The 121,896-nt window shown below is 46.1% G+C and overlaps 1 protein-coding gene across 1 annotated transcript; it reads right to left on the bottom strand.

Annotated features, from left to right (window-relative positions):
- Positions 1-491: 491 nt before the first annotated feature.
- XPA (XPA, DNA damage recognition and repair factor) lies at positions 492-77,715 on the bottom strand. Its single transcript, XM_075316090.1, has 7 exons — positions 77,404-77,715; positions 61,373-61,604; positions 59,890-60,000; positions 29,511-29,616; positions 20,036-20,201; positions 9,027-9,144; positions 492-695 (listed from the first exon to the last, which is right to left on the bottom strand). Exons 2-7 carry the CDS (start codon positions 61,518-61,520, stop codon positions 547-549), a joined length of 798 nt encoding a protein of 265 aa, XP_075172205.1. The 5' UTR covers positions 61,521-61,604; positions 77,404-77,715; the 3' UTR covers positions 492-546.
- Between the last annotated feature and the right edge of the window lie 44,181 nt (positions 77,716-121,896).

Raw genomic sequence — 121,896 nt, 5'->3', positions numbered from 1 at the left:
AAATTTTAAATTATGTTGAAATAAAAAGGAAATATTTATATTATTATTTTGGTGCTGGATTCTACTATTTTTTGATATTGCTATATAATTCCTTTTGTATACATTTATTCCATATACTGTAGTTGCTTACTAAATCATGTAAGCAACCATTTATTTTTTGCTTAATTTTATATATTCTGTATAGAGAAGTCCAGAAAACTATACAACCTAAAACAGTGTAGAAAGTATAAGAACACCAAAAATGTGGTAGAAACACTTTTGAAAAGTTGCAAACTTTTTGCAACTTCTGGCATTTGGGTGGGACGGGGTGATGCCAGCTTGTCTATTTCATGACGAGTTGTAGTGTACTTTACAACATTAATCTTACTCCAGTCTTTGACTGCAGTAAGATCTGTGGTGAAGCTTACCTCACTTTTAGGACCATTAATCAGGCACCTCTGACTCCAATGCACCCCATCATCAAAATTAGTGTAAACAATGGTAATCGGCAATGAAAGTGCAAATTCATATTTATTTCAAATGTAAAAAGTAAATTTTCCATGAAATTCACATTTTCTCATAATTTAATTCATGACCACAGGTTGTGCATGTCTTCTTATACATATCCTCCTCAACATGTTCCTCTGGCCCATATTCATGTTGATGGCCGCCAACATCTTTTTTCCATAAACTGCTCCTTACAGCACGACGAAGTTCTGTAGAATAGATGATTTATGTCAATATTTTCAAGTTTTAGAAAATTAAGGATGAAGCCAAACACATTTCATGAATACTAGCAAGACAGCCCAACTATGTGATGTGAATGCCAGTGTCCCAAAACTCCATTTAAGAAATATGACATACAAAAGAGGGATTCGATATGATGGATGTCATGGCTCTAACCACATACAGTATCTATTGGAGGTACAAGTGGAAAACCAGTATATTTCACAGAAAACTTAAAGGGTTCTCCAACTTTATTCACATCTATGTATACCTGCTAAGACACATGTAAACACGTGTGTATTGATTTTCTATGCAGAAACAAGTGTTCCCGGAGACACACAATCCAAGGTGCACGTGTCTGAAGAAGGCATCCACAGTATATAACTTGAGTAAAGGACCGACACTTCAAATCTTCCAAAGTTTATAAGAATTTATTCCATATAAGCAAAATACAGGCGTAAATACAAGTTTATGCCGTTATTTTGCTTATATGGAATAAATCCTTATAAACTTTGTAAGTTGTCGAGTGCCGGGCCTTTATTCAAGTTATGTATTGATATTAGGTCATCACTCACATCCCACTGTGAAAGTGACCAGTGTTGTACAACCCTTTAAAAAGGTTGTTCTCAAGATGCCTCTTGAGCAGCTCACAACTCTGCAGTCTCCTTACTTCCAGGTTTCTAGCAAGGTCTCTACTTTGAGTTAGGGTAGATCAAAGTATTGTAGTGCGCATGCGTTCTTCGACCTTTCCTCATGTCTGCAAATTACAGTACATTGATCTGCCCTCAACGTAGGACACATCATTCACGCTGGGCTGGGAAGAAGGAGAACGGTGATTGCAGCAGTGAGAAGGCACAGGACCGCTCGCTAAATGAGTATAATAAAGGCGTTTTTTTATTTTATACAGATCAGCCTGGGCCCTTATATACAGATCGGCCTGGGCCCTTATGTACGGTATTCTGGAATCCTGCATATAAGGGCTCACTGATGGTGGCCGCAGCTCATAAGGGAAAATCCTGGTGACCGGTTCCCTTTAAATGTATTTTATTGGGATTTTATGTGATATAACAACACGAAGTAGCACGTATTTGTAAATTGTAAAGCTAATTATACATGGTTTATGGGTGTAACATGAAAAAAATGTGGAAAAGTTCATGGGGTGTAAAGGCACTGTGGTAAAAATTACTGTCTTCTACGACATCCAGCCACAGGCATAGGGGTGTTCAGCCAGCCCTTGATTGTCACCTGTCACTCACCAGGTTTGAAAGCAGCATAACGTAGGGGCAGAGATCCTGATTCCAGCGGTGTGTCACTTACTGAGCTGCTTAGTGTAGCTTTGATAAAATCACTGTATAGCAGGAGATTACTATTACAGGACTACCTGTCATGCTGCCAGGTAGTCAAGCATATTCATGAGCTCTGTATAACTGCTAGATCTGCAGCAGATAAAATGATTTTATCAAAATGATAGCAAACAGCTCAGTAAGTGACAAATCACTGGAATCGGGGTCTGTGTCTCTACATTATGCTGCTCTCAGTTGGGGAAGCAAAAACCTGCTGACTGCTGACTTCTGTTAAAGGGAATCTGTTAGACAGCGGTCATCTGCCCTCTGTGGAGCCAGCTGTTTTTCTGAGGCCCTACCCAAGTCTTTAAAGAGCTCCATGACGGGTATATCTGACATGGGGTGTTAAGGTGGGTAAAACTAGTTATTTTTCTACAGGCGCCAGAGTGCAGGTTGGATGTGAAGACTAGGATATCTGATCTATAGTGACCCTATGCTTATGGCTTCAGTCGCATTTGCCTAGACCATAGATCTCAAACATGCGGCCCGCGGGCTGCATGCGGCCCCTGAGGCTGCTTGTTACAGCGCGCAGACCCCGTGACAATCGCGGCTCTTTGCCTGACAGGACATTACTACAATTAAATAATTTGCGGTGCCGCGCAGAGGAACGGTCTGCATTATACCAATGGCTGCTGGCCACCAATCAGATGCAAGGAAGTAACGTCACTGTATGTCGTCACTTCCTTGCATTTGATTGGCGGGCAGAAGCCATCTCCTCTGCGTGGCACTACAAATGATTCAATTGTAGTAAAGTCCTGCCGACGCCGTGCTCACGATCAGGACCCGCTGCGTCCTGGACACAGCGGGTCCTGACCTGCGAAGTCACATGTCTCCTCCGCAGGAGACCGCAGCTGCCCGCGATCAGGGTTCGGAGAGCTGTGGTCTCCTCTACTAAACTAAAACTACTGGGCACACTACTACAAGGATGGCACAAAACTACTGGGCACAATAATACAAGGATGGGCACAAAACTACTGGGCACACTACTATAAGGATGGCACAAAACTACTGGGCACAATAATACAAGGATGGGCACAAAACTACTGGGCACAATACTACCAGGATGGCAGAAAACTACTGGGCACACTAATACAAGGATGGCACAAAACTACTGGGCACAATACTACAAGGATGGGCACAAAACTACTAGGCACAATACTACAGGGCACAAGGATGGGCACAAAACTACTGGGCATGATATTACAGGGCACAAGGATGAGCACAATATCACAAGGATGAGCACAATACTACAGGGCATGATATTACAGGGCACAAGGATGAGCACAATATCACAAGGATGAGCACAATACTACAGGGCACAAGGATGGGCACAATACTACTGGGCACATGGATGGGCACAATACTACTGGGCACAATATCACAAGGATGAGCACAATAATACTGGGCACAAGGATGGGCACAATACTACAGGACACAAAGATGGGCACAAGGATGGGCACAATACTACAAGGATCAGCACAATACTACAGGGCACAAAGATGGGCACAATACTACAAGGATCAGCACAATACTACAGGGCACAAGGATGGGCACAGTACTACTGGGCACAATACCACAAGGATGGGCACAATACTTCAGGGCACACGGATGGGCACAATACCACAAGGATGAGCACAATACTACAGGGCACAAGGATGGGCCCAATACTACAGGGCACAAGGATGGGCCCAATACCACAAGCATGAGGACAAAACTACTGGGCATAATACTACAGGGCACAAAGATGGGTACAATACCACAAGGATGGGCACAATACTCCAGGGCACACGGATGGGGGATATTACTGCAGCATGGGGACATTACTACAAGATGTTGACTGAGATTACTATGTGATGCTTCTAATTGTAAAACATTTTTACAAGGTGATAAAATGTAAAACAAAATTCAAAATAAAGCATGACTTTTTTTTGCCATTAAAAATGCTTTTTTAGATTTAAACTTAACTAAACAAAAAAGTGCAGGTTTGTTATAATAAACAAGCAAAACATTTTCAAAAAAGTGATCCAAAGATGTATAGAAAAAAATATGAAATCATTAAAAATGTCACTTTGTCCTGCAAAGAATTCGACCCCTCTCAATTTTTTTTTTTCTATATACGGCCCATGCACCCAGCTGAGTTTGAGACCCCTGGCCTAGACTAACTGGATATAAAGGTATAAAGCATAGTGTCACTACTAGAAATGAGCAGAGCAGAACTTTAAAGTTTGGTGTTCATACTGAGCACAAAAATAATCAGGAAAGAGATCTGACTAGTGGAAGGAGAGATGGAGGAATACTGCTGAGCTCTTCCTCACTCGATAGCACGCTCTATTACTATATCACTATCTTCTAACATCAGGAGAAAAGCGTGCTATCGAGTGAGGAAGAGCTCAGCAGTATTCCTCCATCTCTCCTTCCACTAGTCAGGGTAGATTCAGGTCTCAATGCTAAAGTGCCCCGATTATAGACATATTTAGAATATCTGGTGCATGAGGAAATAGCTTTATAAAATATCTGGCATCAGACAAGTCTGATCTCTTTCCTTATTTATACATCTGACTGCTTTGATTCGCCAAAATGGTTCTATAATTTTTTATTTCAGTTCTGCTTTAAAGAAACGTAAGTACTGTATTTTTCGGACCATAAGACGCACCCTGGTTTTAGAGAAGGAAAATAGGAAAATATTAAAATTTTAAGCAAAAAATGTGGTCATGGCACACTTATGGGGCGAGGATCTGCTGCTGACACTGTTATGAGGGTAATGTCCCCAAATTCTCTACTAAGGTACCCCCTCCTGGTAATGATCCTCCTGCCTTGTATGTATATATGTCACTCATCCTGGTATAGCCCCATCTTGCTATATACGGCCATCCTGGTATGTACTCCCATCCTGCTATATACCTCATCCTGCTATATACCTTCATCCTGCTATATGCCATCATCCTGATCATATATCCCCATCCTGCTACATGCCATCATCATGATCATACAGTTAAGTCCAGAAATATTTGGACAGTGACACAAGTTTTGTTATTTTAGCTGTTTACAAAAACATGTTCAGAAATACAATTATATATAATATGGGCTGAAAGTGCACACTCCCAGCTGCAATATGAGAGTTTTCAGATCCAAATCGGAGAAAGGGTTTAGGAATCATAGCTCTGTAATGCATAGCCTCCTCTTTTTCAAGGGACCAAAAGTAATTGGACAAGGGACTCTAAGGGCTGCAATTAACTCTGAAGGCATCTCCCTCGTTAACCTGTAATCAATGAAGTAGTTAAAAGGTCCAGACCTTTTAACCTGGGGTTGATTACAGGTGTGTGGTTTTGCATTTGGAAGCTGTTGCTGTGACCAGACAACATGCGGTCTAAGGAACTCTCAATTGAGGTGAAGCAGAACATCCTGAGGCTGAAAAAAAAGAAAAAATCCATCAGAGAGATAGCAGACATGCTTGGAGTAGCAAAATCAACAGTCGGGTACATTCTGAGGAAAAAGGAATTGACTGGTGAGCTTAGGAACTCAAAAAGCCCTGGGCGTCCACGGATGACAACAGTGGTGGATGATCGCCGCATACTTTCTTTGGTGAAGAAGAACCCGTTCACAACATCAACTGAAGTCCAGAACACTCTCAGGGAAGTAGGTGTATCTGTCTGTAAGTCAACAGTAAAGAGAAGACTCCATGAAAGTAAATACAAAGGGTTCACATCTAGATGCAAACCATTCATCAATTCCAAAAATAGACAGGCCAGAGTTAAATTTGCTGAAAAACACCTCATGAAGCCAGCTCAGTTCTGGAAAAGTATTCTATGGACAGATGAGACCAAGATCAACCTGTACCAGAATGATGGGAAGAAAAAAGTTTGGAGAAGAAAGGGAACGGCACATGATCCAAGGCACACCACATCCTCTGTAAAACATGGTGGAGGCAACGTGATGGCATGGGCATGCATGGCTTTCAATGGCACTGGGTCACTTGTGTTTATTGATTACATAACAGCAGACAAGAGTAGCCGGATGAATTCTGAAGTGTACCGGGATATACTTTCAGCCCAGATTCAGCCAAATGCCGCAAAGTTGATCGGACGGCGCTTCATAGTACAGATGGACAATGACCCCAAGCATACAGCCAAAGCTACCCAGGAGTTCATGAGTGCAAAAAAGTGGAACATTCTGCAATGGCCAAGTCAATCACCAGATCTTAACCCAATTGAGCATGCATTTCACTTGCTCAAATCCAGACTTAAGACGGAAAGACCCACAAACAAGCAATACCTGAATGCTGCGGCTGCAAAGGCCTGTCAAAGCATTAAGAAGGAGGAAACCCAGCGTTTGGTGATGTCCATGGGTTCCAGACTTAAGGCAGTGATTGCCTCCAAAGGATTCGCAACAAAATATTGAAACTAAAAATTTTTTTTTGGGTTTGGTTTATTTGTCCAATTACTTTTGACCTCCTAAAATGTGGAGTGTTTGTAAAGAAATGTGTACAATTCCTACAATTTCTATCAGATATTTTTGTTCAAACCTTCAAATTAAACGTTACAATCTGCACTTGAATTCTGTTGTAGAGGTTTCATTTCAAATCCAATGTGGTGGCATGCAGAGCCCAACTCGCGAAAATTGTGTCACTGTCCAAATATTTCTGGACCTAACTGTATATCCCCATCCTGCTACATGCCATCATCCTGCTCATATGTCCCCATCCTGCTCGTATGCCATCATCCTGCTCGTATGCCCCCATCCTGCTCGTATGCCATCATCCTGCTCGTATGCCATCATCCTGCTCATATACCTCCGTCCTGCTCATATACCTCCGTCCTGCTCATATACCTCCGTCCTGCTCATATACCTCCGTCCTGCTCATATACCTCCGTCCTGCTCATATACCTCTATCCTATTCATATACCCTCATCATGCTCATATACCCCCATCCTGCTCATATGCCATCATCCTGCTCATATGCCATCATCCTGCTCATATACCCCCCTCCTGTTATATGCCATCATTCTGCTCATATGCCATCATCCTGCTCATATGCCTCCATCCTGCTCATATGCCTCCATCCTGTTCATATACCTCCATCCTGTTCATATACCCTCATCATGCTAATATACCCCCATCCTGCTATATGCTATCATCCTGCTCATATGCCATCATCCTGCTCATATACCTCCGTCCTGCTCATATACCTCCATCCTGCTCATATACCTCCATCCTGCTCATATACCTCCATCCTGCTCATATACCTCCATCCTGCTCATATACCTCCATCCTGCTCATATACCTCCATCATGCTCATATACCTCCATCATGCTCATATACCTCCATCATGCTCATATACCTCCATCATGCTCATATACTCCCATCCTGCTCATATACCTCCATCCTGCTCATATACCTCCATCCTGCTCATATACCTCCATCCTGCTCATATACCTCCATCATGCTCATATACCTCCATCATGCTCATATACCTCCATCATGCTCATATACCTCCATCATGCTCATATACCTCCATCATGCTCATATACTCCCATCCTGCTCATATGCCATCATCCTGCTCATATGCCCCCATCCTGCTATATGCCATCATCCTGCTCATATGCCATCATCCTGCTCATATGCCATCATCCTGCTCATATGCCATCATCCTGCTCATATGCCATCATCCTGCTCATATACCTCCATCCTGTTCATATACCTCCATCCTGTTCATATACCCTCATCATGCTCATATACCATCCTGCTATATGCCATCATCCTGCTATATGCCATCATCCTGCTCATATACCTCCGTCCTGCTTATATACCTCCGTCGTGCTCATATACCTCCATCCTGTTCATATACCCTCATCATGCTCATATACCCCCATCCTGCTCATATGCCATCATCCTGCTCATATGCCATCATCCTGCTCATATGCCATCATCCTGCTCATATGCCATCATCCTGCTCATATGCCATCATCCTGCTCATATGCCATCATCCTGCTCATACGCCATCATCCTGCTCATACGCCATCATGCTGCTCATACGCCATCATGCTGCTCATACGCCATCATGCTGCTCATATGCCATCATCCTGCTTATATACCCCCATCCTGCTATATGCCATCATCCTGCTATATGCCATCATCTTGCTCATATACCCCCATCCTGTTATATGTCCTGCATCCGTGGTACACAAAAAAATAAATAAAACTTTTATACTCACCTTTCCTCGCTCCACGCAGCATGGCAGTCTGTGCCGGCAGCGCTGTGTGGAGCCGGCCACGATCCCTGCAGCATCGCGATGTCCTCCTGTCTGTGCCGGTGCGGCTGTGTGGACACGTGCGCACAGCGATGACGTCATCGCTGTGAGCACTGCTAGTCTCCACACACAGCCGCGCCGGCACAGACAGGAGGAGATCGCGATGCTGCAGGGGAACGGTGAGTACACGGATTCACTGCACCTCGCGCTGATGATGATGCGTGGGGGGCAGCGAATACAGCCGCACATGATCACTCCAGGCTGTAGTTTCCAGGGGTGATCATGGGGTTGGCTGTTTAGTAAGCGTGCACCCCCCCGCCTGTTATCCCGCCCACCTGTCAGCGCCGGCTTCAGCGCTGAGAGATAGGCGGGAGGATGGGCGTGCATATGTAATGAGCGGGCCCAAGTGGTCACGGCAGGCACTGCTGCAGCCTGCTCGTGCCCCCGATGACCCGCTCCACCGCAGCACCCTCATTCCCCGCAGCCCTACATTCAGACTATAAGATGCACCCCCCACTTTCCCCCAACATTTGGGGGGGGGGAAGTGCGTCTTATAGTCCGAAAAATATGGTAACTAAACTTAGGCATGAATTTCCCCTGAATATATGTTATATTTAGTGCATATAATATTGTTATAAATGTCATTTTAACTAGATTTCTTCTGCAACAAAGTTAATACCTATACTGTAATGTAACTATTGATGAAATGAGATATATTTTGGTACTTTACCCTTTACTTTCTTGTCAAATTTTTTTTGCTTCATTTTATCTCTGTTATCTTGTCGAACTTCCTTTGCTTCTTCTATGGCCTCTTCAGTACCCCAGACTTCTAAAGCACGTTTGACTATCTGGAGAGAAAAAAAAAAAAAAGGAACCGCATAAGAACTTTATGGTACAGCAGACATGGCAAACTACATACCAAGGTCCATAACTGGCAGAATAACCACTAGTGAAACTTGTTAAGATTTATACAAACAGCCAGGATATGAGTAATCTCTAATCCAGTCTGTTGCAGCAAATCCCTGGCTGTTTTTCACAACTGTGGTCCTGCTATTGAATGAGTGTCTAAAGGGCTATACCTAAAGTTGAGCGAGGATCTAACTATTCGTACTTGCTATACTCATAACGAATTCTTTCTAATACTCACGTATTTGTTCCGAATAGCATGTGCAATGCAAGTCAATGGGAATACTCAGAATGTAACGAGTAACCCGAATGCCACACTATTCGCTACTTGCATGAACAGTGCGGCATTCAAGTTACTTGTTACTTTTGCGAGTTTTCCCCATTGACTTGCCTTGCACACGCTATTCGGAATGAATACGCGAGTATTAGACAGTACTCTTTAGGATTATGAAAGTTAGGTACACACTCAACTCTAGTTATTTCGATCTCCAAGATCCTATCTCGATATGTAGTAGGTATAATAAAAATATTAGCACATACTTCCAATTGGAAATGTAGGATAGTTTTACTGATTACTTAGGTCTTGAACTTCATGTGCAGGGCACTGCAGCCTAGGTATTCACGGTTATGACCACTAGCAACTGACTCGCTAATTGTCACTATATCAGTGGTCATAACCATGGATACCTGAGATGTAATGCCCTGCACATGAAATGGGCAATCAGAAGAACTATACTACATTTCTAATCAAAAGGTATTTGCCAATATTATTTCATCTACTGCATATTAGAGTAGGATCTTGGAGATGGGCAAACCCCTTTAATAACTGAACCATTAGAAAATGAGAGCTATAACAATTCAGTGCCTCAGAGGACCCATGCCAGTATGCTATTATACTGCTAGCCATTAAGCAATTAAAGGGGTTTTCCAGGAACATATATTATTATAGCAATGTGCAGCCTATCAGAAATAAGGAAACTTCACAATTTTGCTCTGTTCCTGAGCGGTCATATGGTTATGCGACCTTAAAGGCTTATTCCCAGCTCCAAGACCCTCTCCCACTATGTAGTAGGTATATTAGCAAAAACCTCCAATTAATAATGTAGTATCGTTATTCTGAAAAGTTGGCACTTACCTCATGTGCAGGGCATTACAGTAGCTTAGGTATCCAAGGTATGGCCATGAATATAGGGATAGTTAGCTGCTAATGGTAGTAACCATGGATACCTAAGCTACTGTAATGCCCTGCACATGAGGTAAGAGAAATGGCTAATAAGGAGAACTACGGTATACTACATTTCTAATTGGAGGTATTTGCTAATATTATTATTACACCTACTACATATTGGGATAGGAACTTGGAGGTGGGAATAACCCTTTAAGCTCCTTACTTCTGCTACAGTCAGAGAATTTATTGTCAATACTTTGAACATCTCAGCCATCAATTCTGCAGTGCTCATCAAACGGTGATGTCATTGTGGGTGTGGCCAGAGAGCCTTGGCAATTTTAGAAAGACTGATGATGTGCACAGAGAGGGAAAGAGAGCACATGGACGTTGCAGGCTCCACACAGATCAAGTAATCTGATCAGTTTGTCATTATATGAAGAGGGGATTATGCTAGTCCTAGATTACATAAAAATAGATGACTATTATAGGACTCTGTTGCCCTACAGTACACTGAGAATACTAATGCCCTTACATGTAACATTACTGACTGCAGGAGACTGTCAAGATAACGTATACCGGGTGAAATAGGAGGCATAATAAGAAAAAGAATTTGTAGGGGCAGCGATTTATCCAAATTGGGACTGTAGAGGAATCTCTGTATGGAGCTTTATAGGTGAACTGGGTGGGCACTGAGGGTGTGAAAGATACAACTCTGGCTCTTAGGCTAAGGTCACATGACCATAGATTCTCTCACCCAAGATAATCAGGTCGAGTTTTCTAAACACACTAATCAATCTGAATCAGAGTTTGATCCGCATGTCAGCATAGTGTGATCCAATTCTTTCGGATGACCGAATTGGAGTACACTGTGAGGGGAAAATGGATAACAAAATGTCTCCATCTTCTCCATTCTGGGAGTCCGTGGAATTTTGACTCCAATTAGATGTTATCCAAGTGCAGTCACATGTTATTCACGCAGTTGAATGGTTGAGTGGCATACAATTTGAGTGTCGGATCGTAGAATGCTTCATTTTTTTCTCATGCCCAACTGCCATGAGAAGAAGAATGGTGATAAACACTGACACATTGAATAACATTGGTCCAAGTGCTGGCTGATATAAAAAAAACAAACTATACTGTCCATAGAGTTATGTATCAAATACCAAATGCGATACACAGATCTGCATCACACTCAGCAGAGTGTATCTTATCCTGTAATGTGTCATGCACAGCTCAGGGGACTGTATCTAATCCTATCATGTGTGAAACACTCCCCTGAGCAATGAATCTTATCCTACCATGTGTGTTGAGCCATGTATCTAATCTCATCATGTGTGACAAAGTCCTCAGAGCCCTGCATTTAATCCCATCTTGTGTGATACAGTCTGTGTATCTAATCCCATCAAATGTGATATGATTAGATACATGGCTCAGCAAACCATCATGTGTGATCCAGTCAGCTAAACTAATATAAATATATATATTCCCATCATTTGTGATACAGTCTGCTGATCTGTGTATTTAATCCTATCATGTGTGATATAGCAAGTTTAGCCATACTAGCCAATTAAAATCGGCACTGCCAGCCATCCTCGATGACACTGTCCACAATTCTGTATCACATTGTAGTAAATAGAACTTAGCACTCACAATTCTGTATAATTCTGATCAATTACATTAAAGAATATGTAAAAGGTACACAACATTGCTGTGTATAATCTACACACATTTTATGTACCGTATTTTTCGCTTTATAAGACGCACTTTTGTTCCCCCAAATTTTGGGGGAAAGTAGGGGGTGCGTCTTATAAGCCGAATATACGGGGGGGGGGGGGTGTATGTGTATATATATATGTACACTGCAGCGTCCAGGGGAGGTGGGGGCAGCAGCTCTGGAGCACAGGGGAACGCTGCGGGCTGCTGCCTTTGATCTCCTGCACCCGCTCATATAATATGCACAGCCGCTGTCAATCTCCAATGGTGCTGAAATCGCACGCAGTGAGGGGCTGGGGCAGCGGTGCATATTATATGAGCCTGCGTCCCAGTGTGATCGCACATGCCCACCCCTGTGTTAGATTTGGCCCCCAGGCTGCTGCTCATTCTAAAATAAAAAAGCTTTACTTACCCCTGCAGCGTTTCTCCCCGTGTCCCTGCTTCCACTGTGATCAGGCAGGCAGAGATCTGTCTGCTGTGCCGATCACATGACCGCACTGAGAACCAGGAAGTAAGGAAGAGAAGCACGGAGCCAGACAGGAGGGAGCTCAGCGCTAGAGGAGATAAGGAAAGAGGGTTTTATTTTACTTTGGGCAGCAGCCTAGGGGCCATATCTGACACAGGGGGACTTGTGCGATCTATAGGGGCCATGGGCAGCACTATGGGGGCGATATCTGACACAGGGGGACTTGTGCGATCTATATAGGGGCCATGGGCAGCACTATGGGGGCGATATATAACACAGGGGGACTTGTGCGATCTATATAGGAGCCATCGGCAGCACTATGGGGGCGATATCTAACACAGGGGGACTTGTGCGATCTATAGGGACCATGGGCAGCACTATGGGGGAGATATCTAACACAGGGGGACTTGTGCGATCTATATAGGGGCCATGGATAGCACTATGGGGGCGATATCTAACACAGGGGGACTTGTGCGATCTATAGGGACCATGGGCAGCACTATGGGGGCGATATATAACACAGGGGGACTTGTGCGATCTATATAGGAGCCATGGGCAGCACTATGGGGGCGATATCTAACACAGGGGGACTTGTGCGATCTATAGGGGCCATGGGCAGCACTATGGGGGCGATATCTAACACAGGGGGACTTGTGCGATCTATAGGGGCCATGGGCAGCAGCATGGGGGCGTTATCTAACACGGGAACGTGTGCAATCCATAGGGGACCATAGGCAGCACAGGGGAACGTGTGCCATCACAAGGGGGCTATATTCAATATAAGGGGGCCATATCCAGATTAAGGGGGCTAATTTTAGGATGGGGGGGCTATGAGGGACATATACCCTATATGATTTGTTAGAGGGACACTGGCATTATAAGATGGACCCCATTTAACATTAAAAAAAAAAAAATTCTCTTTTCCTTCACCAAATTTGGGGGTGCGTCTTATAATCAGGTGCGTCTTATGAAGCGAAAAATACGGTAATTATCAAGCATACTGGGTTTTCTTTTGTATATTTTCATTATATTGTTTGGCTATTGATTTACACACAGATTTCTTGTTTATTTTCTTATGTGCAGCATTATTGATGAGGTTCATGTGTTGACCGAAACTTCTATATTTTGGATAACTTACACTTAATTGCATCTATACAGAATTTGGAGTGTCAAGTTCTATTTATGTTTATTTAGGGGTTAGGATCGTACTTGGTCACTAAACACAAAAGTACCATGTTCTATGCATAACATTGCAGTCACCAACAAATGTCTCTATGCTGTGATCCTAAACTTCATCTTCCCAGGGGAGGAGTGACATACACTTTAACAGATCACGCCTACATTTACTGCAGTCGTAATACAAGGTAGCACTACAATATCATTTCATAGCAAATGTCAGCAGCTTCTCGCCTAGTAGTTAAAAGTATCAAAAACTTTTATTATGACTACCACATACAGTGCCTTGCTAAGGTATACGGCCACCTTGAATTTGTCAACCTTTTCCCACATTTCAGGCTTCAAACATAAAGATAAAAAATGTTAATGTTATGGTGAAGAATCAACAAGTGGGACACAATTGTGAAGTTGAATGAATTGTATTGCTTATTTTAAACTTTTATAAAAAATAAATAACTGAAAATTGGGGCGTGCAATATTATTCGTCCCCTTTAAGCTAATACTTTGTAGCTCCACCTTTTGCTGTGATTACAGCTGCAAGTCGCTTGGGGTATGTCTCTATCAGTTCTGCACATCGAGAGACTGAAATTCTTGCCCATTCTTCCTTTGCAAATAGCAGGAGCTGAGTGAGGTTGGATGGAGAGCGTTTTGTGAACAGCAGTTTTCAGCTCTCCACAGATTCTCGATTGGATTCAGGTCTGGACTTTGACTTGGCCATTCTAACACCTGGATACATTTATTTGTGAACCATTCCATTGAAGATTTTGCTTTATGTTTGGGATCATTGTCTTGTTGGAAGACAAATCTCCGTCCCAGTCTCAGTTCTTTTGCAGACTCCAACAGGTTTTCTTCAAGAATGGTCCTGTATTTGGCTTCATCCATCTTGCCATCAATTTTAACCATCTTCCCTGTTCCTGCTGAAGAAAAGCAGGCCCAAACCATGATGCTGCCACCACCATGTTTGACAGTGGGGATGGTGTGTTTAGGGTGATGAGCTGTGTTGCTTTTACACCAAACATATCATTTGGCATTGTGCCCAAATAGTTCGATTTTGGTTTTATCTGACCAGAGCACCTTTTTCCACATGTTTGGTGTGTCTCCCAGGTGGCTTGTGGCAAACTGTAAAGGACACTTTTTATGGATATCTTTGAGAAATGGCTTTCTTCTTGACACTTCTATTAATGGCCAGATTTGTGCAGTCTGCGACTGATTGTTGTCCTATGGACCGACTCTCCCACCTCAGCTGTAGATCTCTGCAGTTCATCCAGAGTGATCATGGGCCTCTTGGCTGCATCTCAGATCAGTCTTCTCCTTGTTTGAGATGAAAGTTTTGAGGGACGTCCGGGTCTTGGTAGATTTGCAGTGGTATGATACTCCTTCCATTTCAATATGATCGCTTGCACAGTGCTCCTTGGGATGTTCAAAGTTTTGGAAACCTTTTGTAACCAAATCCGGCTGTAAACTTCTCCACAACAGTATCACGGACCTGCATGTTGTGTTCCTTGGTCTTCATGATGCTCTCTGCTCTTTAAACAGAACACTGAGACTATCACAGAGCAGGTGCATTTATACGGAGACTTGATTACACACAGGTGGCTTATATTTATCATCATCAGTCATTTAGGACAACAGTGGATCACTCAGAGATCCTCAATGAACTTCTGGAGTGAGTTTGCTGCACTAAAAGTAAAGGGGACGAATAATATTGCACGCCCCACTTTTCAGTTTTTTTATTTTTAAAAAAGGTTTAAAATAAGCAAAAATTTCATTCAACTTCACAATTATGTCCCACTCGTTGATTCTTCACCATAACATTAACATTTCAGGCTTCAAACAAAGATAAAAATGTGGGTATAGGTTGACAAATTCAAGAGGGCCGAATACTTTTGCAAGACACAAGAGGAAAAGAAATTCAGCTCACCCAATCTGATGGAGACTTGAATGGAGGAGAGGTGCACGGAAGGTAAGCCGACCGGGCTGAAGACACAGTATCTAATAATTATGACATGTAATTTCTGCGTGGCATAAAACTCTTAAAGGGAACCTGTCACCAGATTGGCCGCAGTTTATAGGGACCTAAAGTATTGTGGTGCGCATGTGCAGCTGGTCTTTGACCTTTCACTACACATTACAGTACTTTGCTCTGCCCACAGGAGGGCAGAGAGACATGTGCAGGGGTGAAATGGAGGACACTGTCTGGATGATGTAGTACGAGTCATCCACATGGAGCAGGAAAGAAGGACGGTGACAGAAGGAAGAGAGGAGGCGCCGGACTGAGAGCAGCGATGCCCATCGGACCGGACCGCCCCGCAGGTGAGTATAATAAAAGCTGTTATACAGATCGGTCTGGGCACTTGTATACAGTATTCTGGAATACTGTATATAAGAGCTCCTTGGTGGTAGCTCCATCTTATAGGGGACAAATCTGATAACAGGTTCTCTTTAAGATAATACCCAATTTAAAGTGTAACCGTTGTTTATTTTTTACTTCAGAAATAGTACACACAAAAATAAGAAACTTTGTAATATATCTTAATGAGAAAAATCTGCTTCTTTCTCCGGCAGGACTGAGCTTTCATTTTCAGAATTTCTAGTTCTTGGGTAAAATCTGTATTCAGTGGAGCCAATTGTGACATTACAGCGATAGGAGTTGTTACTGGTGAGATTCTATGTAATAGGATGGCTCTGCCTCTAGCACCCTCCCTCCCTCGGCCCCCTAGCTGCCTCCCTCCCTCGGTGCCTCCAGCTCCCTCCCTCCTCCAGTCTACATAGAATCTTTTCAGTAGTCACTGCAATCTCCTAAGTCTTTTTTTTTTTTTTTACTGAAAACAGATTTTACCTCAGAATTGAGGATTTTGAGAATGAATTACCCTGGCCTACATTTGTTAAAAACAAATTCTTCAGACCGAAGTATTTTTTGCAGATTTTACAAAAATACAAAAGGTGCCGAATTCAGATACAAAGTAAAAAAATATGCAATACATAACATTTTGTCACAAATGAGAAGTGTTTTCACTACAGGTTTTAAAATTGATTATCAGGGGTAATAAGAAATTATGAAGAAGCAAAAGCATGAAATATATTTGTTTTATTGCAAAAAACGAGCTTAACGTCTGAATAAGAGAGTAATAATTGTGTAAATGTTAATTGCTGGGGAGAAATTTTCTCTTTTTGGATACTCTACAGTCATGGACAAAAGGTTTGAGAATGACACCAAAATTATATTTTCACATGATCTGTTGCCCTCTGGTTTCTAATTGTGTTTGTCTGATGTTTACATCACATACAGAAACATAATTGCAATCATATTATGAGTACCAAAAGGTTATATTGACAGTTAAAATGAGTTAATGCAGCAAGTCAATATTTGCAGTGTTGACCCTTCTTCTTCAGGACCTCTGCAATTCTCCCTGGCATGCTCTCAATCAACTTCTGGATCAAATCCTGACTGATAGCTGTCCATTCTTGCATAAGCAATGCTTGCATTTTGCCAGAATTTGTTGGTTTTTGTTTGTCCACCCGTCTCTTGATGATTGTCCACAAGTTCTCAATGGGATTAAGATCTGGGGAGTTTCCAGGCCATGGACCCAAAATCTCTATGTTTTGTTCCATGTGCAATTTAGTGATCACCTTTGCTTTATGGCAAGGTGCTCCATCATGCTGGAAAAGGCATTGTTGGGCGCCAAACTGCTCTTGGACAGTTGGGAGAAGTTGCTCTTGGAGGACATTCTGGTACCATTCTTTATTCATGGCTGTGTTTTTAGGCAAGACTGTGAGTGAGCCGATTCCCTTGGCTGAGAAGCAGCCCCACACATGAATCGTTTCAGGATGCTAAACAGTTGGCATGAGACAAGACTGGTGGTAGCGCTCACCTCTTCTTCTCCTAATAAGCTGTTTTCCAGATGTCCCAAACAATCGAAAAGGGGATTCATCTGAGAAAATGACTTTACCCCAGTCCTCAGCAGTCCACTCCCTGTACCTTTTGCAGAATATCAGTCGGTCCCTGATGTTTTTTCTGGAGAGAAGTGGCTTCTTTGCTGCCCTCCTTGAAACCAGGCCTTGCTCAAAGAGTCTCCGCCTCACAGTGCGTGCAGAAGCACTCACACCAGCCTGCTGCCATTGTTGAGCTAGCTCGGCACTGCTGGTAGTCCGATCCCGCAGCTGAAACAGTTTTAAGATACGGTCCTAGCGTTTGCTGGTCCTTCTTGGGCGCCCAGGAGCCTTTTTGGCAACAATGGAAGCTCTCTCCTTGAAGCTCTTGATGATGTGATAGATTGTTGACTGAGGTGCAATCTTTTTAGCTGCGATACTCTTCCCTGTTAGGCCATTTTTGTGCAGAGCAATGATGGCTGCATGTGTTTCTTTAGAGATAACCATGGTTAACTGAAGAGAAACAATGATACCAAGCACCAGCCTCCTTTTAAAGTGTCCATTGGTGTCATTCTTACTTAATCATGACTGATTGATCGCCAGCCCTGTCCTCATCAACACCCACACCTGTGTTAATGGAACAATCACTAAAACAATGTTAGCTGCTCCTTTTAAGGCAGGAATGCAATGAAGTTGAAATGTGTTTTGGGGGTTAAAGTTCATTTTCTTAGCCAATATTGACTTTGCAAGTAAATGCTGTTAAGCTGATCACTCTTTATGACATTCTGGAGTATATGCAAATTGCCATTAGAAAAACTTAAGCAGTAGACTTTGTAAAAATTAATATTTGTAGCATTCTCAAAACTTTTGGCCATGACTGTATAAAAATTAGGATCATGCTGTAAGCACCAGCTATGGTTGGCCATCATGTCTGTGTTCCATCTTCCTTGATATCTATGGTGCATGCTCCTGATGTCTTGGTGAAAGTGTTCTCCTTGTTCTTCACTCACAGCACCAAGATTGGAGGGGAAGTAGTTCATGAGGCTATTTAGGAAATGGAATTTGACACTTATGTTTGCTCCTTTGTTTGGGCATTGTAAACCAACCACACATGTAACAGAATATCTCAGGATCATTCCTGCACCATCCGCAAACGGTTCTAAGGGGTACTTTGCACGTTGCGACATCGCTACTGCGAAATCGTCGGGGTCAAATCGAAAGTGACGCACATCCGGCGCCGGTAACGACGTTGCAACGTGTAAAGCGTAGGAGAGATGAACGAGAGTGAAACAGTCAAAAATCGCTGATCTGTGTCACGTCATTCATTTTCATGTCGGTGTGTCCGCAGGTACAATGTTGTTTGTCGTTCCTGCAGCTCCACACATCGCTGTGTGTAAAGCTGCAGGACCGACAAACATCTCCTTACCTGCGCCCGCCGGCAATGCGGAAGGGAGCAGGTGGGCGGGATGTTTACGTCCCGCTCATCTCCGCCCCTCCGCTTCTATTGGCCGCCTGCCGTGTGACGTCATTGTGACGCCGCACGACCCGCCCCCTTAGGAAGGAGGCGGGTCGCCGGCCAGAGCGACGTCGCAGGGCAGGTAAGTGCGTGTGAAGCTGCCGTAGCGATAATGTTCGCTACGGCAGCTATCACAAGATATCGCATGTGCGACGGGGGTGGGTACTATCGCGCTCGGCATCGCTATCATCGGCTAGCGATGTCGCAGCGTGCAAAGTACCCCCAAGTGTCTGATAACAAATTTAAAAAAACATTATTAACAGAGTGAAATTTGCTGCAATTTGTAAGTCTCTTTAACGACTCAATGCTGCCACTGGCTTTCATGTAGTTTTTAACTGCTTATTAAGCAATCTTCCTATTAGTTATACTTATTTGCCTATTCAGTATTTATTTTTGCATATTCATCATATCTAAATAATATAATGTTACATTATTACTGTAAAAGTTCCTTCGTAAACAGTGTTTTGTGGAGAAAGCGGGTGTGATTTTTGAATTCGGCACCAAAATTCATAATGATCATGTTATCTTGTAGTCAACAAAATTGAAGTAGAGCAGTGTTATCTGTCTTGGCTGAGAAAGAAGCAGATTTGTCTTTCTTATTTTCATGTTTTCTATTGATGTAGGAGATAAAAATGAAACTGATGTTTACACTTTAAATGGGGCATTACCTTAAGAGAGAACTGAGCTCCCCTTCTCCCCCATTTAGCACTCCAGACTGGAAGAGACCATGCATGTAGAATATGGGAATTGTGGACTCTCCTAAACTGCACTCAAGAAAGGACACATGCTTAGATGGCCACTTTCCCAACTTAACCCAGTTATGGAATAAAAAAAAGCATGTGTGCCCTAAGGGTTGGCATTTTGGACTGCAGGTTGAAAGGAGCTAGCATGAAAAAAAACAAAACACAAAACATGTTTCTGTACCTGCAATTTCAGGTAAAGTTTCATGTCGCCCCAATGAGAATTGTGAGGGTTTTTCTTTAACATATACTTCAGTACAGGCTCCCTTTTATCAATATCGCAGTCTTTTAGTAAATACTCTTTCTTGGCTTCAGTCCTTGTTATGAGTTTATGTTTTTCTTCTGTATCTCTAAGACATAAAAATTACAAATCAAATAAAATATTCATTTCCAATTAATAGATGTGTTCATAATCTGTGAAAGAGGAGGAGGGGACAAGCTAATTCAGAAAACGGTCATTGGCCTGGATTCATTAGAAGTCGCATTCTGCATACCAGTTTTAAGGCCGTCACCTTCCTGACCAAGCAGATGTATTCAGATCTGACCAGTGTCACTTTATGTGGTAATAACTCAAATGCTTCAGTATATCTCAGGGATTCTGACATTGTACTTTATATAAATTTATGAAATAATATAAAAAATTTGTCAAAAATTTAGAAAAATGTGCAATTGCCAAACTTTAACATTTTTATGCTCTTAAAGCAGATGGTCATACCAGACAAAATAGTTAATAAATCACTTTAACTCATGTCTACTTCATGTCAGCTTCATTTTTTTAAACAAGACTTTTCTTTTATGTTGGAATACTAAAAATTTTGCAGCAGGTTCTCATTTATTTCAATCAAAATTTACTAAATCTATATTTTAAAAGGGACCACTTCACTTTTAAAGTGACTTTTAGGGGGCTGTATATCAGCAAAAGCCCAAGTCACAATTTTAAAAACTGCATCTCTAAAATATTTATAACCACATTCAAAAAGTTTGCTAACCCTTTTTGTTTGCTTCCCAAGACTTAATGCAAACAAGAAGAAAAAAAATGAAAAATTACATTTTTGTTTACTAAATCTTGTTTTAGCCTCAAATTTTTCATTTTCACAAGGGTAAAAGGAGAAAATGGGCTCCATGATTAGTTGTGCAAATTCCCAATACCCCATATATTGTTGGAAACTACTGTTTGGGTACACAGGACAGCTCTCAAAAGGGAAGGTGCAATATTTTATTTTTTTGCAGCTCAAATCTGGCTGGAATATATTGTGGATGCCATGTTGCAATTGCAGAGCCCTCCATGTGCCAAAACAGCAGAAATCCCTAAACAAGTGACCCCATTTTTGTAAATAAACCCTTTGAGGAATTCATCTAGTGTAGTGGTAGTGGCGAGCCACAGAATGGAAAAGGAAAAAAAAAAACACCAAAGATTTCTCAAGAGTACGCCGATACCCCATATGTGGTCATAAGCTACTGCATAGGCAAACGGCAGGAAAGGAGCCTCAGTTTAGTTATGGAGCTCAAAAGATTGTGGACGCCATATCACATTATCAGGACCCCTTAAGTTCCAAAACAGCAGAAACCCCCACAAGTGACCCCATATTGGAAATTACACTGTTTTGCCACTTTGCATACCAAAACAATTTAAAAAAAAAAATAAAAATAGTCTTTGCACGGCCATATTCAAAGAACTGTAGCTCTTATTTTTCCTCTAATGGAGCTGAGTGGTGGCTTGTTTTTTGCAAGACGAAATTTCATTTTCAGTTATACCAATTTTATTCAGATACGACTTTGATCGCACATTATTGCACTTTTTATTTGGTAATATGATGAAGGAACAGGTTTTGCCACCTTCTTTTTCTGGTCTTCACTGTATAGGTTAAATAGTGTGAACATTTTTATCCAGGAGGTCATTCCAGAAATTACAATATCAAATGAGTACTTTTTTTGTGTATGTATAATTCTTCCATAAAATAGCGTATTTATTTTTGTATTTTTTTCGTGTTTTTTTTTTCATTCTTTATTTTGTGTGGGATTTTTTTTGCAGCCATTAATCATGGCATTTAGAAGGTTAAAACAGCCTGAGGCTAGCTTACATGGCGATAATGTGATAGGGACCTGTACCAATCAGGTACCGAAGAAGTCACTGGTCTCAGGCGATGTTTAGCAACAGAATCCTGAACTTGATCTCTGCCCACTGTAAATTTACAATGGCGCTCCACAAAGCCCAGAATGCACCAACGTATATTTGACATTAGCATTTGTTATTTTCAAGCTCCCTTGTGGGACAAAATTAAAAATACTAAAAAAAAAAAAAAAAGTTAAAAAGTGTGAAATTTAAATTGAACATAAGAAAACCACAAATCACAATTTAAATATTAAAATAATGGTTGAGCTGTGAAAAAATATAACATTACTGGTATAATCATGCTTGCAACAATCCATTCTATAAAACTTCACTATAGCATTATTTATCTAAAAAGGTGATAGTCGTAAAAGAAAAAGAAGTAAAGAATAAAAAGGTATAAATTGATATCAAACAAAACTAGGTAAACTCATACAGCTCCAGTAATGGAAAATTATTATAAATCTGTCTCTCAGAATATGGGGACACAAACAGAAATTATTTCAAAGCCCATTTTTACTGTACAAATCAAAGAAAACATAAATATAACTAAAAACATTTGGTGTGGTCAAAATTGTAATGAACCACTGAATACATTTTAAAAAAGTTAATAAATAAGGGAAAAGAACTTAAACAATGGGACTGACAAATACAATTCAGTACTAGAGTTGAGCGCGGTTCGCAGTTCGAGGTTCTCCAGTTCGCGGCTCGAGTGATTTTGGGGGCTGTTCTAGATCGAACTAGAACTCGACCTTTTTGCTAAAGCTCGATAGTTCTAGATACGTTCGAGAACGGTTCTAGCAGCAAAAAGACAAGCTAATGACTAGCTGGCTTTCCGCTGTAATAGTGTAATTCACTCTGTGACTCACACTATTATGAAATTTCAGCTTATAGAACAGCGCATTCAGATCACTGCTGTTTGGATAATGGCGATCGCCATTTTTTTTTTTCCTTGTCTTCCTTCCCTAAGCGCGCGCGTGTAGTGGGGCGGGCCAGCATGTCAGCCAATCCCAGACACACACACAGCTAAGTGGACTTTTAGCCAGAGAAGCAACTGCATGTGTGATAGGATGTCCATGTCACATGTCCCTGCATTATAAAAACGGACATTTTCCTCCAGCACGCCATTATCTGCCTTCTGCGTCTTGGTGTCAGTCACCGCTGGCGTAGCTCCTGTCTCCGATACTGCTGTGTACGCTCTATACACAGCGCTATACAGAATAGGGATAGAAGTTTCTTTCAGCCCTTGTAAGGGCTAATACCGGCAGGGTCAGAGCCATAGGTGACAGTCAGGTCCGTGAAAACAGATTTTAACAGCTACACAAGATGACCGTCTGTGTAGCTAAGGTCAGGGATTTCCCCATTAGGAGGGATAGAAAGGGAGGCTTCCTTTCCTCTACCCAGACCCACAACCCTGCCACTGTACCCTCCTGCCCTTGCACACTCAAACTCATTGTTACTAAGCCATTATACTAGCAAACACTGAGGAAACTTAGTGGCATCCTAAAAGTGGCTGTTGGACTTCCATTAGTGTCCTACTGGTGCAAACCTATGTGCAGCACCTCTACATTGCACACTCAATCTCATTGTTACTAAGCCATTTTACTAGCAAACACTGCTGCCAGTTGAAGGGCCGTAGTTGCATTGTCAGGGATAATTATTGTTGTTTATTCTGCTATTAATAAAGCTAGACCACCGCTGCAATCTACACCACCTCAATTTTTACTACCACATTTTAAGTGCACAATCTTGTCGCAATCAAAATGAGTAGCAAAATGACAGATGCTGGTGGAAAGGGGAAGAGGCGTGTTGGAAAAGGAAAAAAAGGGTTTGTCCGTGGGGAAGGTGGCAAAGCTCCATTAACATCTGCTGAAGATAGACCATCTTCCAGCAAAAGTAAGATGTCTACTACTTACCGTGGACAATCCGATGTGCTCCCTTTTTTAAGGACACGAACAACTGGAACAAAGGTAGATGATGGCCAAAAAAAGAAAATGCTTGAATGGATCTCAAGTGGTCCAACAAGTGCCCTCTCCTCCACCTCAACTACCGCATCCAAAAAACACCAGTCCTCTGAGCTGTCATCCCAATCACACTTGCTTTCTCCCAGCTCTGAAGTCTCCATCTGCCCTGCACAGTATGGTGGAACTGAGATGGCTGAGTCTGCAGAGCTGTTCAGTCACACTATAGCCTGGGAATCAGAGGTCTGCTCCCAAGCTACAGTGAGTACAGACCAGGAAATGGTCTGGAGTGATGCCCAGAACCTTTGTGACTCAGATTCAGGCCGTGATGACCAAGTTTCTGAGCATAATGTTGACCCTTATTCACAAACCGAAACACCTGTTGTAATAGACAATGAGGAACATACTGATGACGATGAGACGCAGATACCAGATTGGGATGACAACCTAAATATTCAGTCAGGGCAAGAAGAGGCTCGGTCTGAGGGTGAGGGGAGTGCAAACACAACAATTGATGAGGAAGTTCTAGATCCCACCTACTGTCAACCCACAGTCAGGCCCTCGAGGAGGTCAACAGAGACGGTGGAGGAGGATGCAACTGACGACGAAGTTACCTTGCGCCTTCCTGGACAGAGTCGGAGTACTGGTAGCACGTCTACAACTGCATCCTCAGCCACCACTGTACCTCTGAGCACTAGTCGGGGTGGATCAGCAGGTCGCATGCCCTCTAAGCCTTGCCTAGCCTGGTCCTTTTTTGACATAGCAAAAGATCGCCCAAATTATGTGATCTGTAAAATTTGTCATGATTCTGTTAGTAGAGGGCAAAACTTCAGCAGTTTGACAACTTCTTCCATGAATCGTCACATGAATAAATATCATATGTCCCAGTGGGAAGCTCACCGTGCTGCAATGCGGCCTAGCGGAGAGAACTATCCACCGCCTGCCCCTTCCAGTGCATCCGCGTGCTCTTCATCTTCTAGGACTGTGGGGACAGCTGTCACACCTGGTTTTCCACGCACAACTTCCACCACTGTAACCGCAACAGGCAGTTTGCTTGGTAGGTCGTCAGTTGTTTTGGAAGGGGAAACAAGTGCGTGTGTACAGCTCTCTCAGACATCGATAGCATCAACGTTGGATGAAGGCAACATCAGGTCTACGCCTGCACTTTCCTCACAAACCTGCATTTTTCCAGGGACACCCTACTCAACACCGTCTACACACAGCAGCCAGATCTCTGTCCCTCAGATGTGGACAAATAAAAGGTCATTTCCTGCGACCCATGACAAAGCTAAGAGGTTGACTTTATCCCTCTGTAAGCTCTTGGCTACCGAAATGCTGCCTTTACGCCTGGTGGACACACAGGATTTTAGAGACCTTATGTCTGTCGCTGTGCCCCAGTACCAGATGCCCAGTCGCCACTACTTCTCTAAGAAAGGTGTGCCCGCGCTACACCAGCATGTCGCACACAACATCACCGCTTCCTTGAGAAAGTCTGTGTGTGAACGGGTGCATTTCACCACTGATACTTGGACCAGTAAGCATGGACAGGGACGTTACATGTCGATGACTGGGCACTGGGTAACTATGGTGATAGATGGTGAAGGGTCTGCTGCACAAGTCTTGCCATCCCCACGACTTGTGTGTCAATCCTGTCTGTCCAAGTTCTGCCACTGCTTCTGCCTCCTCCACCTCATCTGGATCCTCCACCTCCGCCCCAAGCCTGCCTGGTCAGGCCACCAGCGTTCTCACTGCGCAGAAGGAATCACGCACCCCTCATTACTATACTGACAGCAGAGCGCAACGGCATCAGGTGGTCTTTAGCTTGACATGTCTTGGAAATAGGAGTCACACAGCGGCTGAGTTGTGGGCAGCTCTGGAGACTGAGTTTAATAAATGGTTGTCTCCACTCAACCTGCAGCCTAGTAAGGCCGTGTGCGACAATGCTGCAAACCTGGGTGCGGCCCTTCGCCTGGGCAAGGTGACACACGTGCCTTGTATGGCTCACGTGTTGAACCTTCTTGTCCAGCAATTTTTAACACACTATCCCGGCCTAGATGGCCTTCTGACCAGGGCACGAAAACTGTCTGCTCACTTCCGCCGTTCAACCGCCGCAGCTGAGCGACTTGCATCGCTCCAGAAGTCTTTCGGCCTGCCGGTTCATCGTCTGAAATGCGATGTGGCGACACGCTGGAATTCGACTCTCCACATGTTACAGCGACTGTGGCAGCACCGCCGAGCCCTGGTGCAATACGTCATGACGTATAGCCTGGGCCAATGAGATGCAGAGGTGGGGCAGATCACCCTGATGGAGTGGTCTCAGATCAAGGACCTATGCACCCTTCTGCACAGTTTCGACATGGCGACGAATATGTTTAGCGCTGACAATGCCATTATCAGCATGACAATTCCAGTCATTTACATGCTGGAGCACACGCTAAACACTATTCGGAGTCAGGGGGTGGGACAACAGGAAGGGGAGGAACTACAGGAGGATTCATATGCGCAAGACACAACAACATCACCAAGGTCCAGATATTCATCATCACCAACGCGGCAGGCATGGGACCATGGGGGACAGGGATCAATAAGGGCGCATGGTAGCAGGCGAAATGTTGAGGAAGGTGCAGGAGAACATGAAGAAATGGAGGACGAACTGTCCATGGACATGGAAGACTCAGCGGATGAGGGAGACCTTGGTCAAATTTCAGTTGAAAGAGGTTGGGAGGAGATGTCAGAGGAAGAAAGAACGGTTAGCACCTCTATGCCACAAACACAGCGTGACTTGGTCCGCATGGCTGCGCAAGACACATGAGTGCCTTCTTGCTGCACTACCTCCAACATGACCCTCGTATTGTCAAAATTAGAAGTGATGATGACTACAGGCTTGCCACACTATTAGATCCCTGGTACAAGTTCAAAGGGACGCACGTATGCAGGAGTATCAGCAGAAGCTGTTACTCGATCTTAGCTCTGCTTTTCCACCAAACAACCGTGCAGGTGCAGGGAGTGAATCTCCCAGTTGTAACTTGACAAACATGAGACGGTCTCGTCATCTTCAACAGTCTACCCGTACCAGTAGCACCGTATCTGGTGCTGGTAACAGCAATTTTATTGAATCTTTTCATAATTTTTTTAGACCATCCTTTGCAAGGCCACCAGAGACAACAAGTCTGACACATAGTCAACAGCTGGAGAGGATGATACAGGAGTATCTCCAAATGAACATCAATGCCATTACTTTGCAAATGGAGCCTTGCTCATTTTGGGCTTTAAATCTTGAAAAATGGCCAGAGCTCTCCACTTACGCCTTGGAGATTTTGTCGTGTCCAGCTGCCAGCGTTGTCTCTGAACGTGTCTTCAGTGCTGCTGGGTGTGTGCTGACAGATAAGCGCACGCGTCTGTCCAGTGACAATGTGGACAGACTAACGTTCAGCAAAATGAACAAGTCATGGATCCACAAGGAATTTACTACCCCTGTGTCATCCTGGGGAGAGTAAATGCTTGTGTATTTTGAATGTGCTTGATGCAAATCTAGCTGTGAAGTGTACAACTAGGTTACAAGTGCTGCCACTGATGGGGTGTCTGTGTGGCCTAATTTTTGGAAAAAAGGGAGACTCTTCTTGGAGTAACCCTTGCTTACATTGTTTTTAAAAATGATCCAAGATGAACAGAGCTGGGATCAGGAAAGACTTTGCTACCTACCCCGGTGTCATCCTGGGGACGGTTAAGTATGGCGTATTTTTGAATGTGCTTGATGCAAATCTAGCTGTGAAGTGTACAACTGGGGCACAAGTGCTGCCACTGAATGGGTGGGTGTGTGTGGGGCCCAATTTTTGGAAAAAAAGGGAGACTCCGCTTGGAGTCACCTTGCGGTGTTTTACATGATTTTAGAAGGGCGTGCCATGCCTATATCTGTGTCTCCTTCTCTTTTTCCTTGTCCTGCTCTTTTGTTTTCGCATGAGTATAAGTCCTTGTCACTTTCCCATGTGTTTGTGTTGTGAGTGGTTTGTCACCTTTTGGACACCTTTGAGGGTGTTTTCTAGGTGTTTGTGATTGCCTGCCATTGTTTCCTATGCGGTTCGAGTTCGGTTCGCCGAACGTTCGCCGAACCGAACTCGAACGAGACGTCCGTTTGGCGAACCGAACCGCGACCGGTTCGCTCATCTCTACTCAGTACCCACGGCAAATAAAAAAAATCCTAATGCTATGGTGGCAAAAAAAAAAAAAGTGATAAAAAAAAACATAAAAGTGAAAACAAAAAATAAAGGTTTGTCATGAAAGGCTAAAACTAGCCATAAATGGGTTGTCTCAAGTGTAGAAATGGGTCAAAATTGCAAGTGTCTGTGAAAACAATTAATTTTGGAGGTAACTCCTTATTACAAATCCTCTCCGTTATTAACAATGGAGGGATTTTATAGTGTATATAGCTTATTGCATAGGTTACCGGCCACCCTGCAGTTCCAGAGGTAAACCACATGCGTCATGAGCAGGCTCTATGCCTCATAGTTTGCTCATGCCGCTCTAACGCTGGCTAGATCGCTGGATGTGAGCAGCCTCATTCCCGCTACCCTTCTAACAAACGTCCAAGGCAAAACTACTTCTGCTATTAGCATGCGAGAAAGCACAGTTCGGACAAGCAGTGTGACCGTGGCAATGCATCAAAAAATTAATATATACAGTTATTACACAGCAAGATGAAGTATAGCAATGTTTTGGGTAATGTATCCTTGGTCAGGCATCTGTGGAATGTCCTTGGATGAAAAAATGAAAAACCCACTTGTATCAGTATTTGAAGGGATGGAATCACTGGGCTGTCTAGGGTACCAGAGAAAGTGGAAATTACTATGGCCAATGAGAGAAGGGATCTCATAGTTAAGACATGGATACCAAACGGTACAAAAAACAGTGAATGTAGAGGCGGTGCGATTCTTTCTGGAAACCTAGACAGCCCAGTGATTTCATCCCTAAAACTACTGATATAAGTGGATTTTTTCATCCAAGAAGGAAATTTCACACATACCCTACTCACAGCCTGACAAAGGCTACATTATCCGAAACGTTGCTATACGTCTCCTTGCAACGTACTAACTTTTTCGAATAGGAGGTTGGAAAAATAAAAAGCATTTAGAAAAACATTCCTTTTTGTGCCTATTCATGATGTAGTGTTGCTTAACACCCTATTAATTTTCTAATGAAGTAGGGAAAAACGTGGTCTGCTCAAGTGGAGTAAGCACCCAATTTCATCTTTGCAACGTAAATTGAAGGTTGATCAACTCACATTTTGTCCATGGCACAGCATCATTGGGGAGACAACCTCATTTACACACTAGTGTGCAGCATTAAAACTATTTACCAAGCACAAGTTGAATTTGGCTATATTGTTTGCAAGTTGAAACCAATCATTGTCAACTGATAATGCTTTAAATCATTTAGTAGTACAAAGTAATAGCACAGATAGAATTAAAAAAATAAAATTAAAATAGCATATACATTCACCTAAAAGTACAAACTAAACATAAAAAAAATGTACAGAATGAAAATTAAAAAACAAAAAAAAACAACAAAAAAAAACTGCAGTGTTAATTTACCTGCATCCATCACAAACCGCTAAATCAAAGTGATTGCTTAAGTATGAATCCATAAAATCTTTGCCACACTCCTCACAAATTAGATAATCAAATTCCAGGACCGGACCTGAAGAACAGAGGATGTTTTAGTCCACAGTCACTCAGATTTAGAATTACACAGCTAAAGAAAGTGAACACTTGCCATGTTTATAACCACTTAAGCAATTCATATAAACAAATGGTACTTTTTTGAGTTATATGTTTCTGTAATTGTAAACCAGCTACACATTGTTATTATTATTACTACAAATATACAATAAAGGGGTTGCCCAGTTAATAAAAAAAAGGGGGCTGGCTTAGCTACAGAAATGAGCCAGTCCCTCATACACAGCATAGATAAAGTACCTGCACGAGAAACAGTTTGTCTGTGTAAAGCAAAAGCTGGGGGAAGGCCGGAGACATGAAGATTGGGGTACTTTAAATAATTGAACACTATTTGATTATAACCACCCGTCGATTTTCTGTTTTTTCCTCCTCTTCTTCCAAGAACTATAATGCATGTGGTATTGGTGTTTCTTTGCCAGGAGATGCAGATTTTGTATGGTGTATAAATTTCAGCACCAGATCTAAATCTGTTGGCAAAAAAAAATTAACAAAAACGGTTTTGACGCTGTTTTGCTGTGCTTTTATGCGAGGAGATGAAGTCTGTCAACTCAATGACCTTACCTGAGGTGAGGTCAGTGAATTTAATGAGGTCACCTAAAGTTAGTTTACCTGCAGTCAAAGCTGGAGAACCGTGGGAACCTCCAGCTATGACCACAAATAAACCAAGTGACGTCGCCGCTCATCGCTGCGGCTCAGTCATTCTCTGTCTGGAGCCCACTGCATGCGGTCATGTTCTGTGCCTGCGCGTTTGGTATTCAGTATGTATCTAGCAGAGCTAGAATCATTGTGGGACCTGGTATGGATTATGTCGGAACTGGGTGTTTCTACGGTTACTAAAGTGGTGAAAGAGGGTGTTTTCTGTATTTTATTTCAAATTAAGGATTTTTTTCTGTGTTTTATTTCTTTTTACTTACAGATTAGTAAATGGGGGTCCCAGACGTCTCCCATTAGTAATTTAGGACTTAGAAATAGACAGAAAAATCTCCATAACACCGTACAAGACATAATAGCGGGCGAGTGCCAAATTAAGGCCACTCAAACGCAGGCACATACTCCATGATAAACATAGAAAACAGGAGAAGCAGGAGTATCAAGGTGCAAAATAACTTTAATAAACACTCAGGGAAAGGTTTTGGGAATCACACATAACAGCAAATAAAAAACATACAATTAGGAAAGCGGCAATCAAGGTAAATATCAAGAATGGCAATTAAATAAACAGAATGTAATTACATCCCATGGTACAGTGGAATATCACACATATATATAATTACACTAATAGATTTTAAATTATATCACATTCATATTTTAAATCTCAAACAATGTATGGAGCAGAGAAAGGGAATTAAATGTAAACTGACCCACATATACATAAAGTGCTTCAGTGTATAAAGGGTCAGGGGAAATCCCTATAAAGTAAACTCAACCTACACATTTAACAAAGTGTTAAGTGTACATAAAGGGAAACATTTCCTAAATATAGAGTGTTCCACATGTACTATTTATGATGAATCATAGCTAGTAATCAATGGGGGGAAAAAACCCTATAATTATATATATCTGTGTGATATTCCACTGTACCATGCGATGTAATTACATTCTGTTTATTTACTTGCCATTATTGCTATTTACCTTGATCGCCGCTTCCCTCATTCTATGTTTTTTATTTGCGTTTATGTGTGATTCCCTAACCCCTCCCTGAGTGTTTAATAAAGTTATTTTGCACCTTGATACTCCTGCTTCTCCTGTTTTCTAATCTAGGACTTAGTGTCAGCTGTGATTAACCCCTTATTACACAGATTGCCACCGCACCAGGGCACTCGGGATGAGCCGGGTAAAGTTCCGGGATTGTCACACCTAAAGGATGCAACAATCCTGGGCAGTTGCAGGCTGCTATTTTTAGGTAGGGGGGAGCAATAACCATGGGTCCTACACAGCCAGAGAATATCAGCCCCTAGCTGTAGGCTTTATCATGGCTGCATATAAAAATTGGGGGCGGGGGGGGACCGCATGCCCATTTTTTAAATTATTTCAATTTATTTGATACACAGCCAAGATAAGCACAAGGCTGGGGGCTGCAGCCTGTAGCCGTATGCTTTAACTGTGATATATACTATAATATGGAGGCACCCTATGCCAATTCATGTTTACACTATAGACACGCACACAGCACCTGTGATTGCAAGCAGTCAAGACACGCTGTCACAGAGGGTCGGGGTGCTGTCTGTCTGCAACCATTCAGAAGCCGGGACTGCTGGTGGGCGGGCAAAGCAGTGCATATGTATTAGATTAATGAGTGGCCCTGGAAGTAGTGTTACAGCCACATGGGAGACTAACTATAACGTGCTGGGCTCTAATCCACCTATCCCTTCTACCAGCATTTTAAAGTGCTGAATTCTGGTCCCCATAGACTTATATGAGGACTGGCGGGGATTGGTTGTTTTGTTTTTTTTATTAACTCGGTTGGACCCGCCAATCCAAGCTGCAGGTCCACCCATCACTAGTCTTGAGCTGACCTTGTTAATTATAACATTTTTGGTTAGATGTAGTTTTTTGATAGCCTTTTATTGACAAAAACCCCTTAATTTTGGCATTTGGATTTTTTTTCTCATTATAAGGTGTACCGATCAGAATACTTTATTTTATACTTTCATAGATTGGGCATTTCTGAATGCGGCAATACCAAATAATTGTATATTTTTTCACTGCTTTATTTTCAAGAGGGCAAAAAGGAGGCAATTTGAATTTATTTAAGTTTTTCATATCTTTAAAAAATATTTTTTCTTCTTACATTTTTTTAAAATTAAATTTTACTAGGGTCCTTAGAGGACTTTATGGCTACACGGTCCGATCGCTTCTGCTGGTGAGAGCAATACATGAGCTGACCCCATGGTAAGATGGGGTCTAAAGAGGAAGCGATTCTCCTTGCGGAGACTGACACACAAGGCTCGTTAAAGGGTCAGTTTTGACTTTTAGGATTGCTACCTCCAATAGGTGGCACTAGAGTTTGTCTACTTCCTCAATGAAGAGACAATTTGCATATTTCCCAAAGGAGCATTGCGGCTTAAAGTCGCCGCACCACTGGCATGATGGAATGGTGTGTCAGTCTCCGCAAGGAGAATAGCTTCCCCTTTAGACTCCATCTTAGCCTGCCATATAGCCAAATCAGATCTCATATTTTGCAATGATGAGGGCCAACAATTCCGAAACAGTGTGTCTGCAAACTGAGGTTTTGATCTAGCATAAATCCCAAATCATATGACAAGGCTCGTTAAAGGGTCACTTTTGTCTTTTAGGATTGCTACTTCCAACAGGTGGCACTAGAGTTCGTCTCCTTCCTCCCTGAAGTGACAATTTTCATATTTCCCAGAGGAACATTGCAGCTTAAAGTCTCCTCACCACTGGCATGCTGGAATGGTGTGTCAGTCTCTGCAAGGAGAATAGCTTCACCTTTAGTTTCCTAAATTTGTAAATTTTGAAAAAAAATTAACTTAATAACATTTCACTCATGAAGCCATTTTTTGTGAACCATAACGTTATTTTCTGGGCGCTGTGAGGCCTTCTTTTTTTGCGCTGATGTTTTTATCAATAACATTTTGGGGTAGATATAATGTTTTGATCTCTCATTGCATTTTATTGCAATGTTGACGCAACCAAAGAAAACATAACTCTGGCACTTTGATTTATTTTCTTGTTATGATGATCTGATTAATTTCATATTTTGATAGATCAGCCATTTCTAAACACAGGGATACAAAGAAGGGAATTTTGTTTACTTACCGTAAATTCCTTTTCTTCTAGCTCCAATTGGGAGACCCAGACAATTGGGTGTATAGCTATGCCTCCGGAGGCCACACAAAGTATTACACTAAAAGTGTAAAGCCCCTCCCCTTCAGCCTATACACCCCCCGTACTGCTACGGGCTCATCAGTTTTGGTGCAAAAGCCAGAAGGAGGAAAAAATTATAAACTGGTTTAAAGTAAATTCAATCCGAAGGAATATCGGAGAACTGAAACCATTTAACATGAACAACATGTGTATACAAAAACAGGGGCGGGTGCTGGGTCTCCCAATTGGAGCTAGAAGAAAAAGAATTTACGGTAAGTAAACAAAATTCCCTTCTTCTTTGTCGCTCCTAATTGGGAGACCCAGACAATTGGGACGTCCAAAAGCAGTCCCTGGGTGGGTAAATAATACCTCATAATAGAGCCGTAACGGCTCCGTCCTACAGGTGGGCAACTGCCGCCTGAAGGACTCGCCTACCTAGGCTGGCATCTGCCGAAGCATAGGAATGCACCTGATAGTGTTTCGTGAAAGTGTGCAGGCTCGACCAGGTAGCTGCCTGACACACCTGCTGAGCCGTAGCCTGGTGTCGCAAGGCCCAGGACGCTCCCACGGCCCTGGTAGAATGGGCCTTCAGTCCTGAGGGAACCGGAAGCCCCGAGGAACGGTAAGCTTCGAGAATTGGTTCCTTGATCCACCGAGCCAGGGTTGATTTGGAAGCTTGTGTCCCTTTACGCTGGCCAGCGACAAGGACAAAGAGTGCATCGGAGCGGCGCAGGGGCGCCGTACGAGAAATGTAGAGTCTGAGTGCTCTCACCAGATCTAACAAGTGCAAAACCTTTTCACATTGGTGAACTGGATGAGGACAAAACGAGGGTAAGGAGATGTCCTGATTGAGATGAAAAGGGGATACCACCTTAGGGAGGAAATCTTGGCGGACGTTGGTTTCCTAGCCTGTCTCATAGTGGCAATGACCTCTTGAGATAATCCTGAAGACGCTAGGATCCAGGACTCAATGGCCACACAGTCAGGTTGAGGGCCGCAGAATTCAGATGGAAAAACGGCCCTTGAGATAGCAAATCTGGTCGGTCTGGCAGTGCCCACGGTTGGCCGACTGTGAGATGCCACAGATCCGGGTACCACGACCTCCTCGGCCAGTCTGGAGCGACGAGGATGGCGCGGCGGCAGTCGGCCCTTATCTTGCGTAACACTCTGGGCAACAGAGCCAGAGGAGGAAACACATAAGGAAGCTGAAACTGCGACCAATCCTGAACTAAGGCGTCTGCCGCCAGAGCTCTGTGATCTTGAGATCGAGCCATGAATGTTGGGACCTTGTTGTTGTGCCGTGACGCCATTAGGTCGACGTCCGGCATCCCCCAGCGGCAACAGATCTCCTGAAACACGTCCGGGTGAAGGGACCATTCCCCTGCGTCCATGCCCTGGCGACTGAGAAAGTCTGCTTCCCAGTTTTCTACGCCCGGGATGTGAACTGCGGATATGGTGGATGCTGTGGCTTCCACCCACAGCAGAATCCTCCGGACTTCCTGGAAGGCTTGCCGACTGCGTGTCCCACCTTGGTGGTTGATGTAAGCCACCGCTGTGGAGTTGTCCGACTGAATTCGGATCTGCTTGCCTTCCAGCCACTGCTGGAACGCTTTTAGGGCAAGATACACTGCCCTGATCTCCAGAACATTGATCTGAAGTGAGGACTCTTGCTGAGTCCACGTACCCTGAGCCCTGTGGTGGAGAAAAACTGCTCCCCACCCTGACAGGCTCGCGTCCGTCGTGACCACCGCCCAGGATGGGGGTAGGAAGGATTTTCCTTTCGATAATGAGGTGGGAAGAAGCCACCACCGAAGGGAAGCTTTGGTTGCTTAAGAGAGGGAGACGTTCCTGTCTAGGGACGTCGGCCTCCTGTCCCACTTGCGTAGGATGTCCCATTGAAGAGGACGCAGGTGAAACTGCGCGAAAGGAACTGCTTCCATTGCTGCCACCATCTTCCCCAGGAAGTGCATGAGGCGCCTCAAGGGGTGTGACCGACCTTGAAGGAGAGATTGTACCCCTGTCTGTAGTGAACGCTGTTTGTCCAGCGGAAGCTTCACTATCGCTGGAAGAGTATGAAACTCCATGCCAAGATATGTCAGTGATTGGACCGGTGTCAGATTTGACTTTGGAAAATTGATGATCCACCCGAAACTCTGGAGAATCTCCAGAGTAACGTTGAGGCTGTGTTGGCATGCCTCTTGAGAGGGTGCCTTGACCAGCAGATCGTCTAAGTAAGGTATCACTGAGTGACCCTGAGAGTGGAGGACCGCAACTACTGTAGCCATGACCTTGGTGAAAACCCTTGGGGCTGTCGCCAGGCCGAACGGCAGTGCCGCGAACTGAAGGTGTTCGTCTCCTATGGCGAAGCGCAAGAAGCGCTGATGCTCTGGAGCAATTGGTACGTGGAGATAAGCATCCTTGATATCGATCGATGCTAGGAAATCTCCTTGGGACATTGAGGCGATGACGGAGCGGAGAGATTCCATCCGGAACCGCCTGGTCCTTACGTGTTTGTTGAGCAGTTTTAGGTCCAAAACAGGACGGAAGGACCCGTCCTTCTTTGGAACCACAAACAGGTTGGAGTAGAAACCGTGACCCTGTTGCTGAAGAGGAACCGGGACCACCACTCCTTCTGCCTTCAGAATGCCCACCGCCTGCAGAAGAGCCTCGGCTCGCTCGGGAGGCGGAGATGTTCTGAAGAATCGAGTCGGAGGACGAGAGCTGAACTCTATCCTGTAACCGTGAGACAAAATGTCTCTCACCCAACGGTCTTTTACTTGTGGCAGCCAGGTGTCGCAAAAGCGGGAGAGCCTGCCACCGACCGAGGATGCGGTGTGAGGAGGCCGTAAGCCATGAGGAAGCCGCCTTGGTAGCGGCACCTCCGGCGGTCTTTTTAGGGCGTGATTTAGACCGCCATGCGTCGGAGTTCCTCTGATCCTTCTGAGGCCTTTTGGACGAGGAGAATTGGGACCTGCCCGTACCCCTAAAGGACCGAAACCTCGACTGTCCCCTCCTCTGTTGGGGTGTTTTTGGTTTGGCCTGGGGTAAGGATGTTTCCTTTCCCTTGGATTGTTTGATGATTTCATCCAATCTCTCACCAAACAAACGGTTGCCAGAAAATGGCAATCCAGTTAAGCACTTTTTGGAAGCCGAATCTGCCTTCCATTCCCGCAGCCACAAGGCCCTGCGTATTGCCACCGATTTGACGGCTGCAACCGCCGTACGGGTCGCAGAGTCCAGGACAGCATTAATAGCGTAGGACGCAAATGCCGACGTTTGAGAGGTTATGGACGCCACCTGCGGCGCAGACGTACGTGTGAGTGCGTCAATTTGCGCCTGACCAGCTGAGATAGCTTGGAGTGCCCATACGGCTGCGAATGCTGGAGCAAAAGACGCGCCGATAGCTTCATAGATGGATTTCAACCAGAGCTCCATCTGTCTGTCAGTGGCATCCTTGAGTGAAGCTCCATCTTCCACTGCAACTATGGATCTAGCCGCCAGTCTGGAGATTGGAGGATCCACCTTGGGACACTGAGTCCAGCCCTTGACCACGTCAGGGGGGAAAGGGTAACGTGTATCCTTAAGGCGCTTGGAAAAACGCTTATCTGGACAAGCTCGGTGTTTCTGGACTGCCTCTCTGAAGTCAGAGTGGTCCAGAAACATACTCCTTGTACGCTTGGGAAACCTGAAACGGAATTTCTCCTGCTGAGAGGCTGACTCCTCCACTGGAGGAGCCGAGGGAGAAAAATCCAACATTTGATGTATGGACGCGATAAGATCATTCACTATGGCGTCACCATCAGGAGTATCAAGGTTGAGAGCGGCCTCAGGATCACAATCCTGATCAGCTACCTCCGCTTCATCTTCTGAGACCCTGAACAATGTGATGAGGTCGAGGGGATTTCCTAGCGAGCTCGCTTAGTCGGTCTGGGGCTGCGGTCCGTGTCAGAGACCTCACCCTGGGATCCATGGGACACCCCGGGAAGACATTGCTGTTCCCACTGAGGGGAACCAGGGGACAATGATTCCAATTGAGCTTGTCTCTCCTCTCCAGCGTTAGCAGAGCTGAGAGGAATGGCTGCCAGCGTCCTGGGGAGAGGAGGGAGCCGTGTCATGTCCCTGAACGATACTCGGCTCCTATCCAGCAGGGTCCTCAGGAGCTGTGGATGGAGCACGGTCTCCTGTGCCTGGAGACCGATGGGATCCCACTTCACCCAGAGCCCTAATTGAGGGATGGGGAAGGAAAGCAGCATGTGGGCTCCAGCCTCCGTACCCGCAATGGATACCTCAACCTTAACAACACCGCCGACAAGAGTGGGGTGAGAAGGGAGCATGCTGGGGGCCCTGTTATGGGCCCTCTTTTCTTCCATCCGACATAGTCAGCAGCTGCTGCTGACTAAGCTGTGGAGCTATGCGTGGATGTCTGACCTCCTTCGCACAAAGCATAAAAACTGATGAGCCCGTAGCAGTACGGGGGGTGTATAGGCTGAAGGGGAGGGGCTTTACACTTTTAGTGTAATACTTTGTGTGGCCTCCGGAGGCATAGCTATACACCCAATTGTCTGGGTCTCCCAATTAGGAGCGACAAAGAAATGTGTATTTTTTTTAAATGCTTTTATTTTTAATGTGGCAAAAAGAGGGGTGATTTGAAATTTTTTCACTATTTATTGTAGTTACAAGTGCACTTGAAGCTGCCATCGTCTGATCACTTGTGCTATATAGAGCAGGGCATCAGCACTGTTATGTACTGTATAGTGAAAATCATGATGTCCTATGAATGCTGGCCAAAGGCCGTCATTCACAGGAGACACAAAGACAGGCACGGGGGTCATCAACAGACCTCCAGCTGTCAGAAGAATGCATTAAGTATAGACACAAGGCACTCCCAAAATTCTTGATGCTGTGATTTTATTTATCAGTGGATGTGCATAAATAACGTTTTCGGTCACAGAAGACCTTCATCAGTTGCACATGGGGAAACTGGATGGTGCTCGTGTCACAGCGCGGTATCCACCGCTGCATGGGGGCAGCCCCCATGACACGAGCTGTGACACGAGCACCATCCAGTTTCCCCATGTGCAACTGATGAAGGTCTTCTGTGACCGAAAACGTTATTTATGCACATCCACTGATAAATAAAATCACAGCATCAAGAATTTTGGGAGTGCCTTATGTCTATACTTAGTTTCTTGGCTTTGGAACCTACTAAGTGCACCCCTTTCCATCTACACAATATTCTCCATTTCAAGGAAGTGCCATTTGTTATATTCAAGAAGAATGCATTGGCACCCCGCAATCATGTCATGGGCATGCTGATGGGCAGGAGGAATGACATACCCGCTGCCACCACATGTTATATGCAGCTTAACTGAGGGGACTTAACAGCGGCAAAGCGGGACTTAACTGGTTAAACAGCCAAGGGTGAATCTCCAATCCACTCGCAGCTGTTAGAGGCACGTGATCACTAATTAAATCAGCCATTATATGTGGGGAAATATGCGGGCTCAGCGTGCAAGCCCTTCATCAAAGACAGGGACACAACGTTTGACACACAGAAATCAGGGATATTAAATTAACCAATTCATGACTTTTGTAACTGTCAATAAGACTTCTACACCTGTCCACAGCTATTTTGGCCCACTCCTTGTGCGCAAACTGCTTCAGTTGTCTCAGGTGTGAATGTGTTTTCTCCAGACTGCAGGTTTCAGCTCCTTCCACAGATATTCACTAAGATTTACATCAGAGCTCATAGGGTCACTTTGCTCTTCACCATTCTTGGATGTTTTTAGCTGAGTGTTTCGGTCATTATCCTGTTGGAGGACCTGTAATTAAGACCAAGCTTTCTGACACTGGGCAGCACATTTTTCTCCAGAACTCCCTGATAGTTTTGAGATTTTAGTGCATTCTGCAAATTCAAGACTCCCTGTGCTAGCAAAACAGCCACAAAACATAACTGAGCCTCCTCCATGTTTCACAGTAGGTACAATAGTATATAATTTTGTATATGAGATCATATTTTTCTCAGTAATGTACTTAATTGCTTCCATACACTCATTTTATGTGTATTATTCTTGTTTTATCATGTAATTGCTCCCCCCTCATGTCAATACTTTGTCATTTGTATCCCCTTATATTATGTCGCCTTTTTATATACATGTCCATTCATCACTATCATGTGTCCACCGTATACAGTGTGTCTACGCATATCCTGTCCACCGCCACTAACTTGAGAACGGCGGCAGCTATAGGAATAGAAGTGGTGTCTAGGTATAGTAAAGTAGCCATGCGTTACGCAATGAAACCACCTATAGCGCCACCTGGTGGAAAACAACGGAGTTCGCATTTTTATCTCGAAAACGGAATGAGATAGTGAATTAAAAAATTGTAGTGCATCATCAATTCAATACGAATCGACACCTTGCATACAGAAATGCTATGATATGAAACCCATGACCCCCCAAAACATTGAATGCTGGTCACGGATATGGCGCTCATTTAACTTTGATTTGATGCTCAAAGTGGCCACCGTCAGCTGCAATGCACATCTGAACTCTGGACAGCATACTGTATCTTGCTGCACGTTGTGCAACATGGTAGGTGACACGTTTGCACAAGTATCTGTAATAAGTCGTCGTAGATCCTGCAATGTTGGTGGAGGGGTCGCATACACCTGCTGTTTGATGTGACATCACAGAAAGAAGTCCAATGGGGTCAGGTCAGGTGAGTGTGGAGGCCACTCCATGCAGCCACTATACCCAATGACTTGTAGGAAGGTCTCCATGAGGTATCGCTTCACGTCCACAGGCTTGTGAGTTTTACACGTTCTTATCATAGCATTTCTGTATGCAAGGTGTCGATTTGTATTGAATTGATGATGCCCTACAATTTTTTAATTCACTTTTTTTCTCTATCTTGTTCCGTTTTCGAGATAAAAATGCTAACTCCGTTGTTTTCCACCAGGTGGCGCTATAGGTGGTTTCATTGCGTAGCGCATGGCTACTTTACTATACCTAGACACCACTTCTATTCCTATAGCTGCCACTGTTCTCAAGCTAATGGCGGTGGACAGGATATGGGTGGACACACTGTATAATTACTACATTGGTCTGCACAGCATTACGTTACTTTTAATTCACACTTATGTGCCTCACATATCTGATTATCATGCCATTATGAGTGGGCCTGTAATTATGTAAGCGCATCCTGTGCCTTGGCTGTTCGTCGCTATCTTTATCTTTATGTGCCACATGACGTTGGATCACATACCTCCTCACGTGTGTCAGACTTTGCGGGTGGCATAACGCGCATGCTGGCAGACTTCTGGGTCCTCAAGAATGCCCGATGTGTCACCACCTGCCTTGCCTTGTCTTTTTGGTATCTGCCACTCTTTTAATCCCCGCCTCCCTGCTGATGCCACCCCCTGACGAAGGCTCTGCCAACACATGCATCAGTGGGGGTGCCACCAACTCAGAATGCTCTTGCATAGGCATGGTCATTAACCATACTATAATTGCTGCTACCTCCTATCCTTTCATTTGCTGTCAATATTAATTTTAGCTTACTATCCCCTTGGCATATATACCTTATAGGCAAGGTTCACATATCCAGTAGTCATCCATTAGAATGGATCCGTTGGTATAAAAAAAAAAAAAAAAAAAAGTTGTGTGAACACAACTTTTTGGTCCGTTTTGAATAAACTGATATTTGCAGGATCCGTTTTTTTAACATAGAAGTCCATGGAAAATAGAACAGTTAACTGATTGCTATTTAGCCATCAATTTTTCTTTCATTTGTAAAGAATCTGTTGTTTTGCTTACTGGATCAGTTTCAAATGGAAAATAAATAACAATCAGTTAACAGATCCATTTTCCATAGAATCCTATGTTAAAAAAAACCGGATCCTCCATAAATCATTTTTTTCAAAACGGATAAAAAAGTTGTGTTTGCACAACTTTTTTGCCAATGGATCTCTGCTGGATCTGTTCTAACGGATGACTACTGGACATGTGAACATAAGCTTATGTAGATGTGACAAGTTATTCTATAAATGATATCGGAAGCCCTACTTTTGGACTATATACATGGCTCTATTGCCACCTTGTGGCCATCTTATGATATTACTTTCAAGTGCAGTACTATACAGCTACTGTAGGCCGGTTTCACACATCCGGCTTTTCGCCGGTTTGCCGGATCCGGCGCTCTCCCGTACAGACAATACAGTACAGTGACAGCGCTGTAACTTCCGGGTCACATGCGCCGGTCAGATGACAGCACGTGACCGGCGCTTGTTGCGCTGTCACTGTACTGTAGTCACTGTATGGGAGAGCGCCGGATCCGGCAAACAGCCGGATGTGTGAAACCGGCCGTAGTGGTCTATTACGACTTGCAATATTGGTTTCCTTGTGAATACTCTTAATAATGCCATATATTTTACATTTGCTGGTTGTCCCCCACATACCACTACTTAATTCAATAAAGTTTTTTATTACTTTTCTAATTACTTGGTCTCTGTATATTTTTACTCTATGATCAGCTTCTTATGTAATTGGTTTCTCTAATTACCTTAGGTGTCACACGTCCCTATGGTCCAATTATTACAACCTTTTCTAAGTGTACCATCATTTTTGTCCAAGACATTTGCATTGGATTATTTTATATAGTTTTCTGTTAAACCACAATTCAGAAGCAATATCCTATTTTCATTAGTTTATATTCAGTAAATTTAAACTGAAAATTACTTATCAGTTTCAAGTTATTTCAGTGACCACTGTGAATTTTTCTTACTTTAAAGGGTGCTTTACATGCTGAGACATCGCTAGCGATCTCGTTAGCGATGTAACACGCCAGATCGCACATACGATTTGCCGAGATTGCACATGTGACCGGCGCTACAAAAATGACCTATGTGCGATCTGGGCAAATCTTATCTGCGATCTGGCGTGTCACATCGCTAACGAGATCGCTAACGAGATCGCAGCGTGTAAAGCATCCTTAACAGGCGAGACCCAACAATTTTCTAAACGTCTTTATATTGTAAAATTGGATAGGTTTTCATTATACAACTTCATTTGCTTGTTAAAACCAGAAAACACCTTTAAAAGAAGGGAATTTTGTTTACTTACCGTAAATTCCTTTTCTTCTAGCTCCAATTGGGAGACCCAGACAATTGGGTGTATAGCTATGCCTCCGGAGGCCACACAAAGTATTACACTAAAAGTGTAAAGCCCCTCCCCTTCAGCCTATACACCCCCCGTGCTGCCACGGGCTCATCAGTTTTGGTGCAAAAGCCCGAAGGAGGAAAAAATTATAAACTGGTTTAAAGTAAATTCAATCCGAAGGAATATCGGAGAACTGAAACCATTTAACATGAACAACATGTGTATACAAAAACAGGGGCGGGTGCTGGGTCTCCCAATTGGAGCTAGAAGAAAAGGAATTTACGGTAAGTAAACAAAATTCCCTTCTTCTTTGTCGCTCCTTATTGGGAGACCCAGACAATTGGGACGTCCAAAAGCAGTCCCTGGGTGGGTAAATAATACCTCATAATAGAGCCGTAACGGCTCCGTCCTACAGGTGGGCAACTGCCGCCTGAAGGACTCGCCTACCTAGGCTGGCATCTGCCGAAGCATAGGAATGCACCTGATAGTGTTTCGTGAAAGTGTGCAGGCTCGACCAGGTAGCTGCCTGACACACCTGCTGAGCCGTAGCCTGGTGTCGCAAGGCCCAGGACGCTCCCACGGCCCTGGTAGAATGGGCCTTCAGTCCTGAGGGAACCGGAAGCCCCGAGGAACGGTAAGCTTCGAGAATTGGTTCCTTGATCCACCGAGCCAGGGTTGACTTGGAAGCTTGTGTCCCTTTACGCTGGCCAGCGACAAGGACAAAGAGTGCATCCGAGCGGCGCAGGGGCGCCGTACGAGAAATGTAGAGTCTGAGTGCTCTCACCAGATCTAACAAGTGCAAATCCTTTTCACATTGGTGAACTGGATGAGGACAAAACGAGGGTAAGGAGATGTCCTGATTGAGATGAAAAGTGGGCAAGGCAAATGGCCAGGGAGAAAACCCCTGAGCAGAGCACCACGACAGGAATATTTTCCACGTCCTGTGGTAGATCTTGGCGGACGTTGGTTTCCTAGCCTGTCTCATAGTGGCAATGACCTCTTGAGATAATCCTGAAGACGCTAGGATCCAGGACTCAATGGCCACACAGTCAGGTTGAGGGCCGCAGAATTCAGATGGAAAGAAGGGAATTTTGTTTACTTACCGTAAATTCCTTTTCTTCTAGCTCCAATTGGGAGACCCAGACAATTGGGTGTATAGCTACTGCCTCCGGAGGACACACAAAGTATTACACTTAAAAGTGTAAAGCCCCTCCCCTCTGCTATACACCCTCCCGTGCATCACGGGCTCCTCAGTTTTGGTGCAAAAGCAGGAAGGAGGAAACTTATAAATTGGTCAAAGGTAAATTCAATCCGAAGGATGTTCGGAGAACTGAAACCATAACCAAGAACAATTCAATCTGAACAACATGTGTACACAAAGAAAACAACAGCCCGAAGGGCACAGGGGCGGGTGCTGGGTCTCCCAATTGGAGCTAGAAGAAGAAGGGAATTTTGTTACTTACCGTAAATTCCTTTTCTTCTAGCTCTTATTGGGAGACCCAGACGATTGGGGTATAGCTACTGCCCTCTGGAGGCCACACAAAGCACTACATTAAAAGTGCAAGGCCCCTCCCCCTCTGGCTATACCCCCCCGTGGTATCACGGGTTCTCCAGTTTTAGTGCCAAAGCAAGAAGGAGGAAGCCAATAACTGGTTTAAACAAATTAACTCCGAATAACACCGGAGAACTGAAAAACCGTTCAACATGAACAACATGTGTACCCGCAAACAACAAAAAAACATCCCGAAGGACAACAGGGCGGGTGCTGGGTCTCCCAATAAGAGCTAGAAGAAAAGGAATTTACGGTAAGTAACAAAATTCCCTTCTTCTTCAGCGCTCTATTGGGAGACCCAGACGATTGGGACGTCCAAAAGCTGTCCCTGGGTGGGTAAAGAAATACCTCATGTTAGAGCTGCAAAAACAGCCCTCCCCTACGGGGGTGTCACTGCCGCCTGCAGGACTCTTCTACCTAAGCTGGCATCCGCCGAAGCATAGGTATGCACCTGATAATGCTTGGTGAAAGTGTGCAGCCTGGACCAGGTAACTGCCTGGCACACCTGTTGAGCCGAAGCCTGGTGACGTAATGCCCAAGACGCACCCACGGCTCTGGTTGAGTGGGCTTTTAGCCCTGAAGGAACCGGAAGCCCCGCAGAGCGGTAGGCCTCTAGAATTGGTTCTTTGATCCATCGAGCCAGGGTGGCTTTAGAAGCCTGCAACCCCTTGCGCGGACCAGCGACAAGGACAAAAAGTGCATCGGCACGGCGCATGGGCGCCGTGCGGGAAATGTAGATTCTGAGTGCTCTCACCAGATCTAGCAAACGTAAGTCCTTTTCATACCGGTGAACCGGATGAGGACAAAAAGAAGGCAAGGATATATCCTGATTAAGATGAAAAGAGGATACGACCTTAGGGAGAAACTCCGGAATAGGGCGCAGCACTACCTTGTCCTGGTGGAACACCAGGAAGGGAGCCTTGGATGACAGAGCTGCCAGCTCAGACACTCGCCGAAGCGATGTGATCGCAACAAGAAACGCCACTTTCTGTGACAGCCGAGAAAAGGAAACTTCCTTTAGAGGCTCGAAGGGCGGCTTCTGGAGAGTAACTAGTACCCTGTTCAGATCCCATGGATCTAACGGCCGCTTGTACGGGGGCACAATATGACAGACCCCCTGCAGGAACGTGCGCACCTTAGAAAGACGTGCTAGACGCTTCTGAAAAAAACACGGATAGTGCCGAAACTTGCCCTTTAAGGGAGCTGAGCGACAAGCCCTTTTCTAACCCCGATTGCAGGAAGGAAAGAAACTTGGGCAATGCAAATGGCCAGGGAGACACTCCCTGAGCAGAGCACCAGGATAAGAAAATCTTCCACGTTCTGTGGTAGATCTTAGCCGAATTCGACTTTCTAGCTTGTCTCATTGTGGCAACGACTCCTTGAGACAATCCTGCAGATGCTAGGATCCAGGACTCAATGGCCACACAGTCAGGTTCAGGGCCGCAGAATTCTGATAGAAAAACGGCCCTTGGGACAGTAAGTCTGGTCGGTCTGGCAGTGACCACGGTCGACCGATCGAGAGATGCCACAGATCCGGATACCACGACCTCCTCGGCCAGTCTGGAGCGAAGAGTATGACGCGGCTGCACTCGGATCTGATCTTGCGTAGCACTCTGGGCAAGAGCGCCAGAGGCGGAAACACGTATGGGAGCTGAAACTGCGACCAATCTTGAACCAAGGCGTCTGCCGCCAGAGCTCTTTGATCGCGCGACCTCGCCATGAATGCCGGGACCTTGTTGTTGTGCCGGGATGCCATTAGGTCGACGTCCGGCACTCCCCAGCGGCGACAGATTTCCTGAAACACGTCCGGGTGAAGGGACCATTCCCCTGCGACCATGCCCTGGCGACTGAGGAAGTCTGCTTCCCAGTTTTCTACGCCTGGGATGTGAACCGCGGAGATGGTGGATGCTCTGTCCTCCACCCACATTAGAATGCGCCGGACTTCTTGGAAGGCTTGCCGACTGCGCGTCCCTCCTTGGTGGTTGATGTATGCCACCACTGTGGAGTTGTCCGATTGGATTCGGATCTGCTTTCCTTCCAGCCACTGTTGGAAGGCCAGAAGAGCAAGATACACTGCCCTGATCTTCCAGAACATTGATCTGAAGGGTGGACTCCTGCGGAGTCCACGTCCCCTGAGCCCTGTGGTGGAGAAAAACTGCTCCCCACCCTGACAGACTCGCATCTGTCGTGACTACTGCCCAGGATGGGGGCAGGAAGGATCTTCCCTGAGACAATGAGGTGGGAAGGAGCCACCATTGCAGAGAGTCCTCGGCCGTCAGGGAAAGGGAGACTTCCCGTCCAGGGAGGTTGACTGCCCATCCCATTGGCGGAGAATGTCCCATTGCCGTTGGCGCAGATGAAACTGCGCAAAGAGAACTGCCTCGATGGCTGCCACCATCTTCCTTAGGAAGTGCATGAGGCGCCTTAAGGGGTGCGACTGGCCTTGAAGGAGAGACTGCACCTCTGTCTGCAGTGAACGCTGCTGGTTCAGCGGAAGCTTAACTATGGCTGATAGAGTATGAAACTCCATGCCGAGATACGTTAGTGATTGAGTCGGAGACAGATTTGACCTTGCCAAATTGATGATCCACCCGAAAGTCTGGAGAGTCTCCAGCGTAACATTCAGGCTGCGTTGGCATGCCTCGAGGGAGGGTGCTTTGACGAGTAGATCGTCCAAGTACGAGATCACCGGGTGTCCCTGAGAGTGCAAGACTGCTACCACAGCTGCCATGACCTTGGTGAACACCCGTGGGGGTGTCGCCAGACTGAATGGCAGAGCTACGAACTGAAGATGTTCGTCTCCTATCACAAAACGTAGAAGACGTTAGTGCTCCGTAGCAATTGGCACGTGGAGATAGGCATCTTTGCTGTCTGTTGAGGCAAGGAAGTTTCCTCAAAACATTGAGGCAATGACGGATCGGAGGGATCCCATCCGGAACAGCCTGGCGTTCGCATGCTCGTTGAGCAGTTTCAGAACCAGAACAGGACGGAGGGAACCGTCCATTTTTGGAGCCACAAAGAGATTGGAGTACAAACCCTCGCCCTCGTTCCTGAGGGGGGACAGGGATCACCACTCCTTCTGCTCTTAGAGCGTCCACCACCTGCAGCAGGGCATCTGCTCGGTGGAGAGGTGGGGCCATTCTGAAGAATGGAGTCGGAGGACGAGAACAGAACACTGTCCTGTGCACGTGAGCACAAAGTCCGTCACCCACCGGTCTGTGACCTGTGGCAGCTAAATGTCGCCAAAGGCGTGGGAGTCTGCCATCAACCGCAGATGCGGAGAGAGAGAGAGAGAGCTGAGAGTCCTGAGGAGACCGCCTTGGTAGCGGTTCCTCCGACTGCCTTCCTTGGGCGAGATTGAGCCCGGCCGGAATCTGCGCCCGTCTGAGGTTTTGTAGCCCTTTTGCACGAGGACAATTGGGACCTGCCGGAGCTTGGGAAGGACCGAAACCTCGACTGTACTTTTAGGACAGTATTAACAGGGTAAGCCGCCGTGCAGACATTGCGGGGTTACGGACGCTGCTCAAGGTCAGCTGCGCAAGAACAGCTGAAAAGGTTAGGTTGCCAATACGGCTGTGGATGCCGTAGCAACCGACACGCCGATAGCCTCCTAGACAGATTTCAACCAGAGTCCATCTGTCTGTGAATGGCATCTTTAAGTGATGCCCCATCTCCAGTGCAACTATGTCTCTAGATGCAAGCCTGGCGATTGGATAATCCACCTTTGGACCCTGGGTCCAGCGCTTGACCACGTCAGGGGGAAAGGGATAACGTGTATCCTAAAAACGTTTGGAGAAGACGCTTATCTGGTAAGCGTGGTATTCCTGGACTGCTTCTCTGAAGTCAGCGTGGCCAGAAAAATACTCAATATCTGCGTGAGACACTGAAAAGGAACTTCTCCTGTTCGTCTCCTATCTCCACTGGGGGAGCTGAGGGAGAAAGATCCAACCTTCCAGTGATGGACGGTATAGGATCCTTCCGTATGGCGTTACCACCCGGTGTATCCGGATTGAGAGCGATGTCAGTATCAAAACCCTGAAGAGCTGCCTTTTGGTCCAGTAGATTGCCCATGGGTGCAAGTCTCTATATTATGACTACTCCGTCCCTGTCCATGGACAGGGTTGACAGGAGGTTTCTTTGGCCACAACTAGTAGAGCCCCGGCAGACGAAGTGCTAGAGACCCCTGCAGACGACGTGCTACAGGGGAGCATGCACCCAATGGGACGGTGTCATGAACAGCATCCCATGTAGTAAAAACAGCACTGAAATCTGTGTTGCTTTTTTGCCGCTGCCGACTAGCTATCTAGAAGTATATAGCCAAGATTGGTGACCGTACATTGCAATGTATAGCATACAGGCATAAAGTACAAAAGACCACTGCAGCACAAGCAATGCAAGCAGCATAGAAGCCTGTGCCCTGGCACCCCTGCTCTTCTGCTGCTGTATACTAGTCATCTAGGGGAATATAGCCCAGAAGAGTGACCCTACAGTGCAATGTATAGCATACAAGCACAAGTACACATGAACCCTGCAGCACATGCAATACAAGCAGCATAGAAGCCTGTGCCCTGGCACCTCTGCTCTTCTGCTGCTGTAGACTAGTCATCTAGGGGAATATAGCCCAGAAGAGTGACCATACAGTGCGATGTATAGCATACAAGCACAAGTACAAATGCACACTGCAGCCCATGCAATACAAGCAGCCTGGAAAAAAACCTGTGCCCCAGCACCCTTGGTTTTCTGCTGCTGTAGTCTAGCCATTCCAGGAGAATATAGCTAAGACTAGCGACTGTACAGTGCAATGTATAGCATATCAGCATAAACACAAATGAACACCTCAGTCGTGCAAAACAAGCAGCCTAGAAAGCCTGTGCCTTAGCACACCTGCTTTCCTGCTGCTGATGTGTCGCTTGCAGTTAAAAACAACACATGTATACACTGCAGTTATATTGTGTTCAGCACTATGTGTGCCTCTTACCGCCCGCCTATAAGCGGGTGTATGACCGCCACCGTCCTGCCTTGGTACTGAAAGTCCGATCTCGGTGCAGTAATGGCTGCCGGCTTCTTCCCCAGCTCGTGTGAGGAGGGGCGGGCCGTGGGCGTGCCCCCAAGGCAGAGCGGGAATCCGGCGTCCGACAGTGTGCAGTGAGAGGGCTGGAGCATGTAAATAAGGCTCCAGCCCTCGGCGCTGCTGATTGCTCAGCGCCTGTCCCCTTCCCTGAGTGACAGGGAGGGGGCGGGAACGAAGCGGCACTAGGCCGCAGAAGCCGGGGACTGGAGTTATAAGCGCCGCCGCCGTAAAAGCGCGGTCGGCGCCCAGTCCCCGGCGAACTACAAGTCCCAGCCGCGCCGCCGCTCCCGGAGCGTCCGGCGCGGTAGTTCCCCAAAACACAAAGTCACTCAGCAAAGCTGCAGTGACTGTAACCCATTACTGTCCCCGGCGCACTAGCACACCCAGCAAGTCTGGAGTGTGCTGTGCCTGTGTGTACGGGGACACAGAGTACCTGTATGATGCAGGGCCATGTCCCTGAACGGTACTCCAGCTCCGTATCCAGCAGGTTCAAATGGGTCTGTGGATGGAGCCCGGCGTCAGAGCTTTGAGGCCGGCAGGATCCCACTTCCTCAGAGCCCCTCAGGGGGATGTGGAAGGAAAGCAGCATGTGGGCTCCAGCCTCCGTACCAGCAATAGGTACCTCAACCTTACAACACCATCCAGGGGTGAGAAGGGAGCATGCTGGGGACACTATATGTGTCCTCTTTTCTTCCATCCGAAATAGTCAGCAGCTACTGCTGACTAAAATCTGTGGAGCTATGCGTGGATGTCTGACCTCCTTCGCACACAAAGCTAAAACTGGAGAACCCGTGATACCACGGGGGGGTATAGCCAGAGGGGGAGGGGCCTTGCACTTTTAATGTAGTGCTTTGTGTGGCCTCCAGAGGGCAGTAGCTATACCCCAATCGTCTGGGTCTCCCAATAGAGCGCTGAAGAAAAGGAATTTACGGTAAGTAAACAAAATTCCCTTCTTCTTTGTCGCTCCATTGGGAGACCCAGACAATTGGGACGTCCAAAAGCAGTCCCTGGGTGGGTAAAAGAATACCTCGATAAAAGAGCCGTAAAACGGCTCCTTCCTACAGGTGGACCACCGCCGCCTGAAGGACCCGCCTACCTCAGCTGGCATCTGCCGAAGCGTAGGTATGCACTAGATAGTGCTTCGTGAAAGTGTGCAGACTCGACCAGGTAGTCGCCTGACACACCTGCCGAGCCGTAGCCTGGTGCAGCAATGCCCAGGACGCACCCATGGCTCTGGCGGAATGGGCCTCCAGCCTGAAGGGACCGGAAGCCCAGCAGAACGGTAGGCTTCAAGAATTGGTTCCTTGATCCACTGAGCCAAGTTGACTTGAAAGCCTGCGACCCTTTACGCTGGCCAGCGACAAGGACAAAGAGCGCATCCGAGCGGCGCAGGGGCGCCGTACGAGAAATGTAGAGTCTGAGTGCTCTCACCAGACCTAACAAGAGCAAATCCTTTTCACATCGGTGAACTGGATGAGGACAAAAAAGAAGGTAAGAAGATATCCTGATTGAGATGAAAAGAGGATACCACCTTCGGGAGACATTCCGGAACCGGACGCAGAACCACCTTGTCCTGGTGAAACACCAGGAATGGTGGCTTTGCATGACAGTGCTGCTATGTCAGACACTCTGCGGAGTGACGTGACTGCCACTAGGAAGACCACCTTCTGCGAAAGCGTGAAAGAGAAATATCCCTCATCGGCTCGAAGGGTGGTTCCTGAAGAGCCGGTATCACCCTGTTCCGATCCAGGGTTCTAGCCGACGCTTGGAAGGAGGGACTCCTACCGTGAGATGCCACAGATCCGGGTACCACGACCTCCTCGGCCAGTCTGGAGCGACGAGGATGGCGCGGCGGCAGTCGGATCTGAACTTGCGTAACACTCTGGGCAGCATCGCCAGAGGACGAAATACGTAAGGCAGTGGAAACTGCGACCAATCTGGCCTTGAGAACGTGCCATGAATGCCGGGACCTTGTTGTTGTGCCGGGACGCCAATAGGTCGACGTTCGGTTTCACCCAGCGGCAACAATCTCTTGAAACACGTCCGGGTGAAGAGACCATTCCCCTGCGTCCATGCCCTGGCGACTGAGAAAGTCTGCTTCCCAGTTTTCTACGCCCGGGATGTGAACTGCGGAGATGGTGGAGGCTGTGGCTTCCACCGACAGCAGAATCCGCCGGACTTCCTGGAAGGCTTGCCGACTGCTTGTGCCGCCTTGGTGGTTGATGTATGCCACCGCCGTGGCGATGTCCAACTGAAATCGGATCTGCCTGCATTCCAGCCATGGCTGGGACGCTTTTAGGGCTAGATACACTGCCCTCACCTCCGGAATATTGATCTGGGGGGAGGACTCTGTTGAGTCCATGTACCCTGAGCCCTGTGGCGGGGGAAGACTCCCTGACAGACTCGCGTCAGCCGTGACCACAGCCCAGGATGGGGGTAGGAAGGATTTTTCCTTCGATAAGAAGTGAGAAGAAGCCACCACTGAAGGGATGCCTTGGCTGCCCGAGAAGGAGCAACGTTCTTGTGGAGGGACGTCGATTTGCTGTTCTATTTGTGGAGAAAGTTCCATTGAAGTGGGCGTAGATGAATCTGCGCAAACTGAGCTGCATCCATTGCTGCCACCAACTTCTCTAGGAAGTGTATGAGGCGCCTCAAAGGGTGTGACTGGGCTCGAAGGAGCGATTGCACCCCTGTCTGTAGTGAACGCTGTATGTCCAGCAGAAGCTTTACTATCGCTGAGAGAGTATGAAACTCCATGCTGAGATATGTCAGTGATTGGGCCGGTGTCCATCTTGACTTTGGGAAATTGATGATCCACCCGAATCTCTGGAGAGTCTCTAGAGCAATGTTCGGGCTATGTTGGCATGCCACCCGAGAGGGAGTCTTGACCAGCAGATAGTCTAAGTAAAGGATCACCGAGTGTCCCTGAGAGTGTAGGACCGCTACTACCGTTGTCATGAACTTGGTGAAGGCCCGTGGGGCTGTCGCCAGGCCGAGAGTTAGTGCCACGAACTGAAGGTGTTCGTCCCCTATGGCGAAGCGCAGTAAGCGCTGAAATTCTGGTACAATCGGCACGTGGAGATAAGCATCCCTGATATCGATTGATGCTAGGAAGCCTCCTTGGGCCATCAAAGGCGATGGCAAAGCGGAGAGATTCCATCCGGAACCGTCAGGTTCTCTGTCCGTTGAGCAGTGTGAAGTCCAGAACGGGGTGGAGTGATCCGTCCTATCTGGTGTTCACCGCTTGGAAATGCATCGGCTCGCTCGGGGGACGGAGATGCTCTGAAGCAACGAGTCGGAGGACGAGAACAGAGCTCTATCCTGTGACCGTCAGACAGAATGTCCCTTACATCGGTCTAGGACACGTGGGGACCACTCCCCTGTCCTGGACCGCCATACAGGAAAGGTTCTCTGTGCACGGCGGAGGATGAAAATACCACCGCCTGAGACGTCAAAGACGCTAAATGCGGAGCAGACCGCATTAATCTGAGACAGAGCAGCTGAGATAGCCTGGAGTGCCCGCCCCTGCAAAGGCTGGGGCAACGGACGCGCCTATGGGTTCATAGATGGATCTCATTAGGAGTTCTATCTGTCTGTCCGTGGCATTCTTGAGCGTGGACCCGTCAGCCACTGCTACTGCTGATCTAGCCGCCAGTCAAGAGACTGGAGGGCACCTTATGACACTGAGCCCGAACGTTAACAACGTTAGAGGAGAATGTGTTATAATACGTTTAGTAAAACGCTTGTCCGGGAAGGTGTGCTTCTGTACAGTATCTGTGAAGCCGTTAGAGCCACGTCCGGACAGAGTCCTGGGTTGCGACCTCCGCCCCATCCTCTAGAGGGTCCTCAAGCTGAGACCCTTGAAGAAGTCGGGAAAGATTCCAAGCAAGGCTGCTTAGCCGGACTGGGACTGCGGTTCGTGCTGGAGTACCCCACGTCATAACTAGAGGCCACCCCAGGAACACGCTTCGTCGCAGACCGATAGAGGCCTGGGGCGATCTCGCAGTGCCCGGGGCCTGTTTAAGGGACCGGTCTGGACTGCAAACTCCTAGTCTCTTAGCCGACCACTTGTCCATAGCCTGAGACATGGATAGGGAAAATGACCCAGAGAGTTTCTCAGCAAGCTGTAACTCTGTCCCTGCCGCTTGGACCGGGAACGCCGGCGAAGTTTTCATCATGGAAACTCTGTCGCTGTTATCTGTGCAGTGCCTGTAATATAGGCGCACAAGAGGTTAAAATAAGCCAGTGTTTTGGCACCCTTACTCTTTTAGAGCAGACAACAGCCTGTCGTCCGCAGAGTAATCAGTGAGGGTATACAGCCAAAAACAATAATGCTGCCGAACAGTGAAATCATATAGATAGACACATATATATATATATATATATATACACTGCGGCACCCAGGACAACACCCTAGGAAGACCACCTTTGAAAAACTGGTGCCCCCCAGTGCTCAGTGAGGGGGAAGGAGGATAGCAACGTATGCTCCAGCACTCCCTACGTTATGATGCAGGTGTCTGCAGGAATCCGGTGGTCTATAGGGATCAGTGCGGGGGGGGGGAGGACAGCGAGGTGTGCTCCAGCCCTCACTGTCGGCAACCTACCGACCCTCCCGCCCCTCTCCCTGACTGGCAGGCTCAGGGGCGGGAGTGTTAACCCACTAGGCCGCAAAAGCCGGGGACTCAAGTAAAACCGCGGCCGGCAAACATGCATGGTCGGCGCGGTAGTCCCGGACAAAGAATGCCCACCGCAATCGCAGCTGCGTCTGAGGCCAAGGTGCTTCAGGCACCGTGCCAACGGGGACACAGAGTACCTGTAGCTGCAGGGTGTCCCTGACGATACTCCGTCTCCGGCAGGGGCTGCGGATGTGGCTTGTAGCCCTCAGATTCTCTGACCCGGATCTCCCTCAGCTGCAGCCAGAAGGTGTTGAAAAAACATGGCTGACGGCGTTCTCTGAGGAGGAGGGAGGCGTGGGCGTGTTCACACAAAAGTGCGGGAATCTGGTGCCTCAGCGTGGGTAGTGAGGGGGGCGGAGGACAGCTCAATGTACTACAGCCCTCACTGTCGGCGTCATACCGACCGTCCCGCCCTTTTACCTGACTGGCAGGTCTGGGGGCGGGAGAATCCCATACTAGGCCGCGAAAGCCGGGGATTAAAGTTGAAATCGCGGCCGACCGGCAGTGCACGGTCGGCGCGGTAGTCCCGGACCCACACGCACGCCGCAGTCGCTGGCAGAAGCCGGAGACTAGAGTGTAAGCGCAGCCGGCCACAAGCGCGGTCCCGGCGCACTAACACGCCCAGCAGTGCTGCAGCGTGTACGACACAAGCGCGCCATGCGCCGTCCCCAAGGGGATACAGAGTACCTCACAGTAGCAGGGCCATGTCCCTGACGATACTCAGCTCCTGTCCAGCAGATTCCCAGGGGCATGCGGAGGGAGCACGGTCCCAGTGTCTAGAGACCGATTATGGATCCCACTTCACCCAGAGCCCTGCAGGGATGGGGAAGGAAAACAGCATGTGGGCTCCAGCCTCCGTACCCGCAATGGGTACCTCAACCTTAACAACACCGCCGACCAGAGTGGGGTGAGAAGGGAGCATGCTGGGGGCCCTATATGGGCCCACTTTTCTTCCATCCGAAATAGTCAGCAGCTGCTGCTGACTAAGTTGTGGAGCTATGCTTGCATGTGTGCCTCCTTCGCACAAAGCTTAAAAACTGAGGAGCCCGTGATGCACGGGAGGGTGTATAGCAGAGGGGAGGGGCTTTACACTTTTAAGTGTAATACTTTGTGTGTCCTCCGGAGGCAGTAGCTATACACCCAATTGTCTGGGTCTCCCAATGGAGCGACAAAGAAAACGGCCCTTGAGACAGCAAATCTGGTCGGTCTGGCAGTGCCCACGGTTGGCCGACCGTGAGATGCCACAGATCCGGGTACCACGACCTCCTCGGCCAGTCTGGAGCGACGAGGATGACGCGGCGGCAGTCGGCCCTGATCTTGCGTAACACTCTGGGCAACAGTGCCAGAGGAGGAAACACAAGGAAGCCGAAACTGCGACCAATCCTGAACTAAGGCGTCTGCCGCCAGAGCTCTGTGATCTTGAGATCGAGCCATGAATGTTGGGACCTTGTTGTTGTGCCGTGACGCCATTAGGTCGACGTCCGGCATCCCCCAGCGGCAACAGATCTCCTGAAACACGTCCGGGTGAAGGGACCATTCCCCTGCGTCCATGCCCTGGCGACTGAGAAAGTCTGCTTCCCAGTTTTCTACGCCCGGGATGTGAACTGCGGATATGGTGGATGCTGTGGCCTCCACCCACAGCAGAATCCGCCGGACTTCCTGGAAGGCTTGCCGACTGCGTGTCCCACCTTGGTGGTTGATGTAAGCCACCGCTGTGGAGTTGTCCGACTGAATTCGGATCTGCTTGCCTTCCAGCCACTGCTGGAACGCTTTTAGGGCAAGATACACTGCCCTGATCTCCAGAACATTGATCTGAAGTGAGGACTCTTGCTGAGTCCACGTACCCTGAGCCCTGTGGTGGAGAAAAACTGCTCCCCACCCTGACAGACTCGCGTCCGTCGTGACCACCGCCCAGGATGGGGGTAGGAAGGATTTCCCCTTCGATAATGAGGTGGGAAGAAGCCACCACCGAAGGGAAGCTTTGGTTGCCTGAGAGAGGGAGACGTTCCTGTCTAGGGACGTCGGCATCCTGTCCCATTTGCGTAGGATGTCCCATTGAAGTGGACGCAGGTGAAACTGCGCGAAAGGGACTGCTTCCATTGCTGCCACCATCTTCCCCAGGAAGTGCATGAGGCGCCTCAAGGGGTGTGACGGACCTTGAAGGAGAGATTGCACCCCTGTCTGTAGTGAACGCTGTTTGTCCAGCGGTAGCTTCACTATCTCTGGAAGAGTCTGAAACTCCATGCCAAGATATGTCAGCGATTGGACCGGTGTCAGATTTGACTTTGGAAAATTGATGATCCACCCGAAACTCTGGAGAATCTCCAGAGTAACGTTGAGGCTGTGTTGGCATGCCTCTTGAGAGGGTGCCTTGACCAGCAGATCGTCTAAGTAAGGTATCACTGAGTGACCCTGAGAGTGGAGGACCGCAACTACTGTAGCCATGACGTTGGTGAAAACCCTTGGGGCTGTCGCCAGGCCGAACGGCAGTGCCGCGAACTGAAGGTGTTCGTCTCCTATGGCGAAGCGCAAGAAGCGCTGATGCTCTGGAGCAATTGGTACGTGGAGATAAGCATCCTTGATATCGATCGATGCTAGGAAATCTCCTTGGGACATTGAGGCGATGACGGAGCGGAGGGATTCCATCCGGAACCGCCTGGTCCTTACGTGTTTGTTGAGCAGTTTTAGGTCCAAAACAGGACGGAAGGACCCGTCCTTCTTTGGAACCACAAACAGGTTGGAGTAGAAACCGTGACCCTGTTGCTGAAGAGGAACCGGGACCACCACTCCTTCTGCCTTCAGAATGCCCACCGCCTGCAGAAGAGCCTCGGCTCGCTCGGGAGGCGGAGATGTTCTGAAGAATCGAGTCGGAGGACGAGAGCTGAACTCTATCCTGTAACCGTGAGACAAAATGTCTCTCACCCAACGGTCTTTTACTTGTGGCAGCCAGGTGTCGCAAAAGCGGGAGAGCCTGCCACCGACCGAGGATGCGGTGTGAGGAGGCCGTAAGTCATGAGGAAGCCGCCTTAGTAGCGGCACCTCCGGCGGTCTTTTTAGGGCGTGATTTAGACCGCCATGCGTCGGAGTTCCTCTGATCCTTCTGAGGCCTTTTGGACGAGGAGAATTGGGACCTGCCCGCACCCCGAAAGGACCGAAACCTCGACTGTCCCTTCCTCTGTTGGGGTGTTTTTGGTTTGGCCTGGGGTAAGGATGTTTCCTTTCCCTTGGATTGTTTGATGATTTCATCCAATCTCTCACCAAACAAACGGTCGCCAGAAAATGGCAATCCAGTTAAGCACTTTTTGGAAGCCGAATCTGCCTTCCATTCCCGCAGCCACAAGGCCCTGCGTATAGCCACCGAATTGTCGGCTGCAACCGCCGTACGGCTCGCAGAGTCCAGGACAGCATTAATAGCGTAGGACGCAAATGCCGACGTTTGAGAGGTTATGGACGCCACCTGCGGCGCAGACGTACGTGTGAGTGCGTCAATTTGCGCCTGACCAGCTGAGATAGCTTGGAGTGCCCATACGGCTGCGAATGCTGGAGCAAAAGACGCGCCGATAGCTTCATAGATGGATTTCAACCAGAGCTCCATCTGTCTGTCAGTGGCATCCTTGAGTGAAGCTCCATCTTCCACTGCAACTATGGATCTAGCCGCAAGTCTGGAGATTGGAGGATCCACCTTGGGACACTGAGTCCAGCCCTTGACCACGTCAGGGGGGAAAGGGTAACGTGTATCCTTAAGGCGCTTGGAAAAACGCTTATCTGGACAAGCTCGGTGTTTCTGGACTGCCTCTCTGAAGTCAGAGTGGTCCAGAAACATACTCTTTGTACGCTTGGGAAACCTGAAACGGAATTTCTCCTGCTGAGAGGCTGACTCCTCCACTGGAGGAGCTGAGGGAGAAATATCCAACATTTCATTGATGGACGCAATAAGATCATTCACTATGGCGTCCCCATCAGGAGTATCAAGGTTGAGAGCGGCTTCAGGATCAGAATCCTGATCAGCTACCTCCGCTTCATCATACAGAGAGTCCTCTCGCTGAGACCCTGAACATTGTGATGATGTCGAGTGGATATCATAGCGAGCTCGCTTAATCGGTCTGGGGCTGCGGTCCGTGTCAGAGACCTCACCCTGGGATCCATGAGACACCCCGGGAGGACATTGCTGTTCCAACTGAGGGGGACCAGGGGGCAATGATTCCACAGTGCCCCTGGCTTGAGATGGCGGCCTGGACTGCAAGGCTTCTAATATCTTAGCCATAGTCTCAGAAAGTCTTTCAGTAAAAACTGCAAACTCCGTCCCTGTCACCTGGACAGTGTTAACAGGTGGTTCTCCCTGGGCCACCCTTAGCAGGGGCTCCGGCTGAGAAAGTGCCACAGGGGCCGAGCATTGCACACAATGAGGGTCAGTGGAACCTGCCGGCAGTATAGCCGTACATGCTGCACAGGCAGCATAGTAAGTCTGTGCTTTGGCACCCTTGCTATTTGTGGACGACATGCTGTTGTCTCCTCTGAGCAATACAGGAGGGTATATAGACAAAAATCAACAGTGCACCATACAGTGTAAAGTATAGTCATAATCATATAATCTATAAGTACACTTCTGCACTAGTGGGGCCAGCACCACAGGTGCTGCTTACCGCCTGCGCAAGGCGGTTGTGTGGGCACCAGAAATCCTGCCTGGGTCTCCCTGAGCTTGTCTCTCCCCTCCAGCGTTAGCAGAGCTGAGAGGAATGGCTGCCGGCGTCCTGAGGAGAGGAGGGAGCCGTGGGCGTGACCCAGAAAAGTGCGGGAACTGGTACCCCACTGTGCAGAGTGAGGGGGGTGGAGTATGCAAAGCATGCTCCAGCCCTCAGTGCTGCCGTCCTGTACAGCGTCCCGCCCTTCCCCTGATTGGCAGGGCTGGAGGCGGGAAGAAAACGAGACTAGGCCGCAAAAGCCGGGGACTCGAGTTATAAGCGCGGCCGCCGTATAAGCGCGGTCGGCGCGGAAGTCCCCGGCGCACTAACAGTCCCAGCCGCGCCGCAGTGATAACCATGGCAGCGGCGGTCAGCGCGGCAGTCCCCCTACACGAACACACTCAGCGACGCTGAAGTGTGTAATGGCACAAACGCAGTCAGCGCTGCTGTCCCCGATGCACTAGCACACCCAGCAATGCTGGAGTGTTGCTGTGCGCGGTCCCCACGGGGACAGAGAGTACCTCAAAGTAGCAGGGCCATGTCCCTGAACGATACTCGGCTCCTATCCAGCATGGTCCGCAGGAGCTGTGGATGGAGCACGGTCTCCTGTGCCTGGAGACCGAAAGGATCCCACTTCACCCAGAGCCCTAATTGAGGGATGGGGAAGGAAAGCAGCATGTGGGCTCCAGCCTCCGTACCCGCAATGGATACCTCAACCTTAACAACACCGCCGACAAGTGGGGTGAGAAGGGAGCATGCTGGGGGCCCTGTTATGGGCCCTCTTTTCTTCCATCCGACATAGTCAGCAGCTGCTGCTGACTAAGCTGTGGAGCTATGCGTGCATGTCTGACCTCCTTCGCACAAAGCATAAAAACTGATGAGCCCGTGGCAGCACGGGGGGTGTATAGGCTGAAGGGGAGGGGCTTTACACTTTTAGTGTAATACTTTGTGTGGCCTCCGGAGGCATAGCTATACACCCAATTGTCTGGGTCTCCCAATAAGGAGCGACAAAGAAAGTTATTTTTGTTTAATGAATTCTACAGGTAAGATATGTTTAGGCCAGATTCGCACATCCATTTCTTGCAGACTGTAATGCATGTGTTTCTCTTCTGACCTGACCTTGACAGCCTCACACACCCACTTATGATTCAGTGAAGTTTGGGTCTGTAGACCTGCTGCCAAACCACAGATAACAAGCAATACCAGGACCCTGACTCCCCAATGTGTGAATGTGGTCTTTGACAGCTTGGAATATTTCATTATCTTACCTGGCTGATGAACAACATTTTCCACAGTTTTCTCTTCTATGTTTTCCTCTTCTATAAAGAATCCTCCACCTGAATCTACGATCTTTGGAGGAGCCTTCACAGCAAAAATCCCTAAGGATAAATTAGAGAGATTTAAGTGATTTCGTAAAGAGAAAATCTTGGTTGAGTCCATATTACTTGCATGAATGATAATCATAAAGCAAGACAACAGATGAGCAGTCTCATGGCTGTCATGGAAGCCCATCAGTGTGCCGTGATTGAGATGCAACGGCTCCATTCAAACACCACTGTCCGAGATTGAGAGCAGCAGCTAAATGGTTAACAGCAGCATTTGTAACTCCGCTCCGGAATCCCCTATTAGACACAAGTGTTCTGTATCTTGCCGGCATCTGCTGCACACAGAGGAGTTCAGCTCCTGGGCCGTCTCCACAAATGCTGTAACAATTGTACATAATTTAGAACTAAGGGGTAAAAAATATGTTTGCAAAGGAGCTGTGTACAGTAAAAGTGATAATACGCTTATTACCAATTAACACTATTTTCCATATTGCTAATTTGTTTTAGTTAATTTAATGGTATCCTGGTAAGATCTGTATGCATGGTAGGAAGTAACAAGTGATATAGTGGTGGTAATTATTTATACTCGTTTCAGCCATTTACCCAAAAAATTAAATGTATTATGAAAACTAGTATTGTGAGAAGCAGTTTTCTAACATATATGCTTTACCCTAATTTATCCATATAGGATGGCATGACAATTATAGTTGAGTGAGTACCTAAGTATTCATACTCGCTATACTCATAATGAGTACTGTCTAATACTCGCGTATTCATTCCAAATAGCGTGTGCAATGCAAGTCAGTGGCAAATACTCGAAAAGTAACTAGTAACCAGAATGCTGTACTATTCGTGCAAGTAGTGAATAGTGCGGAATTCGGGTTACTCTTTACATTGCGAGTATTCTCCATTGACTTGCATTGCACACACTATTCGGAACAAATACACCAGTATTAGACAGTACTCATTACGAGTATAGCGAGTACAAATAGTTAGGGACTCGCTCAACTCTAATGACAATGCATTTGATATTTTTTTCACATAGTATTGTATTCAAATTCTATGTAATCATATTAAAATCATAATGGTTAAGTAGAACCTGTCATCAGTTTTGATGACCCTAATCTGCTAGAGAAATGTATAGCCGGTAGAATAAACACTATCTTAGCAAATAAATTTAATGGCATTGTCCACTACTATGATAGTCATCACTATCAGATTAGTGGGGGTCTGCAAACCAGCACCCCTTTCAATAAGTTGTCATTAACACTGGCTTTGGCTAAATCTGAACAGTATACAGATCAGAGGACCACCTCTCTGTTTACTGGCTGCTCCTGCCAAAGAGCTCCCATTCAATAAAGATAAAATACCAAATAATGACAAAAAGAAAGATAGAAGTGGAAACGAGTATTCACATTATTTTCACCTTCACCAGTAGGGTACGGTCGGCTGGCTAGTCTGGCTTGTCTTAGCATCAATGCCCTTTGCCTATTTCGCTCTATCCTTGCCCGAACAGCAGCTGGCAATGTCTTCTCTTCATCGAGCTTAGAGTCTGTCACTGGTTCAGAGTCCATCCTGATGGGCACAGTATCCTTATGCCAAATCAAGAGTTTACCATCCAAGACCACAGCTGGGAGCAAAGAACCAGGAAGTGGCGGCTATAAAAGAAGACCAAAATAAGAGTATTTAAGTATTTAGCAGAGAAAAGAAGCTTACACCATTCCATGGACCACACAATAATTCACTAATGTAGATCTGATAACGGTCCTGACATTGCTGATATAATATATTCCTCTATTTCTATAACAATTATGGAACAAGATGTATCAAAATGTGTTAATTTACGGGGAATACAATGGTTGCAACATTTAGGCTGGGGCTACATGGTGACTAGTGTTGAGCGGACCCGGACTGGCAAAATCCGGATCCGCGCGGTTTGAGCGGCAGAACAGAGTCCGACCCGGACTCGGGATTCCGGGTGCACGATCCGGCAAATAAAAATTATATATAATATATATATATATATATATATATATATATATATATATATATATATATATATATATATATATACCACATTGGATTTGAAATGAAACCTCTACAACAGAATTCAAGTGCAGATTGTAACGTTTAATTTGAAGGTTTGAACAAAAATATCTGATAGAAATTGTAGGAATTGTACACATTTCTTTACAAACACTCCACATTTTAGGAGGTCAAAAGTAATTGGACAAATAAACCAAACCCAAACAAATTTTTTTTATTTTCAATATTGTGTTGCGAATCCTTTGGAGGCAATCACTGCCTTAAGTCTGGAACCCATGGACATCACCAAACGCTGGGTTTCCTCCTTCTTAGGCCCATTTCACACGTCAGTGAAAAACAGTGACGTTTTTCACTGGCGTGTAAAACACGCACATGTCCCTGCGTGTGCCGTGAATCACGGCACACGTGGGTTGTCTAAGTGCAATCCGGGCTCCGTTCTCCGTGGCCCGTGATTGCACTTAGAAATCATCTCACCTGCGCCCGCTCCCGCTGTCCATGGTGCTGATCGCTCCCGCGACGCAGCATCCGGCCGGCGGTGACCCCCGCAGCAGCTGCTTCCGGGTCGGCTGTGTCGCGCATAATGAATATGCGCGACAGTAATCAGCCGGCTTAGAAGCAGCAGGGAGGTCGGGCTGCAGAGGACATCGCTGGACGCCGGGTGAGTTAAAATGTTTATTATTTTAAATGCACGTTTTTTTCTGGCACATGTTTCACGGACCACACCACTGCGTGGTCCGTGGAACATCAGTGATGCCAGAAAAAAATGGACATGTCTCCGTGCAGCAATCACGCACACGCGGGGACGCCGCACGGAGACACGTGCAGTGAAAAATCACTGACGTGTGAGCAGACCCATTCATTATAATGGGTCTGCGTATGTCAGTGATTCTGGTACGTTTAAAAAAAAGCACAAACGTACCAGAATCACTGACGTGTGAAAGGGGCCTTAATGCTTTGCCAGGCCTTTACAGCCGCAGCCTTTAGGTCTTGCTTGTTTGTGGGTCTTTCCGTCTTAAGTCTGGATTTGAGCAAGTGAAATGCATGCTCAATTGGGTTAAGATCTGGTGATTGACTTGGCCATTGCAGAATGTTCCACTTTTTTGCACTCATGAACTCCTGGGTAGCTTTGGCTGTATGCTTGGGGTCATTGTCCATCTGTACTATGAAGCGCCGTCCGATCAACTTTGCGGCATTTGGCTGAATCTGGGCTGAAAGTATATCCCGGTACACTTCAGAATTCATCCGGCTACTCTTGTCTGCTGTTATGTCATCAATAAACACAAGTGACCCAGTGCCATTGAAAGCCATGCATGCCCATGCCATCACGTTGCCTCCACCATGTTTTACAGAGGATGTGGTGTGCCTTGGATCATGTGCCGTTCCCTTTCTTCTCCAAACTTTTTTCTTCCCATCATTCTGGTACAGGTTGATCTTTGTCTCATCTGTCCATAGAATATTTTCCAGAACTGAGCTGGCTTCATGAGGTGTTTTTCAGCAAATTTAACTCTGGCCTGTCTATTTTTGGAATTGATGAATGGTTTGCATCTAGATGTGAACCCTTTGTATTTACTTTCATGGAGTCTTCTCTTTACTGTTGACTTAGAGACAGATACACCTACTTCACTGAGAGTGTTCTGGACTTCAGTTGATGTTGTGAACGGGTTCTTCTTCACCAAAGAAAGTATGCGGCGATCATCCACCACTGTTGTCATCCGTGGACGCCCAGGCCTTTTTGAGTTCCCAAGCTCACCAGTCAATTCCTTTTTTCTCACAATGTACCCGACTGTTGATTTTGCTACTCCAAGCATGTCTGCTATCTCTCTGATGGATTTTTTCTTTTTTTTCAGCCTCAGGATGTTCTGCTTCACCTCAATTGAGAGTTCCTTAGACCGCATGTTGTCTGGTCACAGCAACAGCTTCCAAATGCAAAACCACACACCTGTAATAAACCCCAGACCTTTTAAGTACTTCATTGATTACAGGTTAACGAGGGAGATGCCTTCAGAGTTAATTGCAGCCCTTAGAGTCCCTTGTCCAATTACTTTTGGTCCCTTGAAAAAGAAGAGGCTATGCATTACAGAGCTGATTCCTAAACCCTTTCTCCGATTTGGATGTGAAAACTCTCATATTGCAGCTGGGAGTGTGCACTTTCAGCCCATATTATATATATATAATTGTATTTCTGAACATGTTTTTGTAAACCGCTAAAATAACAAAACTTGTGTCACTGTCCAAATATTTCTGGCCCTGACTGTGTGTATATATATATATATATATATATATATAATCTCTCACTCACTCTCCCGCTCCCCATTGACATATATGGGCCCAGATTCCGGGTCGGATCCGGACGTCTTTGTCAACCCGCAGCTGATCCACCGGACCCGGATTATTGCCAGTCCGCTCAACTCTAATGGTGACGTGTCGTGAGACAGCATTTTTCAGCCAAGTCACGCAACCAAAGACATTTGTGTAACATTTCTCTGACTTGCAGTCATGTCACTAATTTGGAGCTGTGATTTTGCTGTAAGAATTAAAAATGGACCAGTCACAGAAAAGTTGCAGTAGGATGTGACTTGTACTGAAGTTTATGGCAAGTGAAGCATGTCCAATTTGCTAGCGGTGACACAAAATCCAACACATTTGGAAACATTAGCGACTGTCAGTGACTGTCACAGAAGGTTGAAGCTCACAATCAGACACTAGAACATCATTAGTTGCAAAGTCAAGATGCAAGTTCCAAATACATATACTCCTTCAGCAGAGCTGTAGTGAGCAGTGGCACAAGCGTGCGCGCTGTTGTCCCCGGCGCACTAACACACCCAGCAATGCTGCAGTGTGCCTGCGTCTGTGTGGGGACACAGAGTACCTTGATGAAGCAGGGTCCTGTCCCTGACGATACTCAGCTCCATATGCAACAGTTCCTTTCAGGGGCTGTGGATGGAGCACGGTCTAAGTGCCTGGAGACCGGTAAATTCCCACTTCACCCAGAGCCCTAAGGGGGATGGGGAAGGATGCAGCATGTGGGCTCCAGCCTCCATACCCGCAATGGGTACCTCAACCTTAACAAACACCGCCGACAAAAGTGGGGTGAGAAGGGAGCATGCTGGGGGCCCTATATGGGCCCTCTTTTCTTCCATCCGACATAGTCAGCAGCTGCTGCTGACTAAACAGTGGAGCTATGCGTGGATGTCTGACCTCCTTCGCACAAAGCATGAAAACTGAGGAGCCCGTGATCCCACGGGGGGTGTATAGGCAGAAGGGGAGGGGCCTTACACTTTTAAGTGTAGTGCTTTGTGTGGCCTCCGGAGGCAGTAGCTATACACCCAATCGTCTGGGTCTCCCAATTAGGAGCGATAAAGAAATGCGATTTTAGAGTCACGCTACAGAATTGCTAAGGGGTTGTCCACTAGTCTCACCCCTGACGAAGCCGCTGTGCGTGGCGACACGAGTAATGTTCTCTCTACCTCCACCCCCAGGTCTACTTGGGTCTTCCTATAGCCTCTTGTGCCTCTCAATTTCCTTTCATGGAGCTACCAGGTTCTTATTACTTAGCCTGTGTGTGCTGCCCCGGGCTCAGTATTATCTGGCCTTGGGGTTATAATTTATTATTTGTCTTGTTGCTCTCTACCACACCATATTACATATCCATCGAGTCCTCTTGGTGGATTTCTGCTTTTGATTAGTACACCTATCATGCACAGGAGCTCTTTATATGCAATAGTTGTGTTTACTATTATGTGCATAATTTGGTTAAGGTGGCTTTTATATCCTGGCCATTTATTTTACTCTTGTCCTCCAGGTTTTGTGTTCAGGCTATTGTAGTTTGTTATTCTTGATTACTACAGGTTCCTTTCTATACAATTGCATTGCTTATTGGGGCAGTTACTCTATTGTGGACTTTATCCACTTAGGGTGTGGGGGTTGGTTGCTATTTTGAATGTTTTTATCATTGTTTGTGGCTGCCATTTATTGCCATAAAATGTTTTTGATATTAAATATGTAAACTTTTTGTCTTTATTCTCGGTGTGCACATGTTCATGCAGAGCTATTTTTCTTGTGTCCACCAGATATTGATGACCTATCAAAAAAATAGGTAATCAACATCAGATCTGCGGGGTTCCGAGTCGTTTCGACACCACCCCCACAGTGCCCGAATGTACACAGTGTACATACATGGAACAACATGGCTCCATACAAAGCACAGTGGTCGTTCCCAGGTACTGCAGCTCAGCTCCTACTGAATTAAATGTCAACTAAACTGCAGCTCTGAAATACGACTAGAGATGAGCAGATCCGTGGAAGTTCAGTGAGTTAACCAGACTTTAGGGAAAGTTTGGTTTTGGACTTCGACTTGACCCGAAACCCCAATGGAAGTCACTGATTGGCAGTTCAGGTCTCCGCCCACATGCAGCCAGTCGTAAACACTTCTGGGGGCAGGGTTTATTATATTTTTGTACACACTACATCCGATAACACTTATTTTACCCCCATTGTGAGCCGTTCAAACACTGCAAACAGCTTGCACTGGGCCAAGCACAGCGATGCTCAGGAGAGTGGTTTGCATATATAAAGCACCTGAACTCTGTTTTTTGGGAAAAGTCTGTGTTCGGTACGAACACCAAACCTCAGGTTTGCTAATCTTTAAACATTACCACTATACAACATACGGAGATGTGCTGTACCACTCCATGCACTGCATGGTATCTGGCTCCTGCTAGACCAGCAAATAGATAATTGGTTGGGGTGCCGTATGTTGAACAACAGATATGTACATCATGGACCAAGTCAGGCTGTAAGGAGTGGGCTCAGGAGTAAAGCCCATTGTATACAGGCAGATGTTGGCTCTGTTATATAACTGGGATCTGCCTCTAACAACTTTGGTGCAGGCTGACATGCCTACCCCGCATCTTTCCCTGCACGATTGGTGATTTAATCAGCCATCATGTGCTTTTAACAGCCCCTGGTATATTGGCGCTCTGCCCACAGCTCGTAACTGGTTAAATGCCGCTGTCAAATCTCTGACAGTGGCATTTAACATGTGGCAGCAGGAGGGGGCGACAGTTCACATGCCCATCGGCGTGATCACAGGGCACCGATGAGTTGCCATAACAGCAGGGGGCCTCCCGAAGACTCCCATGCCTGTCATTACAATACTCCTGTAAACTCCAGCATTAAACACGTGATTTCGCACCAAGCCGACTAATCAAAAGAAGATCCAAGTATGATGGTAGGTAAAAGGCAGTTCTCAGGGTTCAAATTCATTGGTCAAAGCAGGGGAGGACAGTGAGAGTTCTGTCAATACCAAACTTACAGATGTGATAATATACATCCATATTTACAGATGGAGCAATTGTTAACTTGATGAATTCTCAGACATGCAGTCTGATATAGTGTGGATCTATATGCATAGTAGCCAATGGGAATACATGCAGAATTCACCTTAATACGTAACCTCATATTCAAACAATAATTTTTATTATTGACAATTATAAAATATTACAAGGGATATCATTGGGGAAGAAGGAAAAATTGGGAAGAGAAGAAGGAGCAGCGTATCAAATTCTGTTATGTTCACCCAGTGATTGTATACAGAATATATATAATAATACAGTACATGGATTGGAAAATAAAATTCATGACATGGGCAACAATACTGTGTATTAAATCAGTTATCAGTATGCATTAATTGCCTACAACATATCAAGAAATGATTAGTACACAGATTTAAATAGTCCCTCATACGATTTGAAACGAGGTGCCGATGTAGCTACAATACCACTATCCTCACTACCAGGAGTACGGTAAGCAAGGTATAAATATAAAGTGCCTAGTGCTCTCTATTAGACCTCAAATGTCTGTAGGACAAAAACAGTTCATCACTGGATCATTCTATTTCCAAAGGTTGGGCTACAGTTAATGGCAACTAACTCATAGGGATAACACAAATTCCAAATACCATGTGACTGTGTAAGGGAATTCCCCTCTACATAAGTTCACCACATAAGTTTGACAAGCAAAGCACTCATGTATCCTGTATTATAGACCGCGCTGGTGCCTGTAGATGGCAGACAACACTAGTATAAAAAGTATAAATAATAATAATAATATATGCAATGCCCCACCAGGGGCTAAGGCATGCGGTAATATATCCTTAAAGTATGGAACATTCAGTAGTAGGCTGCTCATCCCCAACCATCAGTACGGATCATAAAGTACTGTACTGGTGGGGCATTGCATATATTATTATTATTATTTATACTTTTTATACTAGTGTTGTCTGCCATCTACAGGCACCAGCGCGGTCTATAATACAGGATACATGAGTGCTTTGCTTGTCAAACTTATGTGGTGAACTTATGTAGAGGGGAATTCCCTTACACAGTCACATGGTATTTGGAATTTGTGTTATCCCTATGAGTTAGTTGCCATTAACTGTAGCCCAACCTTTGGAAATAGAATGATCCAGTGATGAACTGTTTTTGTCCTACAGACATTTGAGGTCTAATAGAGAGCACTAGGCACTTTATATTTATACCTTGCTTACCGTACTCCTGGTAGTGAGGATAGTGGTATTGTAGCTACATCGGCACCTCGTTTCAAATCGTATGAGGGACTATTTAAATCTGTGTACTAATCATTTCTTGATATGTTGTAGGCAATTAATGCATACTGATAACTGATTTAATACACAGTATTGTTGCCCATGTCATGAATTTTATTTTCCAATCCATGTACTGTATTATTATATATATTCTGTATACAATCACTGGGTGAACATAACAGAATTTGATACGCTGCTCCTTCTTCTCTTCCCAATTTTTCCTTCTTCCCCAATGATATCCCTTGTAATATTTTATAATTGTCAATAATAAAAATTATTGTTTGAATATGAGTTTCAGTGCTCTTTTATAGGTCTTATATATGGTAAAGCATACTGGAACTGTGAATATGGTTTTTTGTTTTCTTAATACGTAACCTGTCACAATAGGGCAGGTCATTTAAAGGGGTTGTCAGTTTTGTTTTTTTTTATTATTGTTGGCTTATCCTTAACATAGTCTTTATAACGAACTTGACACTCCAGGGTACATAATTTTATTTAAATAACGCCAACATATTCCGCAGCATTTTACAATTAGGCACAGTAGATACAAATAAACAAAACTTTTTATTGGAGATGCAATCCACTGAAATAATTATATTGCATTCTAGTGTAAAACGAGACCTTCATCGATCTAGATTGAAGAATAGGACAGAGAAAACAGAACAAAGATTATAGTAATAGTGTTGTAACTTTGCTTGCTTGTAGGTATTGTGCACCTCCACCGATCAGGTAATGCTGACCTATATTAAGGATAAACCATCAAAACAGAATAACCATACAACCCCTTTAAATAAGGGAGCTTTCACTCTACGTTCCTTTTTCTGTTCAGTGGTCCTGTCCTAATCCCCCGCAAAACGGGATTCTGATGTATGCGCTGACAGGGCCAGGGCCGGCTCCAGGTTTTTGTGGGCCCTGGGCGAAAGAGTCTCAGTGGGCCCCATCCACACATAGACATGCACAGATACATACACATACAGGCATACGTACACATACTTATTTAAAGAGAAATTCACAAAAACACATAAATAGTCATAAATCTAGACACAGTCAAATACACTGACATACATAGATACACATCATACATACACACACACATTATTTTTATATATTTATCCTGTATATATATTTCTAATATTGGGAAGCCGGCAACAGCCTCATTCACTTCCCGGCTTGTCTAACAGACATGGCCGCACATAGGGCACACTAACACTGCTGTATATACATCACAAGAGAGGCTGGGGACAAACAATACTGGGGGGAATACATATTACTGAGGAAAGGGGTATACAGCTCTAGAGGAGGGCAGTGACTGAGGTGGGGGGGACAGCTGTGAGGTGGGGGGTTGACATGCAGCTCTGGGTGTATACAGCTCTGGGGTGGGGGGGGACATACAGCACCTGGGTGGAGGGGACATACAACTCTGGGGGTATAGTAGTATGCAGCCCCATATTGTGTTATGAAGCCCCCATTGTCCTCCATATAGTATTATGTAGCCCCCATATGCACTATGCAGCCCCCATATAGCACAATGCAGACCCAGATAGCATTAGGCACCTTCATGTAGTATACAGCACACATATAGCACAATGCAGACCCAGATAGCAATAGGCACCCTCATGTAGTACACAGCACCTAAATACCACAGTGCAGAGCCAGATAGCATTAGGCACCCTCATGTAGTACACAGCACCTATATAACACAGTGCAGAGCCAGATAGCATTAGGTATCCTCATGTAGTACACAGACCTATATAGTACAGTGCAGACCCAGACAGCACAGTGCAGAGCCAGATAGCATTAGGCACTCTCATGTAGCATACAGCTTGTATATAGCATAGCCTGTATATAGCACAGTGCAGAGCCAGATAGCAGTAGGCACCCTCATGTAGAATACAGTGATTAATACTCAGTGGCGTAACTAGAGTTTGATGGGCCCTGGTGCAAAATTTGGACCGGGGCCCCCCTCCACGTACACCGACACTTAGGGTGCGGGATAATGACACTGACACTCGGGGTACAGGATAATGATGCTGACACTTGGCTCTTACCCTCAGCACCCAGGTTTCCCATGATCTGAAATCCCTCTATCAGTACCCAGCTTTCCCATGTTCTGATATCCATCTTTCCCTCAGCACCCAGCTTTCCCATAACAGAGTAAAGCTGGGTGCTGAGAGATGTATAGCAGAGCATGGGAAAGCTGGGTGCTGAGGGAAAGAGCCTTTTTCCCTCAGCACAAAACATTCCCATCCCATACTTGTATCTTTGTCCTCCTTGTATATAGATCTCCAAATACTATAATGGCCCCCACATAGCCTTCCATATAATATAAAGGGTCCCACATAACCCGTCATATATTATAATGCACCCCCATAGTTCTCCATGTATTATAATTCACCCCATAGTACTCCATATATTATACTGCACCACAGTCCTCCATGTTTTATAACGCACACCCATGTGTGACCATGTGTAAGGTAGCTTCCATATTTCTCCATTTATTATAATGTAGCCCCCATAGTGCTATATGTATTATAATGTAGCGCCATAAATCATCATTTTGTATTATGCAGCCCCATACTCCTCCATGTATAATGCACCCCTAGTCCATGTATAAGGTGTCCTTCATGTTTATTATGCAGTCCCATAGACCTCCATGTATCATGCAGCCAGCACCCCCAGGCCTCCATGTGTCATGCAGCCAGCAAAATAAAAAAACAAGTACCTCTCTTCTCCTTCCGACCCCTGCGACTGCGGTAGTTACGCCCCTGCCCCCAAATGTCACACACCCTGCACCCCCATATCACACACACCCTGCTTCCCATACAGTCTGCACCCCCATATCACACACACTACACCCCCATATCACACACACTACACCCCCATATCTCTCACACCCTGCACCCCCCATATCACACACACACACTGCTCCCCATACAGCCTGCACCCCCCATTTCCCCCACACACTGCTCCCCATACAGCCTGCACCCCCCCAGATCTCACACACTACACCCCCATATGTCACATACCCTGCTCCCCATACAGCCTGCACCCCCCCATATCACACACACTACACCCCCATATCACACACACCCTGCCCACATATCTCACCCTGCCTGTACCCCAACTTACCCCTCTCAAACACTGTGCACCCCTTCACATCCTTCTGTCAGTCTGCAGCCCTCATATGCCACTCACCCTGCAGCCCCCCTCACCCTCATGTCCCCTCTTTTCTTATTACCAGTCATCATGTGTCCATTATCTCCTTCAGGATTCAGTATCTTGCTTTCTGCCCGGCATCCTGTGTCTCCTCCCACACAGTCACATGGGCGTGACATCATCGCAGGTCCTGCAGGATGGAGATTCCGTCTGCTGTGCAGGTCAGGAGCACTCCTGCAGCTCAGACACGGCTGGTGGCCTCTCCAGGTCAGGGGCCCCTCTACTGACACTGGGCTCCCCTGACTCACAGGCCGGCCACTACACAGCGGCACTACACATAGGGGCCCGGCAGCCGGGCTCTTCAGAGCGGCTGCCGGGCCCCTATGTGTACTAGTGCTGCTGTGTAGTGGCCGGCCTGTGAGTCAGGGGAGCCCAGTGTCAGTAGAGGGGCGGCTCACGTCTCCTCGTTCCCCCGCTGATCCGGTCTCCTCGGCGCATCGTCCATTGCTGTCGCTCGCTGACCTCTCAGCAGGCGCGCAGTGATGACGTCACCGCGCTCGCTGCAGAGCTGTCAGAAGAACGCTGACAGTCACAGCGGGGAGAATGATAAGAGAGAGAGCGCCGCTCACTCTCTCATCATTGCTCTCAATTGTATCGGCACCTGCGATGCCGATGCAATTGAAAGCTCGATCCTCGGCGGGGGGCGGTGACAGCGCAGCCACCGGGGCACCCTGAGTAGCGGTGCGCCACTCCTGCCACCGCGAGTGGGCCCCCCGGCAGCTCAGGGCCCCGGCATTTGACCGGGTTTGCCGGGTGCTGGCGCCGGCCCTGGACAGGGCCACTGACTATAATGATGCAGACAGTCGCCATGTGCTCTGTCGTGCACCATTTTCGGGGGTAGACACTTTCTGGAAGCGGTCTACTGTGTCTGGGTGTCCAACTCTAATAGGCGTATACTCACGAAAATGGTGCACGACAGAGCACATGGTGACTGTCTGCATCATTATAGTCAGAGGCCTTGTCAGCGCATACGTCAAAATCCCGTTTTGCAGAGGATTTGGACAGGACCACTGAACAGAGGGAGGAGCGCAGCTCCCTTATTTAAAGGGGTTGTATGGTTCTTCTGCATTGATGGTATATATATATATATATATATATATATATATATATATATATATATATATATATATATATATACACACACACACTTATACAACTATATACACACACACACACACACACACACACACAGGGCTCATGCACCGAGAGATGCAAGTCATTTATGCAAATGACACTGATCAAACTCTCTGATGTTTTGCATGCACTCACTGACTTGAATTGTCAAGTGCGATCCGGATCAAATTGAGACATGCAATATTTTTTTTTTCCCCCTTTGTCTGAATCGTACATATGCAAGTCCCCATAGACTAACATTGGTCTGAATTCAACTTTATCTATTGTTGGATCACACTTGGACTGAAAATACAGTAGTATGAACCTAGCCTAATACATATACTTACTAATGCTGATCTCATACAATCTCTGGAAGCAGCAAGTGCCTTCATAACAAGGGAGCTATAAGCAGTTATAGAGGGAGGAAGATATAGAACACAGAATGGAGAGGACTGTACCCTGAACCCTCTTTTCTTGTCCTGTCTGAATCTGCTGACGATGAGCCTACCATCCCTTTCACATGCGCTCTGCTTCTGTTCAGAGTTCAGACAGCCTCCAATGATTTGGAGGGACCCTAAAGGCCCCGTCACACACAGAGATACATTTTTGGCAGATCTGTGCTTGCAGTGAAATCATGGACATATTGTTCCTTTTGTACACAGCCACAAACCTGGCACTGATTGTCCACAATTTCACTGCAAAAACAGATCTGCCGCAGATTTATCTCTGTTTGTGACAGGGCCTTTAGAGGCACTTTGCACACTACGACATCACAGCTGCGATGTCGGTGGGGTCAAATCATAAGTGACGCACATCCGGCGTCGCAGTCGATATCGTAGTGTGTAAATCCTTTTTGATACGATTAAGGAGCGCAAAATCGTCGTAATCGTATCATCGGTGTAGCGTCAGTCATTTCCATAATTTCGGAAGGACCGATGTTACGATGTTGTTCCTCGTTCCTGCGGCAGCACACATCGCTGTGTGTGAAGCCACAGGAGCGAGGAATATCACTTTACCTGTGCCCTGCGGCTCACGCCGGCTATGCGGAAGGACGGAGGTGGGCAGGATGTTTACGTCCCGCTCAGCTCCGCCCCTCCGCTTCTATTGGCCGCCTGCCGTGTGACGTCGCTATGACGCCGCACGACCCGCCCCCTTAATAAGGAGGCGGTTCACTGGCCAGAGCGACGTCGCAGGGCAGGTGAGTGCATGTGAAGCAGCCGTAGCGATAATGTTCGCTACGGCAGCTATCACCATGATATCGCAGCTGCGACGGGGGCGGGGACTATCGCGCTCGGCATCGTAAGCATCGGCTTGCGATGTCGTAGTGTGCAAAGTGCCCCTAAGGCTATGTCCGCACGCTGTGTTCTGGTTTGACAACAAAAATGCACCCTCTGGCAGACTCTTGCAAAGGTAAACACTGCGTTTGACAAAAAAATGCGGTAAAAACCCATGCGTTTTCACTGCATTTAGGCTGAGTTTTGGACAGTGCATTTTTAAAGGAGAAATAAAATATGATAGGATAGATAGCTAGAATACATAAATTGAGGGACAGATAAAAAAAATAGAAAGAATAGATAGCATGACTGCCTGCTGACAGAGCCATGTGATGAGAATGAACTCAGGTGAACCTCTGAGGTCAGTGCCACGACACAGGCAGTATAGCAGGGCCCGCAGCAGGGCAGATCAAAGTAGTATAGTGCGCCTGCGCAGCCTAGCCCCCTCACCGTCTTGGCCCTTGTGCAAATGAACTGGCTGCACAGGCAACACGTCCACCACTGGTGCTAAGGCTTGCCACTTTTGGATTCATTCATAAACCGTTTTAGACCAGAAGTATGGCATATAACAATTTCAGTTGTCCACCACAGCCCCTATATACAGTATAATGTCCACCACTGATCCATATACAGTATGGTGGCCCCCACACACTATGGTGTCCCTCACAGCACCTTCTACACAGTATGAACCCCCCCCACACAGTCTCCAATTCAGTATGATGGTCTCCACAGTCCCCTATACAGAATGATGCCCCCCCCACAATCTACCATACAGTATGATGTTCTTCAAAGCCCACCATATATTATGATCATAGCCGGCTTTACCTATGTGCGAGCGGTGCGGTTGCTCAGGGTGCCGGCAGCAGAGGGGGGCGCCTAGGGAGCAGCTGTTTACTTTCATTTTGCTGCTCCGGTGCACAGGCTCCAGCAGGGAGCGCCCCCCCTTCTCTGTGCCCTGTGTCCGGTCTCCTCCCACGCTGCACAGTGTACAGCAAGGAGCGCCCCCCCCTCACCTCTGCTACTGTCTGCTCCCTGCACAGGCTCCAGCAGGGGGCGCACCCCTCCTCTCGGCTCTGCATAGTGTCTGCTCCCTGTACAGGCTCCAGCAGGGGGCGCACCCCCTCCTCTCTGCTACTGTCTGCTCCCTGCATAGGCTCCAGCAGGGGGCACCCCCCTCCTCTCGGATCTGCAGTGTCTGCTCCCTGCACAGGCTCCAGCAGGGGGCACCCCCCTCCTCTCAGCTCTGCTACTGTCTGCTCCCTGCACAGGCTCCAGCAGGGGGCGCCCCCCCTCCTCTCGGCTCTGCATAGTGTCTGCTCCCTGCACAGGCTCCAACTGTGAGCGCCCTTCCCCTCCTCTCGGCTTTGCATAGTGTCTGCTCCCTGCACTAGCTCCAGCAGGGGGCATCCTTACCTGCTCTCGTCTCTGTCCTCTCTCCTCTGTCTCTACCAGAGAGAGGGGGGAGGGGCAGCATCACTGCCGGAGATGCTACTAAAGCCCCACTTACATCCTGGAGCCCAGGAAGTGACTATGTGAGTATAACATGCTGTGTGTCATCTGTAATGTATTATGTGCTGTTTGTATGTGTTATGTATAACATGTGTGTGTCCTGTATAGTGTGCAATATCTGTCTCTCTCTTGTCTGTCTATCATATCTATTCGGGGGCACCAAAGGGCAGTTTTGCATAGGGCACCATTCAGGCTAAGGCCGGCCCTGATTATGATGCACCCAGAGTATAAGGTCACCCACAGACTCCTATAAAGTATGATGGCCCCCACAGCTCCCCTTCAGTATAATGTCTCCCACAGTCCCCCACACAGTATGATGACGCCCCCACAGTATAATTTCCCACATCTGACCCTATTATGACATTTTAGTTAGAAGATCATTGCTTGGACCCCAGGATTGCATAGCACACCTAAAAAAAAAAAACCATGTAATCTATTTCTTATGGTGTCTAAGGGATGCCATAACAATTATGTGCTACTTGGTAAGAAGTGCAGTTTGAGTCTATTGTGATGTGAATTGCCAATGGTGAACAGTTTAATAATGCTTAGGCTTTGCGTCAGTGTAAAGCCCGCTTTACACACTGCAATGTATCTTACAATATGTCGGCGGGGTCACGTCGTAAGTGACGCACATCCGGCACCGTAAGTTACATTGTAGCATGTAACAGCTACGTGCGATTGAACGGTAAAACGTTCATCGCACGCACGTCGTTCATACCTCATGAATTGAACATCAGATTGTTCATCGTACCCGGGGTAGCACACATCGCAGTGTGTGACGCCCCGGGAACGATGAACAGATCTTACCTGCGTCCTGCGTCTCCCGGACCGTAATGCGGAAGGAAGGAGGTGGGCAGGATGTTTACGTCCCGCTCAGCCCCTCCGCTTCTATTGGCCGGCTGCCGCGTGAAGTCTATGTGACGCCGAACGTCCCTCCCCCTCCAGGAAGTGGATCTTTGCCGCCCACATCGAGGCCGTATGGACGGGTAAGTACGTGTAATGGGGGTTAATTGTTTGTGCGGCACATTCAACAAAATTGAACGTGCCGCACATACGATGAGGGCGGTTACGATCGCATACGATATCGTATGCAGAATCGTAACATGTAAAGCAGCCTTTAGGCCCCTGTAGTAAAAATGACAACTGATATGAGGTTATAAAGTTACGTCGAAAATTCCATAAAAGATGGGCGCTCTGCCATGATCAGTGCCATTACTGATGCATCTGAGGACCTTGATTATCTCATGTAATGTGCATACCATCAATAGTTTCTCTTGGCAAAAAAATGCTGCATAAAAACCATGTTTTGCCATGTTTATGATGTTTTTTCCCCCAGCTATCAGATTTTGCAGCAAAAGCTATAGATAACATCACGGTAGAAAACGTTATTTATATATATATATATATATATATATATATATATCCTTTGTGCTTGTGGCTCTCATTGTTCTCTATGTAACACTGCTAAATAAGCCGTATGTTGTAACGAGGGACACAGCAGACAGCGGAGGGGGCAGAAGAAGCAGAGCCCAGCACACGCTAGAAAGCAGGGTTGTGGCCCCAGCACTGCCACCTGTGTGTGCCATTATGGTGTGAGGGACTACAGCAATAAAGGAGACTCCATAGCCAGAGACCCCCGGAGCGGTCACCCTGCACGGGAGCCCCCATCACCGCAGCCATGTACAGTATACTCACAAAGAGCTGTGGGCAGCGTCACCACGTGACCCGGATGTTGTGAGAAGCGCTTTTTCCGGTTACACTGTAGCCACGCCCACCGCACAGGTCCGTGCGTGACAGAACGGTGAAGAATGGAGGAGGCCCCTGTGAGCTCCTCCCAACGAACGTTCATCCCATTCCTTCCGTGCCGCAGCTCGTCCCTACAGTTCCTCCTCCGCACAGCCTCTCTTCTCCACAGCCTTTCTTTCCTACAGTCCCTACTCCTCACAGCCAAGCCTCTCCTCACCACAGCCCCACTCCCATACAGCCCCTCCTCACCACAGCCTCGCCTCTCTTCCCCACAGCCAATCCTCACTACAGCCTCTCCTCACCACAGCCCCACTCCCATACAGCCCCTCCTCACCACAGCCTCGCCTCTCTTCCCCACAGCCAATCCTCCTACAGCCTCTCCTCACCACAGCCCCACTCCCATACAGTCCCTCCTCACCACAGCCTCGCCTCTCTTCCCCACAGCCAATCCTCCTACAGCCTCTCCTCACCACAGCCCCACTCCCATACAGCCCCTCCTCACCACAGCCTCGCCTCTCTTCCCCACAGCCAATCCTCACTACAGCCTCTCCTCACCACAGCCCCACTCCCATACAGCCCCTCCTCACCACAGCCTCGCCTCTCTTCCCCACAGCCAATCCTCCTACAGCCTCTCCTCACCACAGCCCCACTCCCATACAGTCCCTCCTCACCACAGCCTCGCCTCTCTTCCCCACAGCCAATCCTCCTACAGCCTCTCCTCACCACAGCCCCACTCCCATACAGCCCCTCCTCACCACAGCCTCGCCTCTCTTCCCCACAGCCAATCCTCACTACAGCCTCTCCTCACCACAGCCCCACTCCCATACAGCCCCTCCTCACCACAGCCTCGCCTCTCTTCCCCACAGCCAATCCTCCTACAGCCTTTCTTCCTTACAGTCCCTACTCCTCACAGCCAATCCTCTCTACAGCCTCTCCTCACCACAGCCCCACTCCCATACAGCCCCTCCTCACCACAGCCTCGCCTCTCTTCCCCACAGCCAATCCTCTCTACAGCCTCTCCTCACCACAGCCCCACTCCCATACAGCCCCTCCTCACCACAGCCTCGCCTCTCTTCCCCACAGCCAATACTCCTACAGCCTTTCTTCCTTACAGTCCCTATTCCTCACAGCCAATCCTCTCTCCAGCTCTCTTCCGCACAGCTGCTCTTCCCTACAACCTCTCCCCCTCACAGCTACTCCTCCCCACAGACTCCTCTCTACAGCCTCTCCTCGCCACAACCACTCCTTTCTACAGCCTTTCTTCACAGCCACTCCTTCCTAACAGCCCCTCCTCTCTACAGCCTTTCCTCCCCATGGCCCCTCCTCCTCACAGCCTCTCTTCCTCAAAGCCAATCCTCCACACAGCCTCCCCTCCCCAGTGACCCTCCTCTTCACAGCAGCTCCTCCGCATAGTCAATCATCCTCATAGCCCCTACTGCCCACAGTCACTCCTTTCTACAGCCCCTACTCCCCACAGCCCATACTCCCCTTTGTCTCTCCTCCTCCGCACAGCTGCTCCTCCCCACAGCCACTCCTCTCCAGAGCCTCCAATGCCTGCAGCCCTTCCTCCCCAAACATTTCCTTTGTATTTTAGGCAAAGAAAAACATTTTTTTTTTCATCCTTTACATTTTTACATTAACAAATAAGGCTAGGTTCACACTTCCGTTGTTTTGCATCAGTCACAATCCGTCGCCTTGAGGAAATTATGGTATCCTGCAAAATATTTTGCAGGAATCCAGTTTTTCCCCATAGACTTCTATTAGTGACGGATTGCGACTGATGATGCAGCGTTGCATCCGCTGTGTCGCGGTCAGACGTTTTTTAACTGACTGCTGGGCGGAAACAACGCAGCCTGTAACTTTTTTGAGCAGCGCAATCCGTAGGATTTTGCTGTGCATGCTCTCTCTGGCTCCCTGCACACGTAACCAGGATACACATCGGGTAACCAAGCAATGCGCTTTGGTTAGTTACCCGATATTTACAGTGGTTACGTGTTCAGGGAGCCAGCGCTAAGCGGTGTACGCTGGTATCCAAGATAAATATCGGGTAACCAAGCAAAAAGTGCTTTGCTTTAGTTACCCGATATTTACCCTAGATATGTGTGCAAGGAGGCCGACACTTCCCCACTCGGCTCTGCCCCCTCCCGCACTCCGCATGTGTACACACTCACACACACACACACACACTCAAACACACACTTGTCCCGAGCCCTGCAGTCCCTGCGGCACTGACGTCCTCAGCGCCACGGCCCCGCTCGGCTCCGCCCCCCACACACAACGGAGTCCGACAACGATTTATGTTCTTTGTCATCCGTCGTACAACGCATCAGTCACATGCGTCAAGCAACGCATGTGACTGATGCAAAACAACGGAAATGTGAACCTAGCCTAAGGAAAATGGACCAATGCAAACGTTTTGGCACCCTGCATGGTTAGTACCTAGTAGAAACCCTGTGGCACATATCACAGCTTGTAAACACTTTTTGTAGCAAGCCAAGAGTCTTTTAATTCTTGTTTGAGGGATTTTCCTACATTCTTCCATGGAAAAGTCTTCCAGTTCTGTGAGAATCCTGGGTCGTCTTGCATGCACTGCTCTTTTAAGATCTAGCCACAAATTTTCAATGATGTTCAGACCAGTGGACTGGGAGAGCCATTGTAAAACCTTCATCTTGCACCTTTTGAGGTAGTCTATTGTAGATTTTGACGTGTCTAGGATCATTATCCATTTGTAGATACCATCCTCTTTTCAATTTCAGCATTTTTTTTTATAGGTGGTGTTATGTTTGCATCAAGAATTTGTGGAAATTTCATTAAATCCATTTGTCCCTTTACCTGTGAAATGTTCCCCGTGCCATTGGCTGCAACACAATCCCAAAGCATGATTGATCCACCCCCATGCTTAATGGTTGGCAATATGCACTTTTCCTGAAATTCTGTGCCCTTTTTCTCCATACATGCCTTTGATCATTGTGGCCAAAGAGTTCTATTTTAACCTCATCAGTCCGCAGAACTTGTTTCCAAAATGCATCAGGCTTGTTTAGATGTTCGATTTCAGACTTCTGACTCTGTCTTTTATGGTGAGGATGCAGGAGAGGTTTTCTTTTTATGACTTCGATGAAGGCCATATTTGTGTAGGTGTTGTGACTACCTGGACTCTGTCAATGCTTAGCATGGGTTAACTTTCTTAACATTCAGCCAGACATGAAGACAGTTTGTTTATAGACGGGGGATAAGCCCTCATTGTTTATACAAGACTCTTGTTGACTCATGTAATTGTTTTGGCCACTGAAGGCCAGACACCCAGATAACTCAATTATGCGAACTTCCCATTGTATTACTAAAAGGCCATGTCTCACTAAGCAACGTCGCTAGCAACATCGCTGCTGAGGCACAACTTTTGTGACGCAACAGCGATGTTGCTAGCGATGTTGCTGTGTGTGACATCCAGCAACAACCTGGCCCCTGCTGTAAGGTCGCTGGTTGTTTCTGAATGTCCTGGACCATTTTTTAGTTGTTGCTCTCCTGCTGTGAAGCACACATCGCTGTGTGTGACAGCAAGAGATCAACAACTGAATGCAGTGAGCAGGGAGCCGGCTTCTGTGGACGCTGGTAACCAATGTAAATATCGGGTAACCAAGAAGCCCTTTCCTTGGTTACCCGATATTTACCTTCGTTACCAGCGTCCGCCGCTCTCACGCTGTCAGTGCCGGCTCCCTGCACACATAGCCAGACTACACATCGGGTAATTAACCCGATGTGTACTGTGGCTAGGAGTGCAGGGAGCCAGCGCTAAGCGGTGTGCACTGGTAACCAAGGTAAATATCGGGTTGGTTACCTGATATTTACCTTAGTTACCAAGCGCAGCATCGCTTCCACGCGTCACTGCTGGCTGGGGGCTGGTCACTGGTTGCTGGTGAGATCTGCCTGTTTGACAGCTTACCAGCAACCCATGTAGCGATGCTCCAGCGATCCCTGCCAGGTCAGGTTGCTGGTGGGATCGCTGAAGCATCGCTTAGTGTGACGGTACCTTAAAGGGTACTTCTCACATAGCGAGATCGCTGCTGAGTCACGGTTTTTGTGACGCACCAGTGACCTCATTAGCGATCTCGCTGTGTGTGACACTGAGCAGCGTTCTGGCCCCTGCTGTGAAATCGCTGCTCATTACACACTGCTCTGGTTCATTTTTTGGACGTTGCTCTCCCGCTGTGAAGCACACATCGCTGTGTTTGACAGCAAGAGAGCAACAATCTGAATGTGCAGGGAGCCGGCTTCTGGCAGCCTGCAGTAAGCTGTAACCAAGGTAAATATCGGGTAACCAAGCAAAGTGCGTTGCTTGGTTACCCGATATTTTCCTTGGTTACTATCGTCCGCCGCTCTCAGGCTGCCGGTGCCGACTCCCTGCACACATAGCCGGAGTACACATCGGGTAAATAAGCAAAGCGATTTGCTTATTAACCCGATGTGTACTCTGGCTACGAGTGCAGGGAGCCAGCGCTAAGCGGTGTGTGCTGGTAACCAAGGTAAATATCGGGTAACCAAGCGCTTGGTTACCCGATATTTACCTTACCAAGCACAGCATCGCTTCCACGCGTCGCTGGGGGCTGGTCACTAGTCGCTGGTGAGATCTGCCTGATTGACAGCTCACCAGCGACCATGTAGCGACGCACCAGCGATCCTGACCAGGTCAGATCGATGGTGGGATCGCTGGAGCGTCGCTAAAGTGTGACGGTACCCTAAGTGAATTGCTAGATGTGATGTAATTTACCTGTCTCACCCTTGTCTCTGGATATTTGAATATAGCTTGAAATTCATCCAATAAGAGAAGCAACCTTGTACAACCAATCCGATAAGGTCACAGTATATACTAAGGGAAGGCTATGGCTATGAGTTGACCATCAGGGTTTTCGATAGGGGGGTACTCTGGTGCCAGGACTGCGGATACTTTACTCTCGATGGGGTTATCACAGGTGGTCGGTCCCGGCTTCGTGCCCTGGGCGCTCACACTGTGGCTGTGGAATGGGGTACAGGGATGATTTTGGGGATATATGTGACGCCACCTGTGGTGTCTGGTAAGCAGGATACACCAGCGCTGCCCGCAGCCGACCTCTGAGGCAATGGTGACGGCAGCTTAAGATCTCTCAGCTCCCCACAGGTGGAGCTATTTTACCTCAGGGCGGCAGGTCGCTGACCAGGAGGGAAGCGACCGAGCGGTGATGGCTGCCTTCTTCTCTGACGTTGCAGGGTCCTGTCGAATGGCGGAGAGACTACACACCGAGTCCACATCAGCTTAAACAAGTCCTTTTTACTGGCATCTGGTTTGTTTTGCACAGTACACAGCAGAAACAGTTCGGTTACCAGAAGGCCAATGGTCACAAATTTCGGAGGAGATTTAATGACAGAGTCTCTCTGTGAGGTAACCTTTCTATGTCTCTTTCTCGGTCCCTGCTCTGAGGGCTCTGTGACTCCCTCTTTAACCCACTCGTTAGTCTCGTCACTGGTTTTCCCAGGGGTCTGATGCTGCACGATTTCTTTATCTATCCCGCAACAGCGTCGTGAACTCGGCTTGGGGTTAGTAGTCAGACTCTTGATAGGTACCGGGACTCCTCTAATTTAGGATCCCAGGTTAACAGTCAATGGTTTGGGGATAAACCTGACAAACCTCCTCAGTTCCACTATACCGGTGTCGATCTGAACTCTTCAACCGGCTCTCGCCAGACCTAAAGTGTCCCCTTTCCGTCTGGGTTACCCCTTTTCCTGTGTCTTTTCTTTTGGGGTACCCTCGCTCAGGACGTCGGCCCTATGTTATTTCTAGCCCTTCTTTCAGTCATCAATTTACTCTTGTCTCTTCTTGTCACTCCTTACTGACTGACTGTTAACTGACTAACTGTCACTCAGTCATCCTGTCAATCACGTTGCGTCTTACGCTCAGCTAGGCTCCACCCCCTTATGGACCTACTATATAAACAGTCCCAGGAATATGAAGGTAGGGGCTGCTGAGTCAATGTTACTCAATCTAATATAAGACTCTGCATTTCTTCTCTCTTTCACCTGTAACCAAAGAGCACTGCACCTTGCTGTTAAGGTGCTGTATTCCCCTGTAGTGCCTAACCACAGGAGCGCCACATACCCCCTTAGTTAATCACACTCATCCCCGAGTGTGGCAAAAAGGTTTGGGTCAAGCTAAACATTTTCTTATAATTTAACCGTAACATGTTGGTTTTTATTTACTTTATTTTTTTTTTAACACAGAGTCTTAAAAATAAAAACTACAGAAATTGAATAAGATAGGTCACCAGCTCATACAGCATTAGTCCATTGGCTGTAAGCTGTTAAAGAAACTTTTGCCACACCCAGTCTTGTGGCTCAGTCTTCGCTTAAAGTGCATCAACAAACAAAACAATATATCAACAGTTACGCGTGCTTTAGTTTAACAGTTCTAAGTGTGGTGAGGTTCCATATCAGTCATAATCACTGTAGCCTCTTGGCCCTGGAGTCACCTTCCTGGCCCCTATACAGTATTATGCCAGCTTCCTTCACACCTTTTATACATTAATACTATCTACCTATTCAAATATTTACATATTCCACTTTCTACATTTTATTCTCTGTTTCTAAGTGGTGGACAGCCAAAGTTAATACGTGTTGACCTGCGTAAAACTGGTATACTTGAGGGTCTACTTACTCTCCTAGTGGAAATGGCAGGTACACCGACTGCAGGAATCTCTGATTCCATTACAACGGGTGTGTGATGCCAATTTGATATGACTGAAAGAAAGAGTGTGATTAGATAGGGATCATAATCAAAAGATAGTGATCCCAGATATTATTTGATCCAATAAATAATTCAGTATCAGAGAGAGATGTCCTCTGGTTAAACTTATTTCACTATGACCAAAGAATACGTGTTAACCCCTTCACGACCGCGGGCCGTAAAATTACGACCCTGCGGTCATAACCTTACTGCCCGCGGTCTTCCGGCAGCATCATGCTGCGATCGGCACACATCTCAGCTGATTTTCACAGCTGAGATGTGTGCCTACTAGGCACGAGCAGAATCGTTATCTGCTCGTGCCGTTTAACCCCTTATATGGCGCTGTCAATATGTGACAGCGCCATTATAAGTGCGATCGCGGTAAAATTTTACTTACCGCCCGATACCGGAAGTCACGTGACGCGATCACGTGACTCCTGATAGTTGTCATGGTAGCACAGGGTCATGTGATGACTCCTGTACTACACATGACTTGCTTTCACTTTCGCTGTGCCAGCGGCACAGCAAAAGAGAAAGAGAGCGTATCTGCTTTTTACAGCCTTGTAGCTGTGATCAGCAGATACTGCAGAGCGATCGGATTGCTGATTGCAATAGCCCCCTAGGGGGACTAGTAAAATAAAAAAAAAAAGTTTTAAAAAAAAACAAAAAAACCTAAAAGTTCAAATCACCCCCCATTCGCCCCATTGAAAATTAAAGGGTTAAAAAAATAAAAAATATACACACATTTGGTATCGCCGCGTTCAGAAACGCCCGATCTATCAAAATATAAAATCAATTAATCTGATCAGTATACGGCGTTGTGGCAAAAAAATTCCAAATGCCAAAACAACGTTTTTTTGTCGCCACAACTTTTGCGCAAAATGCAATAAGAGGCGATCAAAACGTAGCATCTGCGCAAAAATGGTACCGTTAAAAACGTCAGCTCGAGACGCAAAATATAAGCCGTCACTGAGCCATAGATCCCAAAAAATGAGAACGCTACGGGTCACGGAATATGGCGTAAAACATGCGCCACTTTTTTCGGACAAACTTCCGATTTTTTTTTAACCCCTTATTTAAAAGTAAGCTTATACATGTTTGGTGTCTACGAACTCGCACTGACCTGAGGCATCACACCCACACATCAGTTTTACCATATAGTGAACACAGTGAATAAAATATCTCAAAAACCATAGAGCTATTGCACTTTTTTTAAATTTTTCTGCATTTGGAATTTATTTGCCGTTTTCCAGTACACTATATGGTAAAACTGAGGGTTTCATTTAAAAGTACAGCTTGTTCCGCAAAAAATGAGCCCTCACATGACCATATTGACTGAAAAATAAAAAAGTTACGTCTTAGAAAAAGAATGGCGGAAAAAAAAAAACGGAAAGCGAAAAATCGGCCGGTCGTGAAGGGGTTCAACAGATCTTAAGCATAACCACGATAATGAGGAAGTAACGTTTACAGTTCCACAGTCAGGAAATTCGTGGTTATTTGACAACAGGTGCAAGGAAGCTGGCCTGTAAAATTTACGGCTCAATGCAATATCTCCAGGAAAACTGAGGTCAACTGGCAGAATGTACAGGAAATGTGCAGGAAGCTGCTGGTGCCCACAGCAGTTTGTGGTCAAGTTACATGAACATGACTCAGCTGTCACATGCTGGTCACTAATTCACCTCTCAGTGCACACGACGTACAAAGTTTTCCTATAAAAATACACCGGACTCGCTTAATGATTAGGGACATTTTCCAGGACGCTCAAGTGGATGTACTGTTCCTGTGATGCAAATGCAATGTTGTTTCCTTATCATTAAATCGAGTCCCTCCAATGAGAAGGATTGCTACAACAAACGGTAATGTTGATGCATATTTCTGTTATTGTATAAGATATAAGATTCTATGACTATAGTTCTAATGCCTATGTACCATTGATTATTCATGTGCTATTAAAATAAATAGTATCTTGCTATAAAGAATCTTAGTATTCGTGCCTAATTAGGAAATCAGTGAGTGCTTCATAAGTATGGGCTTTCAGCCCCTTTTTTAGGAGAATTTAGCAAGACATAAATTGGCGTAGTCGGCAGGATTACTTCTATAAGAAGCAATAAAACCAATTTTTGTAATTTAGAAATTAAAAACATATTTGGCAAATTTACAGATATATTTTTTTCAATCTTTTTGCATAGTGTCAAAATATTCAGAAAACGTTAGGATAATAATAAGGAGGTTGTTGTGGAGATCCCCGCCTGGACTGAGGCTCCCTACAATCTTATAGCACATGAATTGGTCAATTGTAGATTGGCAGAATAAGCCCAAGGGTTGTGAAGCTACTGATGTTGTGAATGTACTCAGTAGTGCCCCTGTGAAAGCAGGTGATGTAGTGTCTTGTGGATTGGCAGAACAATGGCAGGACAAGCTTAAGGGTAGTGAAGCTACTGATGTTGTGAATGTACTCAGTAGTGCCCCTGTGAAAGCAGGTTATGTAGTGTCTTGTGGATTGACAGAACAATGGCAGGACAAGCTTAAGGGTAGTGAAGCTACTGATGTTGTGAATGTACTCAGTAGTGCCCCTATGAAAGCAGGTGATGTAGTGTCTTGTGGATTGGCAGAACAATGGCAGGATAAGCTTAAGGGTAGTGAAGCTACTGATGTTGTGAATGTATTCGGTAGTGTTCCTGTGAAAGCAGGTGATGTAGTGTCTTTAGGACGGCACATCTGGATTTTGGCAAGTGCATATAGTGTAATGCATGAGCGTAATCTAAAGATGCAGAAGAAAGGTTCCCAGATGGAACAAAAGATGATAGAATTAGGTGGCCAGAAAACAGTTCTGGAATGTAATACCAGACTGTTGAAGGATAAATTGGAACAATATCAGAATGTGGCAGAAAAAGCTGCCATAAAATTGCTCAAAATAAGTACATGAAAAGAAGAGGAAAATAAATAAAACCAAAGTACATAAAAGTATCGCCTCAGCTTCTATAAACTGGGATCCCGATACTTGGGATTGGGATGTGTGGGATTCATCTTCATCATCTGATGAGGAGAATTACCATAAAGGGAAGATTCAGGCTAATCCAGTAAGGAGGCGCCTAGAGAGGACAGAGAATGCGATCATCCGGGAACATGTCCGGGATGGTCAGGGAAATCTGCAATATAACGAAGATGGTAATGCCATCACAAATGAGAGAACAATTCATGTAAAAAATCGAGTAACCATTGAAGATTACTCTCAGGGAGATGTTGATAGCATTTTAACACAGTTTAGACAAAAACCAGGAGAAGGAGAAATTCCCTGGTTGGTCAGGGTGCACGATCTCGGAGGAGGTGGAGTGCACTTTGACGCCGGAGACGTGGCAAAATTTGTCACCATGTCTCGGGACCCAGTAATTCAGAGATCAATAAAAAATTATTTTGTTGATCATAATGAGCATGGTACTCAAAACTTAATCATGATCTTAGCCCATGCTTTTCTGGACAAATACCCATCAGAAGCAAACTTTCCTATCAATGATAAACCTTGGTATACCTTAAAAGATGGTATGGAAAGGCTAAAGGAAGAAGCAATGAGGAATGCTCTTCCTCTTTTGGGAATGGATGATGATTATCTCCAGTACCCATTGACAGCCAGCATAAGAAATAGGCTGGTTAAACATGCTCCTCCAGTATACAAAACAGTTATTTTAACCTTAACTGTAGCGCTGACTGGAGAATCAATCGGTGTAGTTCTAGGGAGGATAAGGGAGTTACAGGATATGGGACAGTGGGATAAATCGTCCCCTGGAGGCCATGTTGGTAACAGTAAGCCACACTATCCTGATTGTAAAGAGAAATCTGTAGGGGAGGCCCCACAGGTGTCTCGCAAAGACATGTTCCAGGCTTTGCTTAAAGCCGGGATCAATAAGGAAAGGATTGATGGAAAGGAGACAGGAGAATTATGGAAGTTGTACAAACAGAAAGTTCTATCCGCAAAGAAAGTGACCACTATAAATGTGGAAGGAGGTTCAAAAACCCCCAAGGTAAAGAAATCAGAGGGAAAAGGGGAAAACCCCCCAAAGAAAGTGTCTTGGGAAGATTTTCAGTCAGTTTATCCATGGGAAGAACTGGCTGCAGCCGTGGCTACAAAGGTCATGGAAGGAAGGGCTAATACACAGACTGAAGTCTATGTAAATGAAAGTTCAGAAGGAAGGGATTTACCATAGGTAGCCAGCCAAGCCCCCCTATTGATAAAAAGGGACGAACATCCCTACGTCAATCTTAGCATACATTGGAAAGGGGGAAATGTTCAAGAGTCCCAGCTTTGATTGACACGGGGGCGGAGGCTACTTTAATTCATGGAAACCCAGAAAAATAAAAGGACCTCGAGTAAAAATTGCTGGACTAGGTGGTCAAGTGATCACCGGGGTCCAGACACAGGTAGCTTTGAAGATAGGTAAATTACCTATCAAAAAGTATACGGTACTGGTAGTTCCTATACCAGAATACATTTTGGGAATTGATGTCCTAAAAGGGATGACTCTTAATCTAACAGAAGGAAAATTCTCCTTTGGGATTAAGTCTTGTCATAAGGAAATGCGACCAGTGGTGGTGGGCAAAATCAAAATGCCCCCTGTACATGTGCCTCCAGCTACAAAAATGGTAGCTATGAAACAATATCAAATACCAGGAGGTCACAGAGAGATAGGAGAGACCATTAAAGAATTGGTAGAAACTTGGGTAATGCGCCCTAATACTACCGCATGGAATAATCCTGTCTGGTCAGTTAAAAAGAGTGATGGCTCCTGGCGCATGACAGTTGATTATAGGGAGTTAAACCAGAATACTCCTCCTTTGACAGCTGCAGTTCCGGATACAATAACGATTGTGGAAAATATTCACACTCACTCCGGAACTTGGTATGCAGTAATTGATTTGGCAAATGCTTTCTTTACTATACCTATAGAAGAGAAGGCTCAAGATCAATTTGCATTCACTTGGTTAGGGAGACAATATACCTCTACCAGGTTACCCCAAGGATGGCTACATAGCCCCACAATCTGTCACCGGACGGTGGCAAAGCATTTGGATGGATTTGATTTACCATCAGAAATGCAGATCTCACATTATATCGATGATATAATGATACAAGGACAAGATGAGCAAAGTGTGAAAGATCAATTGACAAAACTGGTTGCTCATTTGAGGAGTAAAGGATGGGAAATTAATGATGCCAAGGTTCAAGGACCGTCTCAGATGGTAACATTTCTAGGGATTCAGTGGAACAAGGGGCACAGAGAGATCTTGCCTAATGCCAGACAGAAAATTATTAATTTTCCGGTCCCTAAATCCAAACAGGAGACTCAGTCTTATATTAGATTGTTTGTTTGATTTTTGGAGACAACATATCCCTCATTTGGGACAAATGTTGGCTCATTTGTACAAAGTAACGAGGAAAAAATATGAGTTCCACTGGGGAGAGGAACAGCAAAATGTGTTTGAGATGGTCAGAGAAGTGTGGCAAGACATTGAAAAGATTATTCAATCTACCAAAACCACTGTATTTCATGTTGATGCTCATGTCCCTACTAACTCACTTGAACGTTTGTTTAATTCAGAAGCAGATAAAGCAGCAGCCATCAGACAAATCAGTCCAACAGTTGACAAGGAAAAAAGAGGCATGGTTGCAAGGTACAGCTGTTTGGGCACACCAGAAAGAGCGACACCTTATTCAGCAGGTTTAGACCTCAGTACATTGGAAACTGTCGTGGTACCCTCAGGTAAGGGAAAACCAATTTCAACAGGATTGGGTTGCCAGATACCAAAGGATCATTATGGTCAAATAGCCACTCGTTCTAGTTTAGTGTTAAAAGGAGCCATAGTGGTGGGAGGGGTAATAGATGCAGATTATCAGGGAGAAATCAAGGTATTGATGCTAAATTTGGGAACTGAACCTTTGATCTTAGTGAAACACCAGAGGGTGGCTCAGATGTTGATAATTCCAATAAACTTGTCTGAAATAAGAGAAGGAACTGCCCCAGCAGAATTAACAATATGGGGTACTAAAGGTTTTGAATCCTCTAATATTACAAATGTAGGAGCAAAAATATGGATTCAAAACTTCCAAGGACCGCCCTCAGAGACCGAGGTAATAGCAGTCGGAAAAGATTGTACTCTCCTGATAATGAGACCAGGAGTGGAGAAGAGGGAATTTGTTCCACAAGAAAAATGTTATTTACGAGAATAATAGTGTATCTTTATTTGCAGATGGTGTTGTAAATAAGCGGAATCCATGGTATCGGTTACTGGGAAGAGCTCGATAGTGATGAGATGGAGAAATTCCTGTGTTTGATGTTTACTTCTTTGGTCGTTGGATGGACAGGTCTACATCAGGACGAACCTGTGGCAAATACATTTCTGATGCACCATCACATTTTCAACACACAGATTGCTGGATCTGTACACATTCTTCAGTTACAGCCACCAGTATCCCTTATCTGGATATCCCGGTACCGATGGAGGAAATCTTAAAGGGGAAAAGTTGTTCTGATCATCTTGCTGATAAAGACACTCGAAATGTTCTTCTATAGAATACTACCCATTCCCGTAGTGGGATGGATCAATCTTCCATGGTGGCAAGGCAATTTGAATGCAATAGTCACCATTTTACAATATCTGGCTTTTAAAGGAGGAATTTGGGTACCAAGAAATAAGACTGGACTGACTAACCTGAGATTCATCCCTATAGAGAATATAAAAATAAGTTTTGGGACAGCTATAAATACTGTAGATGCTTTTAAACCCAGCTTAGTGGAAAGGACAATTCATGATATGTTATGGCCTTATGCCAATATGTTCATAAATGGGTCTAGTGAAACCTGTAGTAACATATCGGGAAATTTAATGTGTAATGATTCCTTTGAATATCGAGCAAATGCCAAAACACATGATATTCAAGGGAAATTTTCAGATAATATTGCTTTTAGTTTTAACCCCTTCATGACCGGCCGATTTTTCGCTTTCCGTTTTTTTTTTGCCATTCTTTTTCTGAGAGACGTAACTTTTTTATTTTTCAGTCAATATGGTCATGTGAGGGCTCATTTTTTGCGGAACGAGCTGTACTTTTAAATGAAACCATCAGTTTTACCATATAGTGTACTGGAAAATGGCAAAAAAATTCCAAATGCAGAAAAATTGCAAAAAAACTGCGATAGCACTATGGTTTTTGAGATATTTTATTCACTGTGTTCACTATATGGTAAAACTGATGTGTGGGTGTGATGCCTCAGGTCAGTGCGAGTTCGCAGACACCAAACATGTATAGGTTTACTTTTATATAAGGGGTTAAAAAAAATCGGAAGTTTGACCGAAAAAAGTGGCGCACGTTTTACGTCATATTCCGTGACCCGTAGCGTTCTCATTTTTCGGGATCTATGGCTCAGTGATGGCTTATTTTTTGCGTCTCGAGCTGATGTTTTTAACGGTACCATTTTTGCGCAGATGCTACGTTTTGATCGCCTCTTATTGCATTTTGCGCAAAAGTTGTGTCGACAAAAAAACGTCGTTTTGGCGTTTGGAATTTTTTTGCCGCTACGCCGTATACTGACCAGATTAATTGATTTTATATTTTGATAGATCGGGCGTTTCTGAACGCGGCGATACCAAAAGTGTGTATATTTTTTATTTTTTTAACCCTTTAATTTTCAATGGGGCGAATGGGGGGTGATTTGAACTTTTAGGTTTTTTTGTTTTTTTTTTTAATTTTTTAAAACTTTCTTTTAAACTTTTTTTTTTTATTTTACTAGTCCCCCTAGGGGGTTATTGCGATCAGCAATCCGATCGCTCTGCAGTATCTGCTGATCACAGCTACACAGCTGTAAACAGCAGATACGCTCTCTTTCTCTTTTGCTGTGCCACTGGCACAGCGAAAGTGAAAGCAAGTCATGTGTAGTACAGGAGTCATCACATGACCCTGTGCTACCATGACAACTATCGGAAGTCACGTGATCGCGTCATGTGACTTCCGGTATCGGGCGGTAAGTAAAAGTTTACCGCGATCGCGCTTATAATGGCGCTGTCACGTATTGACAGCGCCATTTAAGGGGTTAATCGGCACGAGCAGATAACGATTCTGCTTGTGCCTAGCAGGCACACATCTCAGCTGTGAAAATCAGCTGAGACGTGCGCCGATCGCGGCATGCTGCCGCCGGAGGACCGCGGGCAGTAACATTATGACATTTAGGATGTAATTTTACTGCCCGCGGTCGTTAAGGGGTTAATATACATAGTGAAAGTGATTATATTTGTGATTCAACGTTTATTTAAACAAACCAAGAAAACTAAATTTGTGGCAAACAATATTTCTTGGTCATGGTATGGTATATTCCGAGTGATCTTCCTCTAGTGGAATACTGATGATGGAAAATAATCCCTGGGATCAAGGACCGATTGTGATACCAATGTGATATGACTGAAAGAATGAGTGTGATTAGATAGGGATCATAATCAAAAGATAGTGATCCCATTATTTGATCCAATAAATAATTCAGTATCAGAGAGAGATGTCCTCTGGTTGAACTTATTTCACTATGACCAAAGAATACGTTAAACAGATCTTAAGCAAAACCACGATAATGAGGAAGTAACGTTTACAGTTCCACAGTCAGGAAATTTGTGGTTATTTGACAACAGGTGCAAGGAAGCTGGCCTGTAAAATTTATGGCTCATTGCAATATCTCCAGGAAAACTGAGGTCAACTGGCAGAATGTACAGGAAATGTGCAGGAAGCTGCTGGTGCCCACAGCAGTTTGTGGTCAAGTTACATCAACATGACTCAGCTGTCACATGCTGGTCACTAATTCACCACTCAGTGCACACGACGTACAAATTTTCCTATAAAAATACACCGGACTCGCTTAATGATTAGGTACATTTTCCAGGACGCTCAAGTGGACGCACTGTTCCTGTGATGCAAATGCCATGTTGTTTCCTTATCATTAAATCGAGTCCCTCCGATGAGAAGGATTGCTACAACAAACGGTAATGTTGATGCATATTTCTGTTATTGTATAAGATTCTATGACTATAGTTCTAATGCCTATGTACCATTGATTATTCATGTGCTATTAAAATAAATAGTATCTTGCTATAAAGAATCTTAGTATTCATGCCTGATTAGGATATCAGTGAGCGCTTCGTAAGTACGGCCTTTTAGCCCCTTTTTTAGGAGAATTTAGCAAGACAGGGTGGTTCTTCTGCTCTGGGCGTTTCACTAGGTTGTGGAAAAGTCACCATCGGTATCAAGTATACGCCATCTACTTGCGGCCAATCTGCAGGAAGTTCTCCTAAAATTGTCTTGACTATTCTTTCTTTCTCTTCTTTTCTCTGAATAGGAACTCTCTCTACTGGTTGCAGCTGTTGAGGGTATTTCTTTAAATGATCCCTGGACACCGTTATCATTATTTCACCTTTGTCTTTACTAATCAAACAGGTTTTCTGATTGTTGAAGTTTGATGGTTGTACAGTGTAGGGTTTTGCCTCCCATTGATCATCTAACTTATGCAGTCGTCTTTTTCTCTTTAAGACTAATTCACCTGGTAGTAAGGGTGTTCCTTGAGCACTTTTGTTAAAGTTTGCTTCTTATTTTTCCTTTGATTTTTCCAGACTTCTCTCGACACATTCCTGTATTTTCTGATATTGCTCCTTTCTTTTTACTTCCCAATCTGCATCTGAGGTATTTTCTTCAGGAACTATTATGTCCATCTCCAAATCCACCGGCAATTTTCCTGGTCTTCCTCTCATAAGGTATGCAGGGGTGCAATTTGTTGAGCTTACTGGAATGTTGTTATACATGTCAACTAGATCTGGTAACTTCTCTGGCCATCAGTTCTGCTCCTCCAAGGGCAGAGTTTTTAGCAGCTCTATCACAATGTGATTCATTTTCTCACACATGCCATTAGTCTGAGGATGATAAGGCGTAGTGCGAATTTTCTTGCATCCGTATAATTTACAGAATTCTTGAAATAGTTCAGACTCAAAAGTCGGGCTTTGATCTGTTAATACCCGTTCTGGATATCCATGTGGTCTGCAGAAATAGGCTTGGAATGTTTTTGCCGCTGTTCGAGCCGTTAAGTCCTTCACTGGAGCTACTACTAGGAACCTGGAATAGTGGTCCACCATGGTAAGAGCATACGTATAACCGGATCTGCTGGGTATGAGCTTGACGTGATCAAGGACAACCAGCTCTAATGGCTGTTTGTCAATGATGGACTGTAGTGGTGCCTTCTGACTGTTACAGTCTTTTCTTCTTAATGAGCATGGTCCACAATCTCTACACCATTTCTCTATAGAGAAACCAAGGAAAAAAATAAATAAATTGTGAAAACATACCCTGCTGTAACTAAATAAAAGCATAGTGCATATAAACATAGGGTACTTAGTAAACACTGTTTTTTGATCAAAAAAAGCATAAAGCTATCCCACCAACGCCAAGGTGTACCCAGTTGGGATAGTACCTACACTCTCTAATATTAAAACCTTACCATGGGTCTAAAATAGGCCTCAATGTGGCTAAGGGCTGAGAGTGACCGGGTCCCAACAGGACATACAGTCAGGGGATGCACAGAATGATATGCCCAGCTCACTGAGAAGGGGGCCACACCCTATTTGTACTGAATGTTTTTATGTACCATTTCTCTATAGTAGATCTCATGCCAATCCAGTAAAATCTTTCACGTAACAGGATCTCCAACTTCTTCCATCCAAAATGTTCTGATGATTATGATACATATCTAACACCATTTGGGTGTCTCAGTTTGGAACCACAATTTGCCAAACCATCTCATGTGTACTAGGATTAATATATCTTCTGCACAGTTTATCTTGATGGGTAAATAACCTACTTCTTTCTTTCCACAATTGCTTGGCCTCCAGTGGGGAATCTTTGTCAAGTTTGCAGCTTGGTTCGGTTACTAGCTTTTTCACTAGACTCACTGCCGGATCACTATCTTGGGTTTCTTTCCAATTATAGTGAGGCAACAGGTTCAATGCTATATTCTGCTGGTTTTGATAGATAACAGCCTCTGTCACTTCCCATTTTCTGTTCTTGTGGAAAGCTGGGAGTTCTACTTCCTCCAAGTTATCCTCCTCTACTTCTGATCCTGGTAGATATGCCTGAGGATTCCTAGACAGGGCATCAGCATTGGCATTTTTATGGCCTGTCCTCTACTTGATGATAAAATCAAAATTTGACAATCTGGCCATCCAGCGTTGCTCCAATGCACCGAGTTTTGCGGTGTCCAGATGCGTCAATGGGTTGTTATCCGTATAGGCGACGAATTTTGAAGCAGCCAGATAATGTTTAAACCTTTCCGTTATGGCCCAGACCAAGGACAAAAACTCCAACTTAAAAGAACTATAATTTTCAGGGTTTCTTTCGGTGGGTCGAAGTTTCCTGCTGGCATAAGAAATTACCCTTTCTTTTCCATCTTGTACCTGAGATAATAATGCTCCTAGGCCTACATTACGTGCGTCGGTATACAGGACAAATGGTAGGTTATAATCAGGATATGCCAATATTTCCTCACCAGTCAGAGCTGTCTTCATCTGTTGGAAGGAATCTTCTTGCTCTTTACTCCATACCAATGATGGTTCTGACCTTCTTCGTTTAGTTTGGCCTACCAGTAGGTCTTGTAAAGGTGCTGCCATTTTCGTATAGCCCCTTATAAATCTCCGGTAATATCCTACCAAACCTAGGAACTGGCATACCTCTCTGATGGTGGTTGGTCTCTGCCAATCTTGGATAGCTGTTATCTTTTCTGGATCTGGTGCTATTCCATCTGCGCTAACTACATGTCCAAGATATTGGACATTTGGTTTCAGCAGGTGACATTTTGATGGTTTAAGCTTCATTCCATATTTTGCTAGAGATGCAAATACCTCAGCCAAGTGTTCCAGGTGATCTTCATAGGTCTTGGAGTATACGATTACATCGTCTAGGTACAAGAGTACGGTCTCAAAGTTCTTGTGTCCCAGGCAACATTCCATGAGCCTTTGAAATGTTCCTGGTGCATTACATAATCCGAACGGCATCCTATTAAATTCACATAGGCCCATTGGTGTTGTAAATGCCGTCTTCTCTCGGTCTTCCTCTGCCACGGAGACCTGCCAATATCCACTAGTGAGATCTAATGTAGAAAAATAATTAGCAGTCCTCAATGCAGCAAGAGACTCCTCTATACGGGGTAACGGGTAAGCATCTTTGTGAGTGATCTAATTTATTTCCCTGTAATCCACACACATCCTCATAGTGCCATCTTTTTTTCTAACTAGGCCTAAGGGTGCTGCCCAGGGGCTACAACTATCTCTTATAACCCCTGCCTCTCTCATGTCCCGCAGCATCTCTTTTGCACACTGGTAGTGTTTTGGTGGCACGGGTCTATGTCTCAGTCTAATTGGGGGATGATTCCCTGTGGATATATGATGATGTACCCCTTCGACCTTCCCAAAGTCTAACGGATGCTTACTAAACACCTGTTCGAATTCTCGTGCTATCCGATAGATTCCATGTTTTTGATAGGAAGGGGTGGTATCAGTCCCTACATGCAACTGCTTACACCATTCCTCCAGCTGTCCCTTGGAGTTGTTCTCCACTTGATTTGACGGGGGCAAAGGCTTTTTCCCCTGTATATGGCTGTCACAGACAGTGTATAGCTTTGCTACTGTAGCGTACCTGGGTAATTTTACTTCCTCTTCCCCACAGTTTATGATACGAATTGGTACTCTTCCTTTGCGTACATCCACCACCCCTCTGGCTGTCAGCAGCGTAGGTCTGTGCTCTGAGTATACTGGTTCTACAACTGCCTGGTATTCCTTTCTTCTAAGACCAATAGCTGCTCGCACCAGATCATCATTTCACTTTTAGGTGGTAACATAATAGAAAATTGGTCTGTAACCCGTACACTGCCATTTTTCCCTCCAGACAGATTTACCTGTTGTCTGTGTGTCAGGACACGAATCTCACGATGTAGTACTCTCCTCTGTCCATGATCAGCAGTCACAGCAATCTGTCGGAGCAAAAACAATACTTCCCCAAGGCAGTTTTCAATTACATTTGTTCCAAGTACCATGGAGGGGCATTTGTTGTTAGGGTCATCTTCTACCACACATAATCCTTGGTCTTTTAACTCTACTCTCCCCAGTTTTAATGTGACTTCCCTAAACCCAACCTGGTTTAGTAGTAGCCCATTGGCTGCTAGTATAACCAACCTAGAATCTGGGGGTCTAAGATCGTCATCAGACCAATAGTGTTTGTACAATATATGTGGGATGGTGGTTACTTGTGACCCAGTGTCCAAAAGAACTGACATGGGGATTCCGTCTAGTGTAATATTAAGGTACGGGCGGCCTCCCACGTACCGCCTACGCCAGTCTTTCGGGGCCGACTGTCTTATTCCTGAGGCTCGGCCCTGGGCCCCAGGAATCGTCGGTTTAAAAGACATCCTCTTGCGAAATGGCCTGGCTTGTTACAACGGAGGGAGACGGGTTGTCCTGAAGTATCTGTGTGGTCCATGGCTCTGCATTGGAATGGTGCGTTGGTCCCCTGAACGGGCGACTTGTTGGTCCCCTCCACGGGCGACATGTTGGTCCCCTCCACGGGCGACATGGGCCTTTTCTTCATCCATGGAACATCCTCAGGAGAATCAGCTAACTGTATTTTACTGGGTAGTTGTGACCCTGACTGGTTCTGCAAGAGTGTTAACACAAAGTCCATCTTTTTAGTCAGCTGCTGTACTTGGTTGCGCAAATCATCCTCTCTGCTTGATGTCTCAGTCACCTTTACAACCTTTACCAAATCTTTGGAAGCATTTGTTATGCCGGCGGGCGAAGTATCAACCTGCCAGGATGGGTCCACTGACTTGGCCGGCAACTTGTACTGTAATACTGTTATTACTCTATCTTTTATAGCATCAAAGTCAACATCAGGGTGATCTAAGACCCACATATGCACCTGCTGATGACTGACTTCTGACCTCAAGCCAGCTATGAACTGTTCGGCAAGCATTTTATCCTCATCGTCCACACTTGCTGGATCCACTTGCTTTAAGGAATGGAGTGCTACCTGTAAACGTAAGGCATAATCTCTGATGGTTTCCTTTGGCCCTTGTTCACATTGGTAGAATATCCTCAACTCAGTCCGGGTGCGTTTCTCAAAAGCAGTGTGGAGACACGGGGCTCAGTGGGCGCTCTCGTCCACTAAAACCCGCCGCCTTTAGAAAGACAGCGTGGCTCAGGGCTCATCCCAACTGAACGCCGGCCTCCTTAACCGTGGGCGTAACACTACTCAGACAACACAGGGTGAGGGAACCACAATAATTAGACTTTATTGGATCCCCAAACAATTAACGGCACATAACACATAACCAGCAAAACACACAAATGTAACAGGCAACAGAGTCTCACCCTTCCGCTGGCTCACCAGGGATTTAGAATGTCCATGCCTCACAGGTTCCAAGCTGTCTGAGGTCTGCAAAGTCTGTAACAGGTGACTGAACTGTCCCAACCTGAGTGTCCTCCTTAGGTAGTCCTGGTTAGATGTTAAAATCCTGGCAGCCGGAGTCGAAATCCCTAGGCTGTGGATATGGTCTCCAACCGGATCCGGAGTCCCTAGATTGAAGCCATAAGATATCCTGATCCTCTAGTCAGCTCCAAAGAGCTTAGACTGGATCCATCAGCATCCATCAACAACAAACTGGTGGCTTAAAGAAGTCCTTTTTATAGCCACAACCTTCCACTTGGATACACTGCGTCCTCATCGATTGGTTGGACAAGATTGCTTCTCCCATTGGAGGAATTTCAAGCTGCATAGACAATGATCATTTAAATGATGTGCATAGAAAGGCTGAGGGTGTACATGTAAACTGGGAGTCACCGACTAGACAATGGCTACTAAGGTAATTACATTATCAATACACAACTACAATACAATGGTTACTGGAAATGTCTGGAGAACAATACGTCTAGCTTTCAGTGGCCAACACAATTACATTGAGTCAACAAGAGTCTTGTAAAAACAATGAGGGACTTCTCCCCCATCTATAGACAATCTATCATGCTGTCTGGCTGGATTTTAAGAAACGTTAACCCATGAGAGTCCATGTCGTCACATTCCTCCCCCTTCTTAATATTAGCCAGACATGATAGGCTTCCGATCATCCTTTTCCTCTTGTCGGGAAAGCCCATCCGCATTTCCATGGTTCTTGCCTTGTTTATGGGAGATGGAAAAATTGTAAGATTGTAATGCCAGACTCCACCTGAGCAAGCGTCCGTTGTCCCCGGCAGTGCGATTTAGCCAACTCAATGGATTGTGGTCAGTGAGGACTGTGAACTCATTGCCATAGAGGTAGGGCTGCAATTTTTTTAGGGCCCAGACTATGGCCAGGCATTCTTTTTCTATGGTGGCATAAGCCCTCTCTCGGTCCAACAGCTTCCGGGAGAGGTAAGCTATCGGATGTTCCTCACCGTTGTCCCCCACTTGGCTAAGTACAGCTCCTAGTCCTGTGTCCGATGCGTCTGTTTGGACAATGAATCTGCGACGGAAGTCAGGAGCAGTCAAGACTGGGCTTTGGGCTAGCCGGTCTTTCAATTGGAGGAATGCAGTTTCACATTCTGGGGTCCAGATAAGGTTACGGGCATATCTTTTGGTTGTGAGGTCAGTGAGCGGTTTTGCTATGGTACTGTAATTGGGGATAAACTTTCGATAGTAGTTTGCGGTTCCTAGAAATGCACGGACCTGTTTTTGATTGACCGGGCGTGGCCACTGGATAATGGCTTCTACTTTTGCAGGTTCGGGACGAATGCACCCACTTCCCACCCGATGTCCCAGGTATAGCACTTCGGCCATCCCCATTTGGCATTTGTCAGGTCGGATGGTGAGCTGGGCTTTGGCTACCCTCTGCAGCACCTGGGACACATGCTGAAGATGCTCTTCCCAAGTGTCGCTGAAGATAGCGATGTCATCCAAATAGGCCTGGGCATACCCCTGACATCCCTCTAGTAAATGGTCTACCATCCTCTGGAAGGTGGCTGGGGCGTTTTTCATCCCAAAAGGCATGCTGGTAAACTCAAAGAGGCCAAAAGGGGTTATGAAGGCCGATTTCTCTTGAGCGTCTTTTGTGAGTGGGATCTGCCAGTATCCCTTGCTCAAATCGAGGGTAGATATAAACCGAGACCCCCCTAACCTATCTAGTAGTTCATCCACCCGGGGCATGGGGTAAGCATCTGTAATCGTGACCTCATTGAGCCGTCTATAGTCCACACAGAAACGAGTACTCTTGTCCTTTTTTGGCACCAATACCACACTGGCAGCCCATGGGCTATGGGAGGGGACTATGACTCCCATATTTAACATGTCATCCACCTCGGCCTTCATCATTGCCAACACAGGAGGGGTCACCCGGTAGGAGGGTTGTCTTAGTGGGGTGGCTGCCCCTGTATTGACATGATGCTGGACCAGGGGGGTTCTACCAGGCTGACTTGTGAACAGGGTTTCATATGTTCCGAGTATGTCTGATATCTGTCGCTTCTGTGATGGACAAAGCTGCTCCCCTAGTGATACATCTTTTACACCCATTTCCCTTTTGGAGTCCACTAATAGGTCTGGGATCTGGTACAACTCTGGATCATCTAACTCTGGACAGCAAACTGCTAAATTGGTGACTTCTCGTTCCTCATAAGCTTTTAGCCTATTGATGTGGTAGGTACGCTCACGAACACCTGCTCGATCCAGGGCCACGGTGTAGTCAGTATTGCCACATTTCTTGGTAATGGTGAATGGACCCGCCCACATGGCTTGCAGCTTGTTTTTCCGCACCGGTACTAGTACTAGGACCTTCTGTCCACAGGCAAATTCTCGGGGCCGGGCAGTGCGGTCGTAACATCGTTTTTGCCTTTCCTGAGCCACTTCTAAATTCCCATGGGCTAACGCCATGAGGTGCCTCATCCTTTCCCTAAACTTTTGAACATAGTCCAGTATGGGAACCTCTTCTGTGGGGAAGGTGCCCTCCCAACTCTCTCGTACCAGCTCTAGGGGCCCTCGTACTTTTCGGCCGTACAGCAATTCAAAGGGAGAGAACCCAGTGGAGTCCTGCGGCACCTCCCTGTAAGCAAAAAGGAGCTGCTGCAAGTTTTTCTCCCAGTCCCCCCCCTCGGACTCGACATATCGGCTAATGAGCTGTTTGAGCGTTTTGTTGAAGCGCTCACACAATCCATTTGTTTCAGGATGGTAGGGGGTTGTGCGCATGGGGCGGACTCCATGTTTTTCCCACAGGGTGTGAATCAGTTCACTTTGGAACTGTGCCCCCTGGTCAGTCAATACTTCCTGTGGAAACCCTACCCGGCTAAAGATGTCCAGTAGAGCTTGAGCCACGTGCTCTGCATCTATGGAGGTTAAGGCAACGGCTTCTGGGTAACGGGTGGCAAAGTCTACCAGGGTGAGGATGAATCTTTTTCCACTGCGGCTGGGGATGGCTAAGGGGCCTACTATATCAATGGCAACTCTCTGGAACGGTTCTCCTATCAAGGGCATGGGTTGAAGTGGGGCACGGCATGGGGCTCCCACCATACGCTGACACACTGGGCAAGAGGCTCTGTATTTTTGCACTTCTTGAGTGACCCTTGGCCAGAAAAAACTACGCAGCAGGCGGGCCCGAGTCTTTTTGGTCCCCATGTGCCCAGCCGCAGGAACATCATGAGCTAAACGCAACAGTTGGGGTCGGTATGGCTGGGGTACCACAAGCTGATGTACACGGGTCCAGGGTTTTTCTGGGCAGGATGCGGGCTTCTCCCAATATAAGAGGCCTTTTTCCCATCTATATACCTCCCCCTGATTTCCTCCCCCAGGTTGGGTGGCCGCACTACGGATAAGCTCTAAGGTGGGGTCTGACAGTTGAGCTTCCCTGAACTCTTTACGATCTATCTCCCCCCAATCAATGGCCACAGTTGGGTCTGATGTACTCACATTTGTTGGCTCTGATGAGGAGGCTGAAGATTGAGGAGTTGGGTTCTCCTCTGATGGGCTGGAAGAAAGACCTGCACCAGGATGGTGTTTGGCTTGGCTGCGGGTGATGGCGGTGACAAACTGGCTGGATAGTCCTTGTCCTAGGTCATTTCCCAAAATTACAGGGGTGGGGAGGCCGTCCATGAGCCCCACTTCAACCTCTCCTTGGTCAGTTCCCCAGTCCAACTGCACTCGTGCCAGAGGGATGTTCGAGCGCTGGCCCCCAGCAAGGATGATGGTCACTTGGCGGCCAGGTAAATGATGTTCTGTGGGAACAATATCTGGGCTGACCAGGGTGATGGAAGATCCCGAGTCTCGAAGTCCCTGAGCCTGTATATCACCGACCTTGACCGTCTGGATGTGGGGATGGAGGTTAGCTGGTGTACGGTGTCCGGCCTGCCGTAGGGTGTGGACTGGATAAACCACTTCCTCAGCTATTGGTGTTTCTCGGGAGTAGCATTCCTCAGGTCTCGTTGGTTCATCTCGGCATATGTTGACTGGTAGACGGGCTCCAGGCATGGGGCCCCGGTTTTGTAGACACTCTTTGGCCATGTGTCCAAGGCGCCCACACGTATAACAGCGCCGTGGGTTAGACAAGTCACCCACCCTGTTGGTAAACCTTTGTCTTGTTGGGGCTTCTGTGGGGTAACGAGTTAGTCCAGCACGTGAGTCTGGGGGTCGCTTGGATCCATGGTTGAGGGACCTATTGGGCCTCCAGCTGGGTCGGTTGGCTGTAAATTCGTCAGCCAATCGCGCTGCTTGCTCTGGGGTGTCGGGCTTCCTGTCAGCTACCCATTCTCGGATTTCCGGGTCCATCTGCACCAGCAGCTGTTCAAGCACTATCACATCACGGAGGGCAGCAGCGGAGTGGGCAGCCCGTCCATCAAGCCAGCGATTACAGTGTCGTCGGAGTTGACTGCCAAATTCGACGTACGAGACACCCTGGCGAGACATAGTCCGGAACTTAGTGCGATGTCTCTCGGGTGTTATGGTAAAAAGGGCCAACAAAGTGTCCTTAATAATTCCGTAGTCCAAGCAGTCCTGAGGCCCAAGTGATCGGACAGCCTCCTGGGCCCGGACCGGCAAGCTTGTCCACAGGTATTTGGACCACTCATCTGTGGGCACCTGGTGCATACGCATTAGCATCTCAAAGTTTTGCAAGTGTTCATCTATCTCAGTGCTGGAATCATTAAACACTGGCACATCCCTGTAGCGAAGATGACTTCCTTGGTGGTGGTCTATCCTGGAGGTAGGTGCTGATGGTGAGGAAATTGGAAATCCAAACACAAATTGCAGAACACCAGCCCTCTCTTCCCTTGAAGCTTCAGGCCCCAATGCAGTAAACAATTCCTTGACTCGGTCTGCTTGGGTTTGGTTTGTTTCCAGACTGTCACTGGATCTAGGATGAGATACAGGGTTTACCTCCTCTGATACCACAACGGCAGTGTCCTCATCATCCTCTGCGTCATTCTGGACATCCCAACAGACTAATTTCCGGATCAAGTCTGACTGAGTGTCAGTGTTCCTGTAGTCAATCTTTCGCATCTGGCACAGATCCTGTAGCATCCATTTACTGCTGCGGTCGTAACTCCTCTCTGGTCCTTGTCCCATGGCTGAGCTGGTGGGGTTGGACATGGCAGCGTCCGAAACCTGAATGCCTCCCCTATGGCCTGCTGGGTATGCTTATGTGCCTCCCTGGTTGTTGAGCCCTGGACGGTGTCCGAAAACACCAGTCCAGTGCAGCTCCCCTGGGTAAACCAGGCTGAGTAGTATCCCACTGCTGCCACCAATTGTGGAGACACGGGGCTCAGTGGGCGCTCTCGTCCACTAAAACCCGCCGCCTTTAGAAAGACAGCGTGGCTCAGGGCTCATCCCAACTGAACGCCGGCCTCCTTAACCGTGGGCGTAACACTACTCAGACAACACAGGGTGAGGGAACCACAATAATTAGACTTTATTGGATCCCCAAACAATTAACGGCACATAACACATAACCAGCAAAACACACAAATGTAACAGGCAACAGAGTCTCACCCTTCCGCTGGCTCACCAGGGATTTAGAATGTCCATGCCTCACAGGTTCCAAGCTGTCTGAGGTCTGCAAAGTCTGTAACAGGTGACTGAACTGTCCCAACCTGAGTGTCCTCCTTAGGTAGTCCTGGTTTGATGTTAAAATCCTGGCAGCCGGAGTCGAAATCCCTAGGCTGTGGATATGGTCTCCAACCGGATCCGGAGTCCCTAGATTGAAGCCATAAGATATCCTGATCCTCTAGTCAGCTCCAAAGAGCTTAGACTGGATCCATCAGCATCCATCAACAACCAACTGGTGGCTTAAAGAAGTCCTTTTTATAGCCACAACCTTCCACTTGGATACACTGCGTCCTCATCGATTGGTTGGACAAGATTGCTTCTCCCATTGGAGGAATTTCAAGCTGCATAGACAATGATCATTTAAATGATGTGCATAGAAAGGCTGAGGGTGTACATGTAAACTGGGAGTCACCGACTAGACAATGGCTACTAAGGTAATTACATTATCAATACACAACTACAATACAATGGTTACTGGAAATGTCTGGAGAACAATACGTCTAGCTTTCAGTGGCCAACACAATTACATTGAGTCAACAAGAGTCTTGTAAAAACAATGAGGGACTTCTCCCCCATCTATAGACAATCTATCATGCTGTCTGGCTGGATTTTAAGAAACGTTAACCCATGAGAGTCCATGTCGTCACAAGCAGCTTTTAACTTGGCAAGTACATTTTCTACAGAGTCTCTGTCAGTATCTTTCCATGACTCCACCTCCAGCTCTGCTGCACCGATTAATTGTCCCAGCACCATAGCGGCTCACTGTTTCCCGGCCATAGCATACATATGCAGCACTGCACATATTTTCCTCTTAAAAGCTGCCAGAGTGCCTGGTTTCCCTTCATAGATTGGCAACCATTTTGCTCCGGGCACATATGGCAAGGTTATTGGCATTATTGAGGCTACTGGCGCGTCTCCTACTTCTACAGGGACCCAGGAATTGTCCTCACTCATGGCAGTGCCCCCTTAGTTAATTGTGGCTAGTTGCAAAACCTTTAGATACAGTCAAAGTTCAGCACTCACTAGGCTTTTGCATAGACAGACCCGCCTTTTGTCAGTTCTCGGGTCTTTTCGGAACCAGCCACTGCACTTTGGGTAGTCTGAGCAGAGCGCTGAGCGGGACTTATCCTCGCTCTCCTTTTTACCTGTTGTGTGGCGCAGCTTTACTTTCTGTGGTAGCTCGCAGCTATTTCAAACCACTGAGCAACGCCGTTTAATTACAATGACTATGGCGGTTCTGTGCGCACTTTACATAGCCAATAATGTCTTTTTAGGCACACATTGTTGGTTTTTAAGTTCGATCCTGTTCGTGACGCCAATTGTGTCGACCATCAGGGTTTTCGATAGGGGGTACTCTGGTGCCGGGACTACGGATAATTTACTCTCGATGGGGTTATCACAGGTGGTCGGTCCCGGCTTCGTGCCCTGAGCGCTCACTCTGCGGCTGTGGAATGGGGTACAGGGATGATTTTGGCGATATATGTGATGCCACCTGTGGTGTCTGGTAAGCGGGATACACCAGCACTGCCCGCGGCCGACCTCTGAGGCGATGGTGACGGCAGCTTAAGATCTCTCAGCTCCCCACATGTGGAGCTATTTTACCTCAGGGCGGCGGGTCGCTGACCAGGAGGGAAGCGACCGAGCGGTGATGGCTGCCTTCTTCTCTGACGTCGCAGGGTCCTGTCGAACGGCGGAGAGACAACACACCGAGTCCACATCAGCTTAAACAAGTCCTTTTTACTGGCATCTGGTTTGTTTTGCACAGTACACAGCAGAAACAGTTCAATTACCAGAAGGCCAATGGTCACAAATTTCGGAGGAGATTTAATGACAGAGTCTCTCTGTGAGGTAACCTTTCTATGTCTCTTTCTCGTTCCCTGCTCTGAGGGCTCTGTGACTCCCTCTTTAACCCACTCGTTAGTCTCATCACTGGTTTTCCCAGGGGTCTGATGCTGCACTGCTGCACGATTTCTTTATCTATCCCGCAACAGCGTCGTGAACGCTGGGGTTAGTAGTCAGACTCTTGATGGGTACCGGGACTCCTCTAATTTAGGATCCCAGGTTAACAGTTAATGGTTTGGGGATAAACCTGACAAACCTCCTCGGTTCCGTTATACCGGTGTGGACCTGAACTCTTCAGCCGGCTCTCGCCAGACCTAAAGTGTCCCCTTTCTGTGTGGGTTACCCCTTTTCCTGTGTCTTTCTTTTCTTTTGGGGTACCCTCGCTCAGGACATCGGGCCTATGTTATTTCTAGCCCTTCTTTTAGTCATCAATTTACTCTTGTCTCTTCTTGTCACTCCTTACCGAATGACTGTTAACTGACTAACTGTCACTCAGTCATCCTGTCAATCACGTTGCGTCTTACGCTCAGCTAGGCTCCACCCCCTTATGGACCTACTATATAAACAGTCCCAGGAATATGAAGGTAGGGGCTGCTGAGTCAATGTTACTCAATCTAATATAAGACTCTGAATTTCTTCTCTCTTTCACCTGTAACCAAAGAGCACTGCACCTTGCTGTTAAGGTGCTGTATTCCCCTGTAGTGCCTAACCACAGGGGCGCCACAGCTATAAAAGGTGACTTCTTGGAGTCACCAGGTTGTTGATGGATGTTGCATGATCCAGTCTAAGCTCTTAGGAGCTGGCTAGGGGATCAGAAACAGGATTCCTTGTGGACTCGGTCTATGGACTTTGGCTCCGACTACAGGATCACTTGGCTACATGGCTTCAATCTAAGGACTTCGATTCCGATTGGAGGCCATATCCACAGTCTAGGGATTTTGACTCCGGCTGCCAGGATTATATCACATCATTACACCAGAGACTACTTAAGGAAGAAACCCAGGTTGGGACAATTTGGTCACCTGGCTACAGACTTTGCAGACCTCAGCCAGCTTCCTAAATCTGGCGTTATTCCAGTCTCGGTGGGTGCCCGCCGAAAGCGGGGTGCTGCTGGATTGGAGTAAGTAGCCCTGGAAGCTCTGAGGCACGGACATTCTAATCCCTGGTGAGCCAGCGGAAGGGTGAGACTCTGTTGCCTGTTACACTTGTGTGTTTTGCTGGTTATGTGTTATGTGCCGTTAATTGTTTGGTGATCCAATAAAGTCTTAATATTGTGATTCCCTCACCATGTGTTGTCTGAGTAGTGTTCGGCCCACGGTTAAGGAGGTTGGCGTTCAGTTGGGATGAGCCCTGGGCCTAGCTGTCTTTCTAAAGGTGGCCGGGCCAGCGGACGAGAGCTCCCACTGACCCCCGGGTCTCCACAGGTGTCTCTAAAAGAAAAATGTACCATTATTCCCCAGAGTCTGCTAAATCTTACTGAAGGTCTTTTGCAGTCAGCTGGGGTTCTGATTTGCCTCTAGCAATCCTATGAGCAGCTCTCAAAGAAATTTTGCTTGATCTTCCAGACCTTAGTCATGACCTCCACTGTTCCTGGTAACTGCCTTTTCTTATTTACATTTTGAACTGAGGAAAGGTCAACTTGAAAACGCCTTGCTTTTTCTTATAGCCTTTTACTGCTTTGTGGACCTTCACCATTTTCATTTTCAGAGTGCTAGGCAGCTGCTTAGAAAAACCTATGGCTGCCCTTTTTTGGCACAAGGTTAGAGGAGGCTGGGTTTTATAAAGCTGTGAAATTTGCATCACCTGGCCTTTCCTAACAATGATAATGAATAAGTCATAACCCTAACAGGCTAATTGAAGTCTGAAACTCTGGTCAAAGTTATCTGAGCACACAAATCCCCAAGGGTGCCCAAACTTTTGCATCGGCCCATCTTCCTTTTTGCAACTTTTAAAATGTGAAAAATAAAAATATTTTTTTGTGTGAAATTCAAACAAAATGTGTCATCTTTAACTTTATGCTTTTTTAGATCAATTCATTTTCAACTTTAGCTTTCAATTTTAGCTTCTCACAATAACAGTAATTTTGACCAAGGGTGACTAAATGTTTGCATGCCACTGCATTAAAATATGTGTAATAATGAGAAATAACAGGAAAAAGTATTGAACATGCTTACTGAAATTTAATACCTCATAAAAAAGCCTTTGTTGGTGATGACCTCTTTAAGATGCCTCCTGTACAGAGAAACTAGTGGCATTCATTGCTCAGGTGTGATTTTGGGCTAGCCTTCCACACAAACACTCTTCAAATCTTGAATTTTTATAGGCCGTTAGTTGAACCAGCTGATATTATTTTTCACTAAGTGACAGGATTGCTTTATAATTATTAATAGATTTCAGCTGGTATCATGACTTTCCATGGCTTTTTGCCCCTCTCTTTCCTCATGTGTTCAATACTTTTTTCCCTGTGTCATTTCTCATCATTACACATAACGTAATTTTTAGACATCTATGGTTTGATTTACCTGCCTGTGTGGAAGGATGGGCTGTTATTGACATCTAGTGAGAAATTCATGTCAATAGCTCCTTTAGAAATATATTTACTTAGAAAATGTGTGATATGTTTAATACTTATGTCACCCACTTTATTCATATATTCATACACACTGTGGGGATACAGCGGCATTGAGGTAACGTCGAAACCAACGCGCATTTTGGCGTGACCCCTGATGAAGGACATGCTGAAACATGCATCGAGGTGGGTTTCATATATGCACACTGCTCCTGTCCAGGTAATGCACCTCTAAAAATACTTATATATGAGTTGCAGTTAGCAGCAATATTTTATTTAACCCCTTTTATTAGGGCTAGGTTATACCAACCTGTTACCTTTGCTCTGCCTAACTGTAATGCCTGCCTGGAACTACAAGCTCAGACTGGCTGTAATGGACAGGCTAGGTAATGGATAGGCTAGAAGAAAGTTGTTCACGGAGCAGGACCCCGAGAACCTGAAACCCTTTATCCCCTATACAGGGATGTGGAATTACACAGGGCCCCTGAGATCACTATCTGTGGTAGGCTGCAGTCCGATGAGAGTAGTAGCCAGGCAGGGTAAAACCGGGAAATGCAAAACTGGGACAGAATCAGGCAGGCAAAGATGTAATCATAAAACAAAGCAGAGGTCAAATCCGGATTAGGCAGCGAGATACAAATATGGCAGACAGGAGAGTAGTCAGAGAGCATGCCGGGGTCAAAGCAGGAATCAAATAATCAGAGTAGGGAGAACCAGAGTCTAGCAGCAATACAATCTATATCTGGCAATGGCCAGCAGACAGAAGAGGGGATAAAAAGAGTGTGGTGTCTTCCCATTGGCTGTAGCTGAATTGTGGCAACCTCAGCTGGAAGGCACGCCACCTGCACTCAGCCAGTGGTACTACAGGCACCAGGAAAACCCAACCTAGTGGATGAGCGGAGCTTACGCCCACCAGAGCCACTGGCACCGACTCCTCCCCCATCACCAGCACAGTCCATAGTGGGAATACGGCGGCGCCTGGTGTCTGAAGCATAAGTCACAGGAGTGAACTTTGGTGAGGACGTGACACTAACCCTATTGATTACTGTTTGCATTTTGCATGTTTATTGGTGTACCTAACCTAGTGAATAAGCACTTTAGCTATATACTTACACTTTATTATTGTGGCAATTAAAATATCTCCTTGCATTAATGTTAGGTTTGTACTCAGTGCTTTCACTGACAGAAAATAGAAAAAGTAGTTCAGCTCACCCTTCCTAAAGTCCAGGTCAGGATCGGTGTTGGTGCACGGAGCTGCCCTGGCCTCAGGCAGAACACAGACAAGGAAACTAGAGTATGATCTCCAGCACTTCAAAGAAGGTTAAAAAATATTTATTGAGGTTCTATTAAAAAAGATCCATCGATCATGAAAACAGTGAGGGGGGACACATTAAGAGAAATCCAACATGTTTCAGCTAGTAGAGCCTTATTCAAGGATTGCTTTCACTGGGGAACACATTTTTTGTTATATCCACAAAAACACTTGTTCTTAATTCGAGTGTGTTGATCTCAAACCTGAGAATAGTTTTTCTCTGTAAGCTACAATTTTAGGTTTTCATCTTAGTGTACAAATTTCAACATTTAGTTTAACATAATGAAGTAGAATGTCTTCTTGGGCATCATCTTTATGAAATTTAACAATGTAATGCAGTAAATACACTTAATACACTAAAAGATATGACTGCATCAGAATTTGTCTTCAATTTTGAAATAGAACATATTAAAACACTGATTTTAACTGTAAAATTTGCGCAAAATGTATTTTAATTCTATTCAGGCAAAAATTTGCATTTGTAGCTCTTGCGTTTGTGTACTCGTTGAGGACAATCTCGTTTGCTCCAGCAGTAGCCTGCCATCATATTTTTGTCCCATCTTCCATCGTCTTCAAATCTTGATGAAAGCAGTCTCCCTGTTCATCACTAACAGCTCCAAGATTTTCAGGAAACTTATCAAGGTGACTGTTCAGGAAGTGAATCTTAACGCTCATGTTACATCCAATGTCGTGGAAAGCCAACAGCATGTTTTGAACAAGAATTTCATAGTTTTCTGCATTTTTGTTGCCAAGGAAGTTCTTTGTATCTGCCACAAAAGACTGCCATGCTTCTTTCTCCTCCTTATTCATCTTCTTGGCAAATTCTTCGTCATGTATGATGGTTCAAATTTGAGGTCCATCGAATACACCTGCTTTTATCTTCTCAAAAGATAAGGCAGAAAAAGAAGAAATAATATGTTGAAAGCATTCACTTTCTCTATTCAAAGCCCGAACAAACTGCTCATTAAACAAGTTTGATGTAAAGTAGGGGAAAAATGATCCTGTCTCGATCAACTACAGGTTCATTCACAATATTTTGCATTCCTAATTCCAGAGCTTCACGTTTCAGCCACTCGTTCTATGTCCAGTGTTTCTCCCCAGCTCGGCTGTCCCACAAACACAGAAAACAAGGATACTTCATGAAACGTCTCTGTTCTCCTAGTAGGAAATTTACCATTATAAGATCTACACAAATGATCCTCATACTTCAGTAAGTTGAGGACAATTTTTATGTCATTATAATCTTCTCGCAGATCAATTGAATGAGCAATTGGAACCACTGCATAAACATTACCATTATGTAGGAGAACACATTTCAGACTCCGTTTAGAGCTTTTTAAGAAATAGCCGTTATTCTGTTGGCCTGTAATGGTGGTGTCACACATAGCGACGATGACAACGACGTTGCTGCTAAGTCACCATTTTCTGTGACATAGCAGCGACGTCCCGTCGCTGTCGCTGTGTGTGACATCCAGCAACGACCTGGCCCCTGCTGTGAGGTTGCTGGTTGTTGCTGAATGTCCTGCTTCATTTTTTGGACGTTGCTCTCCCGCTGTGAAGCACACATCGCTGTGTGTGACAGCGAGAGAGCGACAAACTGAAGCGAGCAGGGAGCCGGCATTTGGCAGCCTGCGGTAAGCTGTAACCACGGTAAACATCGGGTAACCAAGAAGCCCTTTCCTTGGTTACCCAATATTTACCTTAGTTACTAGCGTCCGCCGCTCTCACACTGCCAGTGCCGGCTCCCTGCTCCCTGCATACGTAGCTGGAGTACACATCGAGTAATTAACCCGATGTGCACTCTGGCTAGGCGTGCAGGGAGCCAGCGCTAAGCGGTGTGCTCTCACGCTGCCAGTGCTGGCTCCCTGCACACGTAGCTGGAGTACACATCGGAGGCTGGTATTGTCAGGATGGAGAGCGCCATGGTATGGGGAGCCCACCACCCTAACAATATCACCCAGCAGCCGCCTGGAATTGCTGCATCCATTAGATGTGACAGTCCCGGGACTCCACCCAGCTCATCCCGAATTGCCCTGGTGCGGTGGCAATCGGGGTAATAATGAGTTTAATCATGCCAGGCGTCTCCCCGAGACACCTTCCATGATTAAACTGAAAGTGAAAGTAAAGAAACACACAGCGAAAAATCCTTTATTTGGAATAAAAGACAAAAAAAATCCTCTTTCACCATTTTATTAAAATCACCAAATACCCCTCCAGGTCCAAAGTAATCCACACGACACTGTCAGCTCTGCTACATGAAGATGACAGGGAGCGTTCTGTGTCCTCTTCACGTAGCAGCTGAAGTGAACCACGCTGTAATCTGAGACTTCAGTCTGCAATGCAGAAGTCAAGATTACCAAATCTGCCTATGCTTTTCATTAGAGGCAGTGGCTGAATGCTAGAGTGCTGAATGCTGAATGTTAGAGTGCTCGCTTAAGAAGCAGTACATCACGAGTTCTATCCCCGGCCATCCTGGTAAAAAATGTAATTTATTTTTAATTTTAAATTAGAATTATTTATAATTCTAATTTAATTTCATTATGCACTGCGGGGAGGAGCCGGACATCAGCTGTGGGCCACACCTCTAAAATCAGAGCAGTTCACGGAATGAGGCTGCATTTCTCTCTCTCTTTCTCTCAGTCAGTCAGTCAGTCTCAGTCAGTCAGTCAGTCTCTCTTTCTCTCTCTCTCCTCTTCTCTCCTCTTCTCTCCTCTTCGCTCCTCTTTTATCTCCTCTTCTCTCCCCTCTCTCTTCTCTCTCTCCTGTCTCTTATCTCTCTCTTCTCTCTCTCCTCTCTCTTCTTTCCTCTTCTATCTCTTCTCTCTCTCTCCTCTCTCTCTTCTTTCCTCTTCTCTCTCTCTTCTCTCTCTCCCTCTCTTTTCTCTCCTCTTCTCTCTCTCCCTTTCTCTTCTCTCTCTCTTCTCTCCTCTCTCTCTCCCTCTCTCTTCTCTCTCTCTTCTCTCCTCTTCTCTCTCTTCTCTCTCTCTCCCTCTCTCTCTTCTCTCCTCTTCTCTCTCTCCCTCTCTTCTCTTTTCTCTCTCTTTTCTCTCTTTTCTCTCTTTTTTCTCTCTTTCTCTCTCTTCTCTCTCTTCTTTCTCTCTCTCTCAGACCTGGCGATGATCAACTGATGCGGTCACCTGACGGCATCAGCTGACACTGTAAGTCGTGCGGCGAGGCTGGCTTTTTACCGCCCGGCCAGCTAAACTATCAGCTGATGTTGTCGGACAGGAATCTGCACAGAAGTGTGTAGTTTGTTTTTTTTCACTGATACATCATCCGATTGTATAAAAGCCATTTATACAATCAGCTGCTGTGTCATGTGATTCAGGCCCTTGAACCTGACACATCATCTGATCACTTTGCCTTCCAGCAAACCGATCAGATGATATTGGATCCGGATTGGACGGCGCGGGTCCCTTGACCCAGGATTACTGCGGAGGGGGGTTCTTTATTTCAATAAAGATAGAGTCACTAATTGTGTTGTGTTTTAATTCTAATAAAAATATTTTTCTGTGTGTTGTGGTTTTTTTTTATCTGTACTGGAAATTCATGGTGGCCATGTCTAATATTGGCGTGACACCATGAATTTCGGGCTTAGGGCCACTTGATAATATACAGCTAGCCCTAACCCCATTATTACCCAGCGAGCCACCCGTCACCAGGGCAGCTGGGAGAGTTGGATACAGCGCCAGAAGATGGCGCTTCTATGAAAGCGCCTTTTTCTGGGGCGGCTGCAGACTGCAATTCGCAGCAGGGGTGCCCAGAAAGCTTGGGCACCCTGAGCTGCGGATTCCAAACCCCAGCTGCCTAGGGGATTGGAATCCTCAGCACAGGTTGGCCTGAGCTTTCTGGGCTCCTCTGCTGAGAATTGCAGTCTGCAACCACCCCAGAAAATGGGTCTTTCATAGAAGCGCCATCATCTGGCGCTGTATCCAACTCTTCCAGCTGCCCTGAAGTCGGGTGGCTTGCTGGGTAATAATGAGTTAATGCTAGCTTTGTTTTACTAGCTAGTATTAAGTCAGAGATTCTTAATGTCAGGCAAGTTGGACCCGGCCATTAAGAATCTCCAATAAAGGGTTAAAAAAAAAAGACACCACAGAGAGAAAAAATACTTTAATAGAAATAAATACACAGACACACTTAGAGACTGCATGTTTATTACTCCATGTCAGCCCTCCACGATCCATGGTCTTCTGTCTTCTTTCTCCTTCAACCCATGCAGCTCTGCTTGGGAGGAAGACGCTACTGCTCCCCGTGCACTGCAGTCTATTCACTCAGTGAGAGTGAGCAGAGGCTGCAGGCTGTAAGCGGTGACATCACCGCTGACAGGCGGGTTGCTATAGCAACAGTGATCTCCATTATTAACCGGCTGTGGCAGCCGGTGAATAACGGAACGGGGAAGCAGAACGGGGAAGCCGACCATGTGCCAGAGCATTTCGCCGGTATACGGAGATGCTGGAACGATCACTGCGTACCGGAGAGATGCAATGACAGGACCTAGCATGATGTCATAGCCATGTGACCAGTCTGTAGCCAATGAGATAATAGACACAGGACTGGTCACATGCTTTTTTTGACATCACGGAAGGTCCTACCATCAGTGCTGGTTACCGGGAGGATGCAGCGATTATCGGAAGGAAAAGCGGCAGGAGACAGAGTGCAGGACGCGTCGCGGGGACCTGTAAGTGTAATGGCAATGTTTATTAACTGTATGTGTACATTTCTAATGTGTTTTTATGTGTTTGTGTTTGCCTGCCATTGGTTTTAATGGGGCTCGAGAGGTTCGTCGAACGTTCGTCGAGCCGAACTCAAACGCGGCCTCCGTTCGACGAACCGAACTGAACTCGAGCCTTTAGAGGCTCGCTCATCTCTACTGCTGTGGTCCTTAGGTTCATGCCAAAGCATGGGAATCCCAGAAGGCATTCCTTTGTGTTTTCCTTTTGTCCAGTCACGAAGTATTACCTCACAATTATGACACACAATATGAGGAGCCCAATTCTTCTGTTAATCGCCAAGGGGAACTTGAAAATAGGCAATATATGCATGTGTCACAAATGATGAAATATTGAACTGAATAACAGCCATGTATATAACAGAAGGTGTCAGAACTATTCTTACATTTATGCCTACTCGAAGAAGTCATGATTCAATCTAAAAACAAAATAAGAGGGTATTTTTCTTTATCATATAATATATTTTATGACATTTCAAAACAACTACAATTATGTAAAAGTGATGTTTGTAACAAATTAAAAAGGCTGTGTGAGCAGATTGTAGCTATGTATGTGCTAATGCTACTAATGCTACTCTACATGATCCAATATGCAGTTTACACACCAAAACATGACGACAGTTCTTCTTTAATTGCCTTGTGGTTATGTTCAATCCAAGAGTCGTTGCCCTTTAACTCCAGTTTAAAAATCAATGCATGCCGTAACTGTAACAAAAAGAAATTTAAATTGCCAAAAAATCTAGAGCATGCATCAAAAAACGGATTTCAGATTTGGAATCAGCGATGCAGAAATATATAGATACATTTCTAAAACCTCATTCAACAGAAAATGGAAAAAAAAATGTTGACCAGTGATTTGTTGCCAGTTATCTTTTTGGGCACATAAATGCACACATTTGAATCTCTACATTTATGTATATTGCTGATTTAAACATTGTTATACAATTCCATGTGTTCTTTGCTTTGCATTAAAGGCCCCGTTACACGCAACGACATCGCTAACGAGATGTCGTTGGGGTCACGGAATTCGTGACGCACATCTGGCCTCATTAGCACGACGTCGTTGCGTGTGACACGTACGAGGGATCGCTAACGATGCAAAATACTCACCAAATCGTTGACTGTTGACACGTCGTCCATTTCCCAAATGTCATTGCTGCTTCTGGATGCAGGTAGTTCGTCATTCCTGAGGCAGCACACATCGCTACGTGTGACAAACCAGGAACGACGAACAACACCGTACCTGCGTCCTCCGGCAACGAGGTGGGCGTGTATTTCATGCGGCTGCTCTCCGCCCCTCCACTTCTATTGGACGCCTGCCGTGTGACGCCGCACGAACCACCCCCTTAGAAAAGAGGCTGTTCGCCGGCCACAGCGACGTCGCTTGGAAGGTAAGTACGTGTGACAGGAATTAGCGATATTGTCCGCCACGGGCAGTGAATTGCCCGTGACGTCCAAACAACAGGGGCAGGTGCTTTCACGAGCGACATCGCTAGCGATGTCGCTGCATGTAAAGCGCCCTTTACAGCCATGTACATACTAGAACAATATGGGGAGTCCAGTGTTTTTCAGCTGCAGGGACAGGATGACTGGTTGCAATTGAAGGAAAGATGAATGCGACCAAGTACAGAGATATCCTGGAAGAAAACCTCTTCCAGAGTTCTCTTGACCTCAGACTTGGCCGAAGGTTCACTTTCCAACAAGACAATGACCCTAAGCACACAGCTAAAATAACAAAGGAGTGGCTTTAGCACAAATCTGTGACCATTCTTGGCTGGCCCAGCCAGAGCCCTGACCTAAACCCAATTGAGCATCTCTGAAGAGACCTGAAAATGGCTGTCCACCAATGTTCACCATCCAATCTGACAGAACTGGAGAGGGTCTGCAAGGAAGAATGGCAGAGGATCCCCAAATCGAGGTGTGAAAAACTTAATTCCCAAGAAGATTCATGGCTGTACTAGCTCAAAGGGGTGCTTCCACTCCATACTGAGCAAAGGGTCTGAATACTTATGACCATGTGATATTTCAGTCTTTCTTGTTTAATAAATTTGCCAAAATTTCTACATTTCTTTTTTTTTCTCTCAAGATGAGGTGCAGAGTGTACATTAATGAGAAAAAAATGAACTTTTGTGAATTTACCAAATCCCTGCAATGAAACAAAGAGTGAAAAATTCAAAGGGGTCTGAATATTTCCGTACCCACTGTATATCACACACACACACATTCATACATACATAAATACATACACATGCATCATTGTGGCTGTGCAAACTTCTTGTATTTATTGCTATATAGGGACACCAAATTCTGCATTTTTTTTATGCAAACAAAAGTTGATTTCAGTTTATCACTTGTCATAACATAAAAATTACATGTGGCCCCAATTTGTCAAACAATTTTCGAAAATTCGACTTTTAGCATAATTACACCAGTCCTGCCTAGATCCATCAACATTGTGAAGAGTGGGTGGAACTTTGTGGGAAGGGGTGTGGCTGAATAGTGTCTATAAGGATGTTATCTATCCAGCAACTCCATTCTAGTCTTAAGAAATGACTGGAACAGTGTTGCTGTATGGAGGACCTATAACAATGTTCTTGTTCCCTCATTCTAGTTGGCTCGTAACAGGATTGATAAGAATGGAGATGTTGGACAGCGGTTACTTATGCTCAGTTAACCCCATTTTAGTGATAAAACAATTTGTGGGCCGTTTTTTACCCCTTCATGTAACAATAGTTTTGAAATTTTGCAATTTGTTTCCTGCATTTTCCTGAATGTTTTTGTCACGGGCGGGGAGGGTGCTGTGCTCACCCACTGCTCGGGTCCGACTGCTGCTCTCTTGGTCGGTGGCTCGAGCGGTGGGCCGGATCCCGGGGACTCGAGCGGCGCTCCTCGCCCGTGAGTGAAAGGGGTGGTTTGGTTTAGGGATATTGTCCGTGACGCCACCCACGGTTTGTGGTGAGGTTGGGACACCACCGCTGCTGTCTACGGGGATCCCGGGAGCGTTGACAGGGAGCAGCTGAGATGTTTTCTCCCCTCCGTGGGTAGGGGGGGTTTGGTGGTCCCGAGGCCCGGTGGTGGAGGTCGGAAGGTGGGTTGCGGGGCCTGGCCGGGTGCAGGGTCGCGGGGGCAGCGCAGTGCCAGACGGCATGGTGGTACTCACTCAGCCAGTAACGTACACGGAGTCTCTGGTAAAACAAACGGCTGGATGGACGGGTCCCACAGACGGCTGCAGTGTTTTTCCTGACCCCAGGTTGGTAGTGTAAGTCCTTTCCTGCACCTTCTTGTACGCTCCTCCTGTGCTCCGGTTTCCAGCTGGCTTCCCGGTTCGATACCGGTGGGCCATCGCCCAACCCCGGCTACCTACGGTTCCACCAAGACTGTCTTCCCGGCTCCCGCAGACAGCCACTACCGTCTGCCTGACTGCTACACGAGGGCCCTAGGCTCCAACCTAGGCCCCCGTCTGCTTCTGCCACTCTGCACACCTCCTCTCCCTTCCTCTGCATGGACTTGTCTCACTTGTTTCCTGCCTCAGACCAGCTAGACTCCTCGGTGAGCGTGTCCATCTGCCTGACTCCGCCCACCTGGTGTGTCTGTCTGAACCCGAGGGAGGAAATCAGGTCTCACTGGAGATGACTGCTGTGACCTGCTGGGGGTGGGGGTTGTTACCTGTGGCCTCTGGCTAGTCCAGGGCGCCACATTTTCTTTATGTGGTAAGATAAATATATATACTCGTGTAATTACAAAGAAATGTTAAAATTATTTTCCACTTTAAGGAAAAAGGACCCCAAAGGCTCATATCTAAAATAACAAACAGAACAGGTACTCACTGTCACATTGTCCAGCCTGCCACTGTTCAGGTTCACACCATACACCACTGCAGTCGCGAACTCCAGGACACATGGACTCCTGCTGTGACCGCAAATCAACCGACTGATGTTATTGTTTATCGCGCGGCTGACTTCACTTGCTGTATGCTCACAGAGGGCAGTCATGTTCTATGATGCTTGCTGTGAGAGGACAGGGATGTAGCAGAGCTGAATTGCCGTTGTACCTTGTGTGTATTACTTTGGACCTGTAGGGGTGTTTGGGGGTTAATAAAGTGGTGAAAGAGGTTGCTTTTTGCATTTTATTCCAAATAAAGGATTTTTGAGGGCTTTGTGTTTATTTACTTTTACAGATTAGTAATGGGGCGGGGTCTCATACATGACTGCCATCACTTATCTAGGACTTAGTGGCAGCAGTGGGCTGCCATTTACTCCTTATTACCCTGATTACCTTTGCACCAGGGCAACAGGAAGAGCCAGGTCCAGCGCCAGAATTGGTGCATCTTATGGATGCGCCACTTCTGAGGCGGCTGCGGGCTGCTACTGTTAGGCTGGAGAGGGCTATATTGATGGCCCTTCCCACCCTGATAATATGAGCCCCCAGTTGTCTGCTGTACCTTGGCTGGTTTTAGAAAAATGGAGGGGACCCCATGTCATTTAAAAATAAATAAGTAAATAAAACAATTTAAGAAAAAAAGCATGGGATCCCCTCTATTTTTCATAACCAGCAGACCGCTGAGGGTTGCAGCCTGCAGCTGCTGCTGTTACTGTGCTGGATATCCCTCTATCGAGCGATTCTGTTATTTCTTTCTATCTATTCTAACTGTTCTTTCTTATTATGTATTCTATATGTTCTTTCTTTCTATTTTATATGTTCTTTCTATCTATGTATCTATCTATGTACAGTTAGGTCCAGAAATATTTGGACAGTGACACAAGTTTTGTTATTTTAGCTGTTTACAAAAACATGTTCAGAAATACAATTATATATATAATATGGGCTGAAAGTGCACACTCCCAGCTGCAATATGAGAGTTTTCACATCCAAATCGAAGAAAGGGTTTAGGAATCATAGTTCTGTAATGCATAGCCTCCTCTTTTTAAAGGGACCAAAAGTAATTGGACAAGGGACTCTAAGGGCTGCAATTAACTCTGAAGGCATCTCCCTCATTAACCTGTAATCAATGAAGTAGTTAAAAGGTCTGGGGTTGATTACAGGTGTGTGGTTTTGCATTTGGAAGCTGTTGCTGTGACCAGACAACATGCGGTCTAAGGAACTCTCAATTGAGGTGAAGCAGAACATCCTGAGGCTGAAAAAAAAGAAAAAATCCATCAGAGAGATAGCAGACATGCTTGGAGTAGCAAAATCAACAGTCGGGTACATTGTGAGAAAAAAGGAATTGACTGGTGAGCTTGGGAACTCAAAAAGGCCTGGGTGTCCACGGATGACAACAGTGGTGAATGATCGCCGCATACTTTCTTTGGTGAAGAAGAACCCATTCACAACATCAACTGAAGTCCAGAACACTCTCAGTGAAGTAGGTGTATCTGTCTCTAAGTCAACAGTAAAGAGAAGACTCCATGAAAGTAAATACAAAGGGTTCACATCTAGATGCAAACCATTCATCAATTCCAAAAATAGACAGGCCAGAGTTAAATTTGCTGAAAAACACCTCATGAAGCCAGCTCAGTTCTGGAAAAGTATTCTATGGACAGATGAGACAAAGATCAACCTGTACCAGAATGATGGGAAGAAAAAAGTTTGGAGACGAAAGGGAACGGCACATGATCCAAGGCACACCACATCCTCTGTAAAACATGGTGGAGGCAACGTGATGGCATGGGCATGCATGGCTTTCAATGGCACTGGGTCACTTGTGTTTATTGATGACATAACAGCAGACAAGAGTAGCCGGATGAATTCTGAAGTGTACCGGGATATACTTTCAGCCCAGATTCAGCCAAATGCCGCAAAGTTGATCGGACGGCTCTTCATAGTACAGATGGAGAATGACCCCAAGCATACAGCCAAAGCTACCCAGGAGTTCATGAGTGCAAAAAAGTGGAACATTCTGCAATGGCCAAGTCAATCCCAAGATCTTAACCCAATTGAGCATGCATTTCACTTGCTCAAATCCAGACTTAAGACGGAAAAACCCACAAACAAGCAAGACCTGAAGGCTGCGGCTGTAAAGGCCTGGCAAAGCATTAAGAAGGAGGAAACCCAGCGTTTGGTGATGTCCATGGGTTCCAGACTTAAGGCAGTGATTGCCTCCAAAGGATTCGCAACAAAATAGTGAAAATAAAAATATTTTGTTTGGGTTTGGTTTATTTGTCCAATTACTTTTGACCTCCTAAAATGTGGAGTGTTTGTAAAGAAATGTGTACAATTCCTACAATTTCTATCAGATATTTTTGTTCAAACCTTCAAATTAAACGTTACAATCTGGACTTGAATTCTGTTTTAGAGGTTTCATTTCAAATCCAATGTGGTGGCATGCAGAGCCCAACTCGCGAAAATTGTGTCACTGTCCAAATATTTCTGGACCTAACTGTATCTGTCTATCTATTGTTTCTATTGTTTCTATCTATCCATCTATTCTAGCTATCTATCAATTATCCTTTCCTATCATATTTTGTTTCTCCTTTAAAAACACATTAACAAAAACGTAGCAAAATCGCGGCATAAACGCACCATCATTACAAGTGGGTTTTTTTACATTTCTAGGCTCTCTGTGACAAGGTGCCATTTAGTTGCAGTTTTGGGTGCAGTTAAAACTGCAGCATGCGCATATAGCTTTAGTCCCTTGTCAATTTGCATGTTGTACATGCAATGTTCATGTGTTCGTGTACATTCTGATCACCATCTTTTCCTCATATCAACACCATTCTGGTCCTCTTTTGCATTATGTGACCACAATTCAGACTAGCAGGCTCACACAGCATCTGTGTCAGGCTACCACTAGGTGATGCTGACAGTCAGGCAGGAAAACTATACCTGAGTGTAATACTGCAGAATCCCATCAGAGGTTGTCAAACTAAACTTAAGAGTAGAGTTGAGCGCCGTTCGCGGTTCGAGGTTCTCCAGTTCGCGGTTCTAGTGATTTTGGGGGCTGTTCTAGATCGAACTAGAACTCGAGCTTTTTGCTAAAGCTCGATAGTTCTAGATACATTCGAGAACGGTTCTAGCAGCAAAAAGACAAGCTAATTACTAGCTGGCTTTCCGCTGTAATAGTGTAAGTCACTCTGTGACTCACACTATTATGAAATTTCAGCGTATAGTGTGCGGG

This window comes from Anomaloglossus baeobatrachus, chromosome 1 (assembly GCF_048569485.1).
Source record: "Anomaloglossus baeobatrachus isolate aAnoBae1 chromosome 1, aAnoBae1.hap1, whole genome shotgun sequence".
Taxonomy (NCBI): domain Eukaryota; kingdom Metazoa; phylum Chordata; class Amphibia; order Anura; family Aromobatidae; genus Anomaloglossus; species Anomaloglossus baeobatrachus.
This window is presented reverse-complemented; position numbering and strand designations above follow the sequence as displayed.

Excerpts from the sequence above, each read along its gene's own strand:
- XPA (XM_075316090.1), bottom strand. The coding sequence starts at position 61,520 with ATGGACTCTGAACCAGTGACAGACTCTAAGCTCGATGAAGAGAAGACA. Across the intron at positions 20,202-29,510 it reads GCGGTTTGTGATGGATGCAG|AGATACAGAAGAAAAACATA; the intron begins GTAAATTAACAC and ends TTTATGTCTTAG. Across the intron at positions 9,145-20,035 it reads AACTTTACCTGAAATTGCAG|ATAGTCAAACGTGCTTTAGA; the intron begins GTACAGAAACAT and ends TTTTCTCTCCAG.